This window comes from Nesoenas mayeri (assembly GCF_963082525.1).
Source record: "Nesoenas mayeri genome assembly, chromosome: 1".
In the NCBI taxonomy this organism is placed as follows: Eukaryota; Metazoa; Chordata; class Aves; order Columbiformes; family Columbidae; genus Nesoenas; species Nesoenas mayeri.
Window position 1 is genome coordinate 105,790,616 of NC_137541.1, and position 144,179 is coordinate 105,934,794.

General features: G+C 38.8%; 3 protein-coding genes across 4 annotated transcripts; 2 read left to right on the plus strand and 1 right to left on the minus strand.

The window, feature by feature from the left end:
* Nucleotides 1-8,140: 8,140 nt before the first annotated feature.
* Nucleotides 8,141-83,575, minus strand: CTPS2 (CTP synthase 2). Its single transcript, XM_080361619.1, has 19 exons — nucleotides 83,481-83,575; nucleotides 80,380-80,585; nucleotides 77,953-78,123; nucleotides 77,566-77,666; nucleotides 76,476-76,592; nucleotides 74,996-75,079; nucleotides 71,533-71,613; nucleotides 67,612-67,763; nucleotides 67,227-67,359; nucleotides 62,921-63,009; nucleotides 62,047-62,141; nucleotides 61,137-61,199; nucleotides 60,472-60,515; nucleotides 26,599-26,695; nucleotides 24,486-24,541; nucleotides 22,703-22,799; nucleotides 19,182-19,326; nucleotides 9,890-10,000; nucleotides 8,141-8,172 (listed from the first exon to the last, which is right to left on the minus strand). The coding sequence occupies exons 2-18, from the start codon at nucleotides 80,543-80,545 to the stop codon at nucleotides 9,931-9,933; spliced, it is 1,761 nt and encodes a 586-aa protein (XP_080217745.1). The 5' UTR covers nucleotides 80,546-80,585; nucleotides 83,481-83,575; the 3' UTR covers nucleotides 8,141-8,172; nucleotides 9,890-9,930.
* A 447-nt stretch (nucleotides 83,576-84,022) lies between these two features.
* Nucleotides 84,023-104,209, plus strand: SYAP1 (synapse associated protein 1). Of its 2 annotated transcripts, none has more exons than XM_080354575.1 (9): nucleotides 84,023-84,323; nucleotides 89,007-89,125; nucleotides 92,052-92,118; nucleotides 93,950-94,023; nucleotides 94,295-94,434; nucleotides 96,279-96,424; nucleotides 100,269-100,327; nucleotides 101,313-101,460; nucleotides 103,039-104,208. In XM_080354575.1, exons 1-9 carry the CDS (start codon nucleotides 84,119-84,121, stop codon nucleotides 103,164-103,166), a joined length of 1,086 nt encoding a protein of 361 aa, XP_080210701.1. In that variant the 5' UTR covers nucleotides 84,023-84,118; the 3' UTR covers nucleotides 103,167-104,208. The 2 variants fall into 2 exon arrangements, with proteins under 2 accessions (XP_080210701.1, XP_080210702.1); XM_080354576.1 differs by lacking the exon at nucleotides 84,023-84,323 and adding an exon at nucleotides 87,582-87,722 and having other exon boundaries at nucleotides 103,039-104,209.
* Nucleotides 104,210-113,636: 9,427 nt separating this feature from the next.
* TXLNG (taxilin gamma) lies at nucleotides 113,637-138,032 on the plus strand. The gene is made up of 10 exons (XM_080354177.1): nucleotides 113,637-113,931; nucleotides 122,952-123,264; nucleotides 123,952-124,043; nucleotides 127,389-127,559; nucleotides 128,283-128,477; nucleotides 129,700-129,819; nucleotides 130,866-130,940; nucleotides 133,076-133,168; nucleotides 133,705-133,800; nucleotides 134,788-138,032. Exons 1-10 carry the CDS (start codon nucleotides 113,821-113,823, stop codon nucleotides 135,106-135,108), a joined length of 1,587 nt encoding a protein of 528 aa, XP_080210303.1. The 5' UTR covers nucleotides 113,637-113,820; the 3' UTR covers nucleotides 135,109-138,032.
* Nucleotides 138,033-144,179: the final 6,147 nt, after the last annotated feature.

Here is a 144,179-nt window from a genome sequence, read left to right on the forward strand (position 1 = left end):
ACTACAATACAGGTCAGAGATACTAAAGCTACATTTAAAAACGGTATCTCAGAAACTGCATAGTCATGGCAATAAGGAGCAGGACATAGAGTGATATTGGGAATGAATTACCAGCTTCACAGATACTTTGGTCAAAAAAGCAACATTGTCTTCACTGTAGATTGCGGGTTTTAAGTAATAAAACTAAGAAGAGATGGGATCTGTCTGAGAAACACAGAATAAAGCATACTAGACATCCAGTTGCTGATTCATCAAAGAGGACTTCAAACTCTATTTAGAGGGAATTACAGATAAAAGGCCCTGGGTAAGAGAAATTAGAAACAGCATATAAATAAGTAAGCCCTCAGACTGAGCTGGTCAAAAATCTTCAATGAGGAGTGAGAGAGCAGAAAAAAAACCAGCAATAATATTTTACCAGAAGCAATGTTTATTTGTCCAAACACAAAGGCTTCTCCCTTTAAAATTCTCCTCAGTACTCTCACACGGTGATGCTGAGAGCTGAGATATGTGAAGTGCATGACATGAGATAAAAGAAGAAGAAGATGGCACAATAGGCTTATGTTACAATGTAATCTATTGGGAAGTAAAGACCCTCTGAGTCAAATATTTGAAAACTCTATGGGGAAGAACAGAAAGGAAAATAATGTTTTCTCTAATATTGGGATATTTTAATGTTCACAAAAGGTAGCGCAGGAGACTATATAGGGTGTCCTTCTTTGTTGGGTTGTGAGTCAAAAGACAAAGAAGAGCACAGCAAGTCTCAGGATGAACAAAGCACCTGTAGTGTTGGACTTCACGTCACTGGTGCAGTTCTTAAAACCCAACCCAGGCAACAGCAAAAAACCTCAGTTTTATTACCAGACAAAAATCCCAGGACTACTTTAACACACTTCTCAATTTAACAAGCAATCGTGTCTTTGTTCCCAGGGAACTCGGAGCTGCATTACCCCAAGGAAAAAGTAGATCATTACATGTATAATGTCATCCCTAATTCACTCATCTATGCCAGCAGCAAACCTCCCAATTCATGCCTCTCAGGAGCTCTGATTCTCCCCTACTCACAATACTGTGGTGCTTTCTAACTTCACAGAGTGAGGAGATCTTTATGTCTTCAATTTAGAGAGAAACATCTGTCAGTCAAACACCTTTCTTAAAGCTTATGGGAACCTGAAAGGAGATGCTCCCAAGAGTGGTATCCTTGTAAGCCTGTATACACAAGTCTGGCAATAATAATGACGTTACCAGTAAGAGTACACAGAAACAACTAGAAATCTGCTTTATGCTCAACTATAAACTAGCACTGACCGATCTTTGTAAAATATGTCACGTTATGCTTCCAAGACTGAACACAGGGAAAGTCAATTAGACAGCCACAAGTCTTAGAAGTTAATGTTTTGACTGTTCAAAATTTTGGATGCCTATTCAATTTCTCGAACCTCGAGACAACCAAGGCATGTTATTAGGCAGGTACGTTAACAGGAGTTCAAGCTTTTCCAGGTAGTGCTGGCATTGGAACTATGCTGAGAACAGTTTTCTTTTATGTTTACAAGCTTCCTTCCATCCCTTTTGGAATAAACTAAATTAAAATCCTGGGTAGGACGGATGAATGAGTAGCAAGTCCAGGACAGGAAAAGACAATGAGCATTCCCCAGTCTGAGGCTGGCACAAGCAGAAGCAGAACTTGGCACAGTCTCTTACGAACCAGCAAGGATAATAACAAAGCAGAAATGCAGCAAGTTCCAGCCATTAAAGAGACAAAAAGAGGTGCTGTCACTTCTTCCTGCTGAATCTGCACCACCCCAGAGAGTAGGGTTCAAGAGTTATTTGGCAAAAAGAAGAAAGCAAGAGGGGCTCTTTAACCTATGATTTAGCAAATGGGGGTCCTGTGCACTGGCTTCTGTGCCAACTACCGTTTCTGTCTTTTGTTCAGTAACCATTTAAAATACATACACAGTCTAAAGACCTGTGCTCAGGTGCTCCCACTGCCTCCCTCCCTCCTTCCCTCCCAAGAAACCTCCTGTTGCTTCACCTACAGAATCACGTACTTGCTGTTTCTCCAACACAGGCCTCATGCATTTTTTGCAGGCTGCCCTAGCGTTGTTAGGACAGCAAGGAACATCGGCACTGACAACTGGTTCAAACCTTGTTGAGTGGGCAACCCCCAAAGAAGAGGGGGCCTGACTGCCTTGGAAACTCAGGAGGAAATTGGCCACATCTCCTACTTGCCAGGGGAGCACTCTAGGAAAGGGGTTATTATTTGGCAGGGGAAGGAGGCACGCTACGTGATAACACACAACAGCAGATGCTGATGCCACATCTTCCATGGAGCTGGGTGCAGTGAGGGCATTCAGAGAACACTTACCTGAGCACCCACACTGGGGAGACACTGGTAGAGGATCATGGCTAGGCTTAGGCAAGAAGGAGTTGCTAAATTCAAGGCCTTGACTAACACAGAGATGGTTTGAGGCCCACAGGAAGAATGAATGTTGCATTCTGGTGAAGCTTAGGCTACCCAGGGTTGAGTCTGCTGGCCTAATCCTCCAAAACAAGGGAACCAGTTAAATGTAGTTGATTAGAAACGATGAGCCAATTGTAGTGACTAATCCCCATTTCAGCACCCACATATCAGGTGGAGGATCATCTGATCAAATACAGATATCTGAGCCATTTGGGCCAGGCTCTTCCTTAAGGTTCATGACAAGAATAAAGCAATATCCGCAGGTGATTCATCTGATCTGCTATGGATGACTGAAAAGCACCAGGTTTTGTTTCTGTGGATTATAAAAGGTTCTGCAATGAGTAGCTCACATGTAGGCATCGACATTTAGGTAAACCGATACTGTACAGGTGCTTAGATGAGCATGGTTGACGTATTTTAAAACAAAGACTGTGGTGCTGCATTTTGCATTATGTCCCACCTCTCAAGAAGGACACTTACCAAGCTCAAAGAAGTCCAGATCAGGCCATTCAGGGTGACTCAAGCACTGTGCTACCTGGTTTCTGGTCTCACATGGGAATACAGTCCCAGCAACTCAGAGCAGGAGGTCTGTGTGGAAGTTTGAGGAAGTTTTAAAAAATTAAATATATATATATATATATATCTGGCTGAGAGGAAGGTGAACACAACACTCATATAGAACAGGAGTCCTTTCCAGTGTCACAGGCACGCTCGATGGTTTGAGAGCCTTCCACTGCCACATGCTCATTAGATGAGCACTGGAGGCACCCACGGCAGTGTGCCTCCCCAGGTGTGTTCAGAACTGAATCACGCCAGTGTTTGGAGTGGATCCTCAGTTTTATTTCTTCTGAGAGGAACTGAGGTGCTGTGCACAACAGCTGCTGTGGGAAAACAATCACAGGTAATAAATGGAGAGGGTTTGCTTCAAAACTGCATTATTTCTCCAAATTTCTAATTTAGATTTAGACAATGAGGAACTTGTTACAAAGGCAGAAAAAGTGATATTCAAACTAAGACACCTGAGGTCGTAGCTTTATTTTTCAGACTGACTCTATGAAATCAGGAATTTATTGAAGCTGTTATTGGGTGAGATTATGTTATGCAGCAGCTCAGAGTAGACTACCCTAACTATTCCTTTAAATATATGGAGTTTTGGATTATGCTTTAATCCAAGGCTTGACTCAGTTCTTAGATTATCCAAAGTATGCTGCTGTTAACTTGACAGCTTCCAACTGTTGAGTTTCTTAAATTATTAACAGAGAGCCCATAGAGGTAGAAGAGATAGACTTGCCTTTCCAGGAGCACTCCTGAAACACAGAATGTTGCCTATACTTCAGGCAAAGCTGGTTTTCTAGGCTCTGCTGCAAATCTGTGACAGCATGTTACCAGGAGTCCAATAAGGCAACCAATTTCCTCAACTGAACTAAGATGTCACGAGTAGAGAAAATATTTCATATACAAACAAAGCATCAAAGTGTAAAGATTAAAGTACACAGATTTTACAAGATGAAAGACAGTTCAGCAGACATTATTCTACGAGCGGGTCAGCTAGGTCAGACCAGGATTAAGACCCTGCAGTCCTGGAGGAATTTGAAAGAGTAATGAACCAAACAGTACTGAAGGTGACTCACTTGTATACAAATAACAAACAACAGAACTGGTCCGCTTCTGGAATTGCTACTCAGAATGAACTTCCAAGTGAGGCAACGCAGACATTTTCTTTAGATATTTAATAGGTGCTTAAGTAAATATTCTAAGACATTTTAGGGGAATTACCCAAATATGAACCTCCTACATAGTAGAAAATACATAGATTCTTTTCATATTGTTATTTTAGGTGAGTCCTTAATTCATTTCACTCTGATGGCATACATGGTTAATGACTCAAATACAGTTGAATACCTGAAAAATCTAGATGGTGCTGAGAACATGATCTGAGACACTAAGTTCATCGCCATTAAAATATAAAGGCTGCTAATTTGGCAAATGAGTCAAATCTTTGAACAAAGCACTGACCACGTCAACAGTGAGGACAGGAAGAACTGGTAAGAAGAGGAGTTGGGAAGTTACCACAAAGCTAAGAGCTACCAATTCCCTGTGCTAACACGGAAAAATGAAGCTCTGTGGGATAAAATGCTGAGGCATAGAAATATGTCACAACTCTCACGCAGATGCCCAAGCGAGGGAGCCTCCTTCTGCTTGTGCACAAGGATGAGGTATTACTCCCAGGTACAAAAAGGATTATAGTCTGTTTGCCTCCCTGTCAAGCTGCAGTGAGTGAGTTTCCCCAGGATGCTGGAGGAGGCCACAAGCTCTCCTGAGGGCGATGTTGTTCTAGTTCCCTCCTTGATCCACCTGGCTCCCTTTCTCAGCAGATTTTAGACACCTCACGTATGCAAACAGCGAAGCTGAGGGAAATGAGCTTCAGCCAGTCCCATGTAGGTTTCCACAGTCCCTGTTCACCTCTGTGCTGGTCTGGCTTCCCTGCCAGCTGCAGCCAAGCTGACTCAGCTGTCCTGTATGCTGTAATTACACTCCCTACTGTCACCAAGACACACACAGAGTTCAGGGAGAACCTTTCATTTGCATTGCTGTGGTAACTGTACCATTGCTCCCACGAGGAGGTTAGCTCAGGTTGGTAAGTCATTTGTTGCTCTTATACTTGATCCTCCCTTAACCTTCTTCACACCCTTTTGGGCAGTGGTCATTGACCCTTGTGGTCATTGCCAATCTGCCTTTTCTTTCCTGGAAACTTCATTTATTTTAGGGCTGCAATCCATGCTTACATAGGTTCTTGCAGAGAATTCAGCCTCTACTTCCAAGCTGTTGCTCAAACCTCCAGTGTCTTCCTGGCAAGCTAGAGCTTAGGTGCCTGCAGAGGAATTTAGGAGAATGACATCCAGTTCCCACAAATCCCAGGTGGCTGGAAGCTTTTGGTATCACGCTGTAATCAACAAAGTCACACTTTGTGTGATATGAATATGGCACCACAGGGTGCAAGGGCTCAGTCACTGTCACAGTGCAAGTGTTTCCTGATGTTCAGAGGGAATCTCCTGTGTTTCCGTTCATGCCCATTGCCTTTGGTCCTGTTACTGGGCATCACTGAGAAGAGCCTGGGCCTGTCCTCTTTGCACTCTCCCTTCAGGTATTTATACACATGTATAAGATCTCCCCACTCCTCCCTTCCCCCTGAGCCTTCTCGTCTCTAGGCTGAACAGCCTGAGCTCTGGCAGGCAGGTGTTCAGCCATCCCTAGGAAATCAGGGTTTCACAAATGTGCAACAGTGACGTTGGAAGACAAATGCCATGACTCCAAACATCCACCCCCTCCTCCTCCTTCTCCCCTCAGCTTATTATTGCTGAGCATGATGTCATATGGTATGGAATATCCCTTAGGTCAGTTCGAGTCAGTTGTCCTGTCTTTGTCCTCTCCCAGTTTCTTGTGCACCCCCAGTTGATGGGGTGGTGTGAGAAGCAGAAAAGGCCTTTATGCTGTGTAAGAACTAAAACATCCCTGTGTTATCAACACTGTTTGCATTATAAATCCAAAACATAGCCCCATACTGGCTGATATGAAAAAAATTAACTCTATTCCAGCTAAAACCAGTACGCTCTCAGCCACTCCTCACAGGAGGGACGCTGCAGTCCTTTACTTACCTTAGTGGCCCTTCACTGGACTCCCTCTAGTGTGTGTCTTGTACTGGGCAGCCCAAAACTGGACCCAGTACTCCAGGTGTGGCCTCACCAGGACTGAACCCAGATGGCAAGGACCAACCCCCTCAACCTGCCGGCAACACTCCTAATGCAGCACAGGATTTGGCTGGAAAAGGCTTATTTGCCTCCTTGGATTTCGGAAATGGCGCATTGCTGCTTCTGTCAGCTCAAGTAGCTGATGGATCCCTCATGACAGTGATGTGCTTATCTCTAGGACACCACTTTGTGTAGCACAGTTGGCAGGAGGAGGATTGGTAAGGGTGCTGGGAGATGAAGGTGCTGTTTCTGGCTTTGCTCCAGGTTGTATGTCTTTTTGTCCCCTCTGTTTTTTTGGATAAATCACAGCATCTCACAGACAATACAACTGCAATGGGACTAAATGAAAAAGTTCCCTTCTTAACACCACAGTTTACAATTGGTACCATGATTTTTAACAGAGTAGCTAAATGCTTCTGAATAAGACAATTTAATATATTTGAAAATACATTTGCACACAGCATACAACCTTAACAAATGCTTCGCTTTCACAAACCAGTGGCCAGTGCCTCTCATTGGGGAAGACGTACAGTGACACCAATTCTGCCAATACTTGCTGTTTCTCAGGCACACATTTGCAAACCACTTCAGAAAAGCACTGCCACAGAAACACACTTCGTATTTCATTACTACTAAAGCTTCATTTAGTGAAGAGATAAATCGACTGTGTAACCTGAGATTTTCTAAAGCAATGCAAAGCTCTCAAACTTACTGTTTTACAAAGCTGTAATAAGGGACATGGTGCTTTTTATTTTTGTACAGATGTCTACCTTTTGATGAATTTAAAAGTCTCTTTACCCCAAACCAAAACGAAACATGAAACTCAAAATTCGGAAGTTTTCTTTATAGGAAAGGGTGTCCCTGGCATTTGCAGCCCATCAGTTACACAGCTGAGGTCCCGCTTCTATGACAGGTCTAATGATGCCACACTGCTAATGGGATCGAGCCTTAAACATGGTGCAGCACCTCTTGCCTTCCCCTTCTGTCTCAGCGATTCCAGCTGCAGTCCTGGCTTTGCAGGGCTGTCCACAATTGTCATGCAGTGATTTGTCATTTGTGATTTCTAAATTAAAATAAGCTGTTCTATCCCATTGGGGAATGAGTGCCATGACCATAGAGTGGTCACTGGATGAGGGAAAACAAGGGTGAACCTTAGTTCATGTCTATACTCCAGGTTTGTGACTGGTTCTTCCAAAACTTTCATACAAGTGTTCAAATTACAGTTTAACAAATGAGCGTATTTACTTTCTCTCTTACAAATACAAAACTGCCTTCTAATATCACTTCTGTAATTTTGTAGGTCAGAATTATATTCGGTATTATCAGCCTTTCAGGAGAAATAGAGTAAATAAACTTGAACTTTTGTAAAGTTAAATCACTTACAAGAACAAAGTGAAAAGATGTGTAACCAACATCAATAGTTATAATGACAAAGAGCTGAAATACAGCAACAATTTCTCCTTTGTACATATTGAACAGCAAAAGAGTAAAAAAAAAAAATAAAATACATATATATATATACAACAAGCTTAAAAGGGAAACAAAGTTGAAACAGTTCTCTACCGATCACGGATAAGACAACTTTCCCTTACATTTTTTTAGTGCATTCCCTCTCATTCAAAAGAACCAATGCATTTTATCTTCCTGTTCTAAGGCAAACTGAAAACAATCAAATCTTTCTTCAAATCAAGAACAGTCATGAACTAGTGAATTAGTACATATTCACCTGAGATCATTCTGAAACACAGCATAGGATCAATAATGATTAACAGCTAAGGTGCGCAACCATTTTGCCATTTTTAAAGAGAAACAGCATTTATACAGAACAGTTTTTGCTACAGGACAGTACAACTGCCATCTGTAAAGAGAATTTTTGAAAACAGTATAGGAAGAGGAGACTATGAGGACCATAAGGAGCTTACTCTTCTACTTTCTTGCACTCAGTAGCATCCTGTTCCCAGCTCTCTGGAAGAAAAAAAAAAGGAGGGGAGAAAAAAGGGAAAGGGAATAAGTAGAAAAAAAAATAATTATTAAAAGTATTTCTTGTATTTCTTCCCTAACTCTGTTTATTTCATGCTTATGTCAGCTTATATCAAATCCATTGACTGACTTTCAAAGAAGTCCTATGGTAAATACTACAAGTAGATTCATTTCATCTAGGTCAAACAGCATAAAGCAAAACCACAAAGCTAAATATAGTCTACAAGTGTACCCAACTGTGATTAACGGGTAGAATTAACTCTAAGATAAAGATAAAAATAAACAATTCAATGCTTCTTTCCTTCTTTTATATCTGGAATTAGTTACTTAATCTTGTCTAGAGTAATTCTGTTGAACACAATTAGCATCCACTAGTGACATGTTCAAACAAAATAAGCTTCACTACTGATAACAACTTAAAAGCATCACAAAAGTACATTCATCCAAGCATCGAAAAAGTCACAACTGGAACGGTAAACAGAGAATTACCATTCATAAGTAACATTGAGGAAAGCAAGATCAAAGCTAATGGGGCTGTCCTGTACCATGTGTCAATCTCGAGAAACAAAGCCACAGTGACGTTTGGAGGTGGAAAGGAGACGGGCAAGAGTAAAAAGGAACATTTCACTTATTTTTTGGTCATTCTAGACATGCATCAGTACTGTAGCTGCATGCACCAAGTCATGAAATCATTTAATATTCTGTTCTCCATTCTCATGACTTGGGGATGCATTATTATCTGTAACATGAGGTACATAAGAGGGGAAAAGAAAGAAACTAAAAACAACAGAAGATGCCCGTGGTGCAGCTACAGACTAAACTCCAATTTCTAACATCTCATGGCAGTATTTTAATCATGAGACCATCAGGCTGAAATGCATCATTCATATGCAGCCTTAACCAACTCTTTGGCACAGCTGCTTAGTGACTACAACATGTGAGGGGAATAAAATGAGAGAGGAAAGTTGTGTCCTGCTTACAGAAGAGCTCAGAAGTACTGAAAAGCAAGAATGTACACTAGCATCAGGGTACCATACCAGCCACAACTCTGATGAATATGTATACGGAAGATTAAGGCTAAGATTCAAGCCCAGACCCTTGGCAGGTCAGGTGGCCCACAGGAAATATGATCTCCAAACTTAACAGAAATCTATGGCTACCGTGTTTACAGGTGAAAAATAACCAACTCAACATCACTTGGACACAGCCTGTAGTAAAGAAAGCTACGATTTTATAAAAATTGTTTTTATATGCCATTTTGCAGATTAAACCTAAGTATTTTTCTCAGTATGTCTTTGTTGTATCAACGCATCAAATTTAATTGCAAGTGAATACTAAGGTAAAACAAGAAGTCATGTCAACATGGTGTACTCAAAGTCATCCAAACTTGCTAACTGAAGTAACAAAAAAAGAAAAATTAACTTTTAAATGTATTTTCGTTGTACCTTCAAATACTAACACAATTTGATTTTGTACAGCATCCTACATACAAGCTGTACCCAAAACACTTTGCAGACTTTAATAACTCAATTCCAGAATTAAGCAGCAGAAGAGGAAAATAATTAAGTGCTGCAGGCAAGAAAGAAAACGCAAGCTCTCAGACAGGATTTGAAACAAAAGGGAGAATCAAGATAACTTTGTCTCCTGTTTTAAGTCTAGAAGAAAGGATGTCATAAAGCAGTATCAAAATGATCCAGTTTACCTCAACAGCATCATCCATTTCTGTGACCTCATACAATAATTTCAGCTTGTTTCTGAGTTAGGAAACTCCTTCTCTGGAGAGCTGTCATCACTGAGGTCACTGTAGCTGTCACTGTTAAAAGCAATTACATAGTCAGAAGGATTTAAAACAAAAATGTTATTTCGGACCCGCCAACCCAGGTGACGCACATGAAAAACACTTTCCTCAAATGCAACCCATTTCCAGAAAACTACTTTAAGCTCGCACTCAGGTTTGGTTTGGAGTCTGAGAACTGATGAGAAAAAAGATTCTACCATATAAACAGTATGTTCATTTTCTTTTTACTTAGATCCTGCACATTAATTCTATAGTTTGCTGGCGCTGTAGGCCTGCAACCATGATTAACAACAAGGAGAATAACAGGTATTCAGAGCAAGACTAAAAGGAATTTCTCCTTTATGATGAAGAAAATTATTGTTTTGACCAAGAAAAAGACAAGTTTAACTTTATTTACTAAGAATGCTTCAGTTAATACTTAAATTACAATTCTTTCTCTTCCAGTCAGAACATAAATCATTTTCATTGCACCTGACAGTTTTTAGTGAAGTTTTATTCCCTTCTGCTGGTTCCTGAGAGAAGTAGACTGGTTTTCATAGAACAAACTGCCATGCAAGTGATCATTCTATAAGTGATTAGAACAAGAAGACAGTGAAGGACAGTAATCACCACAGCAACTGAGAGAAAGGAGTGCCCACAAACCACATTCTCAGTCACCTGTGATGTCTATCAGTTTCCCGGTTTATCTTAAGTGAATAAACTGCACCTCTTCAGAAGAACCTCCAGCTCAACTCCCACCTACCATGCTTCACTTCTATGGTCTGTTTTCCAGATACTTGAATTTCCCAAGATCAGAAGCCCAAAAATGGGAGGTCAGGGAACCGACAAGCACATTTGAGCAGCAATCATTCTGCTCAGTTCTGTGTGACTTCAGAGAGCAGGTTATGGTTAACACAGCACAGGTAGGGATCTTATTTGCGTGGACAGATCAGTGTCAGCCTTGGGTACCAGCTCTACCTCAGCCACTGCACACCTGTCTTGTTACATCTCACTCATCACATACACCTTCGTCCTCCAGCCAACAGGACCTCAGCCACATCACGCTCCCCACCTCTGGGCATGATCTCCTGCTGAGACATCAAGCACATGACCAGCTCACGGCCCACCTAGACAGAGCCTTATCAGCTGAGCCGCAGTGACTGCCGGCTGTGCAATGTTTGAAGGGGAACTATGTAACCTCACAGCTGGAGATCTTTGATCTCAACTGCAGTGTGGAACAGAGAACAAACTGCATTCAGCTAAACTGGTTCTTGTTACTGAGCATTGCTTGGTAGACTGAATTTCACCTTCACTCCTTTGCAAAAATAAATAAATAAATAAATAAATAAATAAAATCAAAGATTATGTAAAAACACAGCCATTTTAACAGAGTGGGTATGGCAGGAACAGTGGCACCAACAGTCATCTCAATTAATTTCTGCCTCTATCTACCTGTTAGGAAAGCCTCCCACAGTTACAGCAAACCACTGTACCAAATTCTGTACAAGACAGCATAGATATCCCAACTGTTCTATGTTCTGACATTAAGACTTTGCCTACAGCATTCTGCCCATTCTTCATATGATAGACATGTTGATGTGGTTCCTATAAAGAGTGTATCATATGAGGCTAGTGAGAAATTCTCAATTTGATCATTTCACCAGCTGGCAAACAATTACACCGTTCAAGTGAGGAAAGTGTTGTTAACAGTACGATCAAGCATGCCAGATGCACACAGACAAAGACAACATCACCGACATTGTACTTACTTCTTTCTGAAAGTACCCACGGAAACATGGAATAAAAATTCAGTATTATTAAAACAGTTTTGCATTTTCATATCACAGCAAAATAGTAAAAATTGCCCAAAAACAGAGGGTAAAACTGTGATTGGAGAGAGCTGCGTAATCTCATGATAGCTCTGGTTTAACCCCAAAGTCTTCAGAGAACATTTTTTTGTTATCAGCAGTCACAGCCTAAAAATATATGTCAGAGTTCTATATACAACATAGTACGAGACAGATGCTTAAGTCAATGCTCTGGGCCCAACAAAGTGAGTGGAGAACTGCCCAGTTTCATCTCTTGCAGACAGTTCAGTGCTGGTCCCCACCCAGCACCCTCATCATCTTTCCTCCCCCACCCAGTTACATGGGGTTTACAGGCAATCGCCCATAGAAGCAGTCGCATGATGCTGGATGTTCCTGCCATGTCACTGACTTACCACTCCAACTACTCAGGCTGAGGGTCACTTGGCCAGTCACAGGCCCAGACACTAAAACACTTATGAGGCCAACGACCATTTTGTTCCTGTTCCCACATTGCCCAACTTAGTAAAAGGTTTGACTCCACATTTCAGAGAAGGGCTCTTGTCGTCATATTCTTGACTTTTGCAGTAGCACATCATGGTCTCCCTTACTTCATAGATGTTCTGTTTGGTGTAAGTCAGTGTTATATCTAACAGGCAGGCCACAGTGGTAAGAAAAGTAGAGGAAAATACCCAGGTAAAGATCAGCCCTTGGGCTTCAGAATCAGGTAACTGTCAGCCTCATAGTTCCAGCTGCTTGAATGTCATCTTTTCTAAGCACCCCCAGAAGCTGTGGTGTCATGTTAACAAGAACAACTTGGGCTCTGAGGAAACCTGAACTTCTTCAAGAGTTAAGCTGCCAGTGGACTTGAAAACAAACAGGGACTCATGAATCTTGACATATCTGCACTTGGGTGCTATAGCTTCAAACCAGTTCTGATGTCCAGTTTGTAAGATTTACTGTGATACGAACTGTGTAATCTGAAGAAAACCTCCAGGTCGTATTAACCACAAATGAACCATCACCTCTCTTAAGGATTAAATGTGTATTTCCTTACAAATTACACGGAGTTGCTACACAGATATTAAACATGAAAACCAAATGGATATTTTGTGCTAACAGCTGATAATACTATGTAATCTTACTTAAATGTGCTGGGTAGGTAAGTGGTGGTGGTAGGAAATCAAATAATCCTGGCTCTTCCTTTATGAAATTCCTTTTCACATTGAGTTTTCAACTGAAAAAATGTGCTTCAGCAATTTTTCTCATTTTGTGTACAAATTAATTAGTAATTTTCTTGGGCAGGAACCCAACAATGACTTCATCTTGTTTGTAACTATTCTCACACAGTGGACTCCAGCAAAAAGGAGCTAGTGAGCAGATCTAAGGCCACCACAGGAGTTCTATTCTGTCATTTTTTTTTCCACGGAATCTGGAGCATAAAGATGTGGCCAAGAGAAAAACAGAACAAAACTCAGAGTATGCAGTGTTATTGCATCTAGTCGGTCAGTTCAGCTTTCAAGGTGAAGGATTTTGGTCACTTTGATTCTTGCACCTAATCTACCTGTAATTAATGGAAATACATTCACTGCAAAGTGCAATATCAACCAGTACCTAGCTGATATTTCACTTTGCAGTGAACTGCAACATGGTTCCCAGCCGGAGCAAGAAAAACATCCTCTGCTGAGAAATTCCATTAAAGGGTTTTGTTCTGTTTTGAAGTTCACTCATCCTCAGATCCTCGCCTTCTCAAGACACAAGTAATAAAAAGAGCTTCTCCCTGCATGTGTTCCATTATTACCGAATTCACGCCTGTTTCTGATCTCTCTGTTCTGCTGACAGAGGTATCATCACAGCTCTGCTGTGCATCAGTCTAAAGCATAGAAGGAAACAAGATAAGAAGATTGCCTACCCATGTGGCATGGAAGACGGCAGATAGCTGGGGCCACACAGCATGAAGTTGGAACACATCAGCTCAGCGAAAAACATCAGCTGCAAACCCACTAAAATTAAGACTCAAAGTCAATTTTAAACATGCATTTCTCAAACAGCTGCTCAAAAGTACCAAACTGCCTGCTTTCAGTGTTTTTCTTAAGAAACACAGGCAACTGGTACTCCTTGAATGGTCTGTCTGTTTCATTTGGAAAATCCAGATCAACATTCTTTAAAAAGAAAGTACTTGTCAGACTTTGCGAGGGGCTTTTTTTCATCCTTTTTAATGTATAATTGACAAAAAAAGTCATTTTCCAGAAACGTAAGCAATTTAAACAATTGTTACAGTAACACTTTTTTCTGCAAAGGTAGGAGCCAAGCTAAGTGTACTTCTTCCTCAATGCAAATTGAAGATAAGTTAGTTATTAATTTATTTAGTACAGGCTGTGGCTGTTTAAAACAAACAATTGTTATAACTTTCAAGAACCTAACAAAAAGAAATCTCTCAATTATTTATTCGTCCCCCCAAAAGTGACACTATCATAGTCATTAAAACATTATATAAAATAAATGCATATTTGATTGTGCAATGGTTATAGCAGTCACCCATATTTCTCAGTGCATATTTTTATAATCATTGTATGATCATAAATCATTTATTATGATCACCATCACTACACGATCCTATGCTTCCATGAAACCTGATTTCATTAAAGAATCCCTCATAACTAAGACTCATCAGTTCCAACCTGCCAGACATCTACATAACTGGACCTCGGATAACAGGTTCATTGAGACCCAGCGTTAAAAAAAAAAAATCACAACCAAGATGCCAGAATATATCTGGGCGATATAAAAACTCTTAGCTGAGTAACATGCACTGGATTCAACTCATACAGCTTTAGACATCATCTGAGATACAACAGTTCATTGGAGAGAAACAGGCACTTGTAGGGTGCTTCTGACCGACTCAACTACTACAATCTATTTGGCTCCTTTAAAGTGCATATTCACTTAGTAACTACAGAAGAAGACTTGGGCTGACTAGTTCAAAGTGTCTACACTGTAAACATCTAACATTGAAACGACAAAGTAACTAACATAACTAACCATTACTATGTTCATCACTAGGTATCACTATGGTTGAGAAGAGATTTACTTTAAAACTTTTTCTGTTGTTTTTAGTAAGAGATCTGAGGGCACCAACAGGCCTTAGCTGCCCTGGCCATCCTCACCTGGGGCTTCCACCCATGGGCCCAGGAACGGTAGCCTCCAGCCCTGGCCTGAGCTATGTCACAGGCATACCTGTACCTATCTCTGTAGTTCCGTAGTCACTTTTTGACTGGACTGTAGATTCACCTCAGACCTGACTCAACAGTTTACACTTCTGCACTGGACTGTCTGTAGGACATGGTGACCATCACTGGAGCCAGTCCACTTGGCTTCTTTGGTGACTGTGGCACTGATTCCTGCTGGTGAGGACACTTACCCCTACCAGTACAGCCACTGCCCCTGACTCCTGGATTATCTTCTTTTGTGGAGCAGCCCCTCTCTTGCTGCTCTCTCGGCAGTCTTCAAGCCATAAGATTTCTTTCACATTCCTCTGAAATGTCTGGATTTGGCCAACGGCAGAAATAGGATGCTGTCCCAGATATATTATTGGCTGGGGATAAGGTCCCATCAGAGATAGCCCTGCCCATACCTCCTTTGTCCCTCATACACCACAACGTGTCACACAGGCTTTTTCCTGATCTATTTATAGGTGCTTGCCCAAACCTCCCTACACAGCTGGTTTGGGAGGCAGCTGGACATGTTAGTGCAGTGAGCACCATATGGGCAAGTCTTCTGAAGATTTTTGTTTTGTTTATGCACCACTCCTTCTGTCCTCTGGCCACTTTTGCCGTTTGTCTCTGAATGCAACTCATAAGTCATCTTTTATTCATACCCTGCCCAGAATTTAACAGATTACTCTGTGACTAGATGGCATTGCTTTGTTGCCTTCCATTGGCATATTCACTGATGACTTGCAAAAATTTCCTTTGGTGGCAGCCCTAGTTGCCCACACTTTCTCCTCTATGAACATTTCTCACTTCCTACATTTCTTCCCATCTACTGGACAATTTGCATTTAAATGATTTATCTTTAGCCTGTAACTCTCTTCCTATATAATATATAATAACTCTCTTCCACATAATTTCAGTATTTTCAGCTTAGGTTTTCAAATACTCTTTATTTTTTTATGTTATTTCTTTGTTCTGAAGAGCGTTTCCTGTTCTTTAAAAGATAATATTCGTAAATATCATTAACACACTGTGGCTGCTCTTGCAGACCATTAATAGCAATGTTGGTTGAGGAAAAAGAAGAAACAAAGCCTGCTGATTCTAAACTTGCTATGGGAAAAGAAAAACAAATGAACAAAACAAAAACAAACAAGCAAACAAAAACTCACAAACCACCAGCAACATGGCTTTATTGTACATCAGTGGTTTTGCAATCCATATGACACTGTCCTCAAAGATAGGCCAGTTTTTAATACTTTTTCCAAGCGTAATTCTGTATGACTCATTAAAAGCCAACATTACATCTGAAGTTCCGCTCTTCATCCACTAGTTTTCTATTAAAACCTTTTGGTTTCTCTAAAAAGCAGCATATTTGTAGGTTTTGTATTCTTTCTGACTACCTCCTGTGGTTCTAGTGCTCTCTGTCCTTTAAAATGAAATGCGTAAACTGGCAGCCTCTCACCTCCCTCAGCTCCTTATGAAATGGTGACTTCAGTACTTCCAGGGGAAAATTTGGAAAAGGTCATGATTTAAAAGCATTCATGCAGAACTGAAGTGCATGGCTTTGTTCGATGGTTATGCACTCGTGCCATAAAGCACGAGAGGCTGAAACCACAAATGCAACTTACGTGCCCAACTACCAGTTCATGTAACTACATAATGACTTATTACTGAGTTACTCCAACCTTTTGCTCAGCTCTTGACTGTCTCTGTACACACCAAAGCTCCTGGGAGCTGAGTTTACCCCAGAGGTTGCAATCCAGTTTCAAACTAGGTATGCTCATGCCTATGTGTAAGCATTGTCAGACTGTCTACCAGACTAGGCCTCACAAAAAATTATGAGAAGGTTTTTTGCTTTTAATTATTTAGAGCACTCCCCTGGGAGGTGTGATGCATCTTTAAATTTACTGTTTGCTTTGCTTAGAAGCTAGGGCTTCTGTCCAGGTGTCAGATGTTCTAAAATTGCATCCTTATTCTGGGGCTGTTAAGTGGTCTGGGGTAATGATTTCTTGTTAGGAATCTGATTCTGAAACACGTATTTCCTTTTGTCTCAGGACTTCATCATTAGTTCTCTTTTTAGTGTTTTTAATAGCCTAATTTAGGTAATCTGCTCAACTTGCTGGTCTCCACAAATTCTCTTTCAGGTTGCATCTCTGCTCTAAGTCAACAGTGTGACTACAATTCATGTAGGCAGTGCTGGATGAGGTGTGCAGACAACCAGCCTTAGCTTTGCTGTCCAATGAAATCACCAGCATTAGCTTTGCTGTTCAATGAAATCACCAGCATTCTGGGGTTTAAAGGTTTAAATTGGAAATCCTTTCCACTCAGCAGGTGGATATATGAAAATGAGTGGGCGTGCTGTAATTAGCACTGAAATTCCCTCCTGAACATTCTTCCCTGCAAAATGTTCCTCTTTTAGGCTCAAAATGTTTTTCTATTCCAATGCTCTTTCTCAAGACAGAGGGGTTTGCTTGATTGATATAAATGGTAAAATTTGTATTTTTATATACAAAGCTTTGGGGTAGGAATTTTTGTATTTGCTAACTGTTTAAATGTTGGTTGGAGTTTACTGAATGAAGATGAAGAAAAAGAGTTGGTTATACATTTTATTGATTATATATTAATTCAATTAAGTGTAAGCGCAGCTCATTCACTAATTGCTGAAACAAAGTCAAGGTTAGAAAACATATTTTCTCTAATACTAAGGGATTTAAATTTAAATTAGCAGGACACATGCAGATCACTCATTTTAATAAAGTAATTTTTCTTTATCTCAGAGCCACTAACAAGTATAGACGTGGGAGAAAGCAGAAGAAGGAAGGATATTTGGGCCTGGAAAACAAGATGAACTGTGAGGCACAGAGCGCTCCCACAAGGAAGAGATTGAAGACCATTGCGCTTGAAGACTCCCCTCCTGCCTAGCATCACAAAATTTGACCTCTGTAATGCACTGCATGAATTTTAAAAGGTAGATAATGTTATGACCACTAATAACAATGACAGGCTAAGATAATAGGAATATACTAACCAAGCTGTAGTTTGGAGATCAGAAAGAAATTCTCTCTGTATGTATATCACTGCAAAATTGGCCAGGCTGAGCAAAGATAGAGTGCTTTTCTGAAAGACCATAACCATAAGGAGCAGGGTACCAAACAGACTGATCTTATCCGGCTTGGCCATTTTCCTTTGCTACTGAAACCTCAATAAAAATTCTAATTCTCACATAAGACAAGGAAAAAGGACCTAATTTTAAGAATAGGAAGCAACACTCAATAAAAACCACACACACAAACAAAACAAACAAAGAAACCCAACCAACCAAAAATGTGAAAAAAAAAAAAAAACCAACTAATAAATTTGGCACCTTCTTTAGAGGAAAAGTGTAAGACAGAGAGATAAGGATTAACCTGTTCTGTTACTATTCGGTCATTGCAGGATTTTGTTTTGTTTTGTTTGGGTTTGGCTTTGTTTGTTTGTTTGTTGTTATTGAACCCTAGGCTGCCTTCTGATTCCTTTATTATTGTTATTGTAATGAAATTGTAACTCTTATTAATATCATTCAAATAAAAAAGAATGAGTTAACACTGGCTAAAAACTATTACTACATTCAACAACCCAAAAACTCTGTGTCCAAGGCAACTGGAACAAAGGATTTTTCTTTGGCTGAACCATACAGTTTTGATCTAGATCCAAACCCTTCCATAAGTCTAAAGGTACCCCAACTATTTTGTTTAAGGCCTGTCTCTGCTAGATGGTATTGATTATTTAGCAACTGCAAAATAAAATCAGTATTTTCTTTTTTGTTACTATCATAATTTGAATGCAACTAGGTTAGAATTTCACTCCATTGCTTGATCCTCTAGCAAATCCCTTTCTCTGTGAAATTAGAGTTCATGAAAGTTAACATGGGAGGCCATTAACTTCACATAAATTTACTGCTGTTTTTTTACTTAATTCTGGTTATAATGTACGTATCTGGCTTTAACCCCAAGAGCCTCTGAAAAGGAGGAAATTAGGAACTGTGCTTACTGCTTAGAGAAGATACTTTTACATCAGGGTTTATGTTAGGCATGCACAGGAACAAGTAAATCAATACATGAAGGATTCCTTTTCCTTTTCTGGACTTCTGAATGGAAGGATGGGATAGTCCCTCCAAAAATGTGATTCTCAAACTGCAGGCAAGTAAGGAAGAAAGATTACCTTGGTGACAACTTACATCCCCGTTGCAGGTATGCATTGAGTGTCCCAGTTGCTGCTAGCAACAGTCCAAGGTATGGAGGTGAAGGTTTCATAGGTCTTGAGGAAAACTCTGGGTGGAACTGAACTCCCACAAAATATGGGTGATCTACAAGACAGATGTCAAAAAAAAAAAAATAATCAGATGTAGGAAGAAAATAGTAGAACAATGGTTATGAAAGAAAGTTTATTGAAGATTTCACACAGGAGTTCAGAAAACAGATTAGCATGTGTGAATTTAAGGGTGAGGCAGCAGGAATCTTAACTTTTTCAGCAAAAAGCAACTGACAACAGAGGCAGAAGGTCAGTAAGGCAAATTAAGGAAAAATCATCCTGTGATTCAACCTTAATATGCACAATGATGTAATTAAAAGCTGAATAATAAACCTGTACTGACATGTAAGGGAGGGGGGAGGGGGAAACAACCACTATCATGTTATTTTCATAGCATTTTGGTTCCAAATATATATTTATGCATGTACATTCAGACCATGCACCCACAGATATCTCAGAGAAAAATAAAACAGTTCCTAAAAGACAAAGCATTACCATATAGCAGCTATTTATACACTAAGAGATAGATTATGAAAGCAACACACAAAAAACAGGGGAAAACAAGCTTCAAGTAATTAGGCCTGGAAGGGATCTCCTCAGACATTAGGTCCAGTCTTGTGTTATTAAGTGCAGCTACATGGTGCAGCCTCACACACAAAGGGTCAAGGTTCTGTCGTAACACCCCTCAGGTTTTTTTGCTCCCACTAGAAAGTTCTTTAATACTCTGTTGTTTTGCTTAGAAACCTTTTCCTAATTCACAGGCCATCTTTTTACAGCCACCTTATATCCATTTCTTATGGTGCTTTACTTTCTGCTGTTTGCACTGTGTGATTAAGGATGGCAATATCACCATCAGCCATGCTGCTTCACTTCCACTTAAATTTCCAGCTCGCTGTTTCCCAATCAAAAAGCCTCTTCACTGCTGCTTCTGCTTCCCTTCTGTCTTCTTCAAAAAGATATGGAAGGAACAATTTTTTCCTACTCTTCCATGCTGTGCACCTGTTCCTTCTTGGAATAGTGTTTTAAAGGAGCTAACATTAACCATTTCTAGTGCCAGGACACTGGACAAAACTAACCGCAGATCTCTTCTGGTTCAAAACTTTCCAAAACAATCCCAAACATTCAAGGAATTTTTCTGCAGTACAGGATAAATGATAACAAGAAAGCTGAGGTTTTCTTCTATGAAGATAAACTATATGATCTAGTATACTGCTCTTCTCTCTGCTACTATGTCTTAAAGAGAACCTGGATCCTAATGTTATTCCAGAAGTTCTTTCTCTCTACCATGCAATTTAGTTCTTTAAAGCTGTAAAACAAGACAATGACAAAGCATCAAATATTTCCTATGAGGATATTTTGCTTAAAAGTTTTGCCTAGGCTATTTAGTGTACTGTTATTTCTGTGCTTCTGCTCCAACCTGCCCTCCTCCCTGTGATGATTGTTTTTCTTTAGTAATCAGAGTCTTCTTGCAGTCCATTGTAAAGTAATTCCAGGTTTTACTGCTGCTTTTATTCTTTTCACAGTAACATGCAATTTAAAAATCCTGCCAGATTTATTTTGTGGCACTTTCCATAGGAGTTGTTTCATGCAGGGCAGACAAAATAGCCTCCCAACACCAGTGTGCATAACAGGGGTAACCTATCAGGAACAAACTAAGCAAAGAACACCATGACAATTAGTAGTTTATGAATTTACAGGTGCCTTTTGCTCTCACATTACTCTCTATGGTGTGGTTGCTTGACATTCAATATAGATACCTACTTATAAACACTGGTTCAAATTTACAGCACTGTTCTTCAACATACCACAGAGTATATAATGAATTCTCAGGAGCATCATGTCACAAATATCACTCTGTAGGATGATAATACAGTCTTACGATATATAAATCTATGTTTCCATGCATGGAGTTTATGTTAACTAATGAAAATAAGGAGCCACATGAGAAAGAAAAAGATCTTGTAAGGTAGCCTGCATCTTCAGGTGCCTGACACTCATCTAGCCAACAGTGACTTACTTAACAGCAAGGAGTTAATGAAAGAATCAACCAAAACCAAAGCGATGGTTTCTAAAAGCTGTTCTGCATAGCATTCAAATATATAGCATAGCTCCTTTTTGTTACAGAACCTTTTAGAAAAGACATCAAGTCTTACTTGGTAAAGTAGTCCAATTCTACCAGATTTCCACAGTATCAAACACTTACTTATCTGAATCATTTCTGTGAAAGAAAGGAGCTTGCTTTTTATTTGTTTTTCATACTTTTTTTCTGCGATTCTAAACAGAGGGTAACTGAAGTAGACACAAACTGATTGGACGGCATGTTGGGAGGTCTTTAGTCCCACCTCCTGCTTAAAGCAGGTTCAAGTTCAAAATTAAATTAGGTTGCTGACAGATTCATCTAGTCAAGTTTTGAAGGTCTCTATCCATGAGGATAGAGATTTCACAGCTTCTGTAGGTAATATATTCCAGTGATGTTTTATACTTTGGCTACATTGCATATATACATATTTCATATACTTGAGCAAACTGAACATATATGCGTTACTGGGACCTGGCTAAGAACATCTGAGCGTGCTTAAGGAGCAGGTCAATGACATTGTGAAACTGGTTGTTATCTTTAAAAGGCCAAGGCGATCATGAGAGGTCCCTGATGACTGGAAAAAGGCAGTCACCGTGTCCTTCTTCAAGAAGGACAAAAAGTAGGATCCAAGGAACTACAGTACAGTCAGCCTAACCTCAGTTCGTGGTAAGGTTATGAAACAAATCTTCCTCCAAGGCATTTCCAGACACATGAAGGACAGGAAGAAAACTAGGCACAACAAGCTTGGGAAAAATCAGTCTTTGGATGCAGAAAGAGCAGTAGCCTTCCTTAATCTAGACTTTAGCAAGGCTTTTGATATAGTTTCCTAGCATTCAAGTTGGTAGCTATGGACTGTTGATAGACTACAAAGCGTGTAAAAAAAAAAAAAAAAAGGTTGGACTACTGGGTTCAATGAGAAGTGGTGAGTGGTTTGAAGTCCAACCAATAGCACACTTGGAGACACTCAAAACTGGACTGATATGGCTCTTAACAACCTGATCTATATTTAAAGGTAGCCCTATGTGGAAGCAGAGGGTTGGACTAGACGACCTCCCAAATCACTCTTTGATACTACATAGGCAAATGCCACTGAGCTAGAATTATGACATTTTCGGAAAAGAAGCATGTCTCTCCCTGATAATCAAATACACAGTCCCTGAGAAGTGTAAGACTTCTCTTAACATCCTCTAAATCCTCACCTATTGTAATACACATGTGGAGTCAGCAATACCATGAACATGATCTTGGCTGTTACGACAGCTAAATATTGTGCCTACACATCATTTAAAAACCTATCGTTTACATGGCTTTCATAGATGTAGAAAGTACTACAGGGAAGTAAGACACTCACTCTCCAGTTCAATAATTTCCATTCTGTTCCCTTCCGTATCATGGCCAACAAATTTCAAACCTTTCTCTTCAAAGCAGTGAGTCAATTCTGGGTTCACCTGAAATATTGAAAGTAATAATAATTGTAGTTCTATTTATTTTTTGATATAAGAAACAGTAGCAGCTAATTGTAATGTTTTTATTACACATACAAGAATGAAAAAAAATTGAGAAAAGAGTTGAGAACTTTTGCTTTCTTGTTTTAACAACTCTCTGGTATTAATTTGTAAAAGTGGACTCATTTAATAGGAGATGAATCAATAACTTTAAAACTTATGAATCACTAATTTTAAAACTTACAACGTAATATTCAAAAGATTAAAGCCAGGGTCCCTTCTCCTTGCTGTCCTGATTCTGAGCAGCTTGCATTCCTTGTTTTTTAAACGACCCACTACAGCAGGCATAAAGGCTGACCTCTTTGAACGCTGCATTTCAGTGGTTATGACACAAGTGTGGTTCAGCTCCTCCTTCAAACTGAGAAGCTCTGCGGTGAGCTGTTTCATTTCCTTGGTAATGTTCTAACCACTCAGCTAATATTCAAATTCTGAGCACCTTTACCACCATCACATTCTCCTCCCAGCTTTTTAAGGAAACTTAACATTGCCTGTATCAGTTTGTAGCCAGCACACATCTCAAAGCTCAGGCCTCTCTGGAGATACTGATAGTCAGGTTGCTTCTGAACTATCTCAGAGATAACTCCAGGAGTGCAGCTCTTGCCTGTCTCCTTGAGTGACAGTATTTTGAATGTACACAGGCACCTTTGCACAGATGTTGTCAAACAGAGAAGTGGACCTATACAAGGGGCCGACAGAGTTGGATGGTAGGAAGCAAGCAATCTGTATTAACCTCTGAGTGGCAGATGCCTGAAGCCTGGCTACATTTAGATTGTGAAAGAATGTGCAGTACTTGAACATAACCTAAGCCTTTAAATAAGCCAAATCAGCCAAGGAGCAATGCCTTTAGAGATAAGCCTTTACCTTTCAAATACTTCACAGGAAGTCAAGTTGGGTAATCTCTGACATCACTGTCCGAGATCATCTTGCTAAGACACTGCACTATCTCTACCACAGGAACAGTACACTACATTGAACACTTGCAAGAACATATCTGTGGTATTGTATCTAGTTTCAGGCCTTTTGGCAGAAGAAAGAGATTGAGAAAATGTTGCAAGCTCATAGGAGGTGGAACCAGGATGCTTAGGGGAGTGGACCACGTGCAACATCAGAGGAGAGATTGAATGAGCTGCATTTGTTCAGCCTAGAGAAGGCACAGGGTGGGTCTCGTTGCTGACTTTGTCTAACGGGATTGTATAAAGAAGACTGAGCCAGACTCTGCTCAGAGATGCACAGCACAAGACTGAGAGATAAAAGACAAACTGCCCAAGGAAATCTCCTACTAGATGTAAGAGAAAAAAGAGTTCACAAAGAAGTGATTAAACATTGGAACAAATTGCCAAAAGATGTTGTGGAACTTCTCTCTTCAGAGAGATTCAAAACTAGATAGGACAAACCCCTGAGTATCCTGATCTAATTTTGAAGTTGGTTCAGCTCCAAAGAGGGAGTTGGATGAGAAGACTTACAGAGGTTTGTTTCAATCTAAATTAGACTATCTAACCATTACTAAATTTTGGGTTATGTTTATGTAAGAAATCTCCCATTGGTTTTGAGGAAAATAGTACCTATCAAGAGAAGCACAATTTGCTTAAGCTTTAACTTTTGAGCACAAAGTACATTAGCAGTTCTTACCTCATATCGATGTCTGTGTCGCTCCTCTACAAACATCTCATCACCATAAAGTTTCCCTGAATATATAAAAAAAAAAAAGAAATTAATGTTAAAGTGTTGCTGTAATCATTGTTACAACTATTTCTTGTAATTTAAACCAAAAAAAAAAAGCATGTAAAATATAACAGGACACTATTCATCTCACTCCAGCTTTCTGTTTTTCTGAGTGATGACTAGTTGCTTTTAATTTACTGTTACCTGAGTTTATTCAGGATTCATATTCAACAACCTTTGACCAGAAATAGCTTAGGTAGAGTCTGAAGGCCACACTTAAACTAATTTAAATTGTAAAGTCCAAAGTAAAATAAAAAATTGGTTAAGCGAACAAGCAGCATTAAACCCCTTCAGAGTTTTACAACAGTTGTAAGCAAAAGGTGCAGTGCAGGAAGCCTTCTAGTAGCATCTGTTCCATTTTCATAGATTATGCATGGCAGCTGACATAATGCCTTCAATGGCAAACACAGAATATTGTTTTTCTCTGTTTTCCTGATCTTATTACCTAAATGACTCTTGCAGTCCTCTGAGCCTAATCTGGAACACTCTACATTCCAGAGCAACAAAGACCAAGTTAGAGGGATGCAGTAAACCAGAACTTGATCATATCTCTCACAGTCATGCTGTGTCAAGCTTGGCTCTCAATTTTCCCCAGTGTCGTTAGGATTATTGTCTCACTTAGGGGTTGGTACAAGAATTAGACTGTCAAGAAGATCTCAAAAAATTGTAGAGTGATAGTACTGCAATTTTACAAAAAGTGGTATATGTGTCAATTTTAAGGAACCACCTTTTCAAAACCGTTATTTCAATTCAAGTTGTAAAACAACTCATAATACTAGTCAAGAGTTGCAACACGTGTCCATTTTTCTTGACTTTTCCAGTAAGTGTTTAGGCCACAAAACAACGTGTACATTCTGATATGCATATCTATGTCACACCTAGGCAAAATATCACCCAGGTCAGTCAGATCACCGGCACGGACGTTCTCTAGTAAGGCATATTTTTCATCAAATGTGCATTTGTATTACCCTTTGTTCTCCTGCTGAACTGGATGTTATTTTAAAAAGCTCAGAAGGATACATTCCATAAGTTCAACATAGCTAAACACAGTAATAACTCAGATAAATGCCAGCAGCAGGGCAACATAAGAAATATGCATATCAATGGACAGGAAAGTACTTTTTATACATTTTCAGCATCACTTGTATTACTACTATAGAATAGGTTGATTAATAGGAGAAAAGTATTACCTCAATTTTAAAATACATATAGATCGAATTGAATCACTTGTTCTATATTCTGGTTGCTTTTATTTTGCCTTTTGAACCGTCTTGTTACAGTAAATAATTCTCCTTTCCTACAACAAATAATTTGCTTTCCCAAAACCAGACTCTTTCCAGGGCTAGGCTAGGCTTAGGGCAGTGCTGGATCAGAGACTGGAGTTCAGCAGGTCCTGGCTGTAATTAGGATACAAACTAGCAGGCATTGTCAAGAAAAGGTGAGAACTAAGGCAGTGAGGCCAGATGATATTTAAGGCTGAGGTGCACTGGCAGCTTTAGAGAATCACAAGTAACGTTTAGGTCTGGCAAGAGCGTAGAACAATAGAATAGTTTGGGTTGGAAGGGACCTTCGAAGGCCTTCTAGTCCAATAGCATAATGGGTAGGAGTTTGGGTTGGTTCTACCAAAAAGCTTCAGGGGTAGGAGAAGAACCCCTGGTTCACTAGCTCATGAAGAAAATAGAAAGAAAATGCTCTGATCTTCCCAAGAAAATAATGAATTAAACTACCATAAAATGCATTTCAGTTATCTCAACAGTCTCTCATTGTTTGTTTAAAGCACTGGACCCTAACTGACTTTTTCACTGGGACTTCCAGATGTCTCTCGTTCCTTTCTTACATTCTGAACCTGGGTAAATGTATATAGGAACAGGATCACGGTGAATGAGCTTGGGGAAGCTGTCACCCAATCACTTGCTTGAGGTCATAGTCCTTTAACAATATGTGCTCTGGCATTTTTGCTTTGCCATGTTACAAAGCTCCTATCCAAAAAGCAAATGGTAAGAGCAGAAATGTAACTTACTTAAAACAGAATTTTCTGTTTTGAAAACAGTTCTCCTCCTCCCCAGTCTCATTGTTCCACCCATATCTCCAGGATTGTGTTCTGGCATGTCAATAACCTGTAGAGAAAAATCAACACCGTTTCATCCAACAAAGAAAAAACAACTTCAACAATTGCATAACAGGCTGCATAAATTTATAAATGGTAACATTATTTTTTTTTTACTCTGTGAATTCCCAATTATGACTTATTTTGGTTTTCCTAATGCTTTGTTCTCAGTATTGGAACTGTAATAGCCTGAGGATACTAACTAATGGGTGCAAAATATTTTCAGTTAATGGCAAGATCAACAAAAGCAATTTCTCAATTCCTTAATTTAATTTTTGGGTGGGAAAAAAAAACTTTATTTAAAAAAAAAATACCAAAATGTTAGCAATAGGATAATTCCGCCAAATGTTATTCTTAGTGCTATAAGAGTACACAGACTTCTAAAAACGATAAATTCATAGATTAAAAAATCCACCAAGTGATAAAGGCACCACCTCTGAAAAAGTGAGTCCCCCAACCACACAGTGATAAGAAGCTGAAAGATTATCCTGGGTAAATATTGCTGAACACTAGGCCTATTCTTAAACTCTTCATTATACACAATGCCCTTTCTTATTCCAAGAGGCAGAAACAGTTGTTTTATCAAGACAGCAGAAATCTTCTCTTTGGGAAGTGGAGAGGAGGGCATAGAGCAGCAGAGCAAAGAGAAAAGTGGGCATTTGTAACAAGACTATAATTTAATGTTGTAAAGACAGAGTACCACAGGAGGTGACTCCAACATGCCTGTGCTGTTTCAGATTATATATGTAACTAATTTATCACAAGGAGAAAATAAAAAACTTCCCCCCAATTCACCTTTACTAACGGGTTTATCTGATTGCCCAAGACTCCATAAAATAATTGGTTGTCTTCTGTGAAGAATATGCTATTTAACGTAAGATTTAAAGAAGAGGATATACAAATACTGCTTTTGAGGACTGAAGTGGACAGGTCAAATGGCTCAAATTATATCCAGGACAGTGGGATCCAGGAAAGGTGATGAACAATGGCTTAGCGGAAGGAGTGCTTCATTTTTGCTCAGTTTGAAAAATCCTCTGGGTCTCAAAATCATGTTTAGAGGAAATCTGTCTCAGAGAGGCGAAACAGTTCAAAACTGTAGAAACACTTGAGCAGAAACTATGACCTACATATTTGTATTTACATACACAGAGTCAGTGAGGAACATAATTGACAAAGAAAGGTTCTAAAAATACAAATATTCACACATATAAGTAATCTGGAATTGGATTTTTATTAACCTAAATTTGCCCTCTGGGAGTAATGAAAACAATTTCTGATGATACACTTCATAAACTGAAGTCATTCAATTTAAAAAGGATGGTGGAAAGTGCTTAGCCTCTGGCCTTGAGCCAATGCATTTCAGCTATGCAATTATCTCTGTATAACTTTATACCTTTCAAATGTTATTTATAAGCTATATACTCATTATAAAATGTCATGAGTAGAAATTGTGAGCAAACCAGTGGGATATTACAAATCCCCTAATTACCTCCCAAATCATGAGGGTGAGGACTATGCAGCATATTTGGCTAAAAAATACCCCACAAAGTAAAAACAAACAAACAAACAAAAAACAAACACAAACAAACACCCACACATTCACTGAATCCTTGATACTTTAAAAAATATTAGATTGTCTGCTTTTACTTTATTTCCTTCCATTTACTTTCAATTTTCCATGAAGTAGTGGCCACAAAAAGACACAAGACATCACAAGCAGTTAGAACGTGCACAGGAAGCTCTTTGTATGCCAAACACTCTGACCCTCTGAAATCAAATACAAGTTTTTCATTAAGTGTTATTTGCTTGTCTACACCCACACTACAGATAACCTCTTGAGCTCCAGCTTCTTGTCAAATGGCGATGAAGTGGTCACAAGCAACTATCAAGTACTTTAAGTACAGGCTTCTCTTCCAATTACAAAAACCTCACTTTAATGGCTGTTTAATCAATATTTGCCCTTTACAATAAAAACAAGGAGGTTTTTTTTTTTGTTTGAGTATTATTAAGCTTGAAGGCTGAAGTCAGGATTAGACATTCTTTCATTCTTAAAAATGTATCAAGTGCCTAAATACTGTCCCCTAACCTCACCTTTAGATGTTTCTTCCTAAAAATTTGGGGCAGGATGTTTTGGTTTAACTTTGTTAACCAAATTGTAGTAATACACAGGTGTTTCTGGGTTCTCCCCTCCACCTCAGAAAAAAATTAGATTTCACTATTTACACCTTTCAGTATTTGCTGCACTAAGATATTCTGTCTATCAAACATTTTGAGTATAATGCCATAATTAGAAAGAAGCGTGTGGATATGAGTGGGATGGTAACTTCTTGAAGGACATCACTCAGCTATTAAACTTCTCCGTTAAAACACTGGCTCCAAATGAAGTGAACCAGTCTATGCAGTCCATAGCAGATTTCACTAATTTACTGTGCCTAAATGTCTTCTCCAGGAACACACAAAAACCTCAGTTAGCAAATATATGGTCTCCTGTTCATTAAACAGAGCATTCAAACAGGTTATAGCCCCACTCTCAGCTCTTCCTTCTTTCAGCAGGCACAAAACACAGGATACTCATGAGTCCCACTAAAGCTCTAGATAACAGCCAGGAAGAAAGACAGACTGGGAAAGCAGAGATTCATCTGCTCTGCCGAGGGCTTCTGCCACCCTTTGAGTCAGAACCCTGACAGGGGGCTGCAAGCCCAACAAAAATTCCACTAGAGAAATGGCCTTGTAGGGAAGACTCAGGCATTTTTTCACCAATTAATCTTTGTCTTCTAAGAGGTCTGTTTTCCTTGTCTCAACAGTTACATCAGTGTGGTCAGGGGCACATATTTGGAGGAGGATCCAACCCTTAAAACTTTCACTAATGTCTGCTAAGTCTTAATTAAGGTGTCTTTTGAGAAACACTGCATGACGCAACTGTTCAATCTCATTTCCATCTGTGGCAGACTTTCTGCCAATATGACAGCTGTATTGAGTTTCAACATCAAGCAGCTTACTCTGTGTGCTCATGTTTTGTTATTGGTATGTGCATTAAAACCAGCTCTCCATCTTCCCCATGATTTTTAGGCTTATGATAGTAAGAAAATAGGCAAGGCTTCAAATATTATTTTTTTGTAGTTAGGTGAGGAAAGGAGCTACTTATGAAGCAATACCTCAGAGATACTTTCACTCTGGGTCCTCCTTTTTGATACGTTCTGTGGTTCTGATCAGCTCCAGCAACTATCATGGCACAGCCCTCAATGTTTTTCTATTACATGAGTTTCTCTGCAGAAAAGTCTGTGCTAGAAGCTCTCAAAAGTAAAGTGGCACTGCTGCCCAAGGTCTGTAATAACCATCAGAAAAGCAACTCATAGAAAATTTTGCCATATTTTACAGAATTTATTTGATCAAAGACAAACCTTCAAGTGGTAGTTATTTTTAATAATTGTGCTACTGAATAGATTCTTCAAAGAGTTTATGCTTCCTGCCACAGAATAAATCAGCTCTTACTATGCATTAGTTCTTTGAGAACAGCATAGAACAACAGGCACCACAAGCAACAAAAAAGCATCAGTAGGGAGGGTGCAAGAAGAGATAAGGCATTAATTAGGTCTTTCTTACCCACATCTCTGAAAATTGCCAACACAACAGGGGTTTTACAGATACCATGTATCACACACCAGACAGCTAACACAAAATAAATAATCACTTTGATATAGCACAAAGCACATTATAGATATAAACCAGTCCGATTAGTATTAAATTATGCTGTTGATGAATGACTTTAACTACCCGTGAACTGCAATCTTCTTTCAGAAAACTACTGCTTGGGTCGTTTCGCTGTTGTTAGGAAACATATAAAACCTAATGAGAAAACCTCTCAAGCCCGGACACTCAACACAGAGCAGCCAAGGCCCCGAAAACCCAACACCTATCATTTTAGTAATCACCTCAGGATCATTAAGTTTTGTCTTTGTTTTGCTTCATGTCCTGCAATGCCATTTGAAGAAATACATCTAACCTTGATTATCTGAGGGGTAGGGATTCTGTTTGGGTTTTGTTTGGTGTTTTGGGGTCTTAGGGTGGGGGATGAGGGGAGGGAAGAGGGCATTACTTGATTGATTGAACAATTCATTGGCAAGTCAGCTTTGGAAGCAGGCTTTTAGGTTTTTTTGCCTTTTTACTCTGCCCTTGTCTGGTGAGCAAATGATTTGTCACTGCTGAAAGAAATTGGTATACATGCAAGTGCTGATCAAAGCATTAGGAGAAGTCCCAACCCTAAAGATTAATTCAACACTGAAAAGAGGCTCTGAGACACTCAGCACTCAAGAGATGTACAGAGGGAAAGCTGACAGAATCAGGGAATACAGTGACAGGTACTGATGAATATGAATCCCTGATGAACGCAGCTATGAAAAAAACCCTATCAATAGAAACTGACAAGAACCTAGGCCAAATGAGAGGAACCATTTATTTTATTGACTCTTGCATCATTCCTCTACAGGACTAGTCAGTACTTGCTAGATACAATCTGATCTGTTTAAATCACAAGTTTATCAGTAAACAGACCCAGCCACCTGCAAATGGGATATTTATACTAAAATTTTAGAAACAGTACAAACATTGTAAAGAAAAAATTGACAGATACAACACTAACTGTGGTACAGACAGTTTCCAGCTTGGCAAGTAAACCAAAAAGACACTCTTTTCCCATTATTAAAAATCAGGGGGTTTAAATTCTCAATTACTGAAAGAAGGTGCAGTAATCACACATCTGCCAGAATCCCTTACTCCACTGGTCCCCACAGATAATCTAGTTCCAAGCAAATCCCATCACTGCCCACCTATCTAAAGCACTCAGCCTTCTAGTATGGAACTAGTTTTCATAAAGCCACTTGCAGATTTCAGACTACTCAGCTCTCCCTTATTCTGACTGAAGTAACATTTGTTTTCAAAAAAGATGACCACCATCACGTATAACATCAAAGCAGAAATCATCAATAGCTGATACATGCAGCTACATAGTGATATGAGTAACCAGCTAGAAAAATCTTGTCCTCTATTTTCCTCACTAAACTACACCACAGTATCCAAATATATGAGGAGAAAATTTCTTACAATGAGAGGGGTGAGATACTGGCCCCGTTTGCCCAGAGAGGTGGTAGATGCCCCATCCCTGGAGACATTCCAGGCCAGGCTGGACGGGGCTCTGAGCAACCTGATCCAGTTGAAGATGTCCCTGCTCATTGCCAGGGGTTGGACTAGATGACCTTTGAAGGTCCCTTCCAACCCAAACTATTCCATTATTCTATTCTATGATTCCAACAAATAACAGCTTAAATTTCTTAAACTCTTAAAATCCCATAGCATGTTACTGTTAACCATTTTCCAGTGTGGGTAATCCTCTTTTCCAGAGATTTGTTGTTTCGTATTTTAGAGTTAAGTAATTGCCCTAGAGCATTTATTGAATTAAAGCGCAAAAACGCTCTAAGAAGGATTCTGGCTGAATAAGCAGAAATCCTGGTACGGAATGTTTTGTAACATTTTCTTCAGGAAAAAGTCATAAAGGGTGTAACTTCTTTTTCAAACAGTGCTTAATCACTCATAAGTATAGTGCAATGAACTGAGAAAGTTAATGAAGATGTTAATATGCAAAGTCCATATAGATATTGCTTAACAGCATTTTAGAACTCATTCTAGTTATTCCAACCACATGTCCCAGAATCAGTCTAAAGGCTTAATCAAGTGGAAATTTTCAGACAGTTAGTGTTGGCAAAAGGAAGAGTTCTGGCTATAGAAATACACTGGAATTGCCAGTCACGCTAGGCCAGGAAGGGCAGGATTTGCCACAGACTTGAATAACTAAAAGAAAGTGGAAGACTGTTCTCAGGGTTTGGACTGGTCCAGCTTGCGTTACAATTAATGACCAAATACTCATTAATTTAATTTCAGAAAGATCAGCACATCTGTAGCAAGGAGAAAACCTTCCCTTCCTACAATATATGTGTTAAAAATATTACAACTCTGGCACTGCCTTTGAGGGAGACTTCTCCAACTAAAATTTCTACTAGGTGAAATTTTGCCCTTACCAAATTCACTTTGATCCACATGAGATATATCAGAAGGAGGAAGGCATGAATCCAGTCTATGTGTCTGAGCATTCTAAAGCAGAGGGAAGAACCTAGAGAGGGAGACAGAGCCTGGCACTCTCTTCATCAAACAGCCCAGATGAGATAGGGATAATCAAACACCTACAGCCTGAGATTGCTTAATCAGTAGTATGCCTGATGGTGTCTGACTCAGAGAATTTTTATATCTTACAGGCAACTGCCATGGAAGACTCGGCCACAGACCAGCCCTACTAGCTAAACTACACAAAGCAGCCAAGGAGAAGCGGGGTTGACCTTAGTAAAGACAAAGGACAGCACATGTTTTACCCTTAAAACTGTCCACCATGTCCTGTACCTCCTCTACCCTGAGTTACCACACACGAGCAAATATCCATTCCATTTATTTCTCATTCATTAACAAGATAGCATTAGTTAAGATCACTTCATTATCAGTTATCTCTGCCTTCAGCAATCAAACCATAGGAGAATTGCTTACTTCAATGAAAGTAAGCAGGAAAATTGCTTACTTCAAAGTGCTCACTAATTCCAGACCTTCACTGAGGAGAATTTTTGGTATCAGCTTCCAGGCAATGTTCAGTACCATGACCTGCACTGTCCCAGTATTTATTGAAGAAACTCTGTTCATCTGTCATAAAAATCAATACCCTCATAGGGAACATGAGGGGAACTAGCAACTGTTTGCCATCCCATTTCCTAACATAATGAGACCACTTTCAGACTTGCAATTAAGTAAGGCTGCCTGGATTCCACCCACTTATTCTTCTCACAGAATGGTGTCACCAACCATCCTGATACCCTGTCCATGTTCCAGATCTGCCCAGTAGTGATTTGGTACTTGATGATCAGGGATGCAGAAACTGAGTCATTTCTTTTAGAAAGGAAGTGAGTGGGCAGCAAGTAGAAAATTACAGATTGCCCTAGTTTAACTTTTATTCTAGTTGGAAAGTACTTCTGTTGTGGTATTAAACTTCCCAGCTAACTTCGGAGCTGAGAAACACCTGGAAAGGTCCTGGATCAGTTGAAAGATTTCTTTTGACTACAAATGCTAACCAGAACAGCAAGCCAGAGTCATTTGTTTCTACTTATTTTTTGGAAGCCCTCCTCCTTTTTCAGGCCTGCCAAGACAGGTGCAGAAGCACGTTTGTCACAAACTTATTGAAATGGTATGTTCATGTAACAGTTGTTGCAATGGAAATAAAATACATCTGTGTACTATTTCTTTTATATGTTGGAGATGGTAAAGCATCTTTTGAAAAGCATAGCTATTTGAATAGAAAAACAATTAAGGTAACAGTAAATACTGTACTTTGATATTGAAAAACAGACTTGAAGTTTTCAAAGAGATCTACACCCAGAAGAAAGGAAGAAGTGCAAATGCTATCTAGAGTTTGAAATCTATTGTCAGTTATAATAACACAAACCTAAACATAACTCTTTTTTTGTCATTTAACTTCTGTTTTAAGAGAAAGAGCTTTATTCTGTGATTCAGCGTCATAGATCATCTTTACATAACCTGAGGACACATGCTTGACTGATATTAACAACTTCATGCAATTTAAGATGATTTCACCAACTACCTTCCATTACTGTATGTTTGATTAATATAACATTAAACTGAAGTTTTAAACCAAAGCAGAAAAATATACTATCACATTGTTTGATACTGCCACAAGAAAATGCCATATTTTGAATATGGAATAAATGAATGAAACAGAAATAACGGATTCTTGCTCCATAAGGATTTCTGTGCTACAGATATGTAGGAGGCAGCCCAGTACCACTCCTTCCAGTTGGGATATGATGCTTCATATTATGCCCAAAGATCAGTGGAAAACCACGAGCTTTAATGATTTCAAAACGGACACCAGAATTTAAAACCTGACATTTCTGCATCAAGAAGAGAATTCTCTACTAGCTGGGCTAAATTAAGATCTCTGATAGGTGAGCATTTTATGAAAATCAGCTGAAGAGAAGAAAAAAAAATCCCTAATTTTTAACTCTTAATTTCTAAGAACAAAAAAAACATTGTATGATCCAAGACTTGAAGTAAAGGCAAAGCAGTGAAAAAGTATCTTGAAATGTTTTAAAAGCACTGCTGTGCAAACATGTGATACTTCTACAAGGTATTTTGCAGGTTGCATATCTATGCAAAAAATATCCCACTGAAGTTGTAAACAATTGCAGACAGTTGTGAAAGTAAATGTTGCTCTACTCCCAGTGCCAAAATCCTGTGCCAATCTAATTCATTTAACAAGCAGCTCAGCTGAGTCCACTTTGCAAAACCATACAAAACAACCAGCTCATGCCAATCACTGCAACCTTTAATTGAAGCAATTTGTCTGATGAGCAAGTCTATTTTGTTTTGAATTCTTATTTTACATTTAAGCTGTAACTTTGTAGAAACAAAGACAGATGTAGATAGCGAAGAAATGTAGATAATGATGGTTAGAGTAGTTCTCATACTAATTTACAGTATAGACATGCTTCTTGCTTCCTCTTTGTTTTCGTTTTTACACTTTGAAATGGCATCTCACAAAGGATCACAACCAGGAACAACACTGTGCAATGTAAAGTAACTGTTTTTGGAAGGGAAGCAGAATTGCTTTTACTGTTTAAATAGAGATACATATCTATGATGTAGATATCTTGGAATATTTTATATACATTTTTATATTGTACTCCTCCTCTCTTCCTCTTCGGAAGATCCTGGCTTGGTTCAACTCCTGTTTAAATGTCATGCCAGTTCACTCTCCTCTGCTACCCAGTAACACTTGGTTCCCCATAACAAAAGCATACAAAATGAAAGTATGTGTAGAACTGAAGTTGGCCACCCCATAACTTAGTGGTCCTCCTACTTAATTTACTCATTTGAGACATTCAAGTGACAATAATGTTATGGACTAAAAGCAGAACAGACATACAGTAACAGGGAATTTCTAGGCAGAAAGCCTATGGCACAGTTGCTATATTTTAGCTACTACTACTTGTCCTCCATGGCATGCTCAAGACCATAAAAGTACCTTGGTCTACCTAATTTTTCATGTCTGTAATTTTTCCTAAATGACAGAGAACAATCTGAATGCTGGATACCTCATTAGTCATATTGAATGGACACCTAGTCCCTGGAAAGTTCTCCAGTAACACGTAATGAGATTTTTGTTCTCATGAAGTGAAGAGCAGTAGCAGAAATTACTTCTATGAGTTGTTATCCTCCCTTCCACACACACATCATAATATTTCTCATTCCAGACGGGGAACTGGAAGAACTAAAACAACTGCTGGATATCATACAACAGTAATCAAAGCACTGACTTTTAATTCTAGGATTTCCTAAGAATACTGTACACTGTAATAAGGAAGAAAAAAAAAAAAAAAAAAAAAAAAAAAAAGGAAGAGAGCATAGGGAGATAGTTACAATGATACGACTTAACCACTTTAACCAGTTAGATTATCTTGCAAAAAAGTATCTTGGCATCTTCAATACTGTCTATTCAACAGCAGTACACATCTCATCAGCTTCAGAAAATCAAAAGCAATTATATGTATTAATATCACAGCAGAGATTAATTACCTCTGCCAGCCATTTCAGGGATGCTTTGAGTCACATGCTGTACATTAAATTTAATAATTTCCTGATATTTCCCTTCAAGAAAGCTTCAGCTGGCCAAAGATCATCTTGCTTGGAGAATCTTAATTTTGGTAGAAGATTTATGACCTACAATCCAAATCTTTTTTTATTTCAAGCAGAAAATACAATGTATTCCTTCAAGCAGGATCCTTCCTGTCTTGCTTTGTCCATTCTGCCTCCTTCAAAAACCTGATGTCACTATCCAGATCTTAATTTAATTCATCACTCCTTATGATCCTCCCCTTAGCACATCAACTCTATCCCCTTCAACATAAACAACAAAAATTCTTTGTAATTTGCTTTCCTTAATTGTGTTTATACAAGTATCTGGGGTCAAGTACAGACTGTGTTTAAAAGGACAAGTGGCTTGACCAGTTGCACCTACATCAACAGGCCTCAAATGTTAACCACCTTCTGCCCCAACATGGCATCAGTGAGCACCACTAGAATGCCTGGATTCAACGACAAATTCTAGAGTTAACATGACAGTGCAGACATACCTGTGCAGTTCTTGCTTGCCAACAGGACATAACACCAGAAATGCAAATCTACATATTCATTTTTAGAGATTAATATGGTACACACTTTTAAAATGTAATCAGATAGGAGGAGACAGGTGTGAGGATGTAAGAAGAGAGAAGCAGCGGGAATGTGTGCATGCATTTGGAGAACCACTAGCAAGATGGCTGGAAAGGATGAGAAACGAATCTTCAGATCATTTCTCATTTAGCAACAAGATGGTGAAATCCTACAGGAAATATTTTGCAAATAATGTTTCTAAGAAAGTAATATCTATAGCATAATGTCACCTTTATAATACCACAAATCAAGTAGGCATTCAATTAGTATGACATCAGATGAACACACCCAGTATAATTCAGACATCCTCTGTGAAAAGTGTGGGTGGCCAGGTACAGATCAATTTGACAGATAATGCAGTGATCCACTCAAATGCTACAAATGTTTACCAAGCAACCAGCAAAAGATATTGCCACACAGTAAAAGTTCTAGTCTGTCATCAACCAGCACAGTGTCACATCACGTGCAACTACCACAGCAACTAGCTCTTGTACAAAGCAACACGAAACAGCTACAACCTCACCAAGTAATCGGTTATTTAATGGCACTCCCACAAAAATAATTTGTCTCCTTCACCTGCACCTCTAACAGTTCATGGCTCCAATGGCAGAATGAAGAGTCACAGAGTGTGAGAAACAATTTTTAGTTTAAAAGGACAGGCCTACAGGGAATCACTGTCAAATTCACTGCAAAAGCAGTTCTGTTGTTCAGTGCCTACCTGCACAGTATGAACTACCTTATCACCACATGCAAGTCAAGGATGGGAGGCAAATAAATAACGAATTAAGAAAACAGGAAAGCTCATTTAATAAAAAAGTCTTCCTTTTGGGAGAACCTTTGTGTTATTCTTCTACCTTGCCTCCAACAGGTAACTTGATGGAGGGAGGAGTATTTATTAAAAATAAAACTTTGGCTGATAGTTTTTCTTTATTCTTAATTAAAATTACATAGTTCAGAATATAATGGACAGATCACTCACATCTCATTAAATCCACCCTCCAGTACAACTATGCAACCAATCTAAATTCTTTGTTTGTTTTTTTTTTTTTCCCGTGTGCTCTTAGGCACAGATTCAATTCCAGTTCTCACTCCTGGATATCTGCAAGGCTGTTCAGGAAATGGTGGAAATCCTCAGCTGCTGCACAGACCTTTCCTTTGCAGGTATCAAGCCACTATACAAAGGTAAGTGTGTTTCATTAACTCCATTCAGTATGACAAAAACAAGGCAGATGAAGTGATTTGTTTAACCTAGCAGAACCAAGATTTCTGTGACACCTCATCTCATTCTTACACTTCAGAAACAAGGCAGCCAAGGATACAGAAACTCACATGTTCCCAGGTGAGCTTTCAACAAGGCCAGTGTCTTAATGTAACTTGAGAGTTCATCTAAGTAGGAGAAACTTCTATGGAAATGGCATTCACAATGCTGAAGGTGACTTCATGTAGTTTTCCACATATGAACTGCAATATACAGGTAATCTACTTCAGGTTTCCTAGTTCATTTATTTTTAATACGCAATTTCTGCAAGCTTCTTTGTGTAGGTGTTTTTTTGGGGCTAGAGGAGTGGGAGGAGGTGTTTTGGAGGCGTTATATTCAGCAATATAATTGTGGTATTAAGTGATCTGGACAACCCCCTTCCACATCTACTTTACTTCGTTGATCACTATTATGTTTTTAACTTGCCAAACAGGATAACTGTGAGGAACTAGTTTACCACAGTGCTTCGAAGTTAGTCCATGTGTGTGGGAATCACGTCACGTAACTCTGGCTGCGTAGTTTTCAGATGGAAAATTTCAGTGAGCTACTTGAGTGCTTATCTTCATAGGGAATGGAGCACATCCAAAGGCTGATACATTCCAGACAGAGAATCATGCCAAAATACATGGCAGCCATAAATCCCCTGTCTAAGCCAGGAGCAGGCATTGCTGTTGTGCCCTAACATATACACCTGCTTGCACAAGATGGTTTTGTGAATGGCCCTTCCACATCCAGACTTTGTCAACACTACATATACCACTCCTGGAGCACTCATCATTCATACTGAAGTGACACACTATGCAAATATATTATAGCAGTACCAAGACAGACTTGGGCATATACCCCTCATAAATAAATATTCTCTGCTTGTTAAATCAGACACTGAAAGATACGCACCTACATCCACTTCATCCAGAAAATTGTTTTGTACATAGCATAAATTTTCCTATTTGATTTCCAATTAGTTACACATAATTCATTATGTAAGTACCGTAAAGGTCAAAGACCTTCTGAAAATGCAACATGCAATTCTATCTAGAAAAAATCCTCCTTATGAAGAATATCTTAAGAAATAAAAAAGTGGGAGATTATTAACAGTAAGAAGGTATCCTTCACAAAAACTATGTCCAAATGAAGACAAAGACACACAAATACTTTCAAGTTGAATATATAAATACCAAATCATTATTCCCCATCAAAATGTCAGAGAAGCAACTTGTAAAAGGCATCAATAACTAAGAGTAATTTATCTTTCATTCACTTTCATTCATTTTCATTTAAGGAGAAAAATCTGCCATTGTAAATCTAATCAATTATCAGGATTAAAAAAATAAAACTCATACTCAAAGAAGCTATGGCCATGGCACTAAAAAAATAGCATTTTGCTTCTGTGCACTATCAAGGAGTTTGCAAGACATTCCCAAGCTAAAAACCTTCTTCATGGGAGACTCTGATGTGCCCATCTCAAATTGAAGTGTTAAAAGAAGTGGTTACAAAACAAATAGACAAAACAGTAAGAAATCACTGGAAACTGATGGTACTAAATTTTGAAGCAACTGGAGGATGCAATAGCTGATCTGTAACTGTAACTGTGGTGAACAACCTCTCACCAGCCTTGTCACCCAATTACTCCAAGTGGCAAATGCTCCAGAAGAGACATAGAAATCTCTAGTCTGAAACACCTGATGTCTGCGCCAGGCAACCTGGCAGAACCTTTAACAAAATGCAGAAGTAGGAGGCACCTGCGTAGCTATAACAGGTTGGGACACTGCCAACAAAGATTTAGTAAAGGGAGGTTGTCTGTCTGTCACCTAGCTATTGAAGTTCTTCAGAGGAAATGTACATGGATAAGGGAGATCTGGTTGATAATCAAAGTCCACTTTGATTTCTAACAGATGTTAGAAAGGCATCTAAGTCATCAAAGACTCGTAAAAACTAAGCAGCTATGGGACTAACACACACAAAATACAGCTAAAACAAAGTACAAGGGTAAAAGACAATGCAATTTTTCACAGTGGAGGAAAGTGACGAGTTGAACAAAGCTCGAGGAATAGTACATTCAACTTATTTGATAAAAAGTAAAAAAAGAATTAACAGTAGGTAACAGTCTGCTGATCACACCTAATTTACTGTTGGTAATAGAGATGAGACCCTACTATAAAGGATCACAAATGGACCTTCTGAAAATTAGTGATCAAAGATTAAAATGTCAGGTGAAATTCAGCAAAATCAAATATAAAGACATGCACAGAGGATATAACAAGCTTAATTTCACACCACAGTTACAGGCTTTGAGCTGATCACAGCCCCTTAAGAACAGGACCTTGAGACTACAATAGACAGTTCTATGAAGATGTCAGTTCAACATGCAGTAACAGTCAAAAACTATTAAACATTATTAGCCATTACGAAAGGAAGAAAAAGCACAAGAGAGGTGATTATTCTAATGCTTCTTACATCTGTGCTGGCCACAGTTTTTACTGTGCAGGTTAGGTCTTCAGCTCTTCTCTGTCCTGAAAACATCTGAGCTATAAGTTGTAGGAAATGAGAAATACATTGGGGAAGCATCACTGTACACCTGCTCTGCAATATTTTTTCCACAGATAATCACTCATAGATGCCAATGGAAACAGGTAATAGGTCAAATGGGCCTTTGGTCTAGATGGAGCTGTGGTCTGACCTAGTGTGCTTGTCTTAAGTAAAGGTGATACCATAATATGCATTGGAGAACACCAAACACACTGCCTACCTGTGAGACAACCATGGGTGTACTCAGTTCACAAATACATTTCATCAGTTCAATCTGGGTTCTAAGAGGAAAACAGAGTTCTTTCCTTTTAATTCATTATCCCAAATAAAAGTCCTCCCAGTGCTACTTGTCACTCAGGCTTCAGGTATTGCTGAGTTTGCAAGGACATGGTAGAATGAAGGAGAAATTAAATAAATTCACTGATGAAATAATTTTTAGGAACATTTCCAGTTGTTTGCTTAAGTACTGGCTCTCAAATCCCCCCAAGAGACAGAGACAATTAAATGTGTTTTGTCACTTAAGTTCCAGTTCAGAAAACACAGATGAAAAGCAGTTAAGTTGGGTGAGGAGGTGCTAATGCAAATATATTCACCACATAATGTTGCCATTAACACTGAATTTCAAAAACAGTAATTTATTTGGTGTTATAGAATTCATATAGTTTCTGCATACCATCACTTAAAATTCCACATTCACAGTGAGAGAAACAGCAAGACAACACAAACCTTGAAAGAACTCTAATTATCTCTACTTAAAATGGATTATTTTGAGAATGTTTAGAATATTTTTCTGACACAAGACAAAAAAAGTTTTGCACAAAGTCAAGCTGTGCAAGAAAGCAATGGCTGCCGATCTGTTGTTTGCAGACACAGCATGCCCGCTGTGATTTGTCAAAACTTATTTTTCAGTTTAAAGATTGAGCAATACGGAGGCTTTGGTATTTTTGCCAGGCTCTTGGGCAACTGTTGAGCTTCCTTCTCATCAGTGAAGACCAATGTTAGCAGTTTCATGGCAAGTTATGTCTCTGATCCCTATGTAGGCGCTCTGTAATTAGCCAAGACAAATGATAACCCCAATGGAAGCCATCACTAATTAAATCTACATTACCTTTTAGCTGCAATGCAATAATCACCAAATGTTTAAATACATACATTTTCTTTATTTTCAAATGCATAATTCCAGATTCTTCATAGCTAGGTACTAGTGCTTTTTAATCCTAGGATGTGATGGACAATAGAAGATGACTGTGCAGAGGTGATGGGAAAAATCAACTTTAGTCATGTCTTGGAGGAAAACCAATGTTTCTCCTTTTTTTGATGCTTTGGCAGTTCTGACATGCAAAGGCCACATAGCAGGCACAGCTCTCTTGGGGTTACACAGGTCTACACCAAATTGATGTTAGGCTTAAGGTTGAGCTCCATATGGCACCTGGTACACACCCTTATGAGCTAAAGACACTTAAAACTTTCTTATAAAATCTTTTCCACTCTTGGTTCCAAATCATAAGAAACTTGTTAAAGCTGTAATTTGTTACAGCTTAGCTGTGAACCTCTGTGTATTACAGCAAAGAAAAAAAAGCAAAAAGCAAAGCTTTTCTGTGTTAAAGGTAAGACTAGTCACTAAAATAAATGAAACTGGCTCTAAGGTCGAATCTTAAATTTAACTTAATTCATAGTTGGGTTCCTCACTAGCAAAAGTGAGAAATGAGTTGTGACTGATGTGGATAATTTGTTAATTTTGGTTTGTAAGAAAATGCAAATCTACTTCTTTGAAGTTCTGTTTTACAGTTGTTTAGAAACTGCTCATTTGATGCATTGTGTAAACTGAGAATTTCCAAACTACTACCGCTGTTACTCATTGACTTTCTTATAATTTGGCTTTGATTTAGTAATCACACTAGGTAATTAGAAAATCTAAAATTAAGGTAGGTACACAAGCACTATCCTTTCATTACTACAGTTTTTGTTAAGTAGCAATAGGTTCCTTAGTTTCAATAGGCCACAATCCCATATAAAATATACAGACAACTGATTGCTCTATACTGTTAGTTAGACAACAGCTACTCTTCTCAAAAGCTTGATTAGTTCCCTCTGATTTAATCTTTTTACCCTCATGTCCCAGGGTAACTCCTGATTTGGTCAAAAAAGGGGGTGGGGGGTTGGGAGAGACTTCTCCAGCAGCTTTTTCTTGCCATTGTTGCAAATTCACATACCAGAGAGAAGTGAAATAGTAATGCGTGGTGATTTACTTAAAAAACATTTTGACAGTCTTCCTTTGGAAATAATTTAGTAAATATCTATTATATCTACAAACCAACACAAAGTGCTAAGGGATGAGAGATTTATATGCCAAAGGTAAAGTCGTTACTTCGTAACATCATTTTTGTTACATTTCACATTGATAATAAAACGTATCCCAGAATACCACTAATAATCTGGTTTTACGTGGCACAGCACACTTGCAGACTTCTGAGAATTAGCAACCAGTGCATATAAGTCCTTCTTTGAATCAAACAGAGCTCCAAGGTTCTTAGCACTATCCTATTTATTTATTTCTCTGCCTCCACATTTTGTGCTGCTAAGTCCAACCAGGCCAGCGAGGCTGATTGGGTTCCTACAAGAGTGCTGAAGGCAGAGAAGTTGAACAGAGAGATTCAGATGATGCTACCAAAGAAGCCTTGCAAAATGACCTCCATTTCTTTCTCTCTGAGAGCACCTCTCATGGTTGCTGCTGTTTTCCCCAAACTCACCCATTCCTGGAGGAAAGCAGATTGTTATTTCCTAGCACAAGCACCTTTACTCAGTATTGTGGCACTGTATCAATAATTCCATTCTACTTCAGCAGTGAGGCCAGCACAGCTGCAGCAGGTTCACAGTGACCTGGAGTGTCATTGCAGCACAATTCTGACAAAAAGACCTCTGTGCCCCATTTCTAGGGCCTTGAGAATTGTAACTGTGCTGACGGTCCACTGTCCCTACCCAGTATACAAAGACATCCACACAAGAGCACAGAGTGGCACAAGTGGTCAAAAATTCAGAATACTCGTCCTCCCAGCTCCTACTGTTTAACATAAAAGGCAAAATTGTTTTAGACATAGAAGCCAGAACTCAGGATTCCCTATTTTCCCCATATGCATACAAAGAAAAACAAGAGTATCCTACCACATCACTATACCATCTCAAGCTGTAGGCTTTCTTTAAAAAAACATTATATCAGGCCCCTTATTTATCAAATCATGTTAAATAAATTGTAAGAATACATCACAGATTAGATCCTTCCGGGACTGAGACAATCAGATATGACATTTCTGACTCACTACTAGGACTGTGCTGGATTAAGACATTGACAGAGAGTAGTCCTGGACTTGCATGAAAACAGATTATAGGTATTTCTAGGCAAGCAGAAAGCTGGGGAAAGGAAAAGTATTTTCACACTTTGGGAATTAGGCACCTCGGTGCCAAGTAATTCCTACACTATGCGGTTTATTAGGTGCACTTCTAGACCTCTTTTGAACAGTCCATCAGGTTTGCATTGCTGAGCAACAATGCTTTGAAAATTAAGCACAAATCTTGGCATCATTTTCAGGATTAAAAAGGGTTCCTAGATACAGCTGAGACATAGAGAGAGTCCAGGCACCTCCAGGGTCAGAGGACAGCTAGGACTTAATCTCACCGGTGAAATAACAAACTTGCTACTGCCCCTTGTACAGCATTACTTTACTTATACTTACTTACTTTGCCCTTTTTTCAGCTGTGGCAGTAACAACCTCATTGCACTGCTGCATGAGCCAAAGTTCAGAAAATGGGAGGACAAAGCCTCTTCTTGAAACACATTCTTCATCAAAACTGTCTCATGTAACATAGAATATCTACATAACAGGGAGTTTCAGTGATATAATAGTTTGCCTGCCAGATGTGTACATATGACAGCCAAAGCTGACACATATAGCTACAATGAATAACACATCACCAATTTAAACCTGCCTACAAACAGTGCATCATATTAAATCATTCATCCCTGTAGCAGTCGCACCCAGTCCTGTTTAGGGAGACACCTTCAATGTCTCATAAGGTATATGTCATATTATAACAAGGGAGGGCCTGGAAGAAACTGTTGTCAGGATAACCCATATAGTTGAGGTTTATTTTGTGAGATGAGACAATCCTTTTAAATGTCACCACTGGACGTTTAGAAACAATGGCAATTTTTACACAAGAAGTGCATCACCTGTGACACATAAAGGATTTTACAACTCATCCTCAACTTCCATCTAACAGTTACGTACCTCAAAGCAATGCCAGGTTCCCCACAACGGCTCTAGTGCAGTTTGCTGAACCTCTTCACCATAATAATGTTCTCTTTTTCAGAAAATTTAACTGCTCCTTCTGTCTCAACCTGACCTCTGCCTCCTCCTAGCCTGACAGTAAGAACCCATGGTAACGGCAACATTGAAAAGCTCTATCACAATTCCCTATTTGCGCTACAGTTAGTTCCCATATCTGCCAACATACACCTTGACAAAGGTCCTGTATAGTAGACTGACTATCAGTATTCCAACTTTAAAGCCTTTTCCTTTTTGCAGATGGTGTAAAAATGTCTGAAGGTGACTGCAGTTGCAGGCCTCACCTGCAACTCGCCAAGCCACGACAAAGCCCTTGTAGCCAAAACGTACACACATCATGATAGAGACCGACATCTGCATCTCCACAGCTTTCATTACTTGTAAAAATGTAGAATACAATTATTTCAAAAAAAGGTATTCCTACAGATCTATTATTGTATATGTCCCACATTTAACTCCATATGCAGTATGGGGATTGGTATTTTACAACAGGCATAGATATATGTACATTCCTTACACTAGCGTTGGTCCTACACAAATACTGTTCTGCTGTTTTACTCAATAAGAAACCAAACTTAATTGACACCTGTGCAAGATTTCTTTGCAAATCAGACACGGAATCATATGTTCCAGAGAGTCCCTAATCCAGTCCAATTTATTTAAATTGTCCCATCATCTTTCTCTGTTTCCACTCCAAAAAGTAACCAAAGTTAAGAAAGGGCTTTGATCTAGTGACTGATGTCTGGAAGCGAGAGATGATACACAAGCAGTATACAAGTAGAAATAAGTGAATACTAAACACAAAACCACCTCCTGTTATTTCTTTCCAAATGCACAACATCCACAAATATATGTTCTCAATTATAGCAAAATTCACCTTGACAGTAGACATTTCTGGTTTGCGGTCAGGCTGTAACATAAGTCTCACAGAGATTCCTCAACTAGCTTTAAAGTAGTTGGGCTGACACTCAAGCAACAGCGGTGCTGCTACAATAAAATATACTGAAGAAGGTGGAAAAATACTGGAGGGTTAGGGTGTTAACCCATCAGCAGAGGATTAAACAGGATGATTGAGATAGTTGCTGCCCTCAGGTGACAGCCCCACCCCTCTGGAAGGTGCCTTGTCCCTTCCAACAGTGCTAGTGAATGGCATAAAAATCCACTAGTAGACAAACTCAATTTATAATCCAGCATGCTAAGGTAAACAAGGAGCACAGATTCATATACCATTCAGCCATCAGTGGTGGCAGGAAGGATGCAACAAGGACAAAAGCCATAGCACCTGAGTTACTATCCCACTTAACCCATTATTAAATGTGCATGAAGACCGTGTGACTATGATGCCATAAGCTTCACCACTCCTACCACTGACAGTGGTGCCCACACTTCAGTCATCCCTGCAGCTTGTATTCTCTTATTCTCCAATGTGATTGGAACTGCTTGCTCTATATATACCAGCAAACCAGTTTACTAGTATAATACTTAGCAAGAGCCAATTCTGAGTGAATGTTGAATCTGCAGACACCATTACTGAAAGGAAATGGCACACCATCATCACAGGGACACGAGTGTGATGTGCACCCCTAAACAGACTTAAAACACGTTATCAACTTAGTTCTTTTTTTACTAATAGCTTTGTATCTAAGGTACAATTAAAATGTCAATTCCAAAAGGATATGGTGCTTATTAACATGATTTCTCTAGCCTGGGGCAAACCCAATTGAATTGTGTTACAAACTGCAAGAATAATATATAGTCATACATTCAACAAAAAGCAGCAAAACACTGTAAACAAACCTGGACTGCTGCCTCTACACTGGGAGTCAATTTGCCCACACATCAAATCTTGATGCCAAGTGCTGTTCTTTAGTATAGATAAATGCTGTTATCTGCTAGTCACACATCATCTAGTAGTGACAATATTAATATATTATCTTCCCATCCTTCTGTTCAAATTCTTGGTCACCAATCAGTGTTCCTTACCCCTGGATATCACTCTCCCATCGCTGGATCGTGCTGTATGAACTGTACCTATTTCAGAATAGCACTTGTCTTACAAAGGGGTCTTCTGGCAAGGACAGTGTACTGGGGCCTGTCAAACTGAGTTCTTCTGCTGATTCTGATAGAGTTCAGAGATGCCGCATAAAATTATTGGAGGAGGGCACTTCAGTCTAAATGACAGAGAAGAGAGCAAAGAGTTGGGTGATCAAACTACACATCCCAACTCTGTCACTCTCTCATTCTGATAGCCTCTAACAGATTACAGTACCTTCTGAAAAAAGCTGATCTGAGGAGATTGGATTCACCCCCAGATTTGGCACACAACTCTTCTGCAACTCTTGATCAGGTCGCTTAAATTTACAGACATTGATCTCTCACTTCCATGGGAAGATGTTTCAGTAAAACTGGTTATGCTATTTGGTAATTAGGTGGTGTTCTTTAATGAACCCTTAACAAATTAACAAGGCTGATGTGCTGAATTCCTTGAGCTGTGATCCCTCGAAATGCTATTCTTCTTCCATACTACCAAGCTTCTTACTGCTACATCTTCAAGACAGGGAGGTGCTTTGGTACAAGTGAAGACAAGTCATTTGAATAGTTAAAAAAAAAAAAAAAAAAAAAAAAAAAAGTTTGCAAATACTGTAATGTCAACAATACACATCAGGGACACCAGCTTCCTGAAACCGCTTCCAAAAGGGATAAAGCAGAACACATGATGAGGCTACCACTGGCATGAGCTGTAGGCACGGAGAGTTAGCAGATAGAGAGCAGAAGCCTTAGCAGATCACCTGCTCATGCATTACTAGCAAAATTCCATCATCTAGCAAAGGTGGAAAACAGGATGGAAAGAGACAGGTGTTTGGTTTTCATTTTGTTTGCAGAAAGAAGACAAGGAGAACAGGATTTAGGATTATCTAATTGTCATGAGTGACCATAGAGTTCATGCCACAGTTTGGTGTATGAGACTCACCCTAACCCATCCAATGCATTCTAGGTCAGGACTCTCAGTCTTGTTTACACTGCTACCACCATCTACCCTAGCAGCAAGAGGTTCTGCAAGTGATGGCAGCAGCAGCTCCTGACTTCCTGTTGAGCCAAAAAGCAAACATAGGAGAAAGTGCATTTCCAGCTTCATCCCTCAGTTGGATTGGACAGACTGGGGGATGGCTGACCCCAGATCTCTGACCCTCAAGCTATTGCCAAGCTTTTGTGCTGAATTTGAAATCAGTGTATTTGTCCTCCCTACAACAAGCTTGAAATACAGTCAAGAAATGTGACACGGTCTTCCACTGTCAAAGACCTGTAGCCTACCACCTCCCAGCAAAATGATGTACGGGCTCTCCTCATCAATTAAGTGCTTCAGGTACTATTTAAATCTGCAACACCATGAGTACTGAGTGGTGAAAAAGCTGTACAGATTTGGACATAACATCTCAAGCAGGATGGGAACCAACTGGCAAAAGCCAAGAAAGGATGAGCAGATCCAAGGAGCAGGACTCCCAAAGGAAGACAAAATTAGTAAGGATTTTTGAACCAAAAAAGGAGGACAGGGGATTTCTCTGATATGTTAAAGGCCGTTTTAAAAAGGAAGACAATAGGTCTGTTCTCCCTACCTGTAGAGGCAGGAGAAGAAAAGGGTATAAGTGCAGCAGGGCATGTGGACATTAGTAATACTGACTAATAGTAAGATAACGAACCACAAGGAATGGACCAGATAAGTAGGTTGTGATGTCCCCATTATTTAAAGCACTTAAGAATACATTAAGCAGACATCCAACATAAATACCAGTGGTTCCATTCTAGGACAAAAGGAAGAACAAATTATATGATCTCTGGAGCACTCTTCTAATATTCTTGGACACTTTGGGAAATTAGTATAAACACATGCAAGCAGGCTGCTAATGCAAGGTGTATATCTATATGATATATCTAGCAAAGCTTGATTAGTCTTCTCAGGAAACCTCCTAAATACAAGCTATGGAACCCTAGGCCCATACATCTGCAGCTCCAAAAACACCCCTTCCAACCCATCCATCCCCTTCTAACCCATCCATCTCCTACACACCCACAAAGCTCTTGGCTCACAGTTACAAGTGATGCAATGATGATTGATTCTCAATAAGTGACACACAGGGTGAAAGATCTAGTAAGTGAGCCTGGAGATAAGCTCCAAAAACTGATAGCAGTAGACACGAGACAGATTAGAAACCACATGTAGAAACCACAGCCAGAGCCAGCAGCTCAGCAGTTGCAAAGCCAGAAGTGCTGGATTACGAAGCATCAACCACGGACTGAATATCACTCAAAAATACACCGTAGACTATCAATGGAACATGAGTTCAGAACCATCAGAACATTATACTCCCAAGAAAGAACGATTGTTTAGAACCTTAAATTCATCCCATTTAGAATTCATCAGTATTTTTCTATTTACATCATGGAGTCTTTTGATTCCTAATAGTAGTACTAAACTTTTATTCCAGAGGAAATTCATCATTCCATATGCTAAGAAAAAGCACAAAATTTGAAGAACTGGCTTTGGCGTTGGTGACTGTCAACTCACACAAAGGGCAACTAGCTTCATCATATTTTATTTATTGGTATCTTTTTAATACAAATTTATATTTACATTTGCCGAAAGTCCATTAAAATAACAAAGATTATACATATTTCCATAAGAGCCTGCTTCAGACTTCTGTGGTTGTGGAACACCTTGAAAGGTGACATACAAAAATTTAGAAGAGAAAACCTCTCCAGGATGGCCTATAAAGACGACCAAGTAAACCTACATCACCTGCAGTGGTGGATGCTGATGCATTTCAGAGACTAAAAAAAAAAAAAGTATTACTTATTTCTATGGCCAAAGTATCCTGTTTCTTGGACAACTGAAAACACAGTAAAATTAGTGCTGTGACTCAATGACAAATGCTGGTTTCATAATTAGGGTGGGGCACACAAGCAACTATAAAGGTTGCCCCAGTCCAAGACTGACACTTCTGCTGGCTACATCTGAAAGCTCTGGATTTTGAGTCAGGTAAGCATAACCTTAACATATTAGGGGTTTCAAATCTTTCAACCTACCTTTTTTTTTTTTTTTTGAAGGCGGGGCTGGGGGAGGCCAGGGAGACCTGATCCAGGTTTACAGGAGAAAAAACAAAAAAAGAAAACTCTTTTCATCTAGGTTATGTATTAGGCATTTCACATGGTCAGTAAAAGAAAGAACAAGGTGTCCGATGTATTTCAAAATACTCATGCACAGGATTCTTACTCTCTGCTTTGTTTGCAGTTCTTCTCCAAGAAAACATCTGAGAAACATGGAACATTTACTGAATGACAACCTTCTGAAGTACTTTACCGAGTACGCCCTAAAGGAGGGTAATACCACTGCACTGTCCATTGCTGGGCTGAAAAGCCTCCTTCAGAACCAATTTGCACAGTACCTGAAGGTGAGTTGCTCTCTGCTTATGTTTCCTATGCTTCCTCGGAAATGGACAGGAAAAGGCAATAAGCCACTGGTGCTGCAAGGCAGGTTATTGTGCCCAAATGGCTTCACTGACTCCATAAGTAATCCTTAGATAAGGGTCAGCTTATAAAACTGCATTTGCATTAATGAACAGTAGCTCCGAACAGATATCTGAGTAGGGAGTGGGTAACAAAGTCCAATGAAATAAAATGCAAGAATCTAAGAAGCTGTCCAGTATTTTGAGAACAACAGTAATTCATTTTTGTAATTTCATTAGCATGAGGTGTCTAATTAAAAAAAAAAAAAGCAAAAAGAACAGCAACAACAACAAGAAAATATTTTTTTTAATTTAAATTATAATCCAAAACTGCTTTTGTATTATTTAACTATTTAACTAGCCCAATCAGGGATGTTACCAGAATACTCACTGCATCAGGGTGTTACATGCACTCTTACCAGACTCGACAATTAAAAGCAGCTAATAACCTCAACTACGTTTAATTCATTAGCAAGAAGTTTTCAACAGTAAACGCAGTATTCCTAGTAAAGAGAGGAAAAGGAGAGGGGAAGGAGACTCTCAGGTCTTGGTTGAAAGCCTAAAGAAAGTAGCAACCCATTTTCCAGCAGCATGTGCGGGGCCCAAATGAGTATCTAATAAAGTAGAAGGTGGTATGCATATTAATTTTTATTGGTGATTATGTACACACTGTAGCTGTTGTACCTGCTCCGTTTCCTAAACTCTAAATTTACGCACAAGACCAAAGTAACCTGTCTGTGTAATATGTGATACTTCTTAAATTGCTATTGTACCTTTTTTAACATTTTTGGTAGGTGATGCAAGGCATTGTATTTCTAGTTTAACCAGTAAAACCAGTGAACACAACACTCCCATAACACCTTAAAGTAACAGCAACTGCTACTGACTGCATCTCTTCTTGGCAATATTTCTCGTAGGAAAAGAGTTGTGGAAATCTAGTTATTTCATTCTTCTTTTTTTCTATTTTAAATACAGGATTCATTCTCACTTGATAATGTAGTTAAATTGTTGGACAAAGATAAGGACGGAAAAGTCAGCTTTGATGAGTTCGTGACAATTATCAAAAAGATAACCGGTACAGAAGCATAAGGCATCTGCAAGAATCAGTATCACTGCTTTGAAGAAGAGGAGCCTGGTGTTTGCGAACATCATACATGAACCTAAACCCACAGATTTGTTTTGATTTTTAAATGTACAGAATAAAGATCTGACATATAACTAAGTATGTCTCGTACTGTGTTTCCTGCACATTCACTGGCTGCACTTTCCAGCTAAGCTGCCTCACAGTTAGTTCGGAACTACCTTTTCTGTTTCACACTACATTTGAGAACGTGTCCCTTAACAAACCCTGCTTTACCTGAGCTCTCTTTTTGACCTGTAGCACAATTCAAATCAAATGGTTTCTGAAACACACAAAAGGAAAGACATATCTTTCCATTTGAGGACTATTCCCTTGCGTATCCTATCCAATTCTCCTCTAACTTCCGATTTGTCATTCACATAAGGTGACATTTACATGGTATAAAGAGTTCCAATTTTTAAAACCAAATTACGTATTTTCGGTAACAATGTAACATTGCTAAATACAATGACTGTAACATTACATATTTGTTTTAGATTATATTTACATAACTATGTACTTTTCTCATTATTACTTGTAAATGGGAATACATAAGCATATATAGGAACTGAGAGGTTGGTGTTGCAATTAAAACATCCATTACATTTATTTGGTGCCGTTTTGACCTTTTTATTGCATGATTCCCTGTGACGTATATATTTTCACAGACATAATTCATGCACATTATTATTTACTTCAAGAGGAAATTAGTGGAAAGGAAGAGAAATTAGAAGGATGGAAATTTGGGCGACAAGAAATTCAGGGGATTGGGCACTAATCCTACTAGAGAACTCAGAATTTTGGACTGAATTTTAACACCAACATCACCCATTATGCTCATAAATCAGTTAGATCTCAGGGTTTACTAAGGACTTAAAGATTCAACTGCAAAAGCTACAAACTGCTTTCAAGATCCCATACTACACTGGTTCCTATCCCTGAACTTCCTCTCCACGTAATGAGGAATAAAGTACTCAACACCAATGTCACATGAACAGAAGCCTCAAAAATTATGAAGTTTAAACAGAATATGAATATTCCTACAGGTTCCTAGGACATTCTTTTATACAAACCCTTCAGCTGTTAAAGTGTGTTATGTTTCTTGGAAGAAAAGAAAATCATAATATTTGGTTATTTTCTGGTTTAGAGAAATAAATAAATAAATAAATAAACACGTTTTTATGTCAAAACTAAATATCCACAACATGTATTTCCTTACTAAGCTACATTAGCTACTTTACATGCATAAATAAAATCACATAATTTTAAGAGGTGCTTTTGCATGAGCAGGACGTACATTCCTTTTCAGCTTCTTAGAAAACCTTAGAAATTTTTGACTCCATTCAAGTTGCTGACAGCCTGAATAGGAAAAGTGGGCATCAAGAAATAATCATGTTATAAGAGTGCCACCTACCGGCAAAATCTATTTCTGCACAATTTCTTCATAGAAAATGCACTTTTAATTTTACTCAGCGCAAAATCTGAAGCTTCACAATCCTACACAAGAGGCAATAGGTAATGAAAAGCAAGGGTCACAATTAAAATTATTTTTTAATTTAAAAAACACCACATTAGAATTATTCTGGATTTTTTTTTTCTTCCAGGGTAGTATTAGATGTAGTTGCAATAAATTGACAAACAACATTATTAAAAGGCTCATCCAAAAAAAAATCAAAGTTTAACAGTAAAGGAATATGAGGGATATGGACAAAAACAAATAACTCTTCTGCCATTCATTGAATCCAGTTCATTAGCAGTTCACAGACTATACAGTTTCCCTTTAAATGAGTTAATTTTAAAACTGTCATTTGCAACAGAAAACTCATACTAAGCACCACTCCCAAGCAAAGGCATTACTCTTCTGAACAGCTGCCTTCCTACTAAGAACAATAACAATTTACCTATCGTTATTACGCAAAAGGCTAGAAAGTGAGGCAGAAAGTTTATGAATATATAATAAGAACATGACCTACCAATAATCTACAGAGAGAAGATCAAGAACTTGATGGACTGTGATCACTGCTCATGTACCTCCCTCATTTTCTCTACTCAAACCAAACCTATGTTAAAGGGGAATTGAAGCCAAAATCTTAAATTGGTATTTTGATAGTGTAAATGGTATGGTCTGGTGAATATAGATAACTGCCATACCAGAGGTCTTTTTTTTTTGTTCTTCAGAGTACACATTTTTAATTTAAACCTAAATGAAAATATCCAATAGCAACTTCAAATCTCTCAAACGCAGCTTATAAATCACATCTTATTAATATTTCCAAATTCTAGGTCTCATTTCCTTGAAGTTTTCATCACATACATATTCAGCTTCAGGAATTATTTTTTCCCTACAGAATTTTAAAAACATAATTTTGCCTGTGTTACGTTATTAAGCCATTAACTTCTATTTTTTGTATGCAGAGACTACTATTTTTTCCAAGGTATTTGAAATCTTAACTCTACAATACTTGCAGTCATTTACACGCCAATATGATTGATATAAATATTCGGCAAAACAGGCAATACAGGGCTGTACAGGGCTTCCCTCCTATGTAAAGTTACTCGTGGGTGCTTTTGCAGAACTAAGGTGGAGCAACGTTGTTGTAATGATACTCAGTAGAAACAGATTAACAGCTAAAATGAAACAGATACTGAGTCTGACAGGCAACTCTCTACATCGACACCTTCAGTTGTACATCATTATTGTTCAAAACAGAACAAGTCACAATTGCCTCATCATGTAAAAACCTTTTATGATGCTTAAAACTTTTTACTAATGCAGACAATGCTCTTCTATAGTACAATAACTTGTGTTATTTTAATTGAGAGACAGTCTCCAGTAGTATCATTTCTCATTATTTCAGCCACCTTCTTCTCATTTGGAAGTCTTATTCCGAGTTAAATCATTACTTGACAATTTCAGCTTTTATTTCTAATAGCAAGGTTCAAATTTACATAGATGCAGATCAAAGGAAAACAAAGTAGACCAAGATATTTTATATGTACTTCAGAAAAAATTATCAGCTTTGATCAGTATAGTTTGAGTATTTGAATGCTTAGCAAAATAAGAAGGGATATAAGTAGCTGCATATTTTATGGTTGCTTCACAGTTTCCCAGCCAAACTACGTATTTGAACTTTTGTCTTTTTTCCTTCTTCTTAAAAAAATAAAAGGAAACAGAACTACTGCCTGACTGCCTTTCTTCCCCGTCTTCAGTTTTCAAAGCAGCAGGAATCCAAAGAAAAGTACACTGATTTTGTCTTAAGAGTGCTCAGTTGAACCACACAGTGACATCACAAGATCCTATCAGTGCTGACACAGTTTTTCCAATTAACATTGTAGAACAATGCAACATCTACATCAGTTCAGTAGTTCACAGGCCGCACTAATCTGCTTCTCTTCCAATTGTTTTTATTGATTAGCTACATTTGTTACTATATAAAATATGTAAACAGTATTTAGCACAAGAGGGACTCTGCTAAAACAGATTATTTAGCAGTTCTGATTACTGATGGGTTTCCCCCTTGGAATGATTTATATCTGTTTCTTGTGCATTACAATAACATACACTATGCATATCCCCATAGGAGCCTGCTTCAGGCTTCTGTCAGTCCGGAATATCTTGAAGTGTAAAATACAGACATTCAGGAGAGAAAACCTCTCCAGGATGGCCTATAAAGATGACCAAGTAAGCCTACATCACCTGCAGTGGTAGATGCTGAAGCATTTCAGAGATTAAAAAAAAAAATAATAATAAAAAAATAAATAAATTACTCATTTCTATAGCTCAAGTATCCTATTTATTTGACTATTGAAAACACAATAAAACTAGTGCAGTGACTCACTAATAAATACTGGTTTCATAATTAGGGTGGGGTACACAAGCAACTATAAAGGTTGCCCCAATCTGAGACCGTCACTTCTCCTGGATACATCTGAAAGCTCTGGATTTTGAGTCAGGTAAGCACAACCTAAACATATTGGGTGTTTCAAATCTTTCAACCTAACTTAAGTGATTTTATTGTTCATGGGGAAAAAAAACCTCTCTTTTCTTCTAGGTTAAATAGTAATCATTTCACATGGTCAGTAAAAGAAGGAACAAGGTGTCCAATGTATTTCAAAATACTCATGCACAGGATTCTTACTCTCTGCTTTGTTTGCAGCTCTTCTCCAAGAAAACATCTGAGAAACATGGAAAACTTACAGAAAGACAACCTTCTGAAGTATTTTACTGAGTACGCTTCAAAGGAGGGCAGCACCACCGAACTGTCCATTGCTGGGCTGAAAAGTCTCCTTCAGAACCAATTTGCACAGTACCTGAAGGTGAGTTTTCTCTGCTTATATTCCCTGTGCTTTCTTGGAAATGGACAGGAAAAGGCAATAAGCCACTGGTGCTGCAAGACAGGTTATTGTGCCCAAATGGCTTCACTGACTCCATAAAGTAATCCTTAGATAAGGGTCAGCTTATAAAATTGTGTTCGCATTAATGAACAGTAGCTCCAAACAGATATCTGAGTAGGGAGTGGGTTACAAAGCCCTACAAAACAAAATGCAAAAATCTAAGAAGCTGTTCTGTGTGGGGTTTTTTACGTAAGCCACATTTCATCTGGAATATTGCATGTGTTTTACTACATATTTTTTGTTTCAGTCTACATAATAAATCCTGAATCTAGAAAATATATTTAGGAAAAAATCTATAAACTAAGTAAAACAACAGGATAAATTGAAAAGTAAGAGACATGAGACAATTTCTATCTAGATTAAATTGTCACGATGACAAAATAAAAGTCTGCCATACTAGAAAGACGTCAAGCAAAGAAAAGTGATGCCACCACGCTAGAGAGAGAAATAACCATTTCCTGTAGCTGGAAATACCTAGGTTCTGATTTTATATATATTCTCTGACAGAGCTCTCCTGAACTGGACTAGGACTCCATTTAGATTCTTCTGCCAGATAAATCCTTAAATTCTGTGTTTTAGATAGCTGACAAAAGCAACTTTTGCTAAAGGTCTAAAAGAAGTTGCACCTCAACAGAAAAACACAGTATTTTGAGAATGACAGTAATCCATTTCAGTCACTTCATTAACATGAAGTGCCTAATTAAGACCAAAAAAAAAAAAAACCAACCACAAACCACTAATAAAACAGAAAGGCTTTTAAGGCTTATTTTCCTGTTAAAAAAAAGTCAAAAATTAATTGCCAAAAATTAATAGGAAATGTTACTGCAAATTCAGAAATATAATGCTTTTTATTAGCTGTTGACTGTTTAGCACCATTTTCACAGAATCACAGAATATTAGGGATTGGTGGAAATTGAAGTGTTCAGAAAAAGCAATACAGATGTTTTCTGTCTGGATTTCACACATTTGCAAGCATCTACTGTGTTTGCAGAAACATATGGCACCACAATAAATCAACATAAAAGTAGGACAGAACATTACAAAACATATATAGACAAAGTAGAAAAAAAAAAAAAAAAGAAAAATTTTTAAAATTTAAATTATAAATTTGAACTCATTCTATATTGTTTAACTAGCCTGATCAGGGATGTTACCAGAATACTCACTGCATGAGGATGTTACATGCACTCTTACCAGACTCGACAATTAAAAGCAGCTAATAACCTCAACTACGTTTAATTCATTAGCAAGAAGTTTTCAACAGCGAACATAGTATTCCTAGTAAAGAGAGGAAAAGGAGAGGGGAAAGAGACTCTCAGGTCTTGGTTGAAAGCCTGAAGAAAGTAGCAACACATGTTCCAGCAGCATGTGCGGGGCCCAAATAAGTATCTAATAAAGTAAAAGGTGGTATGCATATTAATTTTTATTGGTGATTATGTACATGCTGCAGCTATTACACCTGCTCCGTTTTGTAAACTTCAAATTTACACGCAAGATCAAAGCAACCTGTCTGTGTAATATGTGATACTTCTCAAACAGTTATCGTATCTTTGTTAACATTTTTGGCAGGCAATAGCAGACACTCTATCAGTTTAACCAGTAAAACTGGTGAACACAACATTCCGATAACACCTTCAAGTAACAGCAACTGTTACTGACTGCATTACTTCTTGGCAATATTCCTCATAGGAAAAGAGTCATTGAAATCTAGTTATTTCATTTTTTTTCTTTTCTTTTTTTTTTCCCCCATAAAAACAGGATTCATCCTCAGTTGATACTGTAATTAAATCATTGGACAAAGATAAGGATGGAAACATAAGTTTTGATGAGTTTGTGACAGTTGTCAAAAAGATAACCGGTACAGAAGCATAAGGCATCTGCAAGAATCAGTATCACTGCTTTGAAGAAGAGGAGCCTGGTGTTTGCGAACATCATACATGAACCTAAACCCACAGATTTGTTATGATTTCAAAACATACAGAATAAAGATCTGACATATAACTAAGTATGTCTCGTACTGTGTTTCCTGCACATTCACTGGCTGCACTTTCCAGCTAAGCTGCCTCACAGTTAGTTCGGAACTACCTTTTCTGTTTCACACTACATTTGAGAACGTGTCCCTTAACAAACCCTGCTTTACCTGAGCTCTCTTTTTGACCTGTAGCACAATTTAAATCAAATGGTTTCTGAAATACACAAAAGGAAAGACATATCTTTCCATTTGAGGACTATTCCCTTGCGTATCCTATCCAATTCTCCTCTAACTTCCGATTTGTCATTCACATAAGGTGACATTTACATGGTATAAAGAGTTCCAATTTTTAAAACCAAATTACGTATTTTCAGTAACAATGCTGTGTGATGACTGTAACATTACATGTTCATTTTAGATTATATTTACATAACTATGTACTTTCTTTTGTTATTCCTTGCAAATGGGAATACATAAGCATATGTAGGAATAGAACAGTTGCTGTTGCAATTAATACATCTGTTACATTTATTTGGTGCATTTTTCACATTTTTCTTGCATGATTTCTTGTGACACATGTATTTTTGCACATGTAGTTCATGTGTATTGTTATTTACTTCAAGATGAAATTGATTTACATGTGTTTCTTGACCGGAACTGAGATTTCAAAGATCAGGTTAAGATGCTGAAATATGTCTGATAATAACCAATTTCAGAACCTTAATATAGCTCAGAAGAAAAGAATATCTGTTATATGCATACTGCTTCAATTGTAAACACTGTATTAATCTTCTCTGACACATACATTCCCTTCATTATTTTCCTAATTTTATGTCCACATAATTTTCTCTTTAATATATATTTCTTACTTGCCCTTGAATGCAAACTACAACTCAGTTAATTACTTATGTAATAAAATTTTGTCCTAGATATATTGTACTAATACACACTACAATTTCTACAACAGAAGACACTGCTGGTAGAGCTATAGCAGACAAGCATCCATGTTCATGATTTCAGCGAAGTGTGGAGCCCTAACCTGGAGCCATCTACTGTGAACAACCTTTAGAATAATGGAGAGAAACCCTCAGTTCCAAAGGGTGCCTCACCACCTCCTGATGATCTGACTGCATCCTGAAAAGGTACCTGGGGTGACTCGCTGAAATGCAGTCATGAGAAGATAAATAAAACTGGAACTAAAAAGCCCTAAAAACAAAGATGCCCCAAGAATCAGTCTCATGTACTATCCCTCTTGCTTCCCAAAAAATTTACAGTAAGCTTTCAACATCATCCACATTTTACAACACATTGCTGTTATGAAACTGACCCCTCCAGAGAAGCAGTACGTCTTCACATACATTCAAGAAGGGTGAAGGAGGAGACCTCTTATGATGGCAAACCCAGAAGTTGGATGCCAAATGCAAAGTTCACCTGAGGACACTTCCAAATTCCACCAAGTTTTAGCAGCAAGTCTCACACTGCAACTCTGAAGATCTCTAATTTACCTTCAAAAGTTCAAACTAGATTAGCTCTCTGATGCATATCAACAACCTTTACAAACAGATCAAATGCTTTAAAAACCTCCTATTTGCATGTTTCAGACTAAAGTAGATGTGGAAAAAATGTATTTTACTTATGAATCCAAACAAAACTATTTTGAAGGAAATTGATACAGAAACAGTAGGTTACTACGAGCAACCCACTTCTTCCTTCTTTGTTTGCTTAAAAGCCCTCTCTTACTGATAGTTTTTAAGTTTTACTATTATGACAATGTGATATCATACTCTCTTGAACTAGGAGATACCTGGAAGAACTCCACTCCAAAATTTGACCATTGGCATGTGATACAGAGAACCCTGTCACATCTACAGCATTTAAATTTTCCTCAAAAGGAGGGCTGTGAGATGCATGGGAGAGAATGGTGGAGTGGTTATTTACACTGTTTATATAAAGGAAAGACAAGAATTTTTCGACAGCTTTCCATATAATCCTTGTCCTTTTATATATATTTGTGTTTTGACAATAGCTTTGTGCTACACTTTCCAGCTTCCCTCTATATTTTATCCTCTATTAAAGCCAACCTAATTATTATTGTCTACTTCCAGCATCAGTCTACAGCCAAGGAAATTATTAGAAAAATTACCAAAATAAAGCTAAGACCAACCACAGAGGCAAGCAGGTGAAGGCAAGGGTCCATTAAAAGAAAATCCTTTTTTAAACAATACCAACACCTCTTCATGTCATAACATGTAAAAACATATAGACCTTAACTGACACAGAGGTAACTCCCTTTTTAACAAAAAATGCATGTTCACAAAACATGCAGGGAAAAAAAAATCAGTACTTACAACAGGGTTTTTTGTATCTGGGTCAAATTCTGTAGAATTTGCATCTGTAACAGAAGTTCAAAACAAACATGGTACATTTCCATTATTCTACATGCACTACAAATTCATGATGACAGTTCTGTGGCTTTTTAGAGCTTGCCTGCATTTAAGCTACAATCTAGTATGCTGAAACATACTGTACCACTTCTGAAGCAACCACAGGAAGCACATGACCTCAATCACACACACTCCATCTCCTACTTCCCAAAACCTTTTTCTCTCTGCTCTTAGTGGTAGAAGAGCTAAATTTCTTCATACTATAACTGCAATGGCTATGGTTCAGCTACTTCAGCTAATGAAAGCAAGTGAGAAAAGCACTTCTCACTTTTTTCTCCTCACCACCTGCACACTCCAGGAAGAGACCGCAGAGGTGAACTGTAAGAACGTTTTCTCCTACGCTCCCTAGATCAAGAGGCAGCTTTCAAGCAATCTGCATAATAGGAGTTCCTACTCCCTTGTACAGGAAGGTAGCACAGAGTGCCTAGCTGAAAATGATCGTGTTGCAAGAGCAAAGTACCTAATGATCACAGGATCTACATAATAGTTACAAAAATAGATATACATTTCACATATAGATTAAAATTTCTTCTAAGCAAATCATATCGACACCAGCATATTGAGCTTACCTTTCCAATTCAAACAGTTTCTTGCAAATTCCACAACTGCTAATTGCATTCCCAGGCAAACTCCTAGAATGGAAGACAAAAGCTCCAGAATTTAACAGCACAAAAAGCAGGACTGACAAAGTATTTGCTTCTCTGTCTTAAACTTGACTGCTTAGAAATCTTGGTACTCAGTATATATACACAGACTTATCAAAAGCTAAAATAAAAATGGCTGCTCAGCGTAAAACTCACTCTTCGAACCTGGCACCATGTAAATACATGTGACATTATGTGCTTTAAGGTCTTTCAATTTTTTTTTTCCCTCCCATCTATTTTACCAGTAAAAAAATAAAGACAAACAGAAGGGGAAAGGCTGTGTATATTCAGATTCAAATTTTGCTTTAGCAACTAGTCAATGTCATTACTTGTAAAACTGTAAGAAATGCGGAGCAGAAACTAATGCTTCAGAGGCACTTAAACAGCACTTAACTTACAGACCAGATGCCATCTTTAGACTTTACCATTATAAAATACACCAGTAAATCAACAAAAAAAATCTAATATAGCAAATGTGTCCAAAGACACCTATGTTTTCTGCACTCTGATTCATATCTATAATGATGCTGATTTAATTACACTGAGAAGCAAAGACTCTCCACGTAAAATGTGAATTTAGTGAATAAAACCTTAAGAGTAGGGATAGCCTTTTTCTTCCTTCCTTACACAACAGAGGTAGTACATGACTGATGTAGTACATGACTATGACCCTTGGCACTTTTTACAAGGCAAATAATCACAATAGCACATGTACGTCCCCAGGACAGGATCTTTCCCTAGTGCGAGTTTGTTGTTTGGGGTTTTTTTTTAATCAAATCAATTGGCTTGCTATATACCTCCAAAACACAATAATTTCTGATTGTAATGACCTTACCAAGAAAAGGTTTTTTCTTTGTTCTTGCCCAGGAGATAGCTTGGAGTTTGCCTTCTGTTCCCCGAATTCCAAACCCTCCTGGGACCAGAATGCCACTGTAATGACAGCCATATATAAAGCAACCAACATGTAGAATCAAGTCAGCAAAGGAAGTCTGTACAAATTGAAGAATGACTTTTGAGGTTACAATAAAGCAAGCACAATGCATGAATGGCATGTTTTGTAGGACCATTCAAAATACACAGAATTTAACTCTACATTTGGAGATTTGTCTCATTTACCCACCCCAGTTCTCATCTGACCAACTTCATCCTTCACAGTGAAATTCCTACTATTTAAATGCATATTGCTGAAATAAACTAGCTACATATTCACTGTTCTAGGATCTTAGCACCAAAACTTTGTCTGCTAAGCAATACTGAAGAAATGAAGGCATTTTGACAACAAACAACATCCCTTTACAAATACAAATTGAAATCCCAGCAATGATTCTTAACAGAGACATTTGCAGAGTGTCACCAGCATTTACTAAGCTTTTATCTAACTACTTTTCACTATGATGCATGTTGACAAAGAAAAATATGACAACTGAAGTCTAGCTATCAAAAAAACCACCATCAGCAACAACAAAACACAACATCCACCCCAACCAAACAAGTGCAATTTGTCTAAAGAGATTAAAGCAAGTTAGAGGATATAGGTTGATACTATAATTTGCTATGTCTGAAGTTTGTCATTAACCATGCACATCTATACCCTTATGTAAGTAATGCAATTTGGATGCACTGAGAAATCATTTACCAAAGCATTTTTCATCACATGAAACAGATACCATGGTCTGCATTTAGGATACAGAACACCCCATATCACTTACTCTGCTTTGCATAGTTTGTGCCATGCCTGGTGATATTTTACTGAGTTCTCCGCTTCTGTAGAACGTTCAAGCTCTGTTGAGTCTATGTACTAATAAAGAAAAATATGCAATAAAACAGTAATTTATTCCACAGAAAGAGCAGCATACACTATACAACCAACTTTTTAATAGCATTAAGACAAATTTCTTAGAGTTTCAAGTGAATTTCCCAATAAACCCGTAACAACTTCACTGAAGACTCAGTATTTGCTGTAGTTGCAGTAATCCATATCCCTTTATTTGCACAGAGCTCCAAAGCTCTGCCTGCCCCCAGTCCTCATTTTGCAGCTCTCCAGGTAAGCAGACTTGGTAGAATGCACATATCTACATAGCCAGGTTTTCTTCCTATGGAAATCAGGGCACCAATCAAGGAGTGGTGCTGACCTTACCCTGACATCCAAACGAGATGTGGCCAAGGTGTTCACTTTCTTAGATTTTGGGTGCCATAGTTTAACTAATCTTATCTCAGACTGGATAAACCTGTGTTGCCTAGCTTGTGCAAAAGGCATTCCTGAGGATTGATGTGAAATCATCAACTGTACAGAGGGAGGCAGATTCAGTATCTATGTTCTAGCAGAAATATTGCATTATAATAGAATCTCTACTGCCATCAATAAACATCGCTCCTGAGGTACCACTAGAGCAAATCAGTGGGGCAGCTGTGTACTGCACTGGGGAAGCAAAAGATCAGAGTTTGATTCTTGGTTTTGTCAGTCTTTTTCTCAGAATAACATAATTAATAGCATCCTCCTGTAGAGTCCATTCCCCATAAAAACAAGATTGTCTGAAATGACAGAACACGTTTGTGTGCAGAGAAATGCAAACAACCAGAAGACTGCTGAAAGTTTTCTAGATAAGATTGCCTCCTGGCAAACATTTTCTGTTTTTTCCCCACTCTAGAGGGCATAAAAAATACAACAGAACAATAACTATATGAATGTTATTATTCTATACTAGTAGGCTACTATAGGGTAAACTAAAAGGACACTTTATCATACTGAGAGGTTGGGAAGAGAAACTAACTACAGTTGAAGTTAATTGTGATTTCCTTGCCAGCATATTTATCACTTCGAGTAGCATCAACATTTCATCATTCAGATACATAGACACTAGGTTATGAGCTGGATGCCATATACAGTGCTAAGCAGTTCCTTCAGAACACAGGATTATACAGAGAGCCTTTGGACAGAAACACTAAAAAGGAGGTTAGCACAGGCAAGTGAAGCCCTTGCCTGTTAACATCTCAGCACCACAGCAGAGATACAGCAGTCATCAATTCACAAGCTTGTTAATGCTCTATTTAAGGCTAGCTGCACACAAAGCTAACCATGCAGTTGCAGACTTGGCACCTTTTACTTTTTTTTGCTAAAAAGCAAAGTTATTTTACACTCTATAAAAATTTCCCACTATGTAGCCACCAGTATAAAACATTCTTTAGAGTAATAGAATCATATAGGTCAGAAAGGACCTTGGGAGGTTCCTAGCCCAACATCCGTCTCAAAGCAGGTTAAACTAGAGCAGGATGCTGAGGGCCATTTCCAGTCAGGATCTGAAAATATTCAGGGATTCAATCTGGCTGTTTTCACTTACTTGTTTTTCACGCACACAGAAACAACTTTTTGGAGTATTTGTTCCATACTCTTCCCAGGGAATGAGGTGAGGCTGAACCTCTTTCTTCGCCTTTTTTAAAGATTAGTGCATCATTTGCCCTTTTGTTGTCATCAAAAACTTCCCCCAATTGCCATGATCCTTCAAAACCGATGGAAAAGTGGCCTCATGATGACACCAGATGGCTCCCTCAGCACTCTGAGATGCATTTTGTCTGGTCCCATGGACCTGTGTATGTCTAACTGGTTCAAGTACTTCCCAACTATATGTCTACATGTATTGTGGAAGAAAACATATTGTGGAGGAAAGCTTATCTATTTTCTACAAGCAGATTTTTTTTCTTCCATTATACCACCTCCCCTTTCCCTTCAAATGAAAGGAGACAGCTTTAGCCTTAAAACATAAGCAATTTCTTCCCTAAGCTGAGTTTCTGGCAGTTTTGTTTTATATTTTCTATTATGCCTACCAATTGGCTTCTTAGTCACATAAACACATAAAGTTTACTTTAATTTTGCCTGGTCCTTAGATTTTCAGAGATACTTTTTAGCAGTGAACACAATGCATAAGTTCCTTAGTATGTAGAAAAATATTTCCTCTTACTAAACATCAAGTTATTTTATTTTCTTGAGCAGTTTCCTAGATGTTTTACATGACAGGTAGCAACCAGTTCTTTGTCTCTATACTATTCAACATCCAGCATACCTTACCTAGAAGGACACTCAGATACATAGTTTCTGGGTTTTTTTTTTTTTCCTTTTCTCTGAATAGGAAGGGCCTCTTGGCACTTCCCAGAGAATAAATCAACGCACTTCATTATGTTCTCAAGCAAACTGAAATTTGCTACCAGGTTTCTGATATGAGAAACTCCTTTAGTACTCAGTGTTCATGGTTTAGGGAACTTAACTGTCTTCTCCCAAAAGACACTGGAAATATCACTGGCTATTTGGTCTGGCTGAGATGAAGTTAATTTTGCCCACAGCAGTCCCCATAGTGCTGTGCTTTGTGTTGGTAGCTTGCAAGGTGTTGTTAACACACCAGTGTTTTGGCTTCTGCTGGGCAGTGCTCTCACGGCACCAAACCTGTTTCTCCAACATTTCCCCCTCACACCCAATAGGCTGGGGGTGGGCATTATCTTGGGAGGGGACAAAGCCAGGACAGCTGACCCAAACTGACCAAAGGTATATTCCATACCATATGCCATCTAATTAGCAATAAAAGCTAAGAAAAAATGGGGAGGAGGAACGGAGCATTCGTTATTATGACATTTGCCTTCTGGAGCAACTGGTACCCATACTGAAGCCCTGCTTCCTGGGAAGTGGCTGGACCTCACCTGCTAATAGGAAGTAGAAAATTAATGTTTTGTTTTCCTTTGCTTCCACACAGAGCCTTTCATTTTGCTTTATTAAACTGCCTTTATCTTGATCCATGAGTTCTTTTCCATCTTATTTTTTCCCTGCCATGTCCTACTGACAAGGGATGTAATAGGGATGCTTGAGGGGCATCTAGCATCCAACCAAGGACAACCTACTACAGTCTTCTTTCACACCCAACCTAGGGCATGAGGAATTCAATATAAAGATAGCAATTTGGAGAGCTAATGGGTAAAACATGGACTGAGCATTGCTAGAAAGCAAAGAGCAGAATGATCGTGGGGAATTTCTGTTGTTGAAATTGTGATGAAGGGACAAGGAGTGGATTGCATGTAAATTGTCCACTTTCTACTCTAATATCTTCTATTTTTTTTTATCAGCAGTTACCGAAGTGCATAAATATACAAATCTGCTTTGATCAGAGAGAGGTAGAGACCAAAATCTACTGAGTGCAGTACAGCCTGCAAATGCCCACTTTGATCAATTTATCTTATGTCATTTAATTAATCACTCTAAAGCAGCATGTTGTGCTGATACTTTGCAATCATTTATTTCTCTTTCGCTACTGCAAGTTGACAAAATGTCCCCTGTACCCATTAAGTGAAAATAATACACACTTCCACATTGCTTCTCTGCCTTAGATTTGCCATTCCTGGCAACAAAACCCAGCAATGGAAACTGATAGCTCCACCTGTGAGAAAGCTGGTAACAGTTTTTCCCTGTGCAGATCAACTTTCTATTCTCATCAACACGAGACAAATTAGGTCCCTCGACAGTCCTATATTTGAGGAACTACTGCCTTGGAGAAACTAAGCTTATGGGCCAATTTTGATATCATTAGAATCCTGCTGAAAATAAATTGGATGGCTCTCAGAATATTAACTGAAATGAAGAGCAACAGCTTCTGGCAGTGGATTTAAAGACAAACTCTTTCCAATTTACCTGTTTTCTCCTCTCTTTAAGCTAATCTTATTAACATGATAAGTAGTCTCATGAGAACAAGTGAAACCTACCTTTGACAGTAAATATAAATTTGCAGGTAAAGTATGCTTTTTCATCAGATCCAGTTTTAGGTAATTTTGCAGCATTCCTTTCAAAAAAGTTTCATTCCAAATAAAGTAATTAAATCCGTAAACACTTATTTAAAAACATGAAGTGCTAGGCCGGTCTGTACTTATCTGCACAATTCATTTTCTAATTTCCACATAAATTCAAACTGCCTTACATGATGGGAACTAGAAAAGTATATTCAAAGTATTCCTGAAAGCAATATCCAGATATTTCCTCACCATTAAATCCAGTTTGTGATTAATTGCCAGCGCAGAGTGTTCCAGCGCCTTGAAGACAGATGCATAGCAATCACTTAGTTTTGTGTACTTGCCAACGAGAGCTATGGAACACACCTTCAGCAACCTTTCGTATCTGACAAAAACAAGTTTCTCAGTTATTACACCAATTTTCATAAAGAAAACATTTTAACAGTGTTTGCTTTTTCCTTAACTTTACAAAACATCTTCTAAAACTCAAAACTGACAATGTTTTTAAACCCAGACTATTCGCAGGTGTTAATCAGCAGTATGTTACTGAGCCCAGTCCAGCTTGGTGATTTCACAGCAGCTGAAAACCCAACTTGAATTAAAACACCTCTAGAAAAAGCAGCAGAAGATAGAATACCTGTCAGCCATTTTCTTCCATTTCATCAGAAGATCACTTGGTTGGTCATCAATAGGTAAATTTAACCTCTGTTTGAAGTACTTAATGATGCCTTGCTCTTCCAACAGGATTGGTACTCGGTAAGTGGAAGAAACATCATGGATAAATATTACCTAACAAGAAAAAAGCATAACATAAAAGGCTTATCTAAATATTTTTCACAGGAAACATACATTCTATTTTTTTGTACACAAGAAATAAGTTACCCAAAAGGTAAAAGCATGTTTCATCACACGAAAATAGCTTGTCAAGCCTATCAACACATCAGTTTTAATGGAAACTTCTGGCCCCAAAAGCAGTAATGTTTGCTAATATTATTTTTGCCTCTCTTATACACTTGAAGAATATTAACTGGGAAAGAAAGAACACAAATGGGACCTAACAAAACAGACCCAATTAGGTTGCGATAAAGTCTCATAAAAGAATTGTGTTAGTGAATTAGGTTATGTAGTTAATTAATGAGTATAGACAATTCAAGGACCATTTAGTTAAGGACACATGTATAAACCATGTCCAAGCTGCTGGCAGTTAAGTTCATTGCACTTGGCTTACATGAGACTGCAGAGTTCAGACTCCTGAGCAGAAGTGTCCTCTTCCCTGATACACAGGAGAAGTAAAGGATACTCAGTTATCCTTGAGTTACTTCTGTTCATCACATAAGTATGTACACATGCATTCAGCGCCATGTCTCTTTATGTGCTCATTCAACGGCAAAAAGCATAGGATAATCACAGCCCTCCAACAGTAGGAATATGGCTTTTCCAACTGTTATTCCAAACTTGGCAGCTACCAACCTACAGATACTGACATTAAGAATCCCTAGCCGCTCTAGGTTACAGCCATGCTGACTATGGAGACTGTTATAATCCTAAAACAAGCTGAAGACACTTTTTTGCTTTTGTTTTGGCAGTATGTACATTGAAGCAAGGAGAGGGGACTCACTTGATAAAAGCAAACTAAAAAAAAAATCCACTTCGAAGAAGTCTGTGGACAAAATAGCATGTGGTCCTTATGGACTAGTTATGGCAGTCCTCGAAATCATTTCCAGGCACGCAAAAGACAAGAAAATCATCAGAAGTAGTCAATATGGATTTACAACCAGGAGGTATACTTGAACGACATGATAAACTACTACAATGAAGTGACTGGCCTGGTAGATGAGAGAAGAGCAGTGGATATTGTCTACCTGGACTTCAGGAAGGCTTTTAACACAGTCTCCTTTAAGATCTTTATAGACGACCTGTTAATGTATGGGCTGGATGAGCAGACAGCGAAGAAAACTGGCAGAATGGCCAGGGCCAGAGGGTGGTCATCAGCAGCACTAAGTCTAGTTGAAAGCCATTAACCAGCAGTGTACCCCAGGTGTCAGTACTGGGTCCAGTCCTGTTCAACATCTTCATTAATAATCTGGATGATGGGGCAGAGCATACCTTCAGCAAATTTTCAGATGATCCCAACATGGCGGGAGTGGCTGATACACCAGAGGGTTGTGCTGCCATCCTGCCAACAGGCAGGAGAAATGGGCTGACAGGAACCTCATGAAGTATAGCAAAGGGAAGTGCAAAGTCCTGCACATGGGTAGGAGCAACCCCAGGCACCAATAGATGCTGGGGATCACCCAGTGTGAAAGCAGCTTGGCAGAAAAGGACCTGTGCATCCTGGTGGACACCAAGTTGAACATGAGCCAACCAACAGTATCCTGGACTGCATTAGGAGGATGTTGCCAGCAGGCCAGGAGATGTGATTTTTCCCCTCTATCCAGAACTGATGAGGCCACACCTAGAGTCCTCAGTCCAGTTCTGTGCTCGCCAGTACAAGAGAGACATAGACATACTGGGAAGAGTCCATGGACTACAGAGATCCACAAAGGTGCTTAACCAACTGGAACATTTCTCCTATGAGGAACGACTGAGAGAGCAGGGACTGTTCAGCTTGGAAAAGGATTTTGGGGTGGAGATGGAAAAATCTCATCAATGTATAGAAATACCTGAGAGAAACATGCAAAGATGGTGCCAGGCCCTCTTCAGTGGTGCCCAGTAATAGGATAAGATCAATGAGCACAAACCGAAACACATGAGGTTCCCTCTAAGCACCAGGAAACACTTTTTCACTGTGAGGGTGACCAGGCACTGACACAGGCTGCCCAAGAATGTTGTGGAGTCACCATCCTTGGAGATATTAAAAAGTTGTCTAAATAATGGTCCATGGCAACTGGCTCTAAGTGGTCCTGCTTCAGCAGGGGAGTTGGCCCAGATAACCTCCCTTCCAACCTCCATTATTCTGTGATTCTACAACGGAAAATAAATGGGAAGTGTGCACTGAAAAGATTGATCCCCTTGAGATGATTGTAAAACATTGTTTTAGACAAAAAACAAACTGTAGCTTCCTCTCCACTGGCATTGCATATAGTTCCAGGAACAAGACTGATGATGCATCTAATCCTTCATAAGAAATCTAGGATCGTTCTAGGGAATATATAGACAAGTGGCCAGTGTCTTCTGAAATTCAGAAGTGGTTCATTAATTTTAAGACACACAGAAGACTTCAGAATGGCTCTGCAGAATTATGATGAATATAGTCATGAAAAGGGGAAAGAAAAAAAAAAATAAGGCTGCAAGACAGTATGGCACCCAGCAGCATCCCAGTTCAATCCACTGGGTCTAACTGGCAAGGACTCATATTTATTACACGATGCAGTGCTCTGGACAGACATTTGAGCCAGCCAGAACAGCACAGAAAGAATGCAGCACTCCGCCCAGGCTCATATACTCAACTTCTCATGAAACCTGTGACTGAGCTGCTATCCTGAAAGACTGAACTTTGAAAAAAGTGCCATGAAGACAGTTCCCTCCCTGCCAGGATGCTCTTAGGGAGGTTCAGTTCCACATGGGACTCTTGGTCCAGTTAGACTGGCGTAATAACTGCAGATGGGGTCTGGTTATGTAGATGCTTATGTGCCAGAAAAGCACACACACCACTTTCATTTGATTGAACTTCCATTTGTCTCTCTCTGGCTGGAGAGGAACCACAAAAGCATTTCTGAAGGATTTTCCACAAGCTCACTCAAGAGCATTGTCTTCCACAGATAGTAAGATGGAAACAAGCGGGAGAAGTAATGGCCACACTGCCCTCTATGTCCTCATCTGGAATCTTACTATAAAAAGATTTTTCTTACACACCTGCAGAAAGGTCAGTCAACACTGATAAATATTTGAAACATAACATAACTGTTGGCATTTATTATCACTTTAATACCATCCATTACACTGAAGAATAAAATGCTTTCATTTGCAAAAATATTAAAGAGCATTTCATTTATCAAAATTAGTATTTGAATAGCAATTAATCACAGAAACTATTAAGGTCAAAATGACATGTGAATTATAACACATCCGTAACTACACAGTAAATGTTCTAAGCATATTAAATGGCATGAAAAGTCTATTACATATTATCACAATAAGAGTGTTCACGTGGCTTTGATGATCCATGAGCATAAGCAAAATCCCTGGCTTTAACCACACTTTGTTCACCCATCATTATAAGCACCTGAGATGATTTATGGACAATAACCAACCATAACTTTAAACTGCACACTTTTCAAAACTATCTATAGCAATTAACGATGCACTCAAAATCTATTCCTTTTATTAACTTTTTGCATAACATGCACTTAAGTTGTTAATGGCTGTTTGACATAAAATTTGACATATAAACTCCCGATAATTTTCAAGCATTGTAGTGTACATCATAGCAAGATAAAAAATGTGAAAAAAATTACATATTAATGAAACAGTCTCCAGATGAAAATAGAAATGAACAGAAATATTTGGAAGCTTTTACATATTTAAATAATAACAAATAAAATATTAAAGTACTGACCTGCTCAGGCTCCACATGGCAAAACATGGAAATCTTCTCCTTTACTGCCATTTCTATAGGTTTTGCACTTCTGCAGACAATCTGTCATAACAGAAGGAAAAATCTTAAATATTTACTGGATAAACCAATAGAAGATCCTCAATACTGTTCATGAAGAAATCAGTCTCCTTTGGAAGCACAGCACAAACAAATGCACTTTTTTTTCCACTCACCTCTTTTGGAGTTGTACAATATATCATAGTTCACAAATACCTGCTAGCATGGCAGAAGTAAATCGGTCACCTGCCTATACTGACCCCCTTTTATTAATCTTTCTTTAGCATTCTCTGTAATACTGCTTCCTTATGTTCTCCTTTCTTACAGCTACTATTGTAATAATCTTTACCTAACATCTAGGAGTTCTATAAATGTGAATAATATGATGAATCGAAAGAAATAATATGACTTTACCAGCTAAATTTGACCAAAAATACTTAGCTTATATGCATGTTTTCTACTATTTCAGTACTTCAGCACCTTTTAGTAATTCTTGATTTGCACACCATGATAAAAAGGAAGCTGAAGATAAGGAAACCGTTTCATAATCTCATGAGTTTTTTCCTGGTGCAATTATTCTATTACTTTGCTGATATGTGTACAACTCAAGAAGTTTACAAAACATTGATAATTTTTACCAACAACGAAAATAAGCATGTGCTTTGGTGTTTGTTGTAAGAAATTTTTTTGCATTACATAACTTCAGGCTACTAGCCCAAAATGCAGAGCTGCTTTCGCAATGTGTCTGTTGATTATTAAGTCTGCTACCTGAATTTATTTTGAATCCTGAAAGTATAACAGAAAGTAGAATGATCTTGTTAAACAATTAATTCATTATTTTCCCCATCTTTCTAGCAAATGCAACTACTTTATGCATTAAGCCTTTTTTGTTCAAGAACTTGTAGCTGACCTTTGCTCACCTTCCTAGAACGCAGCTTAGCTACACCAATTTTGATGAAGATTAATTAACTTCCCCTATCCTTGCAAGATATTCTAGAAACGGAAAAACAATGCCAAGTATAAAGGGGAAATTAAGTGTACATTCTAATAAACAAAAAAGAATTATGAAACAATTTGTACATTCTATTTGATTAAGCAAAACATACTTAAAAACTAGGTACTGTTTGAAGGCATAATTCATAAACCTTAACAGTATGAGCACGTGAATAAATCCACTTTGAAACCTATCATTGCTTGCTGAGACAAATTTAAAGTTGATGAAGTCACAGAAATTAAAAGTGTCAGAATCAGCATGAAAATACGAAACTACAACAGTGGGAGAGGTACATCTCAAAGGAACATAATGCAAAGATGAGGAACAACTTAGTTGAATAGGGTAGCACTGATGAAAATATAAGCAGTTTTCAAAATGCTGTAAGAGAGTCCATTACAACTGCAGATGTAGCATATTCATGAAGTGTTTGCAACACGCCATGGGGAACAGAAAGGCTCCTGTACATACACAGCAGAGGATGGCCCAGCACACCACCTTGGGGAAGTCTGTGAGCAGACAGTGAGGCAGCAGGTATTAACAAGTACAGCCAAGCTTAGCTCAGCAGCCTGGCAGCTCAGCTCATGAAGGAAGCCATCCTGACTGCCGTTTAGGAGCTTCCCCATGTGCTCTTGGCCTTGGGCCCCTGCCCAGGAAAGCAACCACACAGTTTACAGGTTTTCTTGAAGCAGCGCCCAAGCAAATTTATAACAGCACCAAGAGGCTTTGCTCAAAGTGTAATCTCTCTATGCTTTAGTGGTCAACAGCAGTGGCTAAAATATATATATATAAAAAGTACTGCACTTCTGGCAGTCCCAGAGCTGCCCCAGGCAAGAACTCAAGATGTGAGAAAGTGACTACATTAGCCTGTTTTCCTTTTATTCCACACACACTTACCAGGCTTTAAAAAATTAATTTGGAGGGAAAAAAAAAAAAAAAAAAAGTCAGGCACCAGCAATTATCTTACGGGCCTTCAAAAATCATGCAATTTTCCATATGCAATTAGTACCTCAAGAGGGATTTTGACATTTAGGCCCTGAAGCTTGGAATATAGAACAGCATTGCATTAATGAAAGTCTTTCCCTCCACAAGCTGATTACAGTTTCCAGGTCACAAGAATGTGAAGCTACCTAACACATCCTTCATATATCCTATTTATACATTTGTTTTGTAGTTATAGACATGCTTTTTATAAATGTAAAAATGTAAGAGTTTAAAAAAAAAAAAAAAAACCAAGACAGAAGCACAACACAAGATTTAGTTGCGTGAGTATCCTTTTAAGAATAATCTTTTCCTTTTTGAGGATACAAATATTACACAGAAGCAGTGACTATTCTGACTACTCTTTCATTTCTTAGAAGGGCAAGGGTGTTTTTTCTCCCAGTGGACTTTATGGGAGTGGAAACTGCTCAACAGCTTCCAGAACCAACTTTGGAAAATATTCTTTGACTTAACAAGCAGCTTCAGGCAAAAGGGCGAAAATGTCTTTTTCTGCTCCTGAAGCAGACCTAGAAACAGAGAATGTCTTCAGCTCAGGAAAATATGAAGCATAAATTTGAACTGGGGTTGTACTGGCATTTGAAGTTGTGCTGCCCTGGCTTCAGTGCTATCAACACTTGACCAAGCAGGTTAACATCTCCAATGGCAGACAGGTATCACAACAGGGAGCTACAACAATCTATTTATTTCTCCTCTCTGGTCCCAAGGAGAAGTGACAGGGAGACAAACACTGCATCCACGTAATGTGCACATACTCATTAATGGAGCACTGGGGAGAAAGAATGGAAGGAGTTGAACATTTGTAATCATTTACCAACTGGCATGAGGTGAAACTTGCTGGCTTTAGGTTCAATATACTATGCAATGCAAGTCCAACACAAGAAAGAAATTGAGGAACCTTACTTTGAAGATTCATCCACATGTTTTATATTTCCAAACAGGAATATTTTTAAAGGCTGTACTTCAATAGGAGGATTGTTTCTTCCTAATCATGCATAAAAAGAAACTTGTGAGAGAATGTTAGAAGTCAGAAGCATTCTTCCCATAAAGTGAACAGAGACTTGAGATTATTTTTAGCAATGCAGAAGGATTTTTCTGCTAAGATCCCTTTCGAAGAAGAACACAGCTACAGTCCCAAGATATTGCAAGGAGTTAGCTGAATTAACTAAACTTAAGAGTAAATTGCAGTAATTTGATTTCTCGTGGCTTTAGTGAAGTAGTGCAGCGTACATGCTGCATATCTCAGAGGTGGACTTGGCAGTGTTAGGTTAACAATTGGACTCTATGATCTTAAAGGTCTTTTCCAACCAAAATAATTCTATGATCTTCAAAAATTCTTGTCTCTCATGAGACAGCTAAGGCTTATACTTCAAACACAGGTTATGCAAGGACACTGACAGGTGATCTGTAAATAAAAAGCTGTATTTATTGACTCACCAAATCTGGAGACAAGCCTAGACCCCTCAGTGCTCGAACACTGTTCTGTGTTGGTTTTGTCTTCTGTTCACCAGTGGCATTAGGCTGGAAAGACATATTTTGAAAGCTCAAATAGCAACTAAAATCTACTAACAGAGCAGTTACAGGTTAAAAGAGAAAAGTCATTGCAGGTAATAATACTTGCAGGAAGTAAGCATATCCAGTCACAATATGTCAGAAACAGAAATGTCACCACAGTATTACCGATATAAGAAATTCTGTGAAGAAACCACATGACCCTAACTCAGGTCAGGTTTATTCTGAGGTTTTGTTGGTTGGTTGGTTGGTTGGTTTTTTTGTTTTCTTTTCTTACCAAGGAAAAGTTTCAATGTGATTGATTCAGGTAGGAGAAGAATAATATTCCAAAAGTTGGATTCTCCTAATAAATGGAGAGTGTCCAACATAGCACAAAGCCTTCAGTGATGTTCTTGGAAATAATCAGCTGTAATAAATAATTCTGTTCTCATCTACAGAGAATCAATCTCATTGATTGCTGATCAATAGCTCTAATCCATAGCTGCAGTGCTTTAAAATTCTCTTTTTATCTATACAAGGTGCACAAGGTGCAACCATACCATCATTACCAACCTTTGCTTCCCAAAATCCTCCTCAATTAATAATTACTTCTTAAAATAATAAGAAAATCTATTTGTAGAGTAAAATATAGAGTCTGAATGGAAAAATACATTTAGCCCTGTACAAAAAGTTGTTACTGACTAGAGGCCCATTGTACCTCAAGCAGTCAGTGATCCACACCAGAGTTCCCCTGAGGAGGCCCAGGCCTGTGCTGCACAACCCCCTTGGCAGCAGGACAAGCTCAGCCACAGGCAGCTTCCACTCAGCACCCACCATTACACACCCTGCGCGGCCCTGCATGTCATCTAAACATACAGTAAGAAGTTCTTACATAAACATCCTTTCTGTTTGATAGTGAAAATGATACAGTTGCTTCCTTCTAAGGAAATTATCTATTCGCTCAAGTGATTGGAAGAGGAGACTCTTCTATGGATGCAGTCTGCCCATTATGTTGCATGGCAGGGCCGTTCAACATTACATCACATGGGCTTCCCACCACCTAAAGGGACGTAAGATGATTTATACCGTTCTATAGTGTTAGCTCTACTAGAACTTTAGCAATACCTTAGAGAGTATGAGTGCCTTTCTTACTGGTTTCATAAGGTGCCAACACCTTCCAGAGCAAAACACAAGTATATTTAGCCTTCTTGCTAAATTGGTGTTGATTTTTTTTTTTTGGTTAACTTACAACATTAAAACAGATTCTCACATCAGTAATTATCAAAGCCTTTATTTACCCCAGTGTGGCTGGGTTTCATATCTCTGCCTCTAAAACACTCCAGCATGAAACAGTTAATCAGGGAAGTAAAAAATTTATGGAGCCAAACACAGAGTAAAATATATTTTATTAATTTTAATAACTTACCTGTGGCACTAGACTAACATGGATATTACAGAAATTCTCTCTTCTTGCTTTGAACTGAAACTGTCTAAATGCTTCAACAAATGGCATTCCTTCAATGTCTCCAATGGTTCCACCCAACTGAAAAAGAAAGTTTGGATCTGTCAGGATGGCAGAAAACAAAAACAAAAGAAAAAAAAATGTCTACCTCCTACATATTCAACAATTTTTCTGAAATTAGAGTCTTAAAAAAATTTACAATGTAAATTTGCAGGCGTACTCTGCAAAGAATCCTTATCTGTTCTGCACATTTTCCTGTGGAAAGCATGTGACAATTTTCAGTTTTGTTATACTCAGTTTACACCATAGACATAAGCTTCTTATGGGAAGATGTGTGGTACTACTGAATAATACACACTTTCACACGATGTTCACTGCTTTCAAAGTGGTGAGCAAGTAATCAATAGTTAAGCTGATGTGAAGGTTTTTCTACAGAAAACTTTCTTGGATTAATGAATAGTTGCAATCAACAAGATACAGACATTTAGCAATACTATTATAGCTTTCCAATGTCAATAAATGTCATACGGACAATACGAAATAGCAATTCACATTATAAAACTTTAGATACTTATAACCAAACCAAAACCCAAGAATAAGTCCATGACCAAACTTATTCATAAAGACAGAAATCAGTTATCTTTCAAAGACACAAAGACCTGTAGTAGACTAAGCACTGAATCAAACAGTGTTTAGCACACAAGTCTTGTGAAATAGTGGTATTTCAGAATGATCTTTCTATGCCACCAAGTGGTTTCTGACAGAATTGCATATTTTTGTTTACCCAGGCTGCTTTAATTTTATAAATTAATAAACTCTTAAGCAATTTGGTTTCAGCAGTGTTCTAGAAGGGATTTAGTAAAGTAAACAGAAGCTGTAGGGATAAGACCATTCCTATCATTTTCAGAACAAATCAAAGAATATAAAACGTGTCATTGCATTGCTGCTCTCCATAAAACTTCAGCCTGACCTTTTTACAGTAAGTGGCAAAGAGATAGCAAGCTAGTTCTTTGTGTTCACTGTGGATATGTATCCTAAAAGGTTCCATACTTGCCTCGATTACACAAATTTGTGGCTCTTTTCTGTCATCATCCACTGGAACTTTTGCCTGATTCATTACCCATTCCTGAACTGCATCAGTGATGTGTGGAACAACTACAAGACAAAGCAAAAGAAGCAAGGCAGGCATATCTTATTTCAGGCCCATATACCAGGTTTGGCATGCAAAAGGGGGGAAATTAACACAAAAATCAAAAGGAAACTATTAGCTCTTTTTTCTGTTCCTCCTTCCTTGAACCTAGAAGTCCAAGATTACAGGAATCTGTCCATATGTCTTGAGAAGGAGAAAGGAATAAGAAGATGCAGTAAAAAGCAGCTGCTTCTTGATCATTCTTTTGTGAAGATTGAATAGACTAGTATGCCACAGAATTAAAAATATCACCTTGAACAGTTTTTCCCAGGTAATCACCATGTCTTTCTTTATTAATGACATGCTGATATATCTTCCCAGTGGTGATGTTGTTATCTTTATAGAGATTGATGTCCAAAAATCTCTCATAATTTCCCAAATCTAAGTCAACTTCTCCACCATCATTCAATACAAAAACTTCACCTAAAAAGAAAAGGAAATTTTTTCAAAATAGTATAGGAAAGTTTAGAAGGAAAATCTTAATAGACAGGAAAGCAACCAAATAATCAGAAATTAAGCACAGAGGAGGAATATCACAATCATCCTAAAATTGAAGATTTTTTTTTACGTGACATACCACAATGATATATACGACGATGATCAATAAAGCACATGATGCAAATCAATCTGCATTGTCATTCTGTGTGACTTAATATCAGAGTTACTACTTTTACATTGAATTCCTGCCCCTCAGTCCCAAATAGTTTTGCAAATGAGTTATGTTGCCAAAATATTTAAGTGACTTAAAATATTTAGCCAGTATTTTAACAGTATGGTACAATCCTTGATTGGAAGAAAGCAATCTCTATGAATCGTGAATCAACAACAAATAAAATATTAATTTACACACAGCAGACAAAAACCATGCTTTTATAAGCATGAACCATTATGGATGTTCAAAGTGCTTCACTATAAATTTTTGTTGGTTGTATCTATATTAACAATTAAGGCTTGAGTCAGGGGTAAAGTCATGATGAACATAAATGCTTCTTCAAATGTGATCACTATTTCTCATTCAGTTCTTTCATTTTCTATATATTTGGTTCATTATGTCCACAGCAAGGTTTATTTCTGACTCTGAAAAATCTGATGAAGATATCCTTCAGGCTCAGACTTTTCTTAGACCTCTAGAGAGTCTCTAGACTCTGAAACTAATGAACTTCTGAAGGAACTGAAGTTCCTAGATCCTAAGATAAGGCTCTTTCAAAAAACCATAAAACACTTTGCCATGACCCAATGATTCAATGGCTAAACAAATTATGGGAGCAGTGCAGAAGGAGTCAAAAAAAAAAAAAAGAAAAAAGAAAAAAAGCAACCCCCCTGAAGGCACAGAATGGACTACAGAAATATATATCTCACCAATATACAACATTCTCCTTCAGTGAACAGTTTCAAGAACACCACATTGTGTACAATGGAGTGGAAGATCCTGTGAGGCACCGAGTACCTCATCTGCACTACTAAATTATCATTTAAGCCAACAGACACAGAGTGGAACCAACATTTCTCACAAGCAGGTCTTCGAAGAATAAAAAGTTATATTATTAAAAATACTCTTTAGCTATCTGGAAATCACCAAATTAAAATCCTTTGACTCAATCCCATTTCTGCCAAAATGCTAACAAGAGGCTTGGCATTCTGGGTTGTATGCATTTCTGTTTACTACCCAGCAAGTCATTGTTTTTTCACAAGCAGTAAGAAAATCAAAAGCAGAGGGGAAAAAAAAAAAAATCACATTGGAATTACATGCCATAGTGTCCCCTCTGCCGTGTACCTGGAGCCAGGGGAGGAGTACATCCTCCCAATCTCAAGTGATTGCAGGAGTCTTACTGCCAAAGATAAAGGCAGAACTTCCTCAGTCAACTGCCTAAGTAGCACCAGATGCACTTCTGAACGTGCAGGACTACTGGATTAGTCAAATTTGGCTTTTTGAGGGAGGCCTGGTGTGCTGTGTTCTTCTTCCACTTAAAAAGTGGTCTTTTTTTCAGTTCAGGAGACTAAGACATTTATTTCCAGTTCCAAAAATTTCAGTCTAGACTAAAACAAACAGACAAAATCCAACAAATAAAAATAATTAGCAATATCTAGTGGCTGAATGTACTTTGGAACATTGAAAACCGCTATTTTCAGTAAATGTACGAGTAGCAAGACAGACAGCTGAAGGAACATTCAAAATTATAAATGCACATCAGACTATCTTGTAGCTCATCAGCAATGTAGTCAATACAACCAACGTAGCCTAAAGACCTAACCAACCAAAGTAAGAATCTACTTACCCAGGTAATAGCATTCACAAATAACCCTTGAAGACTTAAGTTTCAAAATAGTTTTATAGTACTGTTCTTTTTTTTTTTTTTTTTTAATCAAGTTTAACTGAAGATAGCATTGACTGAGCAAGGCCTACAGCTAGGATTTTCCCAAAGTGGTACTTTATAGGAACAAAGCATCTGCTCACAGAAGTATCTTCACCAAACAGGCTTCTCTCTTTACTTGGAGCAGACAATGCCTTTGAGAACACTAAGGAACAAATTTGCATTGCAAAATAGATTATAAAATTACTAATAACTACCATACTGTTGTTTTATTGTTAAAAAAAACACATCACATGAACAAAAACCCCCACCACATTACTGTGAATACAAATACTTATGCAAAAGTGAACAGCAACACCCTTCATACCATGTTCATATGGTGAAAAGGTTCCAGCATCTATGTTTATGTAAGGATCAATTTTGATTGCAGTGACACGTAGACCACATGATTTCAGTATGGTGCCAATGCTGCTTGCAATGATCCCTTTGCCAATGCCTGAGATGACACCACCAGTTACCAGGATGTACTTCATCGGAAAATCAGCACAAGCACACTGATCTTGAGCTGGGAATCTAAAATTACAAAGAGGTACATCTGATTAATGCAAATTTATGTCAGGAAAGAACACAGCCTCAGTATGCAAAGAATGTAAGATGAAATTAGCTTCAGAAATGGACAACAAAATCACTATTTTGGAATCTGGGAGTACAGTTCATCTCTCCGAGCTTACACACTGATAAGTAAGCTGAGTGCCTAAGTCTGCTCCACAGTCAGCTGCAAAACAGATACCATTTTAACACACTGCCCTGTGGAATGGCCAAAGAGGCACAGATCATCCGACCTGTTACTCTCCTGTGATGGGAAAAGTCAGCTAACTTTCAGAATCACAAGTCAGGCAAGATGAATCTCACTATGGATTCTTTCTAAATTGAAGAAGTTAACCATTTCACATGTGTTTTGACAAGTTAGCTCAAATATTGTTTATTGCTACATCAGCCACAACACTTACATTCTCCAGCTAGTAGCTTTACCTTCAAGAATAGTGACTGTGGCTTCAAATACTTATTAAAATCAGAATGCTACATCATCCACTCCATTTTTAAGCAGCTTTTGTTTCTCCAACTCAGACTATATCAAGTATTCCACAGAGACTTACAATAACCGACAGATCAATATGAGACCAGGAAAGAAAAACTAAACCAAGATGTCTGTATTCATACTACAGTACATTACTGATAGAGAGCCTGGAGTCCTTTCTTTACATGCTTACCTAATCTCCCCCTCCAGGTAATTCCTGTGAGAGGGAAAAAAAAAAAACACACCACAACACAAAACAAAACAACAAAAAAACCCCCAACCAAACAAACAAACAAAAAACCCCAAACAAATAAAAAAAACCACTAACCACCGAACATCTCCAGACTATGATGCAGAGTAAGAGTTGATGCTGTTCTATAAAGCAACATTGTATCTGTTTAAAGTTTCAGATTTAGAGAAACATCTGATGTTCTGACACATTTTAACATCATGAATTGAGAACAGCAACCCTGGATAGTACAGCTCTGAGAACTACTGCATGTGGCCTTCAACATGGCCAGCTTCTCAGGGTCTCTGCTTCCTTGTCTAGAACACAAAATAAGTGGCTCTTCACAAGAAGGAACTGCAACTATGAGTACTCACAAACACTGTATCCTGAAGACATAAACATGAAAATGAAATGCATATTATGGTGCTGAAGCATTTATCAGATACAGAATCATATTTCAAAGTGCTCTACAATACTACTACCATAATCAACAATGGCTATTCAGATACAGAAACTTCCTCTCTTGAAAATGTCATTGTTTATAGGAAGACTAGATAATTAAAACTGAATAGATGCTAATGTATTGAAGCTACCTTGCACCATGCAAGAGTACAAATGTTAGGGGATCCAGAATTACTAAAACAGATGATAAGGAGATGCTCTCACCTCCTACATTTTCTGACAACTACTACCCTAATTAAAAATTCTTCATTGCCCTTCTTGTTGCTATAATCTGCTGTTCTCACTGACTGCTGTTGATGCTGTCCCTGCAATTCTCCCACTTCACCCGTCTTTCACACAAGCCTAGATTTTTGCCACCATTTCTTCACCCCATCTGAAACACGATGATGTTGTGCGTATCTCACCCATTACTGCATTCTCATTACATTCAGGCAGCTGTGGAGGCTAATCACTGCAATAATTTTTGAACAATGACAGAGTGGCTCACCACATAGCAAAAATTCTAGGATCAAGAAAATCTTTCCTCACTTAGGTGTACCTAATTCACTCAAAACAATGTGTAACATCACATGATCTAACAGCGTTCAGAATAAATCAAAGCAGTATGGTTCTTCAGCTGCTGGTAATAAACAGTAGCCAGTGGACTAACACTGTAGCTCTTCCTCTTTCTGTACTGAAGTAATAAAAATAAAGCCTGGATCTATTCAGGAAGCAGAGCTCAAGAATGTAAAAATACTTGTTACCAATGCTCTTATGATTGATAACAGGAATTAATAAACAATATTTTCTTTGTCAATATAAACAAAAGGAAGATCACAACCATCAAAAGTATATCGGGAGAAAAGGATCATAAGGAATTAACTTTCCCCTAGTACTTCCTTTTCAACATGTAACTATTTTAATAGCATAAATATTAAGATTTGGAGCCTATCTCCGCTGTTTCAGACTCTCCCTCAATAAATCAGCTAATGGAGTTGTAAACATTAACATTTCAGAATCATCTAAGCCATTTTCAAAGCTACTTCCAGGAAAAATAAACGGGGATAGGGAGAAATTAATTCAACAGGTATAAACCTTGAACATGTGTCACTTCAAAACTCTTAAACCCTGTCACCTTGCTTACAGGAACCAAAATGAAAAGTTCGCTGTGATTTTAGCAAGAGCAGCAACTTCCCAGCAGCTTAAAGAAACAGAATGTTTACTTGCAACAGCAACAAACAACTCCATGTGTTTTGGGGAGTCTCTTGTAAAAGGAGAAGGAACTAGAGTTAGGGGAGGAGAAGCAAAAAGAGCACACTGGAAGCAAACGATTTGCTGGGAACTGGAAATCAGCACAAGCAGGGGGGGAAGGACGAATTACTCTGTTTAGTCTTATCAGCAGGACCTTGCTGCCTTTAGCAGGGATTTGGGAGCGCTCCGCGCCAGAAGAGCTGCACTACAGTAAGTCAGCGTCAGCCGAGCCGGGAGCGGGGCTCTCCCTGTCCCGTCCTGCCCCGTCCCAGCGGCCATTACCTCAGCGGGGCAGCGGGCGGCTCCGCCGCGGCCCAGGTGCGGGGCGGGAAGGGCCGTCAGCGGCTGGCCGCTCCGCGGAGGCCAGGCGGGACGGCGGGGCAGGGAAGGAGCGCGGAGGCGAGGGTGTGGAAGGAAGGGGGGGCTGCCCCGTCCCGAGGGACCGCCAAGCCGCCGGGCTGCGACTTACCGCCCCGCGCCGCCTTTTTGTCTAGAAAGGCTGATACTACAACCAGCAACCCGACGTGATGCGCCCGGTAACGGCCGCAGGGACGCCGCCGGGGGCTGCCAAACTGAAGCGGACCCTCGCGGGGACGGGGAGAAGGAGGAGGAGGCGGCAGCGGCGGCACCTCCCCGAGGAAGGCGAAGCCCCGCGGCAGCGCCCCTCAGCGCCGGTAAGAACTCCACGCTACAAGCCCAACCCGTTGGTTTCCCGTCACGGTGCCCGCTCCGCGCTGGCGGCCGCGGGGCGGGGGGGGAGGGGGAGGAAGAGGAGGAGCCGCCCGCCCGCCGGGCGCCCCCGCGCAGGCAACGAGGCTGAGTGGCGCGCGCGCGCCCGGCAGCGGCCCCTCGCGACAGGTGCCCTGCGGCGGCCTCGCGCGCCCCTCTGCCCACCTCACGTGCCGGCTCGGCGGCCCCACCTACTCTCCACACCCCCGGCGGCGGCGGCGCCAGAGGGAGGCTAGAGCACCGCCCTTCCCCGCGACGGGCGGAAGTGGCGTACGCGGAAGAAGCGGGCAACCAGGGTTTCCGCATACACAGCTGCTCGCCCCTCGGCGTTGTCTGTGCCCGTTAACGGCCGAGTGCGGCCGCCGCTGCTCCAGCGCCATGTTGCGCGGCCTGGGCAGCTGGCTGGGGCTGGAGCGGGCAGGCGAGGAGAAGCTGCTGTCAGCTGAGGAGAGGAGCAGCTCCGCGGAGGAGGAGGAGGCGGCCGTAGCTGCGGCGGGCGCGGAGCCGGCCGTGCCGAGCTCGGAGCCGGTGGAGGTGCAGGCGGACTCGGAGGCGCTCCTCAGCCAGGCTAAGGGACTCGGCAGTGAGTGTCTTGCCCTCGCACGCCGGTGCTGGCGGGGAGAGCGGGGCGGAGGCCGCCCGGCACCGGCAGCCCCGGGGCACACCCGCACCCCACCGGAAAGTGCCCCTTGAGCTGCCTCTGCGGCTGCTCACCGCGGCCGAAGTGCCGCAGCGGGGAGGTGTGAGGCTCCTATCCCGCTCACACACATCGCTGTTTGGGGGCTTTACGTAAATAGAAAACAAAAATAAAAGGATACCTTCCCTTGTTCGAGGGGGTGTCGTGCCCAGGCGTCTTCAAGCAGGGAGTGCTGCTGTGGGTCCGTCTAAAACAAAAATCTTAGCAGGAACGTTCTCTTTATGTGGTGAGAGCATGGTAGCAAGTGGAGAACTGAATATAGACCAGTTTAATGCGTTCTTAGGGTCCGGAGAAGTTATCAGTGCTTATCATTAGTGCATAAAAGAAAATTCTAGTTGAAGTAAACAGTTACAGCTTTTATGGTGAGTTAAGCGTATTTATTTTCAGGTCAACAAATATAAAGGAAAAATAACCTTTCATCTAGATAGCTACAACACTAATGTAGCTTGCATAGTGATGCAAATAGGGAACACACATTTGAGGTGACCAGAATATTCTTTTCAAGAAACAAAACAGCTCTGAGTCATATCTTTCCAGATATAAATGGTAATTCGGCTCAGTTAAGCTAGTATGGAAAATTATCTCAGTGAAGAAGAGTTAAAATTAAAAAGGGTAGGGAAGAATGACTTTTATGTTTTCATGTATCTTTGATTTTAATTTCTTTTAAATGTTGTTTGTTAACTGCAGTCCATGGTATGCATCACTACTTACTCGGGAGTTTTTTTGATGCAGCTTGTCCAGTCTCTTCCACAGTTCTGAAACAATCCTATGCAGTTGCTAAAGCTGAAAATTTGGAAATGACCTAATTCTCTAATTTAATCTTCATTTTTCTGCATTTCTGAGGTTCTTTTTACATACCTGTTACTGACAATGAGAAATATTTTATTAAATTCTGTGCACTGTTAAAAGTATGATGCCTCACTGGAGATTAAAAAAATATTAAAAACTTGGATATTTAAAATATGAACCAAGTAAATGGTGGCAGATGTTCCTTTCAGTTATCATCTTTTTCAGAATTGTTGCTAAATGAGCAGTATTTCTTTTTCTGTTCTGTTGACACTGGGGGAGAAGTGATGTATGCATACAGAATAATGAACTTCATTAATTGTTGTGGGGTTTCTGTGATTTTTTTTCATATGAAAGTAGGGGGTTTTAATTATTTTGTTGAACTAATCTGTAATGAGACAAGATTGTAATTTGCTATAGATAAGACTTCTATTTTATTATAGTAGATTCTTAGATAAAATTAATCCAAAGTACAGCTCCATACACATTACTGAAGTGTTTACTTACTGGTGCTCTGAAACACTAGATCAATATCATCTGAAAGTTTAGCCTGAGATGGTTCTTGACTGTGCTTTGCCTTGAGCTATCTGAGCTGCAGCAGATTTTCTGTGTAGTTTGGTCAAATACTTGTCTGGCTGTTGTAAATTGATCCTAATTTAGTAGTCACTCTGTTCAGGAAGGAAAGAAGTCTGAATTTTCAGGGGAAGAATAAGTACTGACTGTTAGAGATATGATTGGCTGTGGAAGTGATAATTTGGTGTAGTGATTCATTGTTTGTGGTGGAAAGGCTTTTTTTGTAAAGTCTGGTTGTCACTGTTTTAACATGCGATTCTTCTAGAAACATCTGTATGACTAACAACCAGGGTAGCCGTGTGGAAAGACTCCCCTAGCACATAAAGAATTTTGCTGGTTAAACTGAAGCCTTGCATACATTATTTTTTGCTCATTATCTCATCTTTATGAAGATTAGGAGAGTTTGTTGATGTGAACTAATAATAGAAATATTGCTAGATATGTATTCTTAGTACAGGCATAGATTTATAAGAGGGAGGAAAAGTTTCTTGGCCATTTTAAAGTGTGTTGCTTTTCCACCACTGGTTCTATTTTTCTAGGGCTAAGTACCACCTCTTACTGAGGTTTCAGAAGTACCTTGGTTCAGAAGAATATTTGCGCTTAATGGAAACAAAAAGCATTTTGTTCTTCAGACTGGTTTCAGGACTGGTCAAAACCACTTTGCTCAACAATACCTGGACAGGAAAAATTTGGCACCTTTTGCACTTTAAACAATTGCATATGAGAAGGTTTCCAGGGATATGTAAAATGACCAATAAAAGCTGACAGGGAGGAAACAATACAGTAGGCTGCGACTTCCTCTACTGTCATAAAGGGGTCAGTATATATGTCTATATAAAAAAATGTAGAAGAAAGGCATTTTTTTGTACAATGTGAAGCAAGTGATGGGTTGAGAAGGCTGATAACAGATAGGAAAAATGCTAGCAAGGACTTGAAGTTTGGTTGCCACCATTCTATGGCTCATGAATGGAAGTGACATATAAAAACTGGCTTGAGGGTGAGCTAGACCTCTGCATTTGTTAGTATTAACTTGGTGATATTATTAAAAGAGAATATTTTATACACCACAAAGAACAGTCAGCTTTCTGAAAGGTAACATGAATATTCTAAAGTAACTGATTCTACAAGTGGCTAACAACTTTGTTAAAACAACTCAATTTGTTTTGCACAGTAAGGTTATCTTATATTTCAAACCCATAAGGAAACTGGAATTTTTGTGGCGTCTTGAGAAGGAAGTCATGTTTGTTTCTTTGTTTGAAACAGAAGCACTGTTATTTTGTTCTGTTTTGTTTTCAAATCCCCTGTATAAAAGTCAAAGCTGATTTTTCTGGAATAACTAAAATATTCTTACCATTCTATGTGCTTTGCATTCTTACTAGTGCCTCAAATATATCTTTGGTAGGTACTATGCAGTTTAGATTCACCATTACTACTTCTAACCCTAGAATTAGAATAAGAGTTGGAATAGTTTAGCATAGCCTAGTTGGAAGGGACCTACAATGACCATCTAACCCAACTGCCTGACCACTTTGGGGCTGTTGAAGAGCCTGTTGTTAAGGGCCTTGTCCAGATGCCTCTGAAACACTGACAGGCTTGGAGCATTGACCACTTCTCTAGGAAGCCTGTGTTTGGCCACCCTCTTGGTAAAGAAATGTTTGATAATTTCAAGTCTGAGCGTTCACTAACTGATGAAGCTTTGAGCCATTCTCTTGAGTCCCCCTGGATCCCAGGGAGAAGAGCTCAGCACCTCCCTCTCCACTTCTCCTCAGCTTCCTCCAAAGTAGAGAAGCCCAAAGTCCTCAGCCGGTCCCCACAGGACATTCCTTCCAGCCTTTTCACCAGCTTTGTTGCCCTCCTCTAGATGCATTCAAACACCTTCACAACTTTCTTAAATGGCGGGGCCCAGAACTGCACATGGTGCTCAAGGTGAGGCCGCACCAGCACTGAATAGAGGGGGATAATCACCTCTTTTGACTGGCTGGTGATGCTGTGTTTGATGCACCCCAAGGTGTGGCTTTCCCTCTTGGCTGCCAGGGCTCTCTGCTGACACTGAGCTGCTGCCAACCAGGACCCCTAGTCTCTTTCCGAAGGGCTGGAGCCACTCCTGATCCATTTATACTTGTACCTGGCATTATGCTATTTCTGATGCATAATCCAGCATTTGTCCTTGTTAAATTTCATACCATTGATGATTGCCCAGTGCTCTAGTCTACCTAGATCCCTCTGCAATTATGATATAATTGTATTTACTATGGCACTTATTGACATTTTATCACTGTACATACTGTAACTGTGCTATTGCAGTCATAATACAGTTGTTCAAATATAATATAGTGCTTGTGACATGAGAAGTAAGCAATACCAATGTTGTTTTAAGATTCTTTGTCAATAAACTGATATTTAATATTGCTTGATATTTCAGAAGGTTAGTGATATACATCTTACTGCTTGCAAGTTTGTTCTCCTTAACTAAAAACAAACAATACAAAGCAGCTGTCCATGCTACGTATTATAGTTCTTTCCTTGCCACATTTATTCACTTCACTTCTAGTATAAAAAAATGCTAGTTAGTCTTTGAAAATATTTGGTACTGCTGTTCTGACTCTGAATGTGTTCAGAAAAATAAGCAAACAGTGCCACACTGTTCCTCATGGAGATAAAAGGGAATGGCAATGCAAAACAGAAAAGGGCGAACATCAAGTGCAAACTTCTATCGTAAGGCTTTTGAAGAAATCTCAAGTGTTACTAGCCTAAAGTTTTTCATGCATTTGCTGCCTTCATGAGACTTTATTATGCATGTTGATTTTCTTTAAAAAATAGAATTATGTTTTAATACTGTTGCTAAAGTTATTTTCTTGCTTAATGTCTTTGAAATAATCAAATTAGGAAAGACACGTTGCTTCAAAAAATTAATTGGAAAGCAGTGTTTCAAGGACCACTAGGAATATTTGATTTAGTAAATAATGTTCATGTATAAAAGTTTGATTTACAGAAAGTTATGATCAAACATATAGTTTGGTCACCAAAGAACATGAACTACAAAAGACTAAATAGGATTTTAGGAGTTATTTGTAGGACAGAAGCTGGGTTAAATGAATTTGAAAGAAGATTTCAAGTAGGTATCCAAATGTGTAAAGAGAATGAAAATCTAGTTAGAAAACTGGATGTAAAGATGACTTTTTCAACACTTTCTCTTTTCTTCTGTGAAAGGTTACCTCTTCAATTTTGCCACTGCTGCTACAAAAAAGATATCTGAATCCGTTGCTGAAACAGCACATACGATAAAGAAGTCTGTAGAAGAAGGAAAAATCGACAGCATCATTGATAAGGTATTTTGTTTCTAGGTACCTGATCTGGAAGATTTGGTTGTTTACTGTTGTTCTAACGTGTAGCAAATCTGGCGTGTGATTTCTTTAAGCTGGCTTTAGGAATTGCATATTTCAAAAGAGCAGATATCTCCTGTCATGATAAGTGATGAGACTGAAACGTTTTTTCATTGATAGGTGTACCAAAAAATGGTCACTTTGCTTTACTCAGTACTGCACCTGTGTTCCGTTCCTTCAGGATGTAGATACACTGGAGAAAGACCAGAAGAAAGTAAGAAAAATGCTGATATAGAAGGAAAGGCTGGAAAAGTTAGTAGAGACAGGCAGTTAGGGGATGTCAGAGGGATGTGTGGATTGTGGGGTTTTTTTCGCCACTTTATTTAGTTGGAAAGTGTCGAGGGTTTAGATTGCGGGGTGACAATAAAACCCTGGCAGATGTATTGTTAACCTCCTCTCTTCCCCCTTTTGCCACTCCCTCTCCCCTCTTCCCACTCAGGACAGGCCATCGGGAGGGAAAGAAGGACAGAGAGAAGAGAGTTGGAAAAAATTAAAGATGTTTTACTAATGCTATTAATAAGAATAGAGAAAATAATACAAAATATACAAAACCAATCTTGAAAGTCTCAGCAACTGCAGAGCCGGCACCCAAAGTCCTGGATTAGACTCTGCAGCCAACCAGAGCTGGATTCAGGCTGTCACTAGGCCTCAGTTCACAGGAATGACTAGCAAGGTCCTCTCCTAATGTCAGCCATAAGCAGAAGGGAAAAGGCAAAAAGGGACGAGATCCTCGTGATCTCCCACTTTTATATGAAGTATTCACATGAATGGAATGTTATACACAGTTGGTCGGTTTCTTGGTCACCGGTTTCTCGTTGCCCCTCTCGTGAGATGTCCATCCATGCTTATTGATAAGTTTGCATTCTGTTGCTAGGTTTACCAAAACATGTGTCTGGTTCTCCAGGAAAATGCAGTTAATATGAAGGCTTTAGCTGACAGGCAAATTCACTAAAAGAGAAACTTGTTTTTAACAAAACCAGGACAGAAAAATAAATGCCATAGTCTGCATCTTAAATGCATGTCTGAAGTAAGATTCAGAATTAGGATATTGTATATGAAGACCCTAGACCTATACAGGTATGGTTGCATAAAACCCAGTGAGTTAATGAAACATTTTACTATGGTCCTGTTCTTTCCCCAACCATGCCACCTTTCTCTTGCCCTCCCTGGCTGCCAGCTCCAGTTGCTTAACTTCTGCCAGCAAGTGTTCTTTCAGTGCTTTAAGTCATTAACTTGGTAGAAAGAGAGAAGAGAAAAATGGTTTTTAAAAGCAGCAATAAGTGCTATGTAGTGGTCTTGAGTTTTTAGCAAGGGTAGCTTGGAAGAGAAGGGAAACTGGCCAAACCTAACCCAACTGTAGTGGGACTGTGCATCCAGGAGTGTCAGACTTGGGAGATTCAGCCAGAGCTGCCCTCCTACTCCTGTCTCTCAAACACCCCTTCAGGTTGAACTAGATAATTTATTTTTTGTTGTTGTTTTGTTAAATACAGTGAAATTCAACTTCTTAATATAGCTAGTTTTCGTGTTGTCTTCCAGATTAATCATCAAATGACACTTCTAAATTTCTGTTATCACGTTTTTGTCTCCAGTTTTCATGGACTTTTTAGTGACAGTCGTCTATATATGATGACAGTTATTTCCTGCTACAGTATACTAGAGTAATGTAATTTTGATCCACATCAAAATTAAGTAACAATGTTGTTTGGTAGTTTAATACACAAATAATAATGCTCATAAGAAACTGTAGCTAAGTACCTACAGCGTATTTTATGCCTAAAATACAAATTTCTTTTTTTCTGTGGATGCCTTAGAGTAAAATGAATTCCTTGTTTTGACTAATAAGTTTACACAGGGGAGAAAGAGAATATAGCTGTATCATCATAAAGCTTTTGTCTTACACTATATCAATTATTCCATGAATACCAAAAATTAATGTAACTTACAACTAAGATGAACTACAATGATTGATTTGTATAACAGGCACTACAGTAGTTCTCTCACTGATGTTAATCTTAAACTGAAATGTGGGGTTGTTGAAGGAAAAAAAAATTAGGGGAATTTATCTGGATTTAGCTTGAAGCCTTGCATGCTTTTTGGCAACTTGTTAAACCATAGACCTCACTGCTTAAAATTTGTACTTAGCGAGTGGTTTAATTTTTCATTTCCAGGTTCATGGTTTTTTTGCCACTGCTTTCAACTACAGAACAACATTTGCATTGTTACTTCTGGATTATGCCATACTGACTTCTGAGACCATTCTCCTTTTTTTAATTCCAAATTAGATATGGGATATTTCTGAACATTTTTTAATGAAAATTTGTCAACAACATAAATGGAGAAATTATTTTATTTCAGCTAAGCAGACATTCTGAAAATCATACTTAACAATTTTACAAGTCTGACTTATTGCAAAGGATATATTTCTTAGGCAACTCTTGAAACTTATTGTATCTTTAAGTGTTTAATGCTTTAAAAATATGTTAAAATAGGTCTAAGCAGTTACTCTGTTATCTGTATTTGATATGGTAAGGCAGTAAGTGTATATGCATAGTATGCTGATGTTCAAATTATCAGCTAGGATTTTCCTTCTTTTATTTTGTCCCATGAACTTGATAAAGCTATAAATATAAACTTGGAAGCGTACACAATAGTTTAAACTATTTAAACTTTTTGAAGGCAAAATCAAATGTTTTATTAAGGGGGAATGTATGATTTACATGAAACACCTTTAATTTAATTAACTTACAAAAAGGGCCACTAGGGATGTAAGAATATGATACTATAGTGTATGTGAAAGCAATTTTAGGGTGAATGTGAAACAAGAGAAGTGATTTTTTTATTTTCTTTTATTGTGGTTTCCTAATTTTTTTAGACAATTATTGGAGATTTTCAGAAAGAACAGAAAAAATTTGTCCAAGAGCAGCAAACAAAAAAATCAGGTAATGTATGCTCTTTTGATAATGCATAAAATCTCATAAGCTAAAACTTGCTGGAAGCTGCATAGTGGAGCTATATCTAAACCCAGTCTTTCAAAACTCTGTTTAATGAAATACTCTGTGGTGGAACTTAACATATGTTGTGGAACAGAAAGATGACAGATGACATTTTTAAATGAGGTTGGTGTAACGTTATCTAGTTAGTTTAGATTTGCTTTTTTAACCATATTCAGCTTTATGAAATTAACTCAAATATCACTGTGCTAGCAAAGCTGATTTCTTAATGTTTTGAATATTAAGCTTTTATTGAAGACAGGTGTGCTGATGACCTTTCTTTTGAGCTTCAGCAATAATGTCACATTTTCATAATGAAATGAAAAACATGGGTGTTCGCACTGTAGTATTAACTAGTTTCGCTGTAGGAGTTACTCTGTTTACATTAAAGGCATAATTGCTCTTTTGCCTTTCCGTAAGTCACTTGCTTTATAGTTATCTGTGATCTAAATCCTTTGAGTTATCCACCTATGGGCTGTTGACATCCTTGGATCTATTTGAGACTTAAAATAAGCACAGGTTTTTTTCTATGTTGCCTTTCATCATTGACTTTTATCTCTTTTAATGTGTTACCTGAATGCAGTAATTTCTGACACTTTGAATAATTAGGGCTCTATTGTTAATCTTGAAAATGAGCTGGTCCTAAATGGATAGTGATAAAATTTTTTATACTGTCTGTAGTTAGTGTGTTAGTCTGGTTTTTTGTTTGTTGTTTCTTTTTTTCTTGCAAGACTGCTTATCTGATCCTGTTGTCTGTATTTCAATATTTTTGTCTCTGTTAGTAAACTTTGTCATCTGTTCATATATTTCTACAAGTTTCATGAAAATAGATAGCTAGAATGCCAAAAGGAGGAGTAACAGATGGCCTAACTGCAAGAAGCATTAGCATCAGATGTGAATCCATGTGGGTGAAAGATCTTGCTGATATCAGGTGCATAGGCAAAAAAGCATTGTTAGTTTTAGGTGCACAAGAATTGTTAACTGTTACAGATGCATCATAATGTCTCTGTAGGCTGAATTTGGGTTGACAGTGAACAGATTAGTAGATTTCTATACATCTGCAATAGTTTATCTTGCTATACGTATAGCCTACAGAACTATTGTGCAAGTATCTGTGTAAATACAAAGTCTGAACTCGAGTATGCTTATTCATTGTTTAACATGCTGTAATTTATAACAAATTTATAACTTGTTTTTCTCCATTGTTATAGAATTGGTGTCTTCTGGGTATTATAAAATTAATACAACAGTAAATTATTTTTAAAACTTAAACATGTAAACTTTATCTAAATTAAAGTGAATATAGAAATTTCTGTTCACAGGCAGCTTAACCCGTTATACAGCACTACTTCAATAACTAAACTAAGAGTCACCAAGTTCTGACTTGATAAACTTCAAAGAAATTCCCAGTGTTTTAGTTTTACAATAATCAGCAACTATTTAATTTCATATTTTTGTACCTCTGATAAGCAAAGATCCATTCCTAGAGTTTCTCTCTTATGCCATGAGCTTAGTTTGGGAATAAAGAACAATGAATTGACTTATTGATGTAAGTCTCCTTGTTTTTTCCTTGTTTTTGTCCCGTTATATGTTACTTTCTGTAAGGTAGTTGGGGTTTTTTTGTTTTTTGGGGGTTTTTTTGTTTTTTTGTTGTTGTGGTGGTGGTTTTGTTGTTGTTGTTGTTTTGTTCTTGTTTGTTTTGTTTTGTTGTTGTTTGGTTTGTTTTTTAAAAAAAAAAATAGTAATACACATACCATTCTTTTCCTCCTTTCCAAAACAGAAGCAGCAGTGCCTCTCTGGGTAGACAGCAATGAAGAAGAGACAATTCAACAACAAATACTGGCCTTATCAGCAGTGAGTGTTTAAAATCCTGTAAGATTTGAAATTTTTCTGTTGGAGAGGTTAAAACTTTTTTTTTTTTTTTTCAAACTAAGTTTGGCTGGCATTATTAAATTCTATATTCTCGATATACTTTTAATGTGTCTGTTCCTACACTGATCATGTGCAAGAGTAGATAGTTTTCGTATCAATTTGAATCAAAGTAGATCCTCATTTTAATTTTTGATCTGAAATCTGATATCCTTTTTCTGATATCAGTTAATGACCATAAATATGTTCTTCAAAGGATAAACGAAATTTTCTGCGGGATCCTCCAGCAGGTGTGCAGTTTAATTTTGACTTTGATCAAATGTACCCTGTTGCAATGGTGATGTTACAAGAAGATGAACTCCTCAATAGGATGAGGTTTGATCTTGTTCCCAAACAGTAAGTAATTTCTGCTGGTAACTGGATGGTTGTACTTTTAATGTGTCTCTAAATATTTGTAAATGACTCCTTTTTCTTTTATCTTCCTTCGGTTTCTTTTATGTGCTTCCTCTGTGTGTATTTTAACTCTGCTGATTTCAAATGCATGGAATATTGCGTGTGCATTGCAGTTTAGGAATTGGAGGAAAGACCATAAGTAAATCTGTTAGAAATTCAGAGCTAATAAGGAGCTATTTACTTAAGTATGGGAGCAGCCTTAAATTTTTCCATGTCCAGTGTGCTAAATTAATTGAAAATCTTTTTTCCAAACAAACATAAATGCAGCAACAAACATGTTCAGATCTATTGGTGTAACTGACACCTCGAAAAGTTATTAGAGATAGTCAGAGGCTCCATGGAGAAATGGTAAAAGCGTCCACAAAGCAGCAGCAATGCAAGCAAGAAAAACCGGTTTGAATAGGCAATAGCAAAAGCTCTGTGTTGTGACTGCCTTCCTTCTAGTGGACCTAACTAGAAGATCTGTAAGGTCTTTGTCCCAGAAGTTATGGCCCATTCCAGTACAGCTTCTTGATCCCAGCTTTATTCCAGTACTGTTTTTCTTCCTTGCCCAGTCCCAGACTCTGTTCTTTAAGCTTATTTCCTAGGTCAACGTTCTTGTTAAGTAGGAGTTCCCAACATTAGTTTCCTGTCTGAGGATAGAAACAGGAGAGAAAACATCTTTCTTTGTGCACTTCTGTATTTTAAATCTGCTCCTTTTATAAGCCTTCCCAGCTCCTTATTTTATTTACCCTCTTCCCTGTTGTTCTTTGCTGTCAGTACTAAAGCTCTGCCCATATTTTCATCTGATACTCTGTCTTCAGCCTCTGGCCATACTGTGCTTGCCTATCCCACTCCATTGCTTAGTAGTAGTTTTTTTTTTCTGTTCCTAGTTGCAGTAGTCACTGTTTGCCTGAATGGGCAGGAAGGCAACTTCCCTCCCTCTCTCGTTATTTCTTGACCTACGCATTCCTTCCCATGGGCCTTGCCATTTGTGGCTTCTCTTCCCTCCGGGTTAAAGTTGGGTCTTCTCTTGCTCACTGGAGGATTATCAGAGGGAAATGTTACTTAAGATATGGGATGGTCTCCTGCATAAGAGAAATGGTCATTTCTGAGATGGCAGTTTCTAGTTACTGAAGGTTTTGCAGACATGCTGAAAGATGTGAAGATAGCAAAGTAGGACTGCTGCAAACTAGGAGTGGCTTCTGCCTGTATCACAGAATGTTAGAGATTGGAAGGGACCTCAAAAGATGATCTAGTCCAATCCCCTCCGCTGGAGCAGGAACACCTAGATGAGGTTACACAGGAATGTGTCCAGGTGGGTTTTGAATGTCTCCAGAGTAGGAGATCAGGATCAAATATGTTCCAGTTCCACCTGAGGTCTACAGAAGATGTAGATTGATACAGTTTGACAATAACAGAATGTTGGTTTTAGAGAGTAGGTGAAGAGAACAGTTATTTGGCTTGTTGGTTTTGTTTACATAATTTGGCAAGAGAGATGGATATGCATAATATTGTTCCAAAATATGTATTGCTGCATGCTGTTAAGCTTTTTCTAAAGAAATAACATTGCTGTTGTTGTTATTATTACATGTTCAAGTCCATTGTAACTATCTTGTAAGAGATCAAGAACTTCTACAATGATGGACTGTTTTCAACTGTGTTATTATCACAAATTTCTGAGTTTTTACTTAGAGGACAGCTATGTTTACTCCATCCCTCTGCATATTTAATTTTATTTCATTGCTAGATGGCAAAAGGAGCCATATTTCTAAATGTAGTAACAAAAATCTGTTTGTTCATTCTAGCATAAAGGAGGAGGTATTCTGGAGAAATTATTTCTACAGAGTATCCCTAATTAAACAGTCTGCACAACTCACTGCACTTGCAGCTCAACAGCAAGCAGTAGGAAAAGAAGAGAACAAAGGCAGAGAAGAGGATAGTCAACTGAAAGGTATGGAAAGGATTTGTTTTAGCACAGCTCATTAAGTTAGTATCATCCATACTGACTGTAGACATCAGATGACATTGAATTTTTATCCTGGATTTCCTATGAAATTAGAGTTTCTCTCATCATATTTGGTCTGTTTGTCCATGTGGGGGAAGAGGGGACTCCTAGTGCTTTTAAGCAGTTTTCCAATTCCAGCCAACCTTGTCAGAAGAGTTTTCCTAAGTAACAAAAAGCTTTTGTCTTTACCTTTCGATACAGACTATATTCAGGCTCATTTCCTACTGTCATGTCACTTATACACTTGTACCATATCCAGCACCTATTTTGTCCTTTTCTATGAGGAAATAGTGTTTACTGTTACCCTGTGCAGGTGCCATCAAGTCAGGAAATCACTGAGATTGTCATGATTTCATAAGCCTTTGCATCTAACTGGCTTCTACGTGCATTTTTCTAATTTTTTACTTCCTTGTGGTTTTTTATGGCTGTGATTTTGGTTTTTGTTTTGTTTTGTTTATTTCTGTTCCTCTGGGTTTTATATTACATCAACTGATGGGATTATATTATAGACTGTTAAGCATAGTGGCTGTCTTCTCCTCTGGTTTCTGTAGTGTCTCGCAATCGATTTTTGAGTACTAAATCCTTTCATTTGCTACTGCATTTAGTCCTTTGTACAGAAGAAGAGGTTGCATTTGGAAATACTAGAAACATAAATTCTGCCTAAAGATATTTCCTTCACTCTTGTTTATAAGCATATTCTCTGTGAAGTCTGTTTACTGTCAGCATGCTTCCCTTTTCCCCTGAGCTTTTTACTTGATTTCTGTTTCTGCATATCTTGGCTTCAGTAAACCAATTTCAGAAAAAAAAGAAAGCTGACACTGTTGTGGCTAATTGGCAAGTCAAATAGAAGTTATTCTATCATTAGTTACAGTGCTGAAGGTTTCCTTTATGCAAGCTAAATGGGTAGTTAGATGGGCAGTCTTAAACTGTAAGGTCCCAGGGCCGCATAACCTTCTTTCATTTTTTTTTAACAGTACAATACTCATATTTGCCAAGTTATGGCTGTTTTAATTGAAGTGTCTCAGCTCTACAGAGAGGGATGGCAACTGACCCTATTGAACAACAAAACTCTTGTCTTTGAGTCATCCAAACCCTTGGAAATTGCCAGTCAAAAAGAAAGTTGCTGGATAATACCGGAGTTATTCTAGTAAAGTTACCATTGTGACTGAGAACAAAACATATCTCCTTTAACAAAAGATTAGAAAAATTCAGAGGTCCAATATAGGATAAGCAGATAGATTTACTGTCCTAATGACCAAATATTCTATAATGGCAAAGATATATTTACCAAACTGTAGTAAATACAAGTTTTGTTTGATTTGAAAATCACATAGGTTTGGGAAACTCTGAATCATCTGTGTTATTTTTTATTTAAATAACCTTTTGAAGGTTGGATTTTCTACTTGGAGGTTAAGCTGGAAGTAATTGCCTGTTGGTAACTCTTTGTAATGTTCAGAGTTTCTTCTTCAAGTTGACTGGTGTCTATAAAATAGAATTAATTGCCTTCCATTTTCATCTCTGTCTCCTCCTTACTTGCTGTTTTCACAAAGTTAAATTAGTGCAGTTCATGTGAAGGAAAAAAAGGAAGACATTCCATATTCTAGAGAGACTATATAAGATCTATAACAAAATGCCAAGTTCTAGTCCTTCTCCAGGCATTAGTAACTATTTCCTTGGGAAAGAAGTTACCTCAATGGCAGAGCTCACGTCAGCAATGGAGGAGATGGTGCCAGGCCAATAGATCTAGAAGGCAGGAAGATGTGCCAGAGGAGGTTTAGGTTGGACTTTAGGAAAAGGTTTTTCCCCCAGAGGGTGGTGGAGCACTGGAACAGGCTCCCCAGGGAGGTGTCACGGCCCCAAGCCTGACAGTGTTCAAGAAGAGACTGGACAACGCCCTCAGACACACGGTGTGAACTGTGGGGTTGTCATATGCAGGGACAGGAGTTGGACTCGATGATCCTTGTGGGTCCCTTCCAACTCAGGACATGCTAAGATAATGTGGGTGTCAAGAGGATGGACCAGACTCTTATCATCGGTGCCCAACAACAGGATAAGGGGCAACAGGCACAAACTGAAGCACAAGACATTACATCTGAATATGAGGAGAAAATTCTTTACTTTGAGGGTGCCAGAGCCCTGAAACAGGCTGCCCAGAGAGGCTGTGGAGTCTCCTTCTCTGGAGATATTCAAAATCTGCCTGGACACATTCCTGTGCAATCTGTTCTAGGTGAACCTGCTTTAGCAGGCAGGTTGGACTGGATGATCTCCAGAGGTCTCTTCCAACCCCAACCAGTCTGAATCTGTGATAAACTCAGCCCTGATGGGGAGAGAAAAACAAACAAACAAACAAACAAAAAAAACACCTGCAATTATGCTGGACACCAGGTTAAATATGAGCTAGTAATGTGCTGTCGTTGCAAATAAAGCAAACTGCGTCCTGGGCTGCATTACAGAGAGTGTGGACAGAAGAGTGCTAGTGGTGTGTTAATCATCTCAGACTGGTGCATGGCCCAGTGCTGAGCTGCTGTGCTGCTTCTGCATGAGAGCAGCAGATGGAGCTGGAGGCACCTCTCCTGCGTGGTACTTGGGGCACTCAGTGCTGAGCAGGGCAAAGGTAGCGCCACGTTCTACAGCTGCCCTGAGCAGGGAGGGCTGGAGCCTTTTTGGCTGTGGTGTTTGGAGCAGTACCAGATCGTCTGAAGACTGGGAAGGGGAAGGAAGAGAGAGGATGGAACAGAGCAGTGGGCATTGACTAGGGGAGCTGTATAAGCAATGACAGCTACCAATTAGGAAATAATTTTAATTAGAACTGATCTTAATTTTTTAAATTAAACCTGAAAAGATTCTCCCTTCGGAAATTGCCGAGTAAGCAGGAAGGGTCCACCTGGGCGCACTGCAGTAAGCTGAGCTGCAGGCTCAGAGCTGCTTTGCATGTTTACACAAAGAGAACTGCTAAGCAAGCACTCCATCACTACCACAACCTGCCCAGTGTGGTAATTGTTCTTGCAGCCATCTGCTCTTTTTTCTGACTGCTCTACCCTGCTAGTTGCATGAGGAGGAGGAGGAAAGCTGGGGTGTTCCTTTACCTGCCAAGTAAAAAAAAAAAAAATCTGTCCTTGCTTGTAAGCAACCATTGTCTCCTAGTACCATGCTACTAAATAGAGAGTGCACAGTGAGTTTTCTTAGGAAATTGGGAAGAGCTTCTAGGGTTATGTTTTTCAGGTACTTTCTTTGGCTGCGTGAAAGGAGGTAAGGCTGTGGAGCGCTCTTCTTGTGCGTGTTTAGGGCTGTGCATATAGGTGTAGTCTGGTATACCTAAGAGCTGACTGGTGCCCGTGTCAGTAGTAGTACCCAACTGGGGAATCTGGGAGCTTCCATGATAGGCGGTAACTGGATTTCATGAACGAGTCTATACCTTTGTAACTTCAAAGATCTTGTGACGTGGTACAATCTGTAAGTGTTTTATAGAAGACATTATTTCAAAATCCCAAGTGTTCCTATTTATGTAGTTCTTTGGATCGTTCTGAGGGCAGAGAGGTCCCTGCGATTTAACTTTGGAGTCATAATGAGGAAATGGTTTTCTGAATTTGCCTTAATGAAGCACAGAAAATTGCTTCTCTTCTGTTTCATTGTTGCAAATGGTTCACCTGTGGCTGAATTCAGCCTTTAACCACTAGGATTCCTTAAAACTTCAAATACAGTATTCCTTTGTACATTAAATAGCTATGCAGATTAAATTAAATCTTTATATTTTAAATGTAACCTACCTTTTTTTTTTTCCTCTCGATAGAAACAGTACGGCCAAAAACACCACCTGTTACAATAAAGCCTCAAATAAAATCTCAAGAGGTAAAAATGCTTCTATGTTTTATCTGGTATTTAGGATGTGAAACTGTTACTTAATAGGTAATTATGCATATTTTTGAGTCAGTTGTGCTTTGAAACCATGATAATATCTGACAGTCCCAACCTGCTGCTGTTCTGCTGTGATGCTAATTTTTAGTGCATTCACTTTAAACTCATTTTCAGTAGAAAACAACAACAGTTTACCTGAAGAATATTTTTCGTTAGTATCCTGCACATTATAATAAAACGTTTTTACTCTGAAGTGTGACATTTCTAAAATGTTTGGAGTAGGTTTGCATTGTATTGGGACACAAGGAATACCTTCACAAAAATATATTCATGTGCCATGTTCTGTCCAACTCTTCAGCAGTTGTCAGGCTTAAGTATAGGAAATCTAAATGATGTATTTCAATAGCAACATTATTTTATTGCAGTGGCAAGAAAAGTTTTGCTTGATACTGCAAAAACTTTTAACCTAGACACATAATGACCCTTTAATGACCCTTGTTCGTTTCTGGATTGTAATATCAGTGCCAGAGAACACTCTTGGCGGAAGCAGAGCTGTGCATTCATTTGCCAGTAGCATGGAGTGGACTAAATTAAGCTGGAAAGATTTCCAAAGCACAGTCCTCTCTTACTTGTGTGTGGAAAACAGTTACTGAGTTGTGCTCAAAATTTAATATTAGTCTTATGTACTGTTCTAAACTATTAATGAGTTTATTATTGTTTCTGAAGAAAACAAAAACAGAATTAAAGTTGTTAAGAGAACATAAAAAGGAGTCTAGGATGAAAAGCAAATCATTTTCAGTATAACTATCTAATTTTTTTGTTTGTACAAAAATAGTCTTAAAGAAAAATAGTCAGAGTAATGCCTTTTTTTTTTGGCTGACTCTATCTTAAAGGCAGGCAGTCATGGGAGTGGAAGTATGTATTGGTGACAATTTTTTCTTCTCTTTGGATAACCTTATACAAAACTATCTTACTGCAGGATGAAGAAGAGATTTCCACAAGTCCAGGTGTATCAGAATTTGTGAGTGATGCTTTTGATGCCTGTAATCTGAATCAGGAAGACCTAAGAAAAGAAATGGAACAACTGGTGCTAGATAAGAAGAGAGAAGAGAGTGCACTAGTAGAAGGTGAAGCTATTGTTACTGTCTGTGTCTTAAATACAGTAATTCCTAAATTGAATTATGATTTTTTTTTCTTTAAATCAACTTATTTTAGAATGTAGATTCATAACCATTTTTTTAAGTGTATGAAATGACCTGCAATGAAATATTGTGGAAATTAATTATAATTCTTACCACAGTCGAACCACGCCTGATACAGAATGTTAGCTCTGAGGAGCTTAAATCCAAAGAACCTAACAATTCTTAGGTGGCTCTTTTATGAAAGTGACAGTGGTGTACTTTTTTTCTGTCTACCTCCTCCTTTCCCTTCTCTTTCACAGGTCTTTATGTGTATGAATTTTTCTTTCTTTAATTGACATCCTTGTGGGTAAAGTACAATATTTGGAAGTCAGGCTATGTTTTCTCCTTGTGCCACCAGCTAAAAAGGCAACATTTGCACCAGACTCTGAGCTTGCAGCGCCTCTGCTGTAAAAGATTTACATGTGTTTGGAACAGTTAAAATTCAATAAATAGCTTTGAGAATGATGGGAAGAAATAAAGTGAGGCTTAAAATAATTCAGAAGAACTAATATCAGTGTAAAAAGCATAAAAACAGTCCATAGTGATTTGAATCTGGCCACATGCAGTTAACTGTTTAATATGAAGACACTTGTATATGTAGATACTTATTATAATACAATTTTCAGAATTCATCTTACAGTGTGTTTTGGATATTACTGAATCCTTGTTTTCTGAATTGTGATTTTTTTTTTTTTTGATTTTTTTTTTTTTTTTCTTCTTTTTCCCTCCTAATACATAGCCAAGCTTGAGAAATTCTTAAAAGCAATACAAGTTCCTTTCATCTAGCTTTTTGGTGGAAGTGTTTCAATAAGTCATTAATATGTAATTCATTCAGCAAAATTTCAGCTGGCCTTACTGACTTGGACTCTGGAATTACGTACCTTTGTATCTAGGCTGAAGTACTAAGCAACATGTAACACATCAAACGCCCATCTCCTCCCTTGTACTTAGGCAGAGCTAATTAAAACAGAGATTAACACAGGAATGCCTTCTGACTCATTTTTTGCCCTGAAGTATGAAATATTATTACCTTTAACCCTGATTAAGTGAGCATGCCTAGCTACAAATGTCAGTGAGGAAAATACCTGCTTCTTTTTTTTAGTTATCCATAGTATTTAATCTTGATGTTTGTTTGTTTGTATATTCAACAAATGCATGACCTTAATTCATTTGTTTTCCAGAGATTTATAAGTGCAAAGGGAGATTCAGTTGATGGTAGACTGAAAGACTGTAGGAAATGGACTTGCAAAGGGATGCTTGTTATGACTAAGCTTTATATTTGCTTTTTATATCTTTATTATAGTATGCACAGAGGAATATAGATGTGTATATGAATTAATTTCTATCTGTGGTCAATAAGAAGATGGAATTTCTGATCTTGAAGTTCCCTTAGTTTTCAAGGAGAATTGGCCATAAAGTTCAGGGAATATAAGAGAGATTCAGTGCAAATTCATCTAGTTTTATATAAATAAGCAACATTCTGTATTATCAATTTAATTCTTACATGTCATTTATCTGTTGTAGAAGAAACTGCCGACTGGGAAAAGGAATTGCAACAAGAGCTTCAAGAGTATGAGGTGGTGACGGAATCAGAAAAACGTGATGAAAACTGGGATAAAGAAATAGAAGAAATGCTGCAAGAAGAAAATTAAGCATTTTAACAAAATCACTATAACCCTAAGCTTGTTCAGAGAACTGACATGGATTTCTGCTTTCATATTTTGCTTACAAAAGATCTTCAAAAGACATAAATGAATTGAAATTTTTTATAATTCCATATCGGGATAAAAACAGTATTTCTGTTCTTTATATGAGCAGTTTCTGAACTTCTACATTCTTCAAAAGAAAAAAAAAGAGGAAGAAAAAAAAGGCAAGCACTGCAGATTATATGTCATACTGAAAAGTGATAATATTATTACATGAAGCAACAGTTTAGTTTGAGGCATTTTTAGTTGGTTAAGAAGAGATTTGTTTATCTACAGCCTTCTGTTTGGAATGTAAAAATGGATGTTGCAGGTAACTTAGTCCTTGAAAATAACTCTCTCATCACATTTGCACTCTGATCCCTGTATAATCTGTAAATGTGTACTGTTTTTAAGGTACTTGTAGCTAGTAGCTTTCATGTGTATTTAACTTCCTTAATGTACGTAGCCAAAGAATTTATAGAAAACCCTATCAAGTAACTTCTGATACTTTGTTAAAAAAATACTAATTCAGACTCCAAAAGAAGTACTGATTAATTATTGATCAGATAGGATTAACTGACAAACACTTAAGTATTTAAATAAGAACTGTTATTAACTGCTTGAATTAAACTGTTGGTTTTTGTTAAATGATCATATTAAGATATTGCCTTTTCCCACAGAGAGAAATGGCTTAATGCATTCTTTCTTCAGAAGACTATTACGTTTCCATTTAATTTTGCTGAGTGAGAGCAAATTAAATGTTTCTTTTCATTTTAAGTGCTGAAACATTTATGTAAGAACTTTGGCTGGTTTGGACATCTTTATTAAATATTGTAAATATGTGTAAAATTGGCTCATTTATTTAGGAGGAGGGCAGAATAAGTGGCAAACATATTTCAGACTTATACAGATTTCAAAAATATACTTTGTCACTGCACTTAAGACATAGAATTTAAATAAAAAATAGTTTTCTTTAAAAGATTGTTTTATTCTTAGGCATCTGGATGTTTCCTGTAGTTTTGCTATTAAGTCAGTATCTAGTATCTTTATATAAATGAAAATTTGATGTTCTATTTGTCATGTATTTCATAAACTTCTGTGACAAAACATTCTTCATATTCCAAATATGAAAGAAAATGAGTAAAATGAAGTAGGTAGGAGCCATTAAGCACAATTGAATTATAGGCATGTTATATACAGTAAGCTCTGTCTAAATGACATAATTCTGCAGAAAACTTTTGTAAAGAGACTGCAATTATTCAGCCAATACTCATCCCGTGGGAACTGAAAAGAGTGAAGTAGTTTTTAACTGCTGTTAACAATAAGAAAGGACTATTTAAAATTGTCTCTATTAGCAACTTGGACAGAAAGCCCTCCTGTATTTCTCATCATGGAAAATGAATTGTTTTAAGCCTGCATACAGTTGACTTCTCAAATTAGTTTCTTCATTACCATATACTTTTTCAACTACAAGTCATCTTAAGCACAATTGGTATTTTTATAGTGTTTTTCACTTTTAGTTAACAGATGCAAATCATGTCATGTTAAATAAGAGGTACTTTAGGAGCTTTTTATATCTAGAATTAATTAAAGGCCACAACAGTTAAATCTGTTACATTCATAAAACTCAGACTATTCAAAGTTTAGTGTTTACTCTTGACAAATACAACTGCTCACAGATTTAAGCTGGAGAAATTAGGGTCTGTCTGCTGTACAGTTTGACATGACACCTTCTAAAAAGATGGGTGGCTCTTTCTGATAGTGGCAAATCTTCCCTGGATGACTTGAAGCTCGAAGTCACTGCTCCGGATATCTGCTTTATTAAAAAACATTCCTCATGTTTTCAGGTGAATGACAGGTTTATTTGCATGGGGCTTGTGCCATGTAAGCATAGCCTATATAGTGGCTATGGACATGAAACTCCATCCTTTGTAGAAGATGGTTCCTACATATAAAACCTTAATTTTCCAAGTCTCATAAAAAACCTGCTATTTAAATTTGCATTTTAAATGGCACTAATGTAGCAAGGCTTAATCTGACTGAGCTCTGATATTTAAAGCCTCTTATCAAAAATCATCTTAATATTTCCAAAGCTGCATATCTGGTTTTAATGTGGAAAGCTGAAATAAGTGGTGTGTAATCTTGCACAGTTTTCAGGACTGGCCTATGGCTTTCATTTAGGTGCTACAAGTGTCTAGCAGTTCTTATTTTGTGTGGTAAGAGGGAAAGTGTCTATGTTCCACTTGTCACACAAGACAAACCTAGATAGACCTCTTCATGTCCATTATGAATTTTGAAGGTCTTTATAGCCCAAATGTGTCTTAATATACTTCATAAGCAAGTATGCTAACATTTTCTTAACATCATTCCAAGCAGTGACATGGTGCAGATGCTGAAATCCAGCAAAACAACAACAGCACAAAATCAAGGACAAAAGTAAAAGAAATCAAGAATGGATCTAAAAAATACCTACCTGTGGAGGCAATGTAACAGAAAATGTCACTGTTTAAAACATTAAGAAAAAGCAAACAAACTAACAAAATTGCCAATGAATTTCATTAGAAGAAACTAAACTTGCAGATTTTAAAACTAACCTTTGAGAAACAGGGAAAAGATTGCCCAGGATCCATTTAGGTTAACTGAGAACAGTGATACCGCTTTCTTCTGAGTTATCTTCTCTCATTATCCCAGCCACTGAAGTATCCTGTTCAACTGCTGGTTTACTAGTCCAGTTGCTATTAATATGCAGATGGGTTTTTTTGACTCAGTAATTTGATTGGAGGATGTAGAGGCAAGGTTGAAAAATCCTGGAATAAAACAAATGTAGTAAAATGTTCCCCTACATTTTTATTCAATCATTTACAGCTGTTCTCTAAATGAAGTAAAACAAAGCTTTCGGTTTCCTGAATTTTTTCAGAAAACTTTGAATTTCTTCAGTTGGGTCATAAAACCGTGGGGTTTTTCCTTGCTGTTTCGTTGTCTTGGTGTTTGTTTAGTGGGGTTATATATGTGATGCCAAAAAAAGGGATATCAATTTTAACCTCATGCGTTAAAAGGATCACCCTATGTACAGGAGCGTATCACCTGACCATGAGATGCATCCTTGGACTCTTGGCCACTCAAATATTGCTGACTTTTACTTTGCAAGAGCTATTGCACAAAAGGGAACAAAATGTGCCTGGTTACAAACGGGTGCACTGCGGAGCAGCAGCAGCTGCATTGGGCCCTTGGTCCTTGTGCTGTCTCCAGAGTCCAGTTGTACAATCACAGTGTCAAGAGTGACACCATGCTGATCTGGGTTTCAACTTAGCAAAGTCTTAGAAGTCAGATGTATTGTCTGGCCTGATACTACATGTCTCAGTCAGTGCTGAATGATGCATCTATAGCAAAAACAGTACAGTAGCTTAGCCCTAAATAATGTTATGCATTACTAGATTTTTGTTCCAAACTACCCATTTTCAATTATTTTTTTTCCTTTGTTTGAAACATTAGGGGGGTTGGGTTTTTTTTAGATCAGTGTTCCAAATTTTGTAAATGAAATGGTGAGTAACAGTGAGTGAATTTCTTGCTATATTTTCTTTGTATTATTTTGAAGTTAATTATTTTAGAAAACAACAATCCCTACTAAAACAACAGAAGACATGCATAACTTCATTTGCTTCTCACTATAGCCCAGTACTGGCTCTATATATATACATATGAAGACCATGCGTATATCTATAAATGCAAACCCACATCTATTCGTGTGTCTAAATATATTCAAAAATCACAATGTACTTTTCAGCTGTTATTTTAACAAGATACCATTGAGAGAGGAGGAGCAACCAAAATCATTATCATTACTTTGTCACTCTATCATTTCTAATGAGACAGTGCGCTGCAGAAATTATCTTGAAGAATGAATCACTTGCTTCATTTCATGAAAGCCTGGTTTTCATTATGGCACAGATTGGGAACATTTGCTAATTCAGGGATTCATGAAGCTACGAAAAACCTCTCCAGATACACTTGGGAGGTATCCTTAACCCAAAACTACACGTGCAGAAAGGTTATTTTACCTCAGTGTGATCCTGACAACGTAGGGAAAGATAGAAAAAAAATGCATTTAGTTAAGGGTTATATATAAAATTAGAAGAACAAAGATTTGACACCTGCTTAGATACATTATGCTCTAAAGAAAACCATGGTTATTGGGGGGTTATTATGGGATTTTTTGAATTGTATGCATGAACAAAAGCTTAATTCTGCAGTTGCTTTAATTTATTTGTTCTCTTAAAATACAGTTTCCATACTCAAATGTGAAGGTTCCAGGGCCAGATTAAGCTACTATTTCTCTGCATTTCCTGTCTTTCCTGAGGAGAAATGAGCCAAATTTACCTCACAGTCAAATAATGGCCTGTGAATACGTTGATTACACCCAGCTTCTTGTCCCACTTACTTCAGAAATGTTTAAATGCTGACCATGTGCCCTTTCGTGACTTTGATGTCTGCGATTTAGACATCAAACACATTTGCTTTTGCTGCATCATCACCACATTGCATCCTGTGTCATGTGTAACGAGACTTTCAAGCCCATCATGTGTTGGGTGGATGAAAAGTGCTGCTGTAAGAGTATTACTGGGGTGGAGAGGAGCCTCCACAGACATTTAATGTGGACGCAAAAACGAAAATCTCTCTCAATGGGATGTGGTGTCAAAGAATTAGTGGGCATGTGAATGAAAGAGCTGAAACCACTGCCTAAGCATACAAAAATACTGGCACATGGGACCTTTCAGGTGGAGGAACATTGTATCAGACAGACTTTGGGTCTCTCTGGCTATGGATATACCAGTCAACTGATGTGTCTGAGCATGTGTTGAAAACTGAATGCCTATAAACAGTTAGAAAGACCCCTAAAAACGTTTGCCCTGAGCCAGCTAGTAATGTCTCCATCCACTTCTGGCCACTGAGTTATTCCCCATGGAGCTGGCAAACCTAGCTTCAGAGGCCAAGCACCGAGGGGTACGATAGGGAATGGTCTCCAGCCCCTCGGTCTGGGTGCCGAAGGACAATCACAGAATTACAGAATCACAGAATGGTTAGGACTGGGAGGGACCTCTGGAGATCATCCAGTCCAACCCACCTGCTAAAGCAGGTTCACCAGAGCAGATCGCACAGGAATGTGTCCAGGTGGATCTTGAATGTCTCCAGAGAAGGAAACCCCACAACCTCTCTGGGCAGCCTGTTCCAGTGCTTTGCTCCAAGTAAAGAAGTTTCTCCTCATATTTAGATGGAACCTCCTGTGCTTTAGTCTGTGCCTGTTGCTCCCCATCCTATCACTGGGCACCACTGAATGGAGTCTGGTCCCATCCTCTTGACATCCTTGAGATATTTATAAGCATTGATGAGATCCCCTCTCAGCCTTCTCTTCTCCAGGCTGAACAGACCCTCTCTTCACAGGAAAGGTGCTCCAAGCCCTTAATCATGTTCATAGCCCGCTGCCGGACTCCCTTCAGCAATTCCTTGTCCTTCTTGAACTGTGGAGCTCAGAACTGGACACAGGACTCCAGATGCAGCCTCACCAGGGCAGAGTAGAGGGGGAGGAGAACCTCCCTCGACCTGATGGTCACTCTCTTCTTAATGCAACCCAGCAGATATACCTCATGACCACAAGCGTAGCTTCTGGCTGGGGTGTCCTGCCTCCATTCCTGGCTGGTGTTTACAAGGACACAAGCAGTGTCAGTGTGAGCAGTGCCAGGTTCATCAGATCCACAGACTGACCATCTGCCTCATCATGGTGACCTAAGGCTCGCCTTCAGACCCTGGTGGCTGGCATCTGAATTCTCTTTCAAAGTATGTTTGCACAAACCTGAAACTGGCTATCATTCTTATTGATAAAAATGTCCAATTCTTTTTTTAATTTATTATTTAATTTGTATTGTGGAGTAAGTAATTTCTTAATGTGTGAGAGGGAAAAAGCTTTTAGTTGTCTTTAAATGTGCCACTTTGTAATTTAACTTTGTGTGACACAGGGGAATGGAAGATTCTGACTTCAACTTCTTTTCATAATGTCTCACACTTTCCTGAGCCAAACGAGCAATATCAGACTTTTCACCCTTGTCATACAAGAGTTTCTTCATAAGCCCAGTGATTTTTGACAACTTTCTTTAAAGCTCATTCATCTTCAGAGTTCATCTTCGGTGAGGGAGTTGTGACATGTGCAACAAGCACACAGGAGTACATACTACCCAGTAGACACATGCTGGTTTCATTTTTCTGTATTACTACTCATCCCATTCCTTGTGTACTCTGACTTCTTGGAGTTTTTTTATTTTCAGTTGTATGTTCAGCCAGTACATGTTTGCAATATTGTTTGCATTGGGCCCCAGGCAATTTCCCTAGTAGACATCATTTAATTTTAGGATCTTGTGAAGTAGAAGAATGGTGATTTGGCTTGTTTCATTTGGTTGGTTTGTATTTTTCCATTTCCCTCCTGCCTTCACTTTTGGTTTTGAGTGGTCATCCTATGAAAACTAACACTGGAAGAATTACAGTTCCTACTCAGCTTAGTGGTGCGGTTGATATGCCTGAGGGATGGGATGCCATCCAGAGAGACATGGGAAAGCTTGAGAAGTGCGCCCATGTGAACCTCATGAGGTTCAACAAGGTCAAGTGCAAGGTCCTGCACCTGGGGCAGGGCAACTCCTGGTATCAATACAGGCTGGGGGATGAAGGGCTTGAGAGCAGCCCTGCGGAGAAGGACTTGGGGGTGCTGGTGGATGAAAAGCTGGACATGAGAAGCAATGTGCACTTGCAGCCCAGAAGGCCAGTCGTGTCTTAGGCAGCATCAAAAGGAGTGTGACCAGCAGGTTGAGGGAGGTGATTCTGTCCCTCTACTCCGCTCTGGCAAGACCCCACCTGGAGTCCTGCATCCAGCTCTGGAGCCCTCAGCACAGGAAAGACATGGACCTGTTGGAGAGGGGCCAGAGGAGGCCACAAAGATGATCAGAGGGCTGGAACAGCTCTGCTGTGAGGACAGGCTGAGAGAGTTGGGGTCGTTCAGCCTGGAGAAGAGAAGGCTCCAGGGAGACCTTATTGTGGCCTTCCAGTACTTAAAAGGGGCCTATAAGAAAGATGAGGACAGACTTTTTAGCAGGGCCTGTTGTGAAAGGAGAAGGGGTAATGGTTTTAAATTAAAGGAGGGGAGATTCAGGCTAAACATGAGAAAGAATTTTTTTACAATGAGGGTGGTAAAGGTGGTAAAGGGCTCTGAGCAACATGATCTAGTTGAAGATGTCCCTGCTCACTGCAGGGGGTTGGACGAGATGACCTTTGGAGGGCCCTTCCAACCCAAACTATTCTATGATTCTATGGGTACCACAGGGAAAGAGTTCAAATAAAAATTCTGGTAGTCCAGACCTTCTTGAAAATTTAGTTGAAAGCAGTCATGGTAGTAATTACGATGAAAAGAACAAAATTAAATTTGGTGCTGAATTCCAATAGTTTCCTGTCTTGCATTTTGTAGCAATGCTGTAAGAAAGAAAATACTATTGTTATTTCATAATTTCTCAGTTGCCATTGTTTAGAGTTTTAAAAATCCCGTTCTAGTTGTCACCCTACTGATGTGTTTAAAAAAATGAAGCAACTTATTTTTCACCAAGTTGCCTGGGAGTCCCCACCCCCATGGAGGCACTGAAGTACTTGAGAGAGGTGTCAAACTGACTGCTTATATGTGCAAGGTTCATGAAGTTAGACTACTCTTAAGTCTCGTAATAACTAAGTAATTTGGATGTAGTCCATAAAAATCAATTACCCTGAAAATTTATAAAAATATGATGACAAAGATTTTTACCAATGGGTGCTTGGTTATATCAATACTACTACTACTACTACTACTACTACTACTACTACTACTACTACTACTAATAATAATAATAATAATAATAATAATAATAATAAACAACTAATTTTCCTAAAATGTCAGCTTCCTGCCTGTCAAAATATGATACCACTATTTCTGGTGCCCAATAATTGAGCGGCTTCTTGGAAACTATCATTTTGGTCATTTGTCTGCTGCCAGTATATAGTCCGTGACTGTTCCTCCCTGACACGAGCAGTCTCTGGCAGGGTCATTAAGAAGGGATGACTGCAGATATGTTCTCATCCTCCTGTCAGTACCTGTAGTTACTTGCAGGAGTGGAATACAAATTTCCAGTACTGTTGATACGCACTTTGCTGGTAAGTGCAAAACAGTTCACAAAAACACATAAAGAGACTTGTGGAGAGAACTACAAATGTAATTGCAAATACTAAAAGCAGTTGTTTTGTTCAATTTCACATTTGTGTTCTCCAGAGGGCAATAGCACAGTGAGCAATCAGCATCATCTAGTCTCAAAAAAACCCTAATCTTCTGTAAAAACTCACTTACTAGGAAGCAGAATGTTTCTTCACAAAATGATTATAATTGATCTGTATCACTGTATCATCAGAAAACAAACAAACAAAAACACAAACAAACAAACAAACAAAACCCTCGTCAGTTCAACTGTGAAAATAATTACTGCTGGAAGCACATTCTCTAACATCTGGTAGTTTTTGAAGAAAACTTTGTCTCCCTTGATGGAACAGCCTCCTGCCTGCTTCTGCTGCAAAGCACACACAAACCTCTCTGGCACCCAAAGGCCAACACATGACTTACAAGGAAGTTTATTACAGTAAAGGCTCACAGCCAGCAAGAACTCTGTGGTTCTTTATTCCATTCTCTCTTAAAGTAACTCATACTTGTGGTTAATCTTCACTCTATTTCAAAAAGTGCCTATTGGGTGGGGTGGAGGGAGCAAGAGGATTTTTTTTGTTTGCTACATATATATACTTTTGAATAATGGTTGGGAGAAATTAAAAGTAATCTTAAAGCCCTATTTAAGGATTGCATGAGCCATTTTAGGATCAACCAGAGCATATTTGTATGGATCTCTTGGTAGTCTCAAATGGAAGAGCAGTGTGGGAAAAATCCTAAAGCATCAGGAGGAGCCCTTCATTCTTTTTGCAAGAACTGAACCAGTATTATGCATGTTTGTAAAAGAACAATATTACAGGGGGTGAGAAAAACTTCATCTGCAGATCAGGATGATACCCAAAAATGTAAAAGTAGTTTTCATTTTGAAATTAGTAGTTGAATAGTTCTGGTAAGTATAGATTTAGGATGCAAAGACAAAATCATTTGAGCAGGTACTGCCTCACAGAAGATATTTTATTCCACACAAATATCCACTCTACCTATTTTCTGAAGTAGTGTTTAGGGAGGTTTAGAGGGATATTTTTATTCAGCAACCCCCTAAAAGAACATAAAGGTTCCCCTCATATTATGAAGAGGTTACATTTATTTCCATGGAAAGCAGGAACATACATATTTCCAAGATGTTTGCTTGCATCAGTTTGAAGTTATTCTACACCAGTTCACCAGAAGACCAAGGCCCACATGTGCACATGAAACTGATGGTGGTTGCACACGTGCCTCTCAGCAGCTTCAGTCTTTCCTTCTGCACGCTGTCACCCCTCTCTTTCGAGGAGCAATCCTTGAACCCACAGCAGCCTCCACACAAGCAGGAGCTGTGTGGCAAAGCAATGGCTTGGCCATGTTCACAAGAAGGGCTTGTGACTCAAGGTGACTCCTCCAGCCATGCCTGCCCAAGAAGATGTTTTTACAATGAGTGTGGTGAAACACTGGCCCAGGTTGCCCGGAGAGGTGGTAGATGCCCTACTGGTAGATGGAGACATTCCAGGCCAGGCTGGACGAGGCTCTGAGCAACCTGATCTAGTTGAAGCTGTCCCTGCTCATTGCAGGGGGTTGGACTGGATGACCTTTAGTGGTCCCTTTCAACACAAATGATTCCACGATTCTGTGCAGACGCTCTGCGTGCAGTCCAGGACTCGGCTACATTGCAAAGCCACTTCTGGCAAAGCTTCCTTGTGCAACTCAGGTTTCCCGACAGGCGTCCTACTTTTGCTTGAGCAGCAGCAGCTCGGCCGGCCGCAGCCACCGCCCTGGGACGGCCCGCGGGGCCCACCCCACGCCCGGCCTCCCGCCACGGCCCCGTCGCCGGGCTGGCCGCGTCTTCAAAGCCATGACACACGCAGTAATAATAGCTACAAGGAAGCTATTAGGCTACAAGGCGCTGGGCAGGGAGGGGACCCAGATCCCTTGGGTGCCCGGCCTCTCATAACGCTACAAGCCTGCGGCCCCTCCCGCACCTCCAACGCGCCCCGGCCTCCCAGCCCAGCCGGCGGGACTACATCTCCCGGCAGCCCCCGCGGCAGAGCGGACTACCGTTCCCGGCATGCCCTGCTGAGGACGGCGCGCCGGGGAGCCGCGCGGTGCGTGCTGGGGGCGAGCGGCCGGGTCGCCGCGCAGAGCACGCTGGGAAGCGCAGTCCGCCTCCCTCCGGGGAGCCCCCGGGCGGCTCCTCCACCCCGCCCGCCCCGGCAGGGCCTGGCGGAGCGGCGGGCAGGGCGGGCGCAACTCTTCCACGTGAGGCGGAGCAGTGCGCGGCGATTGGCTGCTGTCAGGAGAGGGGGCGGGCCCGCAGGGAGGGCTTCCGGTGTCCCTGGGTTCGGCAGCTTGTTTGGATGCTGCCGTCACATCATGGCGACGCGCGGAGCGGAGGCAGCGCGCGGAGGAGGTAGCAGCGGCAGCGCGGCGGGACGGCGCCACAGCGGCGGCGAGGCGGCGGCGGCCCCGAGCGGCAGCCCGGAGGTGAGGCGGCGCGCAGTCGGGCCCGGGGGGAGGGCGCTCTCCTTCTCCGCCCCACCGGCTTGTGGTGCCTCGATCCCCGCCTCCCCCGTCCCCATGCGGCCTCCGCACTCCGCTGCCGGCCAGCCAAGGCGCCCGGGGCTGGGGCAGGTAGTGCCCTCGCTGCTTCTCCACGCTCTCGGGAGCCTGCGCCGCGCAGGCCGGGCGCCGCTCCGCTTCCCCCGAGACCGGACCCGTGGCTGCAGCCGCGGGTGCTTGTTGGGGGGTGTCTCGGCATCGCCCCCGGGGCAGCCGTGCTCGCTTGGCGGGGGCTGGGGGTGGCTCTGCCCCCGCTGCCTTCCCGCTCCGGCCGCTGGCGGGGAGCTCGGCGGGGGCGGGGCGGTCCCTGCCTCGCGCGCGCGGCGGGCCGTTGGGGGCGGCGGCACGTGGCGGGGCCCGGTGAGTGGGGACGGGGGCCCGTCGCGCTCGTCGCTGCGCAGGCAAGGGTCCGGACGGCCTTGGGGGCCTTTGCCGGCCTCCCCGGGGGCTCTGCTGGGCCGTCCCCCCTGCCCTCGGCCCGGCGGTGTCGGGCAGCCCCGGCGCCGCTTGCCGGCACTTGGCGCTCGCCAAGGCGAGCGGTGTGGCTGAGGTGAGAGGTGCGCCTGGCAGCGGCGGGGGCTTCGCCCGCCTGCCCCCGCTTGCCTGTCCCCTCCCGCCTGGCCACCCTGCCTGGCTCCAGCGCGGTGGGGGGAGGCCAGGGGTGGCAGGAACGTTCCTTTACCCTCCGAAATAGGTAAAAATGACCTTTTCTCTCTTTATCTGCCGAAACTACACTGAAAGCAACGGTGTCCTGGCATCCTTGGTGACTTTACTGTAATTTCTTTTATGCGTCTTTCTAGGAAAACCCGAACAGCAAAGACATAGAATGTGTAGTAGTTTTCTCCTGAATGTAGTATCGCCACTAGAGTGTTTTACATGACAGAACCGCCTTGGGTATCTCATGTGCCACTTTGGGATCTTATCCTGTGTCCTTGCATAAATTCAAGTGGCTTTTTTGTGGTAACTTTTTTTTTCTGACACATAAAAGATAATAACATCCCAGAAATAGTAACTCTGTGGTGTTTGTTTAGTTTGGCTTTTGGAGAGAGATTTGGGAGGCTATGGAGCTAGTTTTTCTCCATGAAGAGCTATCTTTTCTGCTGTGTGTTTTCTAAAGATTTTACTAGGAAGTGGCTTTTAAGTAACTTCAGTGTCCACTATGAAAGCAGATGGTGATGTTGTTTAAAAACTAAAAAGCAAAACAAAATGAAAAAAACAGCATCTCCACATAAATTCCATTTGACTGTGGGTATATGAAATAAATGGTGGCTTGTGACAGGGAATATAAAGCAAATTTTCCTTTGAACTTTTTTTGTGAATTAAAAATCCTTCAGCGATCTCTTGCAAAGATTTCTCTCCCCCTGCCTTGGTACACAGGAGCTTCTTTATTTTTAGTTTCCTTGTGACCTGTTTGCATTGGGAATTCAGAACTTGTCTACCCTGCTTTTTCCAGAAATGTGCTGTGGATGACTAGAAAACTATTAGTTTTATAGTAAAGAGGAAGTGAAACCTCATTGACGGAAGTGATTCATGCTATATTAAATGTTTTCTTAATTATCACCTGTCTCAGATGCTTGCATTAAAGAAGGGCTAGTGAAATGTGCAGCACTTGCCCTGCGTATAGGTGCACTGAAAGTTTCCATTTAAGCTTTGGGTTACTCCAGTGAAATTTTTGCTAGAATTACAGGAAGTAGGTTTTTATTATTATTATTTTTTAAGCTGAAACAGGGCAGAGATATTTCTAATCTGTTTTTGGAACACAACAAAGAAAAATGATACAAATCCAACCTCTTTGTTTTGTTTTTTCCTTTGTGGTTATGTTTGAGGTAAATAAACCAGCTATTTTTAAGAGCAGGAGTGTTTTCATGAGGCCACTGAAAGAGAAAGAAGCATGGAAAGGGTAACTGAAAAAAGTAAGGCCCATAAGCAATAGCCATGTGAGAATATAAGTGAACCAGTATCAAAGACCATATTTTGAATGTAAGGCCAACAGAAGTGAAATTCTATTGACTTTTTATAAATATAAAATGCAGGTTTCCAAAGCAGATGTTGCTTAATCTTCCTCCTGCTGTGTTGGGACTTCTAACCTTGTGATGCTTTGAAACTAATGATGTGCCATACAGCAAGTGCCTCACTCCAGTATTTTGAAAGTAGATAAATGAGTGCACAGAACATAATTTTTAATGTAATGACAGAACAAGGAGGAATGTTTGTTTGAAATTACTTTCTGATCTCATAACTCAGATCTTAGTTCAGTGGGGAGGCCACCTCAGGGGCCATCAGGTTTTCAGAAAGGTATAATTAGACTGCATGATGATTTAGGTCAGTGAGCACAGTATAGAGAAGTACTGCATGGACAAATAATCTTAATAAGCTAGTCTTGTAGTCACAAGCATATGAGTTACTGTGTCTAAACCAGTGGATGAAGGTGCACCTGCTATAAAATTCAAACTCAAATTTTGTGACAGCCCCAAGTGCTAGTTTTTGTGAAGAAACCATGAATAAAATTACTGCCAAGAATGACTTCAAACTGATTTTCAGCACAGTACAGTTAAGTTACATGAAGTGTCTGTGCTGAGGAAAAGTGTATTATAATACATGCATGTTTTCAAAGTAAGTTTTCTTGTGTTAGCAGGTAAAAGTATATTGCTGGAATGCAAGAAGCCTGAAATTTGTTATAAACAATAAACATTTATGGTAAATATGATGTACTTTCTGCCACAATATTTTTTTAATGTAATTGATCAGGATAGGGGTGTAAGGCTTATATTCCATTTGTGTGTGTGATAAGTTTGAAAATGTAATCAGAGGAACAGTGTTATGCAGATGGTCTTTTCTGGAGCCTGATGCTGAGCTGCTGAGCTTTTTTTTTTTTTAAATTTAGATTGTCTTACAGTTGTGAAAATCTGGTTTATGTACACATGTTTGTTCTAAAGCTTCCAGAATATTTTTTGAAAGTATTAGCAATTCTGAAGGTTAATGTTGTGAGACTCTTTTCACAGTGTAGGCCACCTGCTACTTTGGGGAATGTAGGAGATGTCTAGATAGATTAATGCTAGTGCTTGCCTTTTCTTTTTTTTTTTTTTTTTTCTGGATAATTTACTATCATTTAGGAGAGAAAGAGTGTTGTTGTACCTACTAGTTATAGTTTCTTTTAATAAGAGCTACAGAGAGGTGTTTTAGGTAGGGAAGATTGTGTATGTGTGTGCGCAGGAGTATACAGTATAGTTACACGTAGCACCAATAATAAATGCAGTATATTTTTGATAACACTGTATGTTACAGACTTTTGTAGCTACTAGAAAAAGAAAATAAGTCTGTTCATGATACATTTTGGCATGTAAGTTCTGCATAGGTGTCTGTTTTGTCCGTATGTGCAGCACATGTTGCTGAAGCAGTAGTGTTTGAAGAAAAGTTGGCTTAGGCTTTTGTGATCATAGCCATATTTCATATATAGGACACCTGTCTTGCACTCTCGTCTTTTAGGTATGAAGTAAGGTAGAGCTTTCCCAATGTGTGCCTTTTTGATCAAGGTACAAGTTGAGAGAACAGGGCAGAAGACAACAAAAACATTGGAGTGAGCAGGAGTGATGTTACCAGTGACTTCCCTACAGGCATCTTCAAGTTGTTTGGCTTGTAACTCTGTCTTAAATATCTTGAAGATGATACGTTTATTCAGAAATATCAGCACCTTGTAAGAGCTGGTTTCACAGCTAGATAGGTGGTGTCTTATTTTGTAATGGCAGAGTTTTGAATTGTGATGAATTTTGTCATTTTATGAAGTGGCACGTTATCTGTGCAACATACCCTGTGTATCACTGAAAAATCTTTCTAGGTATGTGTAACAATCTAGTTCTGGTCTGTCACATTATAAGCCAGCTATCACTCAAGCTGGTTAGAAAACTGGAGGTTGGAAGCCAGCTGAGAGAGCATGGTAGCAGCTAGAAAAGGTGATGGTTATTTCAGTAGAAGGTCTGTGGTGGAGTGGTTTTGTTTTGTTTTTATTCAGTCAGTACTGAATCAGCGCTATTATACAATGTGCTGTTGGAAGTTCTCTGCTCTGGCTGGAATGTTAGACTGAGAAGTTCACTGGTCTGATGAGCACACATTTGACAAAGATAGAGGTAGTAACTGTGGTTGTTCTGACTATTGTCTCATAAGAGGGGGGCAATTTCAGTGATACTAATGTGGTTTAGTACTTAAAATTCTTCATGTGGATGTGTGTTATTGCTACACTCCAACTTGAAGCTTGATACAGATCAAATCTAAAACTATCTGTAGTTAAAGCATTTTAAAAATGAGTCTAAGAAGGCTGTTCAGACTTCTGGTTATGTTTTTAATATCTAAAGTGGCAGCTCACAGCACTAATGGAGAAACTGTTAATCATAATCAGGAAGTCATCAAACTGTTAGTGTTGTAGCCCCTTTCAGGCAATAACAGACTTCTCTTGTTTAAAATGGAAAACAAACACTTCATAATCCAGGTTAAATACAATAGAATTTTAGTATGTTGTGTCACTAGAGTCAGTTTGGCTGGAACTTACGGACTACAACTTGATAGAATTTAAGAAGTGTTTTTTAAGGTTATTTTTTGTATGTTGTCAGGTTGGTCTAGCTACTGGTAGAACTACGTCTTTAAATACAGTATTCTAGTTTGCAGTCACCAATTTTTAATTTTATTTAAGCTAAGAAAATTGTATATTATTACAGGAACTGTCTGCTGCCACACTGAGCTTTGGTTTTGCAGGGAGCATGCTTGCTTGTCACTATGCTTGACGTTGTTCCATGTTCACTGGAAAACCAAAAAGAAGGTTGACAAGTTCTCTAGTTTTTTCACTGTTGCTATTATTTTCAAATATATTTGAGATGTACAAGACACTTGTACAGAAACCTTTTTCTTCAATTCAGTATTCTGATAGGTAATTTCTGCTTTCCCCGTTAGACTTCAGAAAATGAGTCTAAAGTTCTGAAAATCCTTGTAGGTTTTTTGACAAAGGATGGAGAATACTCAGAGTTGAGAAATTACTATTGTCAGTAAAGAACTGGACTGACACCTAATTTGACTTCTACAAAAAGCTCTGCTGAATTAATGAGGTGGTGGAGTTCACTCTGTGAAACTTCCAGATGCTTTGAAATATGCTTGTCAGTTGCCAGCTCTGAACTGACCGGTGTTTCAGTTACTTTGATGGTTTGCTACTAGAGCTGGGCATTTTGCAACTTACTGGTCACATGTACATCCCTGGCAGTAGTTGTTATTTTTACCCCAGAAATGGCTGAATTTTCTCAGAGGAAGGCAGTGAAAAATCTGTGTTGCCTAAATGCGAATGAAGTAGTGCTTCTTGTGAACGTCATCTTGCTGACAGTGTTCAGTACCTCAGTACTCAGTGTTAACTACTTACCTCTGGTGAGGGAAAGGTATCTTTTGTTTAGTTACTTGTGCTCTGGCTGTGATTAGGTTGACTTGTTTGTTTGGGGCTTTTCTGGTTTTGTTTGGCTTTTTTCTTTTTATGTGTGTGTGTGCGTGTTGTGTTTTGGTTTTTTCATGGTGTGTTGGTGTTTGTGTTTTTTTGTGGTGGTATTTTTTTAGTGACTCTGGTGCTTTGGCTTCTTTCCAGACGTCACACTAGCACTTCTGGTTGGCAGGACTGGCTGTTGCTGTTCAGTGACCTGGGTTGCGGTACTGATCTGGCTATAAACTGTGTTAAAACAAGTTGCAGGAATATTGTTGCTAGCACAACAGAGGCAGGCGTGAAAAAGAGGAATGAAAGGACAGCAAGAGAGTCGTTACAGCTGCTGTTCCATGTGTAACCACAGCCAGCCAGGCCTTCTCGGCTCCTTGTTGGAGTTCCTGGCAATTTTGTGCTCCGCTTTCCAAAAGAAAATTTTGAGTCTGTTTGTGGATTTCAGAAAGTCTGGAAATATGGTGCTAAACCAGAAACTTGAGTTTAGAGCAGATTTCCCCTACTTTTTGCCAAGCATCTTAGACACAAGTGTCTGAATTGGAAATTAACGTTCTTTGCCATGGAAAAGCTTGCAAGTTTCGGCTGTTGCACTGGTAGTGCATTTCTACTCTGGTATAATGTTGTGTCCAGGTACCTCTAATCTTTCTTGCCTTGTCAATGTAATGTGACACAGTACCTTCAGCTTCTGTTTGAATTGTGTTTTTTAGAGATGATCTGTGCCACAGTTTCAACCATTGGTACCTAGAAAAAGATTGAGCTCTGCTGTTTTCTCATCTCTTGTCCCTTTTTAAGAAGCGTGTGGTGTTTGTTAAGCTGACCCTAAGCTTGGAGGGGTAAGCCAATAGAAGCCTCATGGTTTAAGGCAATCTAAAGAAAAAAAATTGCATTTTAGATCTCTAAAAAATCACCTATTAAATGACATTGGCATTGGTTATTTGTTACACTAATTCTATTACTGCATTACCTTTGCAAGCATTTATCAAGTATGTTGTCTGACATGATTGGAAATGATAAAACTGCAGTCTGTTTATATTTGTCCATAAAACAGGTGCATCATTTCCACACTTGTAAAGAGCAGCACAAAGGGAATCTTCCTTGATAAGTCAAAAGTTACTCCTTAATGTTTATACAGATTATTTGCAGTTTAAAAGTTTATTGTCTTTTGTGAAAGATATTATGTGAATTCCATCTTCTCAAGAATGAATCAGCCCTGAGAATAAGGTCTAAAGCAAGGGACTTGTTTTAAGTATAGAGAACAACTAAGCTGTTATGTATTTTTTACAATATTAATGCTTATCTGTTTAATGATTTTTAAATAACTCTTCCAAGCATGCTGAACAAATTGGGAGTTGAAATACATCTCACAATATATTATTAGTGTTGGCTGCATTCCTTTGATGTTGGCTAATTCCTTTTGAAGAGGAAAACAGTACATCTGTGCAGAATATAAAACCCGGCGCAAACTCACAGCTTTAAGAATTAGCACATTTTTAATATATAAGATAATCTGAAATAAATTTGTGCTTAAACAGTATAGCTCTGCCTGTAAACAAGCCTGTTTTTTTAATAATTCATTGTGGCTTAATTACTTTCAGTTAACTGAAAATAAATCGATGAGAAAGGATGACTTTGGCAATAAAACAAGTTCAGCTCTGCTTATCATACTTTTAACTATGTACGGATGTTGTGAAGTAGGATTGCAAGTAGACAGCAAAAAAATACACTATTGCCTTCAAGTATTGTCCTAAGTGCCAGTCTCTGTAGTGCAACAAAACAAACAAAAAGACACCCAACCGAACACCCTTGAAGTCCTCTTCAGCCTTAAATGTTTCTATGAATGGAGAATGTTGTTCTGGTGATTGAGAAAGGAGTCTGGTAGCTGCTTAATAAGCTATGGAGTGTTATCATTAGGTTTTCTGCTCTAAAATATGGATATATCACTGCAGTGTTAAAACAACTGGTGATGTTTAACTTTTTGGTTAAATGATTAAACATTTGGGGGTTTAAGAAATCTTTCAGGAAAGTTCTGTTTAATTGAGCAGAAACAATGTATGGTTAAAAATCATAGTGTCATGGTTTAACCCTAGCTGATAACTAAGCCACACACATCCACTCACTTACTCCTCCTGGTGGGATGGGGGAGAGATTCAGAAGAGTAACAGTGACAAAACTTGTGGGTTGAGATAAAGACAGTTTAATAAGTAAAGCAAAAGCTGCACACACAAGCAAAGCAAAACAAGGGATTCATTCACTGCTTCCCATGGGCAGGCAGATTTTCAGTCACCTCCAGGAAAGCCAGGCTCCATCGTGTGTAATGGTTACTTGGGAAGACAAAACCATCACTTTGAACGTCCTCTCCTTCCTTCTTCCCTCAGTGTAGTATATACTGAGCATGACGTCGTATGGCATGAAACATGTCTTTCGCCATTTGGGGTGAGCTGTCCCAGCTGTGTCCCCTCCGAACTTCTTGTGCATCTGGCATGGAGTGAGAAGCTGAAATGTCCTTGACTACTATTCCAGGCACTGGTGCTAACCAAAACATCGGTTATCAACATTATTCTCATTGTAAATCCCAAACACAGGACTATACCAGCTACTAGGAAGAATATTAACTCTATCTCAGCCAAAATCAGGACACATAGGTTGTAGGATTCCAAATCTGAAGCCAGTTAATATTCACTTTTTAAATTACTTCATAGATGTAAATTTTAATATTTCAAAATGGATGTGCTCCTGGTCCTGTTTATCGTTCTTGTTATAACAACAGATCTTCTCCAGACATGAGCTGACAATTTTATGTGGCATTCTGATTGAAGTAGTTCAAACTTTTACCCTACCTATGTTATCAAAACAATGTATTTTTTGATTTCTTTAGGCTTCCTAGAGGTTTATTTTTCCCCTTCTTTCTTGCAGTATGTCCCTTGAGTTATTTTAAAACCGGTATCTTCAGTTTTCTGAAACCCATATGAAATGAAGTTGGTTTTAATAATGGTGTCCTCCTGTCTCAGTTTCTGTACCGTATTTTTCAAATAACAGTACACAAAGATAGGTCAACTCCTGCTGAGTTTTAGATTTAGTATACTTTGTGTTGATTTTTGAGATATATTTTTAGGAGCTATGAGGGAGAAATGTTTTCATTTGACATTATGTGCTTTAACAGCTGAGATGGTAGCCAATTAGTTTTTGAGCTTTAAGAACAGATTTTATTTCTAGAGTATAAATGTTTTTGCAATGACAAGGTATCAAAGGGGTTTTTTTTTTAAGAGTAATTAATACTTCAGGCTGTTGTGTGCTGTTTTTTTCATCAGCTTTTAGGTTCATTCTGCGTGCAGTTATTGATGTACTTATCTTAACTACAATGAGTATCATCTTGTATAATGGTGGAAGTTTACTCTTATTTATCCAGCAAAGGAAAGGTGCAAGTTTTTATTTTAAATACAGTTGCTTGGCTATTTACTTTCACATCTTCCTTTCCCTTCTGAAGTTGTTTGGTGGTGCAATGGAAGAAACTGGATCTCCGGAGACAGGACTGAATAACCAGGACCAGCTGATGAACAGCAAGTGCAATGAATTGTCCGATACAGCGTCGCAGCACACGCAGTCCAACTGCTTTGGCCTGGAAAACACGGGCACGTTGGAAGAAGCTGAATATATCACAAAGAACAGAAAGCACCCAGGGTCCACGTGCTGCTCCCAGGAGTCTCGTGAGGAGACTCCTGGGAGAGAAGAAGCCCGTACTGATCCACCCGATGGCCAACAAGATCCAGAGATTGAAAAACACAAAGAGAAAACTTTGGGTATGTTTTCTTTGGCATTTGCATTTTTAAATGGCTTTAATATTTTTGTAGTATAGCTGTGCATTTGCTCTATCTTTGTCTCAGGTTTACTCTATAACCAAAACTTGTCATCTTTAACAGGATGTTCAGAGAAAATGTGCACTTCTGCTTAGGAAAAGACAGTTGTTAATGCATATATAAGAATCCTTCAGCTAGTAATGCTATTTTTACGGGAGCTCTAATGACAATTTGGTAATTACTAATCAGCTTTTAAAATTTTTCATTATTGGATTAACTTTTAAATTTGGGATTGTGATGTTCAATGCTACCAGAGCACTGCTGATATTTAAATTCTAAAGGCTTATTAAAAACACTTGTGTGAATATTCTTTATTAGCAAAACTTAACCTTTTAAATTTCACTCTTTCAGATTTTTGGTTTTATCTGTGCTATAAACCAAATTTTTTTTGTGGCTGTAAGGTAAAAGTAACTTTTGCTATCCAAGTTGTGTAATGGCTCATAGGCAAGACAGATTTATTCTTACTGTGCTAAATTCCCTTTTGTCATCCGCTGGGATTATGCAGTTATCAAACCAGAGAACAACTTAACTCACACTAATTTCTGATGGTGCTATATTTTACTTCTAGAGGCAGGCTGCCTTTCTGGTATTTTTTTTTCTCAACATGGTTGTCTTTCGTGTAATTCATAGGAAAAGAAGTGCTATTATTAATGCAAGCCTTGAACACACTTTCTACTCCAGAGGAAAAGCTGGCAGCTTTGTGCAAGAAGTATGCTGATCTGGTAAGTAATGTGTAAAGATAGCAGGAGTTATTCATGTGTTAATATTGACTCTGGAATGCAAGAACTTCTAATACAGGACAGTTAATGATTTTGAATATTCTGCAGTGTTGGTAGGGAAAAAAAAACCTCAGGCTTATTGTGAGTATTGCTTCGGCCAAACTTGCATGTAGTCATTTCACTTCTACATGACTGCCTAAATTCAAAGGAAAAATAGGCTATGATAACTTTTTGTTAACTTGGTGTTGGAGGATAACATCAGGATCAACAGAAGAGCTAAGAGTTTCTTTTGGGAGTAATTATTTTCTTAGTTTTTGTCTGTCAATAACACTTTTGTGCTAGCATTTTATAATTTATACCCCTAGGATAAAGGGAAAGAACATACTGTGCTATAGAGATTTGAAAAAAAAAGTTCAGTTATACTTAACTCTTTAGTAACTAGGGGGCGGGGGGGGCACGAGAAGTTGGAAGGAACTAGATTTAATTTTGCTTTATGCTTTCTGATCGTGTAGAGGAACAGATTAAAAAGTATGTATTTCTTCAGTAACAAACAAAAAAGGCAAAATGTTAGCAGTAATTGATTGTTAGGTGCATTCCCACACCAAATAGGAGAGATTAAGATTTATCTAAATTAATTGATTGCAAAATTAGAAAGGGAAAAAAGGCTCATAAGTTCACTTTTCAGAGTGTGGCTGGAGACAAAAATGATTGGCTTGTTCATCTTGAGGCAGGGACAGGCCAGAATGGAAAGCCTGGAAATACTGTGTGTGTATGTTTTCCCACCATATTTGTAGTTATAAAATGAATGCAAAACTAAAGAGATGACATCCACAGAAGGAAAATATTACACTGTTGTTAAGCTGTTCAGTTAAGTGTATTATATATGAAAATGTTTCTGAAAATGGCATAATGGTTGTACAACAAGGCATACCGCTTCTGAAATAAATTTACTTATTCTTTGAGATTAATAATGTCTCCAGAGCTTTGAGGATAAGCTAGCAAGTAGTGGTTTTAGTCAGAGAAGCAATACTAATTACTTAAGAACAGACTTAGATTAGTTCTGTTTAGGAAATCCTGAGTCCTCCTTGGAGGTCTGTTTATGTTTTTGCTTTGTTTTCCTTATTTTCTCTCACATGCACACTCTTGCTAATGTGAGTGAATTTCCCACAAAACCAGCAGCTTCTCTAAGAAGTTACTTTCATTTAAATGAGGAACAATACTTCCATAGTGCAACTCAAGGATGGAGAGTCCACCTAAAAATGAGCATTCATATTGTGAGAGAAAAATGCAGTAAATGAGTTAGTTCTTCTGGGCAATGGCTTGTGCATGTGATACCTTTTTTGTTTGAGTGGACGTCTTCCATGTCAAATCACAGTGGTGACGATGGCTGACATGAGGAGCTAGATTAGGGTGAATTCCTCACTTCTGCCAAAAGAAAATAGTGGGCACCATCTTCACTTTGGGTTCCCTTGTTGAAGGAGAGATCTCAAACCAGTTAGGGAACAGCCAGACCAAACAAATTGCAATTTCCTTCAAGAAGCTTGGCAATCAGGAGAGACCTGTTTGCAGGTTTGTTCCCCTTCCAGGAGAGGATCCACAGTCTGTAGGCAGAGTAAGCATTCACAGTCCACAGATAGTCACCATCCTAGAAAAGTTGCTTTCCCCATGATGCTCTGAACTGCTGGGAAATTGGGTGGGAGCTTGTCTGGGTGTAACGGTAGCTCCATCTTACGTGAATGAGTCTTAGAGGTACTCTGTTCCCCTTAGAAAGTTTAGGTTGGATCTGGTTGTGTTTCTTTTAAGATGCGTTCTTTTCTTCATGACAGTGGTGGTGAACCACTGGCATAGGCGTCAGATTTAATGCCAGCAGAGGTTTGAGCTGTTAATGACAGTGCACCTACAATGCTTTTTTTCTTTTTTTAAAGATTCATCATCTTTAAAGCTCACTGTCAGGTTTTTCAGTCGTGTCTCATGAAAAGGACTGTACAATGAAGGTAGGAATGCCTCTCTCCTGGCAAAAGATCTTCCACAATTTTTATTTTTTCTAATTTGGAATCTATCAGGAGATCAGTTTGTGATGCAGGAAGGTTTGCATCCTTGGTGATATGTCTCACACTGGCATACTTTTAGGGGCCTGAAGTTCTGTAGGTATGAGAACAGCACAGCCACTTGAAGTGTTTTTTCTGGACACCCAAGAAACAGTCTTTTTATGTTTGAGTATCAAAATATTCCCTTAACATACCTTTTCTCAAAACTAGATTAAAGAAGATACATTTAATTTACTGTTGTCATGGAGGTCCTTAATTTTGGTTTTTTTTTTTCTTTTGTGCATCAGCATTATTTTGAGTTCTTTCAGAAAACTAGTATTGTATTCTTTTCTGCCATGGTGATGTTCCTTGTTGCCAGCCTTCTTTTCCTGTGGTGTCCCGAGGCTGAGGCACTGTCTAATAAGGAGCAGAGTTATGCTTAACATTGTTACCTGCTTTACAATAGAACAGATTCTAAATAATACGGTTTCTCAGGGAGCCCAAAAATTGAGTGTAATGGAACTTACTCTCAACTAGATATTAATGGAAGAAAATTCTATTCACTGGGTGTTCATAGAACAGATTTTGAAGTCAGCACTGTATACGAAGTTTAATACTGTCTTCTACCATCTAAACAGCCTAAAGGAAATTGAATGAACTTTTTGCTTCAAATGCTTGAGACTACAGATCACTTAAGTCATCAAAGTCTGAGCTGTGCAGCTTTAATAGTATTTGACTTGATTTGTCAGGCCTGCTAGTTTTTTATGTTCCTTTCTGAAATACTGTAGCATTTTAGAAACTTCTATCAATTACTGCTTCATTTGGTAGGAGCTCCTGCTGACAAGAGCAAACTCTGTACAGTTCTGTAGGTTTTTCTTTTTGATAGTAAAAACAAGACCTGTTGGATAAACAGCTGTGTGAACCTTATAGATAAGAGAGTGGAAAAAGTTGTGACTTGTTGAAAAGCTGGTCTCAGCTGGCTTTTAATTTTATCTGCCGCATCCTCCTTTCTCAGGCCTAGTCCTACGCATTAGCTGAATGCAAGCTGATAGGCCATGGTCAAAAGGTCCATGGTCCCTGTTCCTCAAAGGCAAACGTTTATTAAGTTGGAATTTGTATATTTTCATCTTCAGTCCTTAACACGTTTAGAATTGTCTGTAGGATGATGGGAGCTTCTCTTAAGATCAACTTAGGGGTCTGAATGAAATTATTTCAGTTCCTTGCTTTCACCTGAAATGTTTAAAAGTTTGAATGTGCTCATCTAGATGCATAAAAATAGTTTCACCTATGTTTATTTAATAAATATACTCTCTAATGTTAGTTGGAGGAGAGCCGGAATGTTCAAAAGCAGATGAAGATACTGCAGAAGAAGCAAGCACAAGTTGTGAAGGAGAAAGTCCACTTACAGAGTGAGCATAGCAAGGCCATCTTGGCACGTAGCAAACTGGAATCTCTCTGTCGGGAGCTACAGCGTCATAACAAGACTTTGAAGGTTAGTTTATTTACATAAATTACAGTGCCAGTGGTGGCAGAAATATTTCTTAGTGATTACTGCTCAAAATAAGGACTGCTGCTTTTTACTTGCTACTTTATCTGTTACCTGTTCCTGCAGAAGATGAGAGGCATGTGGCATAAGTGTGCCTGATTTTAAGGTAAAGAATATGGGGAGGGTTCAACTTACCAGGTTTTTTTTCCCCTCAAACTGGTTCATATTACTTGAAGTATGTGGTCTTGCCATATTCATTTCTGGGAGCAATGCTCATGCCTGCTGGAAAAAATAGCACAAGTGAAATAACAGCATGAAATGGCAGGATATCAAAAAAGGCTTAATTCTGTCAGAGTATAATGGATGGGAATGAAATGGAAGGGAGCCAAGAGGTTCTTTTGTGTGAGGAAGTTTCATTATAATATCAATGCTGTTTTTAACAGCTGGGTAATTCTTAAGTTTGCAAAGGTATTAATGTAGCATCTTAGAATACCAGCCTCTGAGTAATGTTGGTAGTGGTAAGGACAAGATTCTCAAAAGTTTTGGAATTCCTAGATTCTTTGTTTCATGTACTTCATATGGATAGTCACCATATAGCATGTTATGATTGTGGCTTATGTTAACTCTGGCACCATAGAACTGTACAGAAGTAAATTATTGCCATTGTTTCTCACTCAGATATGAAAAATGTGCATGATTTGGCTTTAACATGTTAATCTCTCATAAAAGGAAGAAAACATGCAGCAAGCTCGTGAAGAAGAAGAAAGACGGAAAGAGGCAACTGCACACTTCCAGATTACACTGAATGAGATTCAGACTCAACTGGAACAGCATGATATACATAATGCCAAGCTCCGCCAGGAAAATATTGAACTGGGGGAAAAACTGAAGAAACTCATTGAGCAGTATGCATTGCGTGAAGAGGTGCTTGCATTATGCTTTTAATGGGATTCTGGTAGTTCCTTAACTGTGAGGATCAGATAATTATTTAAGGGGGAGAAGAAACCCTAGTACTTTACAGCAATTGTATCTACATATTTTAAATTATTCTTTCTACCTCACTACTTTGAAAAATTAAGTAGTCGTTTGGCCCTCTATCTGCTTTTCCTATCTGCATATCTAAATTCAAGATGCATTGAAAAAAATCTTCCACAGTAAAAACTGCTGAGTAGAAACAAGTTGTTTGGAGATTGTGGAACCTCTGTCTTTAAAGGTATTTGGAATTCATCTAGCCAAGGTTAGAGCACCCCGATCAGACTTGTTTGAGTGGGCTTCCAGAGGTTATTTTCAATATAAATAGGTATTGGTATTTGAAGTTCTTATAAAGTATAATTTCACATTATAGTGGGAGAGGTTATTGGAGTTATTTGCCATCTTATTGGTTTTGGTTCATTAAGGTTAGGGGTTTTTGGGAAGGTCCTTTGCATATATAGCTCCTTCTTGTTGGCATAGAATCAAAATAAGCTATGTTTTAGGAATATATTTGGACTGATGTCATGGAAATGACTGTAATATAGGGCTAACTGAGCTAGCTTTAATTGGCACCAGTATGTGAGCCTAGCCAGTCTGAGCTACGCTAGTGGAAAACGGCCAGTTCTCCTTGTCAAAGAGAGAACTAAGCTTCAAGGAGTTCTACAGCTAAGATTAGTTTGAGTTCTTAGTTGGCACAGGATGTTTGGAATATAACTTCTCAAGTGGGTTTTTTTTGTGTATGTGTTTTAAATGTGGATCAGTTAGAAAGCTCTCTGTAGACTCGTTCCCTACCTTTTGTGATCGTGAAATATTTGCATCTACAATCAGATAATTAGAAGTAACAAAGTAAAATAAGGATTAGAGGTAGGTACACCAACTTTAGAAGAAAGGATGCAGACTACTTGTTACAGAATTTTTGAAATGTCTAGTGTGAAGTGACTGACCGTACTGTACCAGTGTAATAAAATATGCATCTGGCTTCCATGAAAGATGAAAGTGTAGATATAATGTATGAAGATAGAGGGAGAAAAAAGGCATGTAAAACGGTCTTTTGCTGCTTTTTCTTTTGCATGAAACTTCTAAACAACATGCGTCTCCCCATATGTGCACACTTACCTTAATTGACCATTGAACTGTTTATATTTTACAAATATAATTTTCTTTTTTCCTTTAGCATATTGATAAAGTGTTCAAACATAAAGAGCTGCAGCAGCAACTTGTGGATGCCAAACTTCAGCAAACTACTCAACTTATTAAAGAAGCAGAGGAAAAACATCAGCGAGAAAGGGAGTTTGTAAGTGAATTCTTTGTATGTTAAGAGAAATTACAAAACTCACCAAACAAGATTTTTCATTATTTAAAGTAAAATAAATAAATAGCAAAGCAAATACAGCAAATTGCGAGGACTGTCTTCTGAAAGGTTGGATAGATATCAAGAGCGAGACTGGGATTTGTGTATGATGCCTGCAATATTAATGTCCATATTTACAGGCAAGTGATGTTATTGTTCGCTGGATATTATTTAGATTTTCCTTAGACTGGGAGATGTCTTGAGCTGAAACATGAAAGGTACTTTCTTGCAGTCAGGAGTTGTAACTTCTGGTTTTATGCTGTAAGAAATAACAAATGCAAAATAGAGAGTATGCTTTTCTGAACTGTCTGTCCCCAGAACTATGCCTGATGTCTTATTTTTATGCTGGTAATCAGGAATTTACTGCAGTCTTCCAAGAAGTTTGCTTCCAATTAAAAAATAATACTTAAATGAAGTTTGTTTTTTTTTTTATGCTCCTTACATATTTGTAACTTCTAGGCAAAAGCCTTACTTTTCCTGTGTAATCTTAAAATGATCATCCAGTATTGGATTGTTCTGTATTTTTAGAACATAATTTTGGAATCAGAAGCTGATGAAAACCTCTTCAAAGATGAACCTGCAAAGTGGTGTCAAGTTGAAGCAAAATTGGTTTGAACTAGTCTGTAAAGTGACTGGAGAAATGGAGGTGGAAAATAAATTAGAGAGGTTACAAAACAGTCATAGATTACATACAGTTTGTTCATGAACTACTCATATAAATTTAGCAGTTCAGACTTGCTACAGAAATAGAAACATTGACTCACGCTACCAATCAGAAAAATGTCTCAGCAAAAAATCGTGCATGCCAGAACATGCTTTAAATTGTATATATGAAAGTGTAGTATAGTAGTAAAAGAACCCATGTGAGCAAACATGGTTGAAGGGCCCTTAAGTGTTGTTAACCTTTGTTCATTTTGCCTCATAGATCAAGTTAAGCCGTTCTTAGAAGTACTTGCTTCCTTATGTGGCTTTTTTGCATTTTTTTTTAGCTGCTAAAAGAAGCTACTGAGTCCAGACACAAATGTGAACAGATGAAGCAGCAGGAAGCTCAGCTGAAGCAACAGGTATATATATATATATATTTCTTTTTTTTTGTATGGCATGGTCTTTAGTGCTGTTCCAAAAAGAAAATACCCAGAGGTGTGTGATTGTAGTGAATGTAACATAACATATGAAAGAACGTTATAATTTATTAGATACAACACACTTGTGAAAAGTACCTGGTATTTTTTCGAGTAAGTCTTAAATTTAATTTCCAATGGTAACTCTTAAATTGGTAGCTCTTGAATAGTGAAGTATAAATTGTAAAGGCTTGCCATTTTGTACTTGCTGTTGAATACATCTGGAGAGTACTGCTACTGGAAGATGCTAAACACTGAATTGCTGGAGTTAATGTGCTTTAGTAGTGTTAATATCACAGAGACTAGAGTATATGAAGGCTTAAGAATCTATTTATTGTGGCGGCTACTTTACCATTCCTTGGCTTCTCTGAAGCTGTTCTCTTTTCCAAAGGTACTTTTATATATATTTTTATGTCTGTTCAGGACCAGAGAGGCCCTTTTGACTATGAAGAGTTAGGTGGGGATTTTTGTCCATGCAGGTTTTAGAATTTGTTCCTTCCTGGTTTCCATCTTGTCCTGTCGTGGAGGATTGGGAGCAAACAATGTCATGTTTATCCCTGTAGTTATTCAAATTTAGTAACCTGAGTGTCTCTGTCCACAAAAAACTGCTGTCTTCAGATGGTTTCCTTGCTGTAAATGCTACAGCAAAATACCCTCTGAGAGTGGAGAGATGGTCTCCAGTTTTGTACTGTGGTTCGGCATCACCTGCAGTCATTGGCCACACAAGAGCTCAGCATGAGACCAAGGGAGATGGCAGGTTCAGCTGATGTCATAGCATCTGAGAAGCAGTAGCTATTCCTTTTATTGCTTCAGTTTTTTGAGGTTTTGTATTCAGTCTCCTTGCAAGCTCTGCTTTATGCCCTTTTTCATGCTTACTGTACCTAATTCTCTTCCAGGCTTTCTAATGGTTATATTAAAAGTGTATGTGTGTATTTAAATGTAATCACACACACATATCTCCACTGGACTTGAATTCAATAATATCCAGATTGTCCCAAATAGTTTTTTGCCACGATTAGTCTTTTATTATTTTTTCAAGTTGATTACCCTTTATTTAAAATCCCACTGCCTTTTTCTGATGCTTTTTAGTAGTAACAATGTGTATAGTTTGTGGTTTCGTGGGGCTGACAGCTTTTTGTAGGACCAGATGAGCTGGAAAGTTCAGTCACAATAATGTCAAAGAGTCACAATGTACTGTTGACAAGCTAGGTAATTTCTGTTATGAAATGTCCTCTACTGTTAGAGTAAAATACAGTATTTTGTGCTCTGTGTTGTATTGTCCTGCAACCCTCAATGTAAGAATGGAGAAATCTGATTACTCTTCAGTTGGAGTAACAGGATACTAGTAAATGGTCATGTATTCTTAGAACATCAAATCACACACTGATAGTATGAGTCATTTTAATAAGAGCCATAACCTATTTTTCTAAAACTATGTTAATTAAAGAAGGAACAGCAAAATATGTTATGATTTACTTTGTGGTGCAGGGCAAGAACATTTTATATAATCAAATGTCAATGCTCTTCACTTTTTTAAAATGGAATGCTTTTTACTCTTAAATGAATTCCACGTCAATATTGACTTTCCATGATTTTTCTTCACTGGGCAGATTTCATAAATTGTGAATCTGTATTTTGATTTCCGGAATGGATCATGTTTATTTTGTCTTAGACTTGGTTATTAGTTTTGGCTGGTTAAGGTGGAAAGGTCTTTTTTAAAGTTTAATTTCAGTAACCATATGCTGGATTTCCTGTATATGTATATATGCCCACTTTTTTTTTTTTTTTATGAGATAGTGATGAACTGTGATGTTTTCCAACATTTTATTAAACATAATATCCTTTTTACTTCAAGATATATTGCTATTCTATAAACATAGAACTCTCCTTTATTAATATAATTTGAATAGCATGCTTTCAGTCAGGTTTTGCATGCTCCTCAAAAAGAAATTGTAGGGTAATATAAAAAAAATAAAGTTCCTCTTCTGCTATTTTGAGTTTAATTTTGCCTCGTACCTTAATATTTTTATATTTGTGTACAGCTCTTCAAATTAATGTTCCTTCCTCTTTTCCCACAGCTTTCTCTTTACATGGATAAATTTGAAGAATTCCAGACCACCATGGCAAAAAGTAATGAACTCTTTACAACCTTCAGGCAAGAAATGGAGAAGGTATCTTATAAGATTACTTAGTTTCATAACAAGTAATATAAAAATACATGCTGTTAGTGGGATGCATTTTAGATTTTGTAGCAGTATTTCCCTTCTGAAAATATATGGCGTATTTTGACATTTAATTCGGATCATAAAGTAGGGCATAAGAATTTGTCATATTATGGAAGAGAAATGTAATTTTTCTAGTTTGTGACATTTGCATAATATCTACAACCCAATTTTAGTGTTTTATCAAAGGCATACAGTACTTCTGAGTCTTTTTGGCTGTGTTCATGTTTTAAAACTTATTTCCCTGGAGCTTTTTATTAATTGTACTTGAAGGTTGCTAGTCTGCTGCTTTTGAGAATCGATCTTTTATTTGAATGCAGAATCTGTATTTGTGGGGTTGATTTTTGTGCAGAAGGATTTTTCTGTAAAGTAACTTGTTCAAACTGGGCTTGGGAAGTAACACTAAGAATTTGAATTTCTCATGTAAACCTACCTACATTGCAACACAAGCCACAAAATTAAGTCTTTTATTTATTTTTTTGTAGATGACAAAGAAGATAAAGAAACTGGAAAAGGAAACCATAGTGTGGCGTACAAAGTGGGAAAACAACAACAAGGCTCTTCTGCAAATGGCTGAAGAGGTAATTATCTTTTAAGCACCAGAATGGCTGAAGTAGAGTCTGTGTCCTGCAGAACTTTGTACAGCTTTTCAGTTTTAGAGAACTATAAATAATACACAGTAGCCCCTTCTTGGATTGCCTGCCTTATGTTTTCTCTTGTGTAAATGGTACTGTTTTACTTAGACACGGAAAATAAAAAGTTGCTGTATAAATCTAAACTCCTGAGACAGCAAAAAATTCAGCCTCATCTTTCCTTGCTTACTGTTTAATTGGTGGGATAATGTGTATGAAATCATACCAGCTGAATGAACTTCCTGTATTTTAGTATACTGAGCAAAGGTCAATCAGTGCAGCAGGCCGACGTGAAGGAAATAACCTGTGCATAAGGGATCAGTTATTTTCCTACACTGCTGATGCTTTTGAGGTCGTGAGGTGCCATTACTTAAGCAAGAGAAGAGCTAAAACGGTTTTCACGCAGGCCATAGGCACACAGTCCTGCCTATGCTGTCTAATGTTCAAGTATATTATGTATGTTCTTGCTAAACCCTGCTAGGTCATATAGGTTCTCCTATAGTGCTGCTTATCTTCCTCTGTCCTTTGAAGGAGTTGGTTGGGAGAGCTGTGAGTATGGTACTGTCTGACCTGGATTTTGCTGCTGGATTGTAGATTTCCCACTTGTAAGCCCTTCTGCTCCCTTTAGTTCCCCTTATTTGGTTATGATTGACTGCTTTGTCGGACTTCATATTGGGATCCTCACCAATACGCAGCCCTCGGTTACAATGAGTGTTATGCAGTTATAGAGTTCTCATTGCTTGTTTCTAAAGCTGTTAGTTGCCGCTCCAGCTTAGACAAAGCATCTGAAGTGTGATGGTCAAGGATGCTAGAATTTGACCTACTGGATTAATTAAGGCTTAATATCTAGGATTAAATACTGGTGATTCTTTTCATTGTTTTAAGAAAGAAAAAATCAGCTGGATCACAGAGCTTTTTTTTTCTTTTGTCCTTCAGAAAACAGTAAGAGATAAAGAATACAAGGGCTTTCAAATAAAACTGGAGCGTTTGGAGAAGCTATGCAGGGCCCTTCAGACGGAAAGGAACGAGCTGAACGAGAAGGTGGAATTCCTGAAGGAGCAGGTTTCTCTCAGAGAAGCAGACGTGGATCTTGCTGAGCAGGTGTTGCAGTCCTGCGCGCTCAATTCCCACGAGGAGCTGGGAACTCCCACTGACACGGAACCAGGGATCCAACCTGATGTGGAATCACTTGCGGCAAATAGTTCTGAAAAGACTGTCTTGACAAGTCCTGTTCCTGGCACTGAATCTGTAGACTAAAACAAAGTGTAAACACTGTATCGAGAGATATATTTTGTGTATAACTTTCTCTGTTGGTGGTAACTATTTGGTTTTGTGGTGAAAATTTTCTTACTTTTTCTACCATATCTGTATTTTCTTAGAACTACTGGACTTATGTGGTACAGGAAGCTGCATAGCAGCTTTAAATAGCTTAAACTATAAATTTTCCACAACTGTGTTGCACATCTGCCTCATTTTTTAAAAGAAAATATTTTTCCATAAAAGGATGCATGTGCATTTCCTCCCCACAACACAAATCACTGTCATGGAAGACCGTGTACAGATACAACATCGTTCCGGGGAAAACAGTGACAGCATGTCACTTTTTTGGTTTAAAGAACAACATTCTGGTTTTGCTCGTTGATTTGCCACTCAGTATACTAAAGATTACCAATTTTTCCCATAAATTTACCTACATAAGGATTTCTAATGGCCAGTAAAAAATGTCAGCTTTCCCCTGTAGTATGTTTTCGTATATACAAATGACCAAGGTCCGGAATATAGTAAAAGATAAGTTTAAAGAGTTTTATGTACTTCATGGTATGAAAGAAACATATTTGAAATACATTAATTTGCAGCTGGTGAAACAGGGTGTACAACTTTTTGCAGACTTCTCAGGGTTGTGTTGTGAAGGTTAGTTTGGCCTCTTTGCCCTGCCTGTGAACATGTTAAATACAAATGCGTGAGAAGATGTACAGCAATGTTGCAGAGTGGAATTTTGCAGTTGTGTAGCCTATTGCACAAGTGTTGGTCACGTTCTTCCCTCTGAGCTGCCGTGTGTCCATCATGTGGGTACCCTGAACAGAGAAATCTGTCACTGTCTAGATGAATCTCTGGATTATCCAAAGGGCTGGAAAATAGACATTTACTGCCAGAAGTGTGGAAGACACAAGTTTGTGGCGTATAGGCTTTCTCTAATAGCCTTTTATGCAATGTGTTTAAGCGTTAGTTAAGTGTATACTGGTTAATTGAATGTGTAGATTCAAATACTCTTCCTGAAGTACAACATGGAGTTTCTTGCACACTCAACCTCAAAGCTGTACCAGTTGGCAGCGTGCCTTCCCAGTTAGGTTGTCTGGTAAAGATGGTACTTACATACCACAAGCAAAGCTCCCTTGTTGACCTTAATCCGTATAGTTTTTTCCTAGAAAATTTGATATTCATATTTTGACTTCCTGAGAGAAACTAGGACCGATGTTTATTTTTTGGCAAGACAATGTGTGAAATACCTTCAAGCTACCCTTAACTTTAGTTACCATGTACTTATTTTCTAGCTTTGGTTGCTGTAGTTTTAAGAAATACGAGCATGTGTAGCCTCTTCTGGTACTTAAAGTTCTTTGCACTTACTTGGGAGGGGGTTTCTGAATCAAGCACATCTCTCCATGAGCTTCCCACCCTCGTTGCCCTTGACAGTTTAGTGGCGAAATTACTTGAATGTTCAGGCTGCACTGAGCTCCTGATATCCTTTTCCTGTAGTGATGTACATTGAAATAATGTAGCTGTCTCTGAAAGAGAGCAAGGTTATGTGAGGCCTGATAAATGTGTTTTAGCCCATACCACTGAGAGGAACTGTGCAAAACTGACATTTCTTAAATGGTGGAGCAAATGGGAAGCTGGCCGTCTTTCTCCTAGATGTGTGCGGGTTTTGTGTTTGTGGTCCAAGCACAATGCAGGAATGAAAAGAAGGTAGCAGTGAGCAGTCAGGTTAGACTCAGAGCTTTGAAATGTTAATCGTGCTAACCATATAGCATAAAAATACTGGAAAGGAGTATTTCAGACTTGCTTTTCAAATTACTTGCTTTATAGAATCAAACTGATTAAAAAAAAAAAATGGTTGTTGCAAGAACTGGTTTTCAGCTAACACTACGCATGAAGTAATTTTCCTGAGGAAAAGTGAAAAACTTTGTATCTGATGCATTATACCCTTGGCAAAGTAGGACATGCAGTTTTCTATTTTTACAATTTATTATTTGGACATTTGTATCTTTAACAATTCTTTCTATAGTGCTTATTCTATGTGGAGGCAAGAGAGAATTTTTGGACCCTGATGAAGAATATTTTAAAGGGCTTTTAGAGACATGACATATGTATAGACCAGCAATACAAATATATTTGTTACTGACTTTACATGTAAATGATGCAGAACATCCCAAGTGAAAGGCTTTTAAAGGGGGGGGGGGGATATCTTTCCTACCCTTAACACACCAATGTCATATCAACTTCTTTGGCCAAGGTGAGCTGGACTTTGCTTCCTGAAACCAGTCAATAGAGTTTCATGCATAGCTCAAAGAGTTATGTTAAAAAAAGGAACAAAAAAAAAGACAAATTTCTATAAGGGATAAGCTCAGCACTCTAACTGATCTGCCATACAGCAGGCTATTGCACTGCCAGTCTGCAGCCAAATTGGCTCCAGTAGGGTTTTTACATAAACTTGTATTAATGCCTTTCTCCCACTAACATAAACTATTTAACCTGGGCTGTGAACTGATGTAGCCTGAAATGCGTATGTCTGGTTGCCAGAACTCTGGGGCCTGATTGACAGTTTCACCGTGATAAAGCTGCAAAAGGCTAAATTATACGTGATGCAAGATCCAAATATTTGTACGCGTACACAAGCAAGTTAGGGCTGTATCTCTAATGTTTTGTCCTTCTTTTCATTACACCTGGTTATGTTACAGTTCAATTCTCAGGTGTTGCAGAAAATCTACCTCTTTGGACTGTAGATGGAAATAACTGTGAAAAAAGTGATGCAGAAATCTAGTTTGTGCTAAACACACTGCTTTATTTTTACAACCCATGTCTGCTTTCATGAGGAAAAATGATAAATGAACAGGCAGTCTTTGTTTTGCTTTTCAAAAACATTTTGTAGAGATTTTTCACTAATGTGAATCTGAAATTTTATCTACTCGATTCTGTATAGATTAAGTAAATAAGTATGCTTAATACATTGGACTCTGAGTTTTTCTTTAACGTCATATTCATGTCTTCTGACTGGATCTACTGAGCTCATTGTTTCTGTTGGAAAACTCGAGAATGACTATTAAAAGATGTGAAGTTTGGGTTCAAGCCCTGCTGTTGGAGTGCAGGCTGCTATGACAGGCTCACGTCCATGAGCCACGTGTGACAGGTGGTGGCCAGGACAAGCCAGCGGGGCAGCATGTGGGTGAAGTGCTGCCGCACCAGCACCAGCACCGGTGCGGTGAGGTGAGGGCAGGGTGGGCAGAGCAAGGGCTCTGCCTGAGCCTGTGGCCGCCTCCTGGGGATTCTGCCCCTCCCTTTCATCTCCAAAAATTTATCTGCTTTAGTTCACTTGGGTGCAGTGTGACAAATACAGGAGTTTATGTTCTAAATGAGGTTGTCTAGTAACTTCATCAAGTGCTCCCTATTCTGTCATACAATGTGGGGTCATTTCTTACTAAGGTACAGTTCTCCTAATAACGTTAAGTGTTCTGTTTGCCTCTTTTGGCATATTCATGAACGTTTGGCAACTTCCCTAATCTTGCAAGAACTGGTTTTGAGTTCAGTTTTCCTTTAAGTATATTTTTTTCTAGGTAGCACATAGAATTGTTTTACAACAACATACTATGATCTGCCCAGTGACTCTTTGAAGGTAGGATTAATTCTTTTCATTTCAATAAAGTTGTTTGCTTGTTTGAAGACACCCATTTCACAAAAGCTGAGCAATGCAGGTCCTACCCCTGAGCCTTTTGGAGAGCTGTGCCAAGTATTATGGAAACCCAAGTATGTTGCCTGGTCTCGGTTGCTCTCCTGGCTCAACCTGTTTGCTCCTTCTAAGTATTCCCTCACATCTGAGACTTGTCTTCACGAAAGGTGCTGCCTCTGCCCCTGTAGAATATCTCTACTATTTCTGTCCTTCTGGTGCATATTGATATAGAGGTCAAATCTACTGTTAGTAGTTCGATGGATCTCCTCAGTCTTCCTGAACTCCTTATACAAACTGGTCGGATTTGCAAGCTTTTGCTGGGGGTAAATTTGGTTATACATCACCATTAAGAGCTGGGGAATTTTGCCCTTTTTTAGGTGCTAGGTCACTTCTATTAATGTACATGCACACACCTATATATACATTTTAGCCACACTTAATTTTCTTGTGGAGTGTGTCTCTGGTGCAAAAACCTCTCTCAGCAGCTGCATTCTGAGCCTCTCAGTGCAGCTGCCAGGGCTTCCTCTCCGTGGCAGATGAGCAAGTATGTTTGATGTACTTGATGTACTCACTTTTAGGCCTTTGTTAATTTATTCCTCACAGGTAGTTTTTGCTCCTTTCTGAATGTTGTCGTTTGACATTTAAATTTTGATTATCCACCTTTTTCCTCTTGTTTAGACATGTCATCTTGAAAGAAGGATGTATTTTATTCTGACAGCCTAACTCGGTTTCATCTAACTCTGGTAGCTTTTCTTGATCTTTCTTGCTGACTCTGGCACCCATCTAGCTGGAACTTTTAAGTAACACGAATACTGTGCTGTATGTAGAGATTTTATTTTAATTTAATTTTAAACTGTTTATCTTCTAGCTTTGAGGTTGCACGTTATTTTGGATTTCTTGTTCAAACAAGGATCTGGGATGTGCCTGCCTTATGGACTGTTGACAGTTGAGTCTTGAAGGAGGCCTTGTGCAAAATTCAAGACTATACCAAGAATACTGTTCCTAAAGCTCTACTTTAAGACAGCATCTAAAAATTTAAATACCCAGTTATATCTTGTGAAATTTGCTCAAGCTGAGGAAATGAATTCAAGTCTCTCATTTTTAACCCTATTCTAACTACAGCCATGTAATTAGATATTCTATACTGATGTAGTTCATTATCACTTCCACCAAATTTATGTCCTGGTGTTAAGGATCAAAATAACTACCTCAGTTCTGCCAAGTCCAAGATACGTTACTGGTATTAATCCATTTAATTTGTTGGGGTTGTTTGGTTGGATTTTTTTTTTCCTATGACCAGTATTCATATAAAACCATTTGATCTCTGTCATGTTCGTGTTTTATAAATCTGGCTCATTAAGATTTTGGTGGCTTTGACCATGCTGCCTCTACTGCCAGAATGTTACTGACTCTTCATAGAATCATAGAATCATTTCGGTTGGAAGAGATCCTTAAGATCATCGAGTCCAACCATAACCTAACTCTGGCACTAAACCATGTCCCTAAGAACCTCATTTATGCATCTTTTAAACCCCTCCAGGGATGGTGACTCCACCACTTCCCTGGGCAGCCTGTTCCAGTGCCTGACAACCCTTTCTGTGGATAAATGTCTCTTAATATTCAATCTAAACCTCTCCTGGTGCAACTTGTGGCCATTTCCTCTCATCACTAGTTACCTGGGAGAAGAGACCGACACCAACCTCACTACAACCTCCTTTCAGGTAGTTGTAGAGAGCGATCAGGTCTCCCCTCAGCCTCCTTTTCTCCAGGCTGAACAGCCCCAGTTCCCTCGTCAGACTTGTGCTCCAACTCTTTCACCTCTTCTCCCAACCCTCTTATCAAGGATAGGGTTTTTATACAGGCTTGACATTTTAAACAGATAATCATTGCCTTTTAAAAGGGGAGACTAGTGACTGCTGGTTTGATGGAAAATAAGTCAATTTTCTTTGTGCAGTTAGAAACCTTTATTTTTCAGAGCTAGCACAGTCATTATTTGGACTTAGAGATAACACCCTGGGACAGAGTCAATGTTTTTAATTCCTCTGGTCTGAGAGCCAAGGACATTCTGAGTGTGCTGCCCACAGGTGTGAGGCAGTGAGGAAGGGGGGAATGGATGAGGAAGAGCTTGAATGACATCCAGAATGAACAATGGGAGTGTTCTATCCCATTAGTGTCATGCTTTCATTTAAGGAGTTGATGGCCTTCCAATCTCTCTCTCTGAGGTGTTTTCACTCTCAGGCACTTCATCTCGAGCCTGGGGAAGTTCTGTTCAGGACATTTAGTTTGGCCTTTTGCAGAGGCCTCTGGGTCTTTCTGCCTTTTTCCTCTTCTCTTTTTGGGATCAGCTGTTCAGGACCAGGTGTGGCTTGATGGGACGGGCTGCTCCGTTGTAGACAGAGTTCATGAGGAATTGCCTTGAGTATCTTTTATTTCTATTTTATATATATATATATATATATATATACATATATATATATATATATTTACTAGTAGTGTATTAGTATTCTGTTATTTTATTAAACTGTGTTTATCTCAGTCCAAGTTTCTCCCTTGTTTCGATTTTGTCCTCTATTGGGATTGGAGGGGGTGAGTGACCTGCTATTGTGGTTGTATTGCTAGCTCAGGTTAAACCATGACAGTGACCCAACTCTCAACCACCAGGTTACCATTTGTTATGCGTGTTTGGCCATGTCTGGGCTTGGGGGAAGCCCTGGCTTTGAAATTCACAGGTCAGAAGCTGATGTTGAGAGAATTAAAAGAATCTACCACATCAGACTTTTTAATGGCTGGAAAGCAAAAGGTCAAATTGGGTGTTGACTAAGTACTTTTCATTCTCTGTAGAGTTTACACAGCTAACAAGTGCACTTTGTTCAGCCATGTCAGTGCTGAAGTGAAAAGGTACAGTGTGGACACCAGTAATAATATAGTATGGATAAGGGCATAAACCACATGGCTACGTATCAAAAACTGCCTGGTATCAAACAGTTGACACTCTTAAGAATCTTGTACAGCTCTACAATAAAAGCAAATGCAGTTCTCCATACACAATGGAGGAAAAAGCATGAAATTGCTTTTTGCCTGACTGAAGCAAAATGCAGGAATGTTACACACTCAGTTTTGTTGTTATTTAGCTATCAGTCTTCTAAAATATTTCACTGTTACCGTTAACCACTTGCAACTCCTCATGGAGATATTTCCGTTTTTCAAGTTTACATTCAAAGGAGCTGACGATGCAGACCAGCAGGTTCTTAGAGAAGAAAACAGTGGGGAAAAAAAGTACTGATGCACACTAGCAACATGCCTTGGCTTGATTAGTAATAAACCACCCCTACGCCACGGCCCTGGAAGTGTGCAAGAGTTCTGCTCTCCAGCCACCACCACTCTTCTGAAGCACTCAAGTGGTCTGACGAGACAGCGTGGCTGAAGAGTTTATCATTCGACTTCTGGAAACATGGGTATGTTGAAATAAAATAGCAGATTTTAAATGTAGTTTATAGTTCCAGTCATTCATGTTGCATTTCAATTCAAAAATTGAAAGAATTCAGATTTCCTTGGTGCAGGTTGAAAACCTGACAGAAAGAAAACACCGTTTATCCTGAAAAATTCCATCAAATAGCTATATGCTGAGAACGAATGATGAAGTCACTCTAAATTGGCAATTTTTCACTTAAAATTACTTCCTGTACTTTTTGCTATGCCTGCACTTCTGGAAATAACTAATAACAACAAAAATATAGGTCTCAAAACTCCATACAGAGTTCCCTTGAAAAGAAAGGCCAGCGGATGGAAAACTTGCTGGCTTTCCCTCTCCTGAGCATCTAACAGCCTGTGGGAGTAACCTAGATAACTGTATTATAAATACTGTGTAAGTACACCTAAAGTAACTTGTTTAATGTAATAAATAAATATCTTGCTGTAGCCATTGTACAGGTTGACCGGTTTATGACTTTTTTAAAAAATTTTTTACTTCAAATTCATACTATTAACTGCAGAACATAAGCAGTAGTTACTTACTATGAAGGTCAACAGTTTAAAATCAAAACATTAAGGCAAATAGGCTTAAATATAACCACCTTCCATGGTTTTACATACATTCTACTCTGGTAACTAAAAAGAAGTATTTTTTTAAAAATTACTTGCAAATTAAAAAACATAATATTCCCAGCAGCACCTTTTCACTCAGTAAGGAAAAGGTTTAAGTCAACAAGATGTAGACTGACTGTTAAGGGTTTAGATTGCAGGGTGACAATAAAACCCTGGCAGATGTATTGCTAACCCCCTCTCCCTCCCTTCCCCCTTTTGCCCTCTCCCCCCTTCCCACTCAGGACAGACAATTGGGAGGGAAAGAAGGACAGAGAGAAGAGAGTTGGAAAAATTAAAGATGTTTTACTAATGCTACTAATAAGAATAGAGAAAGTAATACAAAATATACAAAACCAATCTTGAAAGTCCCAGCAACTGCAGAGCCAGCACCCAAAGTCCTGGACTGGACTCTGCAGCCAACCGGAGCTGGATTCAGTCTGTCACTAGGCCTCAGTTCGCAGGGACGACTAGCAAGGTCCTCTCCTAATGTCGGCCATAATCAGAAGGGATGAAAAAGGCAAAAAAGGCACAAGATCCTCGTGATCTCCTACTTTTATATGAAGTATTCACGTGAATGGGATGTTATACTCCGCTGGTCAGTTTCTTGGTCACCAGTTTCTCATTGCTCCTCTTGCAAGATGTCCATCCATGCTTATCAATAACCTCGCATTCCATTGCTATGTTTACCAAAACATGTATCTGGTTTTCCAGGAAAATGCGGCTAATATGAAGCTTTAGCTGACAGGCAAATTCACTAAAAGAGAAACTTGTTTTTTAACAAAACCAGGACACTGACTCTTAAAATAAATCCTGGTCCTGTGACCTGGTTGTGGAAACCAAGCTGCCCTGTAGGTACCTGCACAAGGCTGCCACTATTGAAGGCAGCAGGCATGCGTGTACACACATATTGCAAAGACAGTTCAGACTCAAGGAAAATAAAGCCATATAGAAGCTGTATTTACTACAGCACTTTGAACTACAAGTACGTTAAAAAATAATGAAATTATGCTCTCATTTTGTTCTATATTAAATTATCCCATCCTGCTGCTTCTGAGCCACATGAGAGCAAGTAGCAAACACACCCCTAAGGCCCAGTTAGCTGCTGCTTGCTTTGATGCTCGACAGTGAAGCGTCAGGGATTTGAGGGATGTTGAAGGTATTCACTAGTGACTGGCGCATGGAGCTCCAGCTTGGAGCTCTCGGCATTTCAGTAAAGGAAATCAGGAATATTGACAACAGCTTTTTTTTTTTTTTTAATAAAAGGTAGATGAGTCTTTACAACAGCATTGTATCAGTGCTAAAA

Coding starts and splice junctions, on each gene's coding strand:
- TXLNG (XM_080354177.1), top strand. CDS start 113,821: ATGGCGACGCGCGGAGCGGAGGCAGCGCGCGGAGGAGGTAGCAGCGGC. Junction 128,478..129,699: donor AGTATGCATTGCGTGAAGAG/GTGCTTGCATTA, acceptor TTTTTCCTTTAG/CATATTGATAAAGTGTTCAA. Junction 133,169..133,704: donor TCAGGCAAGAAATGGAGAAG/GTATCTTATAAG, acceptor ATTTTTTTGTAG/ATGACAAAGAAGATAAAGAA.
- SYAP1 (XM_080354575.1), top strand. CDS start 84,119: ATGTTGCGCGGCCTGGGCAGCTGGCTGGGGCTGGAGCGGGCAGGCGAG. Junction 84,324..89,006: donor CCAGGCTAAGGGACTCGGCA/GTGAGTGTCTTG, acceptor CTTCTGTGAAAG/GTTACCTCTTCAATTTTGCC. Junction 94,435..96,278: donor TTTGATCTTGTTCCCAAACA/GTAAGTAATTTC, acceptor TGTTCATTCTAG/CATAAAGGAGGAGGTATTCT.
- CTPS2 (XM_080361619.1), bottom strand. CDS start 80,545: ATGAAGTACATCCTGGTAACTGGTGGTGTCATCTCAGGCATTGGCAAA. Junction 75,080..76,475: donor ATGTTAGTCTAGTGCCACAG/GTAAGTTATTAA, acceptor ATGTCTTTCCAG/CCTAATGCCACTGGTGAACA. Junction 26,696..60,471: donor CAGATACAAAAAACCCTGTT/GTAAGTACTGAT, acceptor TTTTCTCTACAG/GTTATTGACATGCCAGAACA.